At 37.0% G+C, this 144,179-nt stretch overlaps 2 protein-coding genes across 8 annotated transcripts; one reads left to right on the forward strand and one right to left on the reverse strand.

The window, feature by feature from the left end:
- Positions 1 to 16,480: 16,480 nt before the first annotated feature.
- On the forward strand, positions 16,481 to 120,292 carry STARD13 (StAR related lipid transfer domain containing 13). Of its 7 annotated transcripts, none has more exons than XM_039323605.1 (14): positions 16,481 to 17,143; positions 81,119 to 81,190; positions 82,127 to 82,208; positions 84,043 to 84,106; positions 88,452 to 89,818; positions 92,336 to 92,509; positions 97,949 to 98,108; positions 111,120 to 111,318; positions 112,763 to 112,970; positions 113,838 to 113,952; positions 116,108 to 116,329; positions 117,450 to 117,667; positions 118,929 to 119,105; positions 119,837 to 120,292. In XM_039323605.1, exons 1-14 carry the CDS (start codon positions 17,020 to 17,022, stop codon positions 119,952 to 119,954), a joined length of 3,300 nt encoding a protein of 1,099 aa, XP_039179539.1. In that variant the 5' UTR covers positions 16,481 to 17,019; the 3' UTR covers positions 119,955 to 120,292. The 7 variants fall into 7 exon arrangements, with proteins under 7 accessions (XP_039179539.1, XP_039179543.1, XP_039179545.1 ...); XM_039323609.1 differs by lacking the exon at positions 16,481 to 17,143 and adding an exon at positions 17,628 to 17,685; XM_039323611.1 differs by lacking the exon at positions 16,481 to 17,143 and adding an exon at positions 19,527 to 19,595.
- A 6,034-nt stretch (positions 120,293 to 126,326) lies between these two features.
- KL (klotho) lies at positions 126,327 to 142,686 on the reverse strand. Its single transcript, XM_039323626.1, has 5 exons — positions 141,878 to 142,686; positions 135,087 to 135,597; positions 133,615 to 133,880; positions 132,001 to 133,117; positions 126,327 to 130,376 (listed from the first exon to the last, which is right to left on the reverse strand). Exons 1-5 carry the CDS (start codon positions 142,628 to 142,630, stop codon positions 129,979 to 129,981), a joined length of 3,045 nt encoding a protein of 1,014 aa, XP_039179560.1. The 5' UTR covers positions 142,631 to 142,686; the 3' UTR covers positions 126,327 to 129,978.
- Positions 142,687 to 144,179: the final 1,493 nt, after the last annotated feature.

Consider the following 144,179-nt stretch of genomic DNA (forward strand, 5'->3'; position numbering starts at 1 on the left):
TTTATTAAACATTTAATTGTTTTACCTCCTGGTGCTCGTTTTTATCTTTTGAATATGTATACACCCAGGAGACTACGTTCCTCAATTTTTATGTTAATTTATATATATATATATATATATATATATATATATATATATATATATATACACATACATACAGAATAAATGATGCGTGATCACCGGGAGAGTTAAAAGTAAAAATACTTTATTAAAAGTATTTCATTATATTAAAAAGGTGCCAAGCTTTTGTTGGGAAAACTGCCCAACATCTTCAGGGCTGAGAGATCGTTTTGATAAGGTGGTTCAAATGGGTTCGGTAGCTGTCCGCGCGCGGCTCCTAGATCGCGTTGCCGTTGATCAGCTGATAAGCGGGGAGAGTAAACAGCGCAATGCTCCCTCTCGTCGCTCTCTCGAGCTTTTCTGTTTACTTCTTCATTGTTGACTTCCAGGGTTATTTGCAAGCTCATGTTCCTCTCTCTCCTGGTGGCAATGATTCTCGTTGCAGCGGAGGGACCCAGCCCAATGTCATCGTGTATTCCAAAGTGGGGGCGGGGCTCTACCGGCTGTAATCTAACACCCTTTCTCTGCCGTGGGCTCCCATCTCCACTCTCGTTTGCATGTATAATTACCATATGGGTATGGTATGCTCCAACGTCTATATCATCTCCCTCTGTCACGGAGTCTTTCCTGTTCATCCTCCCTCGTCGATCAATAATCAAGTCAAATCCCTCCCGTCTCTGCGAGTGAAAGTCTGATGGTGTTAGAGCATACTCTCCGCTCACGTTACTTTCCCTTTTATCAAGCAAGCAGGTCATCATTTCATGTTTTCTCTCCCCTCCCCGCATGGGATATTCCCCTTTATTATCATGAGTAGTGCTAAACCTAGGGTTTTTTTTATCAAATCCCCTAAATGCTCCAAGGTCATTATTGTTATTTCCTTCAGTCAAAGTGGGTGCAGGCTTCCCTTGATGTTGTTGGGAGGTGCCTGGGTCATCTATGCAGAGAGTTCTCTCCCTCCTCCCTTCCTCCATCGGTGGAAGGCTCATTTTCACGTGTGATCGTTCCTGACCGGGAGGAGGTGCAGCTCTTGGTCTATAACATTTGTGGTATAAAGGGTAATGGTTTGAGTCCCATTTTCGTAGCACTTGTTGCACTGGGTGTAGATCAATGTGACGATTAATTGAGTTGTTATTCGAGAACCAGGCTTCCTTCAGTAAGCGGCCTCTCTTCGTGGCATCACTGACTACGACAAGGGTGTTATTAAAGTCAAACTGATGGCCTTGCTGTGCTGTGCATCCAAAGTTGTGAATGTGGTTCGCCTCATTTTATGGCCAGTTTGTGTTCGTGGAGGCGAGTTTTCAAGCGTTTGGCCGTTTCCCCCACATAGTTGCCCTGGCAGTTTTTGCAGTTGATCTTATAAACAATGGCAGACTTCTCCATGATAGCTAGGGGGTCTTTTGGACGCATGCATTTAGATCATAGGGTTTGGTTAGGTTTGTGAGCTACTTCTATTCCATGGGGTGCTAGTAGTCAGGATGTGGCCTCTGAGATGTTACTTATGTATGGGAGGGAGATGCGTGTCTTCTGCAGGGGGGAGGATGAATCTCTTCTTCATTGGGTGGTCTGTGATTGGGAAGTTGTACAATGTTGTTTGATAAATCTTAATGGATAACCATTATATCGACATACGCAGAAAAGGTGTTTTCTCTCTTCTTTCTTTTATTTATCCGTACTGCAGTGGGAGTCAACGCGCTTAAATAACGTTTTAATGCAGCTGACTTTATGGGAAACCGGATGATTACTCAGATAATGGAGGATTCTATCCGTGTGAGTTGGTTTACGGAATACCTTCGTATGTAGGTATCCATCTGGTTGATGGAGGATGGATACATTTAAGAAGGCAAGGGAATTTTGTTTTTCTTCCTCCAGGGTAAACTTTATGTCAGAGTAGATGGAATTCAATATTCCCATAAATGCAGTCAAATGTTGTTTCTTGACAACAGCAAATGTATCGTCCACGTACCGAACCCAAAATTTGGGTCGGTATAAAGTCATAGCCATATGTTCAAGCTGTTGAAGGACTACCTCAGCTATAATACTAGAGATGGGGGAACCCATCAGAGTTCCTTTTATCTGTTCATAGATGGTACCTTGGAATGTGAAATAAGTCTGGAGACATATTTCTATCAATTTCACGAGGTCCTCTGTCTGCAGGGAATCTTGGTGATGTCCTTCTCCCATAGATGTTAATCGTTCTCTCAGGACTGAGATGGCTAAGTCCTGGGGAATGGAGATGAAGAGAGAGGTGACATCGAATGAAACCATCATCTCATCATCCTCTACTCTAAGGGTCTTAATTCTAGTTAAAAATTCTTCTGCAGATCTGACCATCATGCTACTGCCATCTATGAGGTGGTTAATGCGGGTACTAAGCTATTTGGCTAGTCCTGAGATGGGGGTGCCCCTAAATGATACAATGGGGCAGAGAGGAATACCTCCCTTGTGAATCTTTGGTAGACCGTAAAAACGGGCAAGGGCCGTATCACAGGGTCGAATCCTCTTCAGGGTATCATCTCTGATCTTCTTATTACGTTTAAAGTTGTCTAACAGTTTGTTGAATTTATTCTTGAGTGTTATTGAGGGATATTTTTTAACTACTCTATAGGATAACTTATCAGTCAGGAGTTCGAGTGCTTTAGCTGTATACAGTGCTCTATCCATAATGACAGTCACCCTACCTTTGTCTGCAGGAAGTATGACAATTGTATCATCTCTTCTAAGTTGTGTAAGAGCTTCAGTTTCTTCCCTAGACAAGGTGTGATGATACCTGTGGCTAGTAAGTAAGCCTGTGATCTGTTGTCTTATGGAATTCCTGGTATCTTCATCTGTCCCCATATGGTGCATAACAGGCTCTAGTGCAGCTATAAAATCTAAAGGGTAGGCATCCATAAGGTTATGATTAGTATCACGCTGCAGTAGGGAGAGTTGTGAGTTGGTCAAAAGTTTGGAAGAGAGGTTACAAACCACTCCATTTGTAAAACTATTACATTGGGACTTGCGTATGGCATCCATCTTGCGTTGGAGTGTATTGTAGTTTCTAGGCTCATTTTCTTCGCTATCATTTTGATGTGATGACTCAGTGCCTGAAAGTGATGCTCCAATAAAGTTGAGCTACAATGTCTTTGATGTTCATGGGCTCAACCTCTACATGGAACACTTTGAAACCCAAGCTCTAGAAAAATCGGATCACAAACCCAAACTCTGGCTTAGATACGTAGACGACACCTTCATAATCTGGCCACATGGGAAAGAAAAACTGGACAACTTCCTCACACACCTCAACAGCCTACACCCCAAAATACAGTTCACAATGGAAACAGAAGCTAACAACCAACTTCCCTTCCTGGATGTCTTAGTCTACAAGAAATCCAATGGCTCCCTAGGACACACCATCTACCAGAAGAAAACACACACAAACCGCTATCTGCACGCTCTCTCACACCACCACCCAGCACAGATCAACTCCGTAGCCAAGACACTCATCTCCAGAACAAAATGCTTAGCTGACGAACAACACCTAAAAACCGAACTACACACTCTCAGCAATGTACTAACATCAAATGGATTCCAAAGAAATAAGATTACAAACCTAATCCAAAAAGAAACCCCCACTAAAATCCAAGACAGAGAACAAGAAAACAGCAAAGCCCTCCTCCCTTACATAAAAGGCACCACAAACACAACATTAAGACAGCATTCTGCACCAACAGAAAAATATCCACCATCCTAACAAACCCCAAAGATAAAATTGAATTAGAAAATCAAGGAGTATACGAAATCCCATGCACCACTTGTCCCACCACATACATCGGACAAACCAACAGAAGAATAAGTGCACGCATTGAAGAACATAAGAACTCATTCAAAAAAGAGGAACCAACATCTTCCCTGGTGCAACACCTTAAAGCCACAGGACATGAAATTGACTTTAAAAATACCAGAACTATCGCCCAAACTGAACATTTTAATAACAGAATAATCAGAGAAGCCATCGAGATAGAAAAACAGCCACACAGCATGAACAAACGAGATGATACCTCCCGCCTACCAGCCATTTGGAAACCCGCCTTATTGACAAACGACTCCCTAACACAAAAAATGACACCAGACCCACACTCACAAAAACCACACAGGATGTCACCACCACACATCCATGCAAAAAGCAAACCCAAAGCCACACCGATGAGGAGGCACGAGCACAAACCAGAAGCCAGACCACAGCTGCATCATTAGCCACTTTAAACCCCTCCAATCCATACATGAAGCAAACTGACACCCACCATGAAGAGGAGGCACGACCACAAACGCGAAGCCAAAAAATAGCAAGGCAGCCCAAAATCTTAAACCCCCCTGCAACTCAGACTAACCTGAGCACAACAAAGCTCCCACCCAAACAGAACACTCCCCCAGCCAATCAGAGCACAGCCAACTCCCCAGCCAATCAGAGCACAGCCAACCCCCCAGCCAATCAGAGCACAGCCAAGCCCCTAACCAATCAGAACACACCTCCACCCAATCAGAACACAGCCAAGCTCCCACCCAATCAGTTCATACCCCGACTGGCAGTTAAAAGGAAGAAACAGCTAAGACCACACATTGCTCCTCGAAGCACGAAGCTGAAAGCACCAGCCTGAAGATGACGAATGGGACTTCGTCGATGCGGGAGAAAACCCAAATAATCAAAGACCTACATTTATATATATATATATATATATATATATATATATATAATAAAATTGGAAGTGTCTTGGCGACGTTTCGACGAAGTATATAGATATGTTTGTTTTTCGTTTTCGTATTTGTATCTTAATGTAGGGTTGTTCGGGTTTTCTCCCACGTAAAATTGGAAGTGTCTTGGCGACGTTTCGACGAAGTCCCATTCGTCATCTTCAGGCTGGTGCTTTCAGCTTCGTGCTTTGAGCAGCAATGTGTGGTCTTAGCTGTTTATTCCTTTTAACTGCCAGTGGGGGTATGAACTGATTGGGTGGGAGCTTGGCTGTGTTCTGATTGGGTGGAGGTGTGTTCTGAATGGTTAGGGGCTTGGCTGTGCTCTGATTGGCTGGGGGAGTGTTCTGTTTGGTTGTGCTCAGGTTAGTCTGAGTTGCAGAGGGGTTTGAGATTTTGGGCTGCCTTGCTATTTTTTGGCTTCGCGTTCGTGGTCGTGCTTCCTCTTCATGGAGGGTGTCAGTTTGCTTCATGTATGGATTGGAGGGGTTTAAAGTGGCTAATGATGCAGCTGTGGTCTGGCTTCTGGTTTGTGGTCGTGCCTCATCATCGGTGTGGCTTTGGGTTTGTTTTTTGCGTGGATGTGTGGTGGTGACATCCTGTGTGGTTTTTGTGAGTGTGGGTCTGGTATCATTTTTTGTGTTAGGGAGTCGTTTGTCAATAAGGGCGGGTTTCCAAATGGCTGGTAGGCGGGAGGTATCATCTCGCTTGTTCATGCTGTGTGGGCGTTTTTCTATCTCGATGGCTTCTCTGATTATTCTGTTATTAAAATGTTCACTTTTGGCAATGGTTCTGGTATTTTTAAAGTCAATTTCATGTCCTGTGGCTTTAAGGTGTTGGACCAGGGAAGATGTTGGTTCCTCTTTTTTGACTGAGTTCTTATGTTCTTCAATGCGTGCACTTATTCTTCTGTTGGTTTGTCCAATGTATGTGGTGGGACAAGTGGTGCATGGGATTTCGTATACTCCTTGATTTTCTAATTCAATTTTATCTTTGGGGTTTCTAAGGATGGTGGATATTTTTCTGTTTGTGCAGAATGCTGTTTTGATGTTGTGTTTATGGAGGATCTTACTGATTCTGTCTGTGGTGCCTTTTATGTATGGGAGGAGGGCTTTGCCGTTTTCTTGTTCTTTGTCTTGGATTTTAGTGGGGGTTTCTTTTTGGATTAGGTTTGTAATCTTATTTCTATGGAATCCATTGGATGTTAGTACATTGGTGAGAGTACTAACATCCAATGGATTCCATAGAAATAAGATACATACATACATACATACATACATACATATATACATATACATACATACATACATACATACATACACACACACATATATATATACACACATATATACACACATACATATATACACACATACACACACACACATCTATATATATACACATACACACATTTATTTACAAATATATATATCATAAAGGTAAAAAAGGATATATGCAGTGTTATCTTCATTTTAGATATCAAAAGGGTCTTCTCTCTGTGTCTCTCTCTCCCTCCCTCTCTCTCCCTCTCTCTCCCTCTCTTTCTTTCTGCCCTTTATCTGCCAGTCCTCTTCCCCCATTCTCTTTTTCTCTCTCTCTCTCTTTCCTCTCTCTCTCCTTCTCTTTCTCTCTCTTTCTCTCCCCCCCTCCTCTCCATCTTCTGCTCACCTGGCAAGCTGGCTTCAAGCTGTTCTCCAACAAGCTCAGAGGTAGGCAACCTCGGCTCTTTTATGACTCATGGAATTCAACTTCCAGAATTCCTGAGCCAGCATAGCTAGGCTAGCTAGCTCCTCTGCTTCCTGCTTCCTGCTTCCTGCAGAGACGCAACAAAGGGAGGAGCCATGCCCCAAAAGATTTTCAGCTTGTCGGAGAACACAGTGAGTCCACTCTCTTTTACACACACATACACACACACACACAAACACACAGACAGAGACAGAGAGAGACAGAGAAGCGGGGAAGCGCAAGTGCCTCTCTCTGTCTCTGTCTCTGTCTCTCTCTGCAAATGGCAGAGGAGGCTGGGAGCCACAGGGGAAGGCTCAAAGAGCCGTATGCGGCTCTGGAGCCGCAGGTTTCCGACCTGTTCACTAGAGTAAGAAGTCTGAGGATTGAGACTACAATCCTTTCTGTGCTTTCTATGTAAAACCAGTCCAATGTAGTTAAAACAAAATAACAAATTGTTGTTGTTAATTGCGAAGTCGTGTCCGACCCATCGCGACCCCATGGACAACGTTCCTCCAGGTCTTCCTGTCCTCTACCATCTTCTGGAGTCCATTTAAATTCACACCTACTGCTTCAGTGACTCCATCCAGCCATCTCATTCTCTGTCGTCCCCTTCTTCTATTGCCCTCAATCTTTCCCAGCATTAGGCTCTTCTCCAGTGAGTCCTTCCTTCTCATTAGGTGGCCAAAGTACTTGAGTTTCAACTTCAGGATCTGGCCTTCTAAAGAGCAGTCGGGGTTGATCTCTTCTAGGACTGACCGGTTTGAACGCCTTGCAGTCCAAGGGACTCGCAGGAGTCTTCTCCAGCACCATAGTTCAAAGGCCTCAATTCTTTGGCGCTCAGCCTTTCTTATGGTCCAACTTTCACAGCCATTCATTGCAACTGGGAAAACCATGGCCTGGACTTTACGCACTTTTGTTGGCAAAGTGATGTCTCTGCTTTTAGTATGCTGTCTAGATTTGCCATAGCTTTCCTCCCCAGGAGCAAGCATCTTTTAATTTCTTGGCTGCAGTCCCCATCTGAGATGATCTTTGAGCCCAGAAAAATAAAATCTGTCACTACCTCCATTTCCCACAAATTAGTTAGAACAAATTAGTTCAGTATCTTATTTTCATTGTCTAAAGGAAAATGTGCCTCTCTTTGTAGAGCATCCTGCCTGATTTGTATTTCATTAAGCTTTTAAAAATAAACTAGCATGCTCAGCATACCATTTCTTGAAGAGCCCAAAAGATCTTCCAATATATTTATCAGCATCCTTCAAATGTTTTCTAAGAAAAGCTGCAGCTGCACATGCTATATAACGATTCCCATTCCTCAGGGAAATCTTTTATAGGATACTTAAAATTAATGGAAATGTGGCTTCGCACTTGAAATTGATTTTCTTTCAAAACAGAATTCCATTAATGCAATACTGATACATCAAATCAATTCGTTAAAAGTGTCTATGTGTACTAAGTAATGCCTTGTGTATCTTAACAGTTACATAAATTATATCTATATTCTGAATTTCCTCCAAGAGCGCTAGGCAGCTTACAAACAGACCTCTCATAATGTTGTTCTCATAACACTTCGTAAGGTAGGTTGGGCTGAGAGAAAGTGGCTATCATTGACTTTCCAGGGTTAAAACTACACTTCAAACTGGGTTTCCCTGTTCTAGTCCAATATTTTACTTAAACCTAACTCATTAACAACTGTATCATAGTGCTTCTCATAGTTTGAAAAATTTATGACTATAATAGATTATATCAGATTTTTGTTTTCAATCAATAACAGGTGATACAATGTAGCTTGGATTCTAAGAACATTGGAGCACAATATATGACTTACTAGATTTGAACATCCTGTTGACTCATTATATTATGTGCAACAGAATATCCTCATTTACTTAAAATAATCCTGTTGATTTCTTAAGATTTATTTACTCATTGCATTTATATCCAACATATTCTCTGAGAACTCAGCATACAGTACATAATGGTCTGTTTAATCTTAACCCAATAACATCTTTGGTAATTTGTTATTATTTTATTAAAGTAATAACCTGTCCAGTTATACACTGGAGATTAGCATAGTGTGTTAATTTTGTCCTTTTTTATTTAAACTAACAGGTTTTTAGAAAGACACAACCACAGAATTAAAAAAAAACCACAACTATAGAATGAAAAAAAAATATCAAAGATTTTTAGTGATACTTTCTCCCCTTACTTTCCATTTATTTCCCAACTGCTCACCTAAATACAGTATTTCTATTTTACACAGAACATTGAGGGTTATTACTAAAAAACTGTTGTACTCATTTCATAATTAGTGATCACATAACTCTTTTCCCAGAAACCATATTTCAAATGTCTAAATGCCTTGTTGTGTGATGTGTAGTATATAAAGCAGCCATTCCTGCTTACATTTGATAAGGCCCCTATTACAGAGATATATATTCTGGGAGTTGAAGTCCACACATCTTAAATTTGCTAAGCTTGAGAAACACTGACATAGATTGTTCTGTTCCCAAGGAGAGACAAATAGTGAAGAGATCCAGCATACATACATCTTAGAATACATACAATGTGCCTCAGGAATGTTATTAAAAATAAAGCACAAAAGGCCATTCAGTAAAATGTATTACTGTTTTAGTTTCTAGTACAACATTCAAGCATTTTCTGTAGATTGGTTTCCTCTCTAAGGTATTCCTTCAGCAGCAAAGGAAATATGCTCAACCCTAAGGCATTTACTTGAAAGGGTTTGGGTTTTATTTATATATTTCACACATTTTGATCTTGAAATTGCAGGGAGAATAATGTTTTCTTTTACATCTATCTGAGGGTTTATTTTCCTTGCTCTCAGTAGAACTAACACTAAAATTCCCACTGATTTGCAAGAGGTACAATCTGTCTATTCTACTACCCAGATTTATACTGCATGGGTGTTCCAAGAACTCAAAACCCATTGAAATTACTTGGTTTGTATAAAATGAATAATTTATCTGATGATGCCAAAAAAACAGCTCCTGTCTTTTTGCAGAAAATAAGCATCTACTTGTAGATACTTCTCTCGCACTTTTCCTGAAAAATAATACCCCCACTAAAAACAATACTTGAGAAGATACATGTTTGGACCAGGAACTGAAGCTAAGTACCATACTATCTATTTTCATTGCTGTTTTGGAAAAGCAGGAGGAGAGGAAGGAATGAGGGGAACAGCTACTTTTAAGATTTCCAGATCCGTTTTTCCATTATGGGCTACTTGAATGCTAGTGTGAGTTTTGCTTCTCTGTTTTTCCCACAGTCAGTGAGACTTATCTGACAATGGAGTTAGTGTCAGCTGTCCAAAATGAACTAGGAGATACATTCCTTTCACCACTGCCATTGCTTATCATCAACACCCTTATTTTTTAAACTCCAGTTAATTTACAGGCATACAAGGTCTGGCTGTTCCTGTTGCTGGTTTCTGCCTTCTCTATAACTCCACAAAGTTTTATGGAATTGCAGAGCAATCGGATTAGGTTCAAAGAGCCTACTGTAGGAGGTGAACAGTAATGTACTACAAATTAGTAATACACATTTAGGATCTGAAATATACTACATAAACAATACAGGTAATCTTCGACTTACAATCACAATTGAGCCCAAAACTTCCATTGCTAAACAAGGCTGCTGTGAAGTGAGTTGTGCCTCATTTTACAACCTTTTTTGTCATAATTGTTAAGCAAATCACTGCAGTTGTTAAATGAATCGTGTGGTTGTTAAGTGAATCTGGTTCGCCCATTGACTTTGCTTGTTGGAAGCCAGCTTGGAAAGCTGCAGATGGTGAACACATGACCCAGGATTCTGTAACCATCGTAAATATATCCCAGTTGCCAAGTGCCCAAATTTTGATCACATGATCATGAGGATGCTGTGATGGTCGTAAAGGTGAAAATTGATCACCAGTCACTTTTTCAGTGCAGTTGTAACTTCAAACGTCACTTAGCGAATAGTTGTAAGTCGAGGACTACCTGTATTACATTTAATAAACAAATGTTTATGAATCTATACAGATGTTTAAATGACAACAGAACTTTAAGAAGTTTTGCTGGATTTCTGTGTCAGACATTTGGATGAAGCTACAATATATTGTGAAAAGAAAGATACAACTTTTTTTTCATTTAGGACCCTTAGCGTAACCCAAGTTGTTGTGGTACCGATACACCATCTTCCCAGAATAGCATTACAGTGTTCTGACTCTCAATGCTGTTTTTACAGATAGAAGTCTTTATTGGTGGATGAGGGTGGATAATATTTTGAAACTAAATTGCGTGGCTTGTTATTCCTAAGGTACAGGCAATTTCCTCATGAGTGTACAAGTAACTGATCAGACTTGGGGTGGTCTTATGAACACATATTTTGGAAGGTTGAGAGAAAGGTTGAGAGCTGAAGAAGCTTCTTGGGTGAGAAGTGAAATATCTTCAAAGAAACATCTTTGAAGTCCTGAAAAAGCATTTTTGGGACAACCATGATCTGAATGACTGAGAATCTCCATAGACTTTTAGCTATGCATTTTGGGATGAATACCCTTCGAATGGTGAGAAAGTATAAACGGATTTCCAGAAAATATTGCAGAGTACAGGAACCATTTGTGCTTCAGTTTGAGATTTAGACAACACAGACTCATCCCCAACAGTCTGTGCCTGTCTTCCACAGTGAAGGGTCACACAGCAGAAAACATCCTGCAGCCAAGTAGGCTCCACACACATTTGCACTACTCAGGTGACCCTGGGTACACAGATAAACCTCTAAATGGCCTCAGCAACTCTCTAAAATAATGCAAAGGACCAGCTGTCGGCAAGGAATATAAATCCTTCCATTCCCTATCCTTCAGTCAGAGCTGAAGAAGCTTCTTGGATGAGAAGCGAAACATCTTCAAAGAAAAACAAAAAAACCCCAGTTGCCTCCTGAAAAAGCATCTTTGGGGCAACCATGACCTGGATGACTGAGAATCTTCATAGACATTGAGAGGAATGCTGGAAATTCTGGTAGGAAATCACTGCAACACATCTGGAGGGCAGCCCATTGGAAAAAAATGGAATAGAGTTTCTCTTCTTTGCACTCTATTTTGTTTCTAATAAATTATTAAATGATTAGTCCCATTCCAGAAGTATATACCAAGAAGGAACAGTACATTCAGTGGTAAAAGGAAAAATAGTCTCAGTTGGCCAGGAATAGAAACATGTTGTCAACCTGCAAGAAGAGTTACCCAGTGGTAAGATGGGTGGTCAATAAATTTGATAAGCAAACAAATACCGCCAGGAGGAACTTCCTTCACTGGACTTTTAAGAAGTATCACACACATTTTATTTGCAGAGCTGGAATTTCTGTTCAAGAAATAGCTTTCCTTCTATCTTTCCAGAATTCTCTTTCTGCCATTTGAAGCAAGCCAACTAACGTGCTCAGGTCTTAATTGGAGTAGGCCATTAAGCATGCAACTGAATCACAATAGAGTTCTCAGCTAAGCCTTAAAACACTGAGATTACATTTCTTATTGCCAACTTGTTAATATAACAGAGGCATTGATATTTCCTGCTGACTATAAACAATGAAATGCTTTTAAAGCTAATGGAATACATATGTTGTTGGAGTCTACTAAAAATGTTAGAGGAAAAGACTTTTAGAGATAGAAAAAAACGTTTTGATCCTTCCATGGTGCATTTAGAGTAAATTGACTTGGTTTTCTTTTTAGGAAGATCTGTTCTAACCTTGAGTTCTCATGTATTTCTATTCATTGTTGTATATGTATAAAAACAGAGCTCAAAACTACATGAATCATTTTTCTTCAGTCCTAACTCCTAATTAAATAATACAAGGGCTGGGATTTATAGGTGGGGTGTGTTTTTCCCCAATATATTTTGATTGCGCCAAATTGGAATAAAACACTAGGCTTAAAATATTCACAGGAGGTCTACCCATGGATATTTGCCGGTGTGGTGACATCTGTTTCCCTTCAGATTCACCTGGCACATTCTCCAGCTTGTTGCCCTAGAACCTTTTCATCCAATATCAGTTGCAGGGTGCATTGTGACATCACTGTGTGCTCCAGGCAACAATGGAGCTTGCCAGGCAATAGTGCTTTTGTCATTCTGATAAAAGGATCAAGATCTTGAGGAGACTCCTGAACCCAGCATCTCTTTTTATACTAGGTTTGGAGGGCAAGTGAGTTTGTGTGTGCTTCCAGCAATGTGAGTTTCAAAAATTCTGTTTAACGTCATCGTGGGATTAATTAGAAGACTCCATCAGAATTTTTTAAGGAAGAAAAGACAGACAGGTAGGAAAATGATTTGTCAGCTTGCACGAATTTCAGAAAGGAGAAAAGTTTGAGGTCACAGAAAGCTGGGATATCCTATATGGACAACAAAGTTTCAGTTCCTATGCAGTTTTCTCAAAGATGTAGCTCACCTAGAATTTGGGATATTTGTACTTCCTTGTCCTTTCTTGGAAGTTGGATTGCATAGAACTCTTAGGTCGCCCTGCTGAAATACAGGTAGTAGATACAATAACAGTGTTGGAGGGAACCTTGGAGGTCTTCTAGTCCAACCCCCTGCTCAGGTAGAAAACCCTACACCATTTCAGAGAAATGGTTGTCCAATCTCTTCTTTAAAACATCCAGTGTTGGAGCATTCACAACTTCTAGAGACAGGTTGTTCCACTGATTAATTGTTCTAACTGTCAGGAAATTTCTTCTTAGTTCTAGGTTGCTTCTCCTTGATTAGTTTCCATCCGTAGCTTCTTGTCCTGCCATAATCTTTGACTTATGACCACAATTAGGACCAGAATTTCCCTTGCTAAACAAAGCAGTTATTAAGTGAATCACACCCAATTTTATGACCTTTTCTACCACAGTGGTTAAGTGAATCACTGCAGTTAGCTGAATCATGCCATCGTTAAGTAAATCCACTTCCCCCACTGACATTGCTTCTTGGAACTTGGCTGGGAAGGTTGACCCTGGGACACGCAACTATGGTAAATATATGTCAGTTGTCAAATGCCAATATTTTGATCACATGATTGTGGGGATGCTGCAACGGTCATAAGTTGTAAGTCACTTTTTGGGGGGCCATTATATTTTTGAAGAGTCACTAAACAAATATCTATATTTCTGTGGACATATATATGGGTATGTATGTATACTTTTCAAAAACTACATTTCAAAAAGGGCAGGGTCTGCTCATAAAACCAACATAAGTTTAAGTTATTAACTAAATATAAAATGGACTATCTGCATCAGAGGATGAAGTATCAGCAGCAATGTTTGTCCCACTGTTTCACCGGGCAGGAGATGTTTTTTCTTGACTCCAGCACTAGATTGTTCTTTGGGGACTGGAATGGGGTGAAGTGGGGATTAACAGCCCTGCTAAAATGCCTTGCTTCCAGCCAGTTTCCTGCAAGGACTGATTGGCAAGAAAGCGTGAGTCTTTTTTGTTTTGTTTTTGTAACCTGACAAATGTGTATCAAATATTCAGGAAAGATGAATAAATTTTCCCCGTATTTGCAGACAGAAAATTGGGCTATAAAGTAAGTAACATTTAAAGCAATCATGTTGTCTATCATGTTGTCACCAAAATATATGAGCATCTATCACCTCCTACTTGCCCTTTTATAAAGTGTGAGTTTCAGGTTCATGAAGTGCTATTGTGTTGTACTCAGTGCTTTTTTTGTAAAAATAAAAGGTGCCGGAACTCACATGTCATACAACCCGCCTTGCCTACCCTACAAGGTTCTATCCAAAAAAGGTGCCGGAACTCCGTTCTTGGTGTTCTATGACAAAAAAAGCCCTGGTTGTACTATTTGTCATATATCTGGGATGCTGTTTGTTTTGCCAAATTATAGTTTTGTACCTTACACACTAAGGAGATCCCAGTGTAGAACCTGACTTGCAATGTGCTCCTGACTTTATTACCCAGGGCCAGTAATATAGCTAATGATCCATAGTAATTTTGATAGTATTTATGATGCCATAACTATTATTTCTTAATCTTGAACTTGTCATTATCTAATGACTTAATCTACCTTCCAAGGTTGTTGTGATAAAAAAGTGGAATAAAAAGCATAATTTTTCGTATCTTATACAGATGTTGATCTTCCCTGTAGCAAACAAATTAATCTTTTAAGAACTTAATGCCTCCTTACGAAACTGTTTTCCAGGAAAATACCAGACTTACTCAAGACATAACTTGATGGAATATATACTAAATTGTGGTCTCTAAAACTTGTGTGGTCCTGATGCCACAAATCTACTGGTTAAAAAGTAGTTTTCCAATCTATGCCTGGACAAAGGCCTAACAAATTCCATAATAAAACATGACATTCTTCCTACCATCCAGTTAGCAACTGTAGGAGTAGCCTCTTGTAGAACAAATTATAGTGGTCATGCCTCTGGATTGTGAAGATTAGAAACAGATCAGTAACATTTAGTCTGCTACATCAGTTGGCCAATTACAAAGTTTCTCCTTTTACATCTCCTTTTACATCATCATCATGATCATCATCACTGAAACTTACAAGAAAACTATAGCTGTGAAAAGAAAATTTATTTATTTGTATCTCTCAAATAAGGCACACAAAAATATTTCATGACAAAAATGTATTTATAATAAGCCCCATCACTTATACATAGATGCAAGTAGTCCTAATTTAATGACAGTAATTGGGATTGGGATTTCTAATTTCTTAGAGAGATTGCTGCTAAGCAACGTAGTCATAAAGCACAACATCACATGATTGTGATGCTTAGCAATCCCAGCGGTCCCTGTTAAGTGAAAATCGTTAAGTGAAGACTTCACATGATTCTGACTTGCAATTTCCTGCCAGCTTCCCACAAGCAAAGTCCAAGTCAGGACAGAGGGCAGATGAGTACTAGTTTTTTTCTATTTTTGGGCACCCTAGAAAGCTGGCTGAAAAGGTTTTGAGAACTGCATGATTTTACTATTTCAGAATTCTGGCCTCCTCTATCTAGGTTTGTGCAGAGCACTAAATTGGGCTCAAAACAAGGCTGCTGAACAGATGCTTGGAAGTTGGCAAAGAGACCCTTTCCCTCTTTTTCCATGCTTAATAAACCAGGACATCCCCCTATAAAAGCTTTAAAATATCATTCCTGTAACACTATTCTGATTAGTAGATGTTTTCCTGCATGTTAAAAACATTCAAAAGCAGGGAGGAAGGCAAATTCTGAAGGTTTATCCAATTATTTTCTTTAACATGTCTTTTGCACCCCAAATCAGGATGTTTGGTTTAGAGCCAAGTATTTAGTGGTTAAAGCATCAGTCTAGAAAGCAGGAAAAGCATGAGTTCTAGCCCAGTTTTAGCCACAGAAACCAGCTTGGTGACCTTGAGTCTGTCACTCTCCCAACCCAACTCATCTCACATGGTAGCTGTTTGGAAGAAAATAGGAGGAAGGTGTGTTGGATATGTTTGCTGCCTTGAATTATTTGAAACAAATAATAATGGCTGGATACAATAAAAGAATCACCATTTAATGGTAAGCCAAAAGAGATACCACAGATGTAGGAAAAGGAACACTGATGCAGACAAGTAATTATATGCTGATATGGTTTTCTATTAACTCAAGGATGGTAGCAATGGGGTAAGGCCCATAGTCTAATGTTTAGACTATGGGCCTTACTTTAACGTGGCAATGGGGTAAGGCCCATAGTCTAATGTTTCGACTGGTATCTACCTAAGGTCGAATTTTAAAAATTAACTTTTAAGAACAAAATGGATCAGAAATTAATTTCACAAGATCTTTCTGCTTTCACATGGCATTTCCTGAGTTTCTAGCTATTTTAGGTTGGTTGTTGCTTCCAGAATATTTGTAATTGGGTCATGGCACAAAGGGCTATTGACCCCTCACTAAATATAGGACCAGGCCTGTCCTCTCTGATCTCTGTGGGGTTTGTGTCTTGAATCTTGAGTTTGGGGAACTGAAGAAGCTTCTTGGATGAGAAGCTAAACGTCTTTAAAGAAAAAACAAAATCCAGTTCCCTTTTGAAAAAGCACCTTTGGGAGTTTGGGGACATTTCTAACCGAGAAGGAAAACTAAAAGTCTTCGTTGGTTGCGAAGGCGGGTCCCACGCTCGAGTGGAGCTTTCAGCCCGGCAGGAGGGGAGACTTTCGGACGGGAACTGGGGCGAGGCTCTTGGTAAAGGGAAGGACCCCGGCCCCTTTGGCGGTGACCCCTTCAGGGGCGGTTTCAACAGACGCGCTGGAAGGAGGCCACCGGAGAGCGCAGGCGAGAGAGGAGAAGCGGAGAGGTGCTGAGGAGCCCAACCCCGCCGCGCAGCCACCCGGTTCCCTGGCAGGACTCCAGAGCTCGGGCCAGCCGCCAAACAGGCAGCCGTGAAGAAAGCTTGCCGCGAATCCCTGGGCAGCCGCCGTTGCCTTGCGTCTAGGCGTCGGGGGTTGCTTGCGCGGAGCTGAGCGTCTCCGGGACTGGGTAGTGGAACCCGGGCGACGGCGCGCCGGGCATGCGAGGCGGAGGCTGCTAGGATGAGCTGGAGGAGGCGAGCTGCTCAAGCCCAGCTCCGGAGGACTTTCAGCGAGCAACTGCGGGACTCCACGGCCAAAGCCTGGGATTTACTTTGGAAAAGTCTCCGCGAGAGGCGGCTGGCAGGTCAGTCCGGGTCAGTCCGCTGCTCCTTCCCGCGGGACGGGCAGCCCAGGTCCCCGCTAGCCTCAGGCGGAGATGCGGTGCGCCGCGAGGTCGCGTTGCCTTTTTCTTCCCAGCCTCCGCTATGTTGGGCGCCCAGGAGAGTTTGGGCAACTTTTGCGGTTCACGAATGGCCCCGTTAAGGTTGGGGTTTTGCGTTACTTGACTTGCCTTCTTGAAAATGTTCAGAGACCGGGGGAGTGATCCAACCGGGGCTGCCGTTTCGATCGAATCGCAATAGCACTTCGACTTATATACCGCTTCGTAGGGCTTTTACAGCCCTCTCTAAGCGGTTTACAAGAGTCAGCATATCGCAGCCGCTTCACCTAGGTGCGGGGAGGGAGGGGGAGTCAGGTCGAATGCGTTATGAGCTGGCAGCTACGCTGTCGCTGCGTGTTTACAGCGGAGATGACTGCGCTGCTCTGGCATGGACGAGTAGAAATCAAGCTGCGAGTTTTAGGACACCCTGGATTTTGGGGCAGTAATAGCAAGGAAAACTTTGGCTGGTCGGTTTATTATTACAATATTTTCTCAACTCAAAGGCTATATTTACTACCTGTGGACACCACAGTGTCTGTTATTTATGTGTGTAGGGAATCTGCTATTTTTCTCTGGTCTTGTTTTTCTACTTCTCTACTTCTATGCTAGAAGCTGAACATTCAGAGTCTGGCAGTACTTTTTCCAATTAGAAATTTTCATTAAAAGGCATAAATCTGCAGTTCACAAAAAAGGTGCAACCAGACTCCTGATTTTTTGTTTGTTTGTTTGTTACTATAGATTACCATAGCTTTTCTCCAATAATCTAGGCTGGGCGCTGTATGGCTACCCTTCTCCTTTTGGGGGGAATTCAGACAACACCACAGAGCTCTTTTTAAACCACCTGTCCCAGAATTTGAGTAATAATAGTAGAGGAGGTGTAGGCACTACCTAAGGATGTCACATTCTGGAATTATTTCTTGAGGGGTAATTTCTGTGTGGCCATGGCAGTTAAGAATAAAGTTGGGTAAGTATATATCCATGAAACATGAAGCTGGACTCTTGATATGTTTGGCTATGTTATTTTTAAATTATTTGCTTCAGCTGACAATCTTGAATTCCTATCCATTTGTCACCCCACACGTGGGCTATGCACTTGTGTAATACTCTGTTCTAAATCTTCTACAGTTTAGGATTGTTTGGTGGGAACCCCACCCTTGAATCTCAATGACTAGTAAGCACTGCTGAACGACCTTTAGCTTGTTTTTGAAGCCATGCACTTATCCTTGAGCTTCCAGTTCTCTAAAATTCTTATTCTTTTCTACCTTAACTATACTGTAGTTATATCTCCTGCTTATTTGCCTTTCTTTTTCTTATTCAGGTTCCAAATCAAAGTTTGTCTTTCCTTTCAGCCTGTTGGTGTCCTTTAGACAGACGTATATGACAAAATAATCTCAGTTTCTTGTTTTGCAAGTTTGCATAAACTAGAAGCAGGCAAAATATCATGACATAAATATATAATGCGTTGATTAAATCAAAATATATTAAATCTATATGTTCCTATTAAAGGAAATTTTCCACTCAGACGAGGAAAAGAAAGTGTGCAGTATCTTTTCAACATTTTAAAAATAGTCTCCACTTTGAATCATGATGGAATGAGTGGGAACAAAGAAGAAAGGGGCCTAGAATGGAGTACTTTACATCATTCAGAGCCACTGCCCATTGTATATTTTTTTCCTCATTTGGGTAATTTTCAAAGTTGATCTTTCTTTTGCTGACTTTGGCTCCATTTTATTCAGTTTCAGCACAAAGAGATTTTTTTGTCAGAAAGGCAGAGCAGCACAATCCTTGACCCTCTTTATATAATTTTCAAGTTTCTATTGGATTAAAACACATAACATTAGTCTGATAAGACTTGATCTGAGTAGATCTACACTGACCAATGGCAATTACCAAATTGTTGTTTACTATAAGTATTTTTGTCCTGCTCCAGCTCAAACAACTCTTGGTAGTTTACAATAGAATAAAAGCATAATGAACAGTTCCTAATATTCCCTTAAAGATAAACATGAATGTGATGTTTAACCCAACAAATTCCACCTCCAAATGACCATTCAAATAAAATAGCCTTTACTGCAGGGGTGTCAAACTGCTGGCCTGTGGGCCAGATGCATCATAGCGAAACCGTGCCCACCCCGTTGACGGCAATGGCAAAAAAAGTCATGATATGTCATGACATGTTGCATGATGTTATGAGTTTGACACTCCTGCTTTACTTCTTTATAGAAAACTAATGGAGGCAAATTATTCCCCAGCATACAAGGACTCTTCCCTTAGATCCATTTTCTCTTGACTTCTCATAGGGACTGGACCTTCAGCATTCCTTCATTGCAAGTGTGTACATGCCGGACAGATTCTGCTGGAGAAGATAGTCCCCAAGGTATCCTGGAGCCAAGCCTTGTAGTTTCAAATCTATGTTAATTTTTGTATTTTTCCAATTTTCCAATTTTAATACATGTACTACTTAGGTTTACATTCCCAATACTTTTTCTTGAGATGAACTGGTTTCTTTTGATATCTTGTAGGGTTTTTTTTTCCCTTCACTGGAACTATAGCTATAATTCTCTTTTTTAGAAATTCCTGCCCAATTTCCTTTCAAATTTGCTTCTCCCTGAGTGGAATGCATGCTACTTTCAAGCTAAATTTATTCTTTAAAGAAGACATACTTTTCCTTGGTTTCACACATTACACTTTTATTGTAGCACTGAATTTTAATTTCATAGTTCAAGTCATTCCAGTCATGTTATATTTAAACATGAGTCAACTATTGTTAAATGTAATTTCAATCCTTAACCTAATTGTCAGAAACTCTACATATACACAGATATTTACTATACATTGAAATAATTTCTGTGAAAATATCCTTAGGACGTGCATTTCATGGTAACTTAACAAAATACTCTTTTATTTAACTTTTCTGGCAATAGAAATAAAAATTTAACTTTTATGTAGAAAATTATCTAGTAAATGCAGGTAGTCGTTGACTTACTACCACAATTGAGCCCATGTTAAGTGTTATGTTAAGTGAGACATTTGTTAAATGAATTTTGCCCCATTTTACAATGCTTTCACAGTTGTTAAGTGAATCCCTGCAGTTGTAATATTAGTAACATGGTTGTTAAGTGAATCTGACTTCCCCATTGACTTTGCTTGTTAGAAGGTTGCAAAAAGTGATCACATGACTCTAGGATACTGAAACTGTCATAAATGTGAGTCAGATGCCAAGCATCTGAATTTTGATCATGTGAACACGGAGGTGCCACAACGGTAGTAAGTGTGAAAAACAGTCATAAATCACATGCTTTATATATGATTAAGGTGAAAACATAAGCATGAACTAGCAATTTTTTAATGGCTGGCCAAATATCTAGTGGATTGCATCAGAAAAGATATAATGTTGTCACACTGCTATAAAAATAATCCTCAAATTATGGCCAGATTTGGGACCAGAATTTGCATCATAATTATTTGCTGCCGTAACTTGAATCATCACATGACTATTTTACAACCATTTTTACCATTGTCGTAAGTTGAGTTACACAGTCATAAGTGCATATGCAGTTTAACCAACTGTGTTTTTTGCCAGAAACAGGCAAAATAGTCACTAATTGTGATTATGTGGTTGCAGGATGCTGTAACCCAGGAGTGTCAAACTGCCGGCCCGCGGGCCAGATGCATCATCTGGAAGCCGCGCCCACCCCTTTGCTGGCAAAAGCAAAACCGACCCAATACGTTGTGCGACGTCACGTGATGTTGCGAGTTTGACATATCTGCAATGTAACCAGTCATAACTGTGAGCCAGTAGCCAATCATCTGAATTGTGATCACATGACTGCAGAGTTGTAACTTACTTTTTCCCAGGCCACAGTTAATCTGAACTGTCATTAAGCAAATGGTGTTCAGTGAAGGATTAGCTATACTGGGTAACTGCATCATTACTAGAGTATTGTGTCCAGTTGTGATTGCTACAATACAAGATGGATATTGAAGAATTAAAAAGAGTCAGAGGAGAATGATAAAAATGGCAAGAGGCTTGGAAACTAAATCATATGAAGAATAGTTTTTAAAAAACTAAGCATATTTAGCCTGAACAAGTTAAGGCTATAGGGAGAAATGCTAGCAGTCTTCAAATATTTGATGGGTTAGGGTGAGGGATGTGGATTGATTTTCTGTAAGTTCCAAGGATAGAACATGAACCAAAGGATAGAAGTTTTACATAGGGATATCCACACTCAAAAAAGGAAAATTTTCCTAATCATGAAAGCACTAGAACAGTGCGACAGCTTATCTTCTGGATTTGCAGATACTCCAACGCTGGAGGTTTTTAAGCAAAAGTTGGATGGGTATTCAACTTGGAACTTCTTTTCTTAAACTAAGCCATAGAAGCTATTTTGATTGCACTGATTTCAAGCTGGCCAGACTGGGGCTAAATAACAGAGGATGATTTGTTCATTATTTCTCCTCCCTTTGAAGCAGTTTGTGATTGATAGTTTGGCATCAACCCTGCTTTCCAAGTTCTATTTTTGTTTTCTTTTCATTAAAAAGATTTTAATTACAAAAATGGGGAAATCTTCCAGATAAGATAATACATGGGCAACAAGGAGATAAAAAAGCATGTTAGATGCCGTAGATAGTTTTTGAAAAGATTATTGTTTGTTGATGTAATTCAGTACATATGCTTTCTGAAGATGTAGATCAAGGTGAAAGGTGACAGTTTCACTTAAGAACGAAAGCTTTTAGTGTTGTAATGTTATCAAATGTTTTTTATCAATTCTATTAAATACACAAAGGTGGAAGTATTATAATTATTACAGATTTAGTTCTCATTTCTTTCAAAAACAGAAGCTGATGGCACCAAACGTATCTTCTTGTCAATTTGTGTGCATGCTAAGAACATGTTTGCGAATTCTCCAGAAGTTTACAGAGGAAGATAATTAAACACATTTTTTCCATGATGAGATTTGGTGAGAATGTGTTTCAGAAAACTGACCTGATGCTTAGTTACTCATTCTTTGCAGATAAATTAATGGATGCTATTAATAGATTATCAAAATTGTTTTACATGGGCATTTTATCTTGTGTGTTTTTAATCAGAAAGTATCTTATAATTGGCAACTTTACATTAGAATTACTGACATTCTGCTTCTGATCTTATCTGCTTCTGACATTCTGATCTCTACTAAATAATAATAAGTGATAATCTAAACATATGATTTCAGTTATGAAAGAAACTGAATGGCAGTATATTCTGTTCATATTGATTTTGGAATTAATGTTAATTTTTGAAGCTTCTGAATGTATTCATATAATGCAGAGGAAGATATGATATTATGTACATTGAAATGATATCAGAATCACAAAGTGGTGGAAGGCCATCAAAAGAATCCTTCCCATGAGAAATAATGCCATTCATGTTTCAGATATTCTGCACATTGTGAGTGTGTGTGTGCACGCATGTTTTGTGTCTACTCATGGTCTCATATTTTTTAGCCTGATATCTTAAATTCTACACTAAACTTGCTTTCTACGTGCTTTTCACTTAAATCAATGACAATGAATTTTATGATGTGTACAGTATAATAGAGGAAGGCACATAATGCACCAGTACTACTTTGGAAGGAGTTACAAGTTCCAATAGATTTTCATCAGCATTTCCAGCCATATCACTATGCATGAATGACCCATAATTTTTAAAAAGACTTAATAAGGGCACAGAATATATGTAAATTACAAAGGAATTTATCTTTAATTTTATTTATTTACTAATCAAATTTGCTCATCGCATAAAAAGCTATTCTGGGCAGCATACTACAATCCAGTAAAACAACCGATATATAAAACAACGATATGAAATATAAAAACCCACATTAAATGGTAAATATTATCAGAACAAATATATACTTTTAATACCTAATTGATCAACTGCCTGCATCATATTAACATTGATTTGTTTTCTTTCTGTTGATATTTTATATGTTCTTTGACTTTTTAATAAATGCAAACAGAACAGGTAAAAACCATTCTTTTCATCCACTTAGCTGCTCACATATAAAATGAAAAAGTATTTCATAGCAGACACCATTTCCAACAGTGAACGTGGGAGCTGTGTATTTAAAACATACTATTCATCATCGTGAACTCTGTGTACATATCCTCCTACATACCATACTCAATTATATCCATATGTTTTCAGGAAGACAACCAAGGATATTTTGTTCTGTTTTCTGCTTGGTACACTGGGGACTTGGAAAGCTACTAACTCTGGTTAACTTCAATAGGAATTTAGTGTGTGAATTCCTTGTCACACCAGTGGGAATAAGAGACGCCCTTTGTCCAAGAGAGATCTTCTGAAAGAGTCTCATTATATAATCTTGGGTGCTTCTGGGAAGAAAAAGATTACTTATGATTAGTGCTTTCATGCAAACAGCTAGAGAATGTATGTGGGAGGTTCAATCCTATCAGAATTGTCCTGATCACTAAAAGGTCAGTGATTAATAACATGCCACAGATATTCACAGATATGACATAATGATAACTTTTTAAATAATTCAATAAAAGAAAAAGCTGCACTTTCTATAAGCATATTTCAAGAAAGTTACTGAGTAATGAAGAAGTGTTTAGGAGATAGCAAAGAAGAGTTAAAGGACTGAAAGGAGGAACGGTGGTGGTAGAACTGGAAAATGAAGAGGGCAGGTAAGACATGCAAACAAGACTATTCTAATGCCTTGCCTATGTTCATCTTTCCTGGCTCAAATATAGCCTTCAAGCCTGGGCCACTGCTGTCTCACTAATTTAGCTTATTTATTTAAGGCTGCGAACAATGGAATGCAGGGACCCCAAATATTCAAGAGGCAACAAAGCATCATTAGCAATTCATACTAAATGAAAGCCAAATTAAGCTCTCCCTTATGTGGGGAGAGCAGTGAAGCCACTGTTTATACATGTGATAGATTATATAATGAATTGTTCGTGTTTACCACCCAAAAGGTTAGTATAACAGAAACAAAAGACTGAATTTTTATCTCCATCTTTCTGAACAACAAAATTAAATCTATCGTATTTTCAATATTTCATGGCTTTGTTTTGGACGTAGAATAGAATGGATAGAATTCTGACGAGACACATGGTGTTCTAATCCCCTTTTACTACCTTCTAAAAGCATTAATGGGGTATGTGGAATGGCTTAGGAAGTGATGCAAAAGACTGGATTGGAGGGGGAAATCAGGAAATGTGTGTGAGCAACAATTTAGCCTTAGCCAATTATCTTTTTGCCCTCTTTTCTTAAAAATGGAAAGGTTATGATTTAGCAGGGTAATGACTCTCTGAGCCTTTCCAAATGTTGCCACTAAATTGTCATCTGTAATGTGATGAAGGGGAAATTATTAGATTGCATTAATTAAATTTAATTTTAGTCCTGGCCCTGCCCAGTTCTGTCTTGGCTGTACTTGTATCGAGGAGAAGTGCAATCCCTGGCATGCCTCCCAAGCTGATGCCTTTAAGCTAAAAATGTTGTGTGCCCCTGCTAGAATACTTAACACTTCTTGTAGCATGTATCAGCTTGGAGATAATGTATTACATTCAGGTTAGTTAAAATATGTAAATATATCTGACCTCCTGACAGGTAGCCTAGAAGAACAGAGGGAAGAATGACTGAGCCCCAGCCTTGATCACATATCAATAAAATACATATGTGTGGTTAATTGAGAGCCAGTTTGGTCTAAAGCACGGGTATCAAATTTGCCGTGTCACATGGCGTGTCGTGACGTATTACAACTTTTTTTTTTCATCACCGGAGCTGGGGTGGGCACAGCCTCTGTATTATGCAACCGGCCTGCAGGCCAGCAGTTTGACACCCCTGGTCTATAGATTAAGGCACCAAGCTAAAAACCAGTAGGCTGTGAATTCCGTTCCTGCCTTAGGCATGTAAGCCAGCTGGATGACTTTGAGACTGTCTCTTAGCACATGATATAAGGTTCAGGTGACAAGCCAGTCAGTCAATTCCTGACACATCAATAGATCAACACACAATTGATCTGGAAAAAAAAGAGACTCTGTGCTGGTGGGAAAATGCCAGGAAGGAAAAAAAATGTAGGTTTTTGTATGCAGTTAATGTATGAAAACGTACTTGCCAAGGAATCTAAATGGAAGGAGTGGGGGAATTGCATTTTCAATGTATGATAAAATTATGATATTGAAGGACTACAAGCATAATTTCCTTCATCTGAAATAAAATACAGTAAATTATCAATAATACGACATTTTCGTTGGCGTGTATTCTGCCTGCAGAAAATATAATATTTTGAATATATCAGCACTTGTAGTACTTGGAAGATGTTGGCTAGAAGAAAGGGTCATATGTCATCATCATCATCATTAGACATCTGAAGGCTGAAGAGAAAATAGGAGCTGATGTCACTAATGACTGATATTACCAAAGAAAGTAAAAGTTGAATTTTTCATGCTGTTTTTGCTTTCTTTAAAAAAAAAAGTACTGGAAAGTGAGATTGAACATAATGTAGGTGAATCAGGACTATCTGAACTACAATTTATTGCTCTTGTTTTTCTTCAACTTTTTTTTTCTTTCACTTACGTTTCCATTTCCCTTCATTTTTAAAATCTCTGTGCCATCAATTGGTAGCTAAAGGATAGTAAGGTGCCTTAGAGGAATTTTCTGATGGCTAACATGAGTGAGTGATTTGACATCCAACTTCACACAACAACTTGATTCCTGCACAAAGTTGCAATAAAATCTATGGCATCAGCCATAAAGACATGCTTATTTTGGGGAGTCAGACAATCCAGGCACCAAAAGGGATGGAGAATATCATCTTCCACTCATTCCCCTCATCACCTTTACTGATAGAATAGTAGTAAGTGAATATCTACATTTGTTTTGCCAGATAATGTACCATCCTGAAGGCCAATGACTTTCCTTTCTTGTGAGATTCCTAGGAAAGACCATGGGGCACCTAATCAGACATCAGCTCTGATGGAGCAGGCCCACTCATGTAAATACATATCCCAGGAGAATTAGGAAGGATGAAAGGCACTGGGTTGCCTACCAGGTGCAAGCTACACAGTTGTACACTGCATCCTGATGGTAAAAGTATAGGGATATTTAATGAAAAAATTCTCCCTTTGGGTGGATAGGAATTTTTGAATTGAGAGCATGGTATCAGGTAATAGTTCTATCTATCTAGGTTGAGAATTCAAAGTAAGGAAAGTGTATACCACTTACAGATAATCTATATCCAGATTGCTTCTACTACAAGCCTTTTGATAAGTTTATAGAGTTGGGTGCATTGTACAAAGTGCAAATGCCCAAAGTTTAATTCTTGGTAGAGGGCAGGTTGAATCACATAAGATCAGATACTGAGTTCCAATAAGGATGTATCTGTTATATTTCCTGGTAATCAATAATGTGTTGACTCCATGTGTTGTCTGGGGCTAGCAAAGGAGAAGGGAGTAAGTGTTTGGACATCAAATTTCAATCTGTAATTTTGCAAGGTTTATGATTACTAAAATAAGGGGGTGGGGGGGGTCTGCTTCTATTTTAAACCAGATAGATAGACAGACAGACAGGCAGGCAGAGACCCTATACTAAACATAGCTTTAAATAAAAGGGGATAGAGCTTCTTCCATTTCCTCTTTCAATATTTTCAGTTGCCTTGCCTATATTTTATTTATATAAATTTTCTAAATAAATAGATTTTCCATTGAGGCACTTAAGCATTGCACAGTGAATTTGTGGTTTATACATGCTTCAGTTATCCTGGAAAAGGTCTGTCTGTGTGCTTATCCAGAGTCAAAGCTGACTGATGGCACATAATCAGTCCTTCAGTATATTGCATTATATAGCTAAACCATTTTACTTGAAAGTTTGATTGATCCTAATAGTTATTATTTCCAAGGAGTTATTCTTGAGTTAAATTCTCATGGACAATGAATAGAATTAAAAATAGGCTTTGTAATGATTTGGAATGATGGAAAAAGTATTTAATTTAGAGATTTGCAAAGGAATGGTGGTGATATGTCAGAGTGGTATTAAAACAAACGTTAGTTAATTAATTAATTAATTGGATTTATTACCCACTGCAATGTTCAGCAGATGATTGAAAAATGTTTATATTGTGTTAATATAAAGAAAGTATATAATAGAATAGGCTGAATTATGGGAAGTTTTACACAAATATAGTATTGATGATTGGCTGCTGAATGTGACAAGATAATGTGGATTGGTGACTGACATAACTAGGGAAATTGAACAAATGGCTGAAAATGTACATTAATAGCAAAAAAAAGTAAAGCCAGTAAATGAATATGGCTTCCAAAAACTGGATTCCTATTAGCATCTCAAGGTAATTAATTATGCCTCGTTTTTATTTAGCCTCATTTTGAGAGCCACTCTAAAATCACATTTCTTTCTTTCCCTATAAGAAAACCAATTACAGATTGGTAACAAGATGCAAATAGCTACTATTTTCAACACAAAGGGAGGGGTAACCTCTGAAGTTAGTTTAGTATATTCAGTCAAATGGATTTTAGCAGAGCTCCAAATTTACCACAGCCTATAACTCTACCAGAGCTCACCTCCAAGCTGACCATCCTTCCTCAAGGTGGACATTTGGCATAGCCCACATCCAAAGGCAAGGTGAGAGAATGTAAATTTAAGCAAGCATGTCTTGAAATGATAGAGGTGTTCATTCAGGCACAAGAAAAATGCCCCAAATGCCTGGCAATTAGTTTAACTTTGTACAACCAACATTCTTTAATCAGAACAAAACAGCAGCAGAGAAAATTGGATGGAGTGAAATGAGTTTTTTCAGCAGCTGTTTTCTCTCCTTTCTCCCTTTGGCGTCTAAAATAACCTCCATGTAGAAAACATTATCCAAGTGACAAAGAGACAACATGCCCTCAAAATAACTTCCTTTGTCTATGCATAGCTGTTGGAATAAAATAAAAAGAAGGTGTTAAGAGAGTTGCTGGGAATGGCATTAACAAGCAGTGACAAGAAGATGCCTTTCTCATGGCCAAATGTGTTCAATCATCTTATTTTTTTTTCTGTTCTTACAGGGAAAAAAAACAGCATAAAAAACTCTAATTTCATTCTCCTGCAGTATATTTATATTTTTCCAGTATTAACATTTAGCAATTTATTTTTATTCTTTGTTCTTCTACTTACATTCCCTTATAGCTACATTTTATAACACAACATTTACTTGCCTTTTTTTCCATGAGGTGTTATATATTTTATAAAGAAGTTGAGATACAGAAGACTAAGCCATAGGCAGTTGTAGTTGTCTTAGTCAATGCAATGTATAAATCCATACTATGAAGCAGAATACATGTAGATTGCATTAGACTATGTACAGTAGTTGCATTTGTTTAGCCAGCAAGGCCCAGCTATATAAATGGCTTAGAAAAACTACAGAAATGAAATGCATTTCCTACTCCAAGCCGAAATATAGGCTTGACAAAATTTTCACAGTAAATTTTTCCTTTTTCTTCCTTCTGAAATCTTCCTCCCCTTATTATTAAGAGTCCTCCCTACTTTGAAGATATATAGCTTAGAGGATTTTGACTACAGCAATTGAATGGAATAGAGAGATATTAATATATTCAAGGAGAAAATGGACAGTCATCTGTTGGGTCTGGATGAAATTTAAGTTTATAATATAGTACTTGAACTAAATGTGCTAGATTTCCAGTTCTTGCTCAGAAAATCTTAATGAGAATGGAAATGGAAAAGTTTGACTCTCCCATAAAATCTATCTGCTGAGTACTCAAAAAATGTATACCAAGTATAATGCTCCTCTTGATTCCCATTTCTAATTTTTATACTCCCAATCCATCTTGGATTCTGGCTTTTATCTTTCTTAAATGGAAAGAAAACCCCCATTCTTCATCTAGTCTCAGAGAAGGAATGCACTGTAACTCTCCAAAGAAGGAGAATGTGACTGCCCCTTTCTGTTATAATGGGCCATTCTGTGTCAAGTGACACAGAGTTATGGGATATTTCATTCAATTCTTTACGCATAGAAAAATACAGTGTGTTTTTCCACAGCAAGAAGTTATCGCTATACATGGGGCTACCTTTGAAAAATATCCAGAAGCTTCCATTGGTGCACAATGTGGCTGCATGAGCAATTCTGGATGCCCAAAGAAGGGCTCATGTGACACCTTTGCTCTGCAACCTGACATTGGGTGCCAGTTTGCTTCCAGGTTCAATTCAAGGTATTGGTTATGACTTATAACCCCATCTGGCATGGGAGCCAAGCTACCCATAGAATGGTTTTCATGTTATTACATTGGCCCATCCCAACCAGTAAGGAAGGGAAGGTATTTTGCAGACCCTGTTAAACAATTTCAACTGGCAGGGTCTAGGAAGAGAGCCTTCTATGACCTGTGGAATAGTCTCCTCTGGGCCTGAGGCAGGCCCCTACTCTCCAGGCCTTTGGAAAAGGAATTAAAACATGGCTCCATGGTTTTGCGTGATGAGTCCAGAGGAACGTGCAATATGGAGCCAGTTAGTGCCCTGAGAGCCCCCCCCCCTTTGCCTTTTTAACTTTTAACAGGGTTTAATCATCCTTGCCTCCTTCTAAATTCTAATTTTTTTATATTTTAACATTTTATTGTACACCATCCAGAGTTGCTCTCTGAGGAAGAGGGACAGTTCAAAAATGTGAAAAAAATATTCAGTGGCCAGATCTTTGACTCTAGTCTAGGAGATGATTTGGGGGAGAAAAGTGGCTGTTCCCTGTGGGATATGTGCACGTTTCTAACCTGGCCCTTGGGTTGATGAGTCTTCTCCATCCTATTTTTAAATATGTTAGTGGATAGCATTATATGTCCATCCATATAATCCCAATTGTCATAAGAAAAGCAGTTTTTACTTGTATCAATTTCTGTTAACTGTGTGCAATATTGTCTGTTACATATGAATACTTATTATATACTCTAATTATATAACTATATTAGAGCTAGTTAGCCTATTTAAATAGACTAATTTTTTTCTTTCATTTTCATTTGCACTGAGCTTATTACCTTCACATTTTATAGCTCTATTGCATTACCATTAGTATCGTAGCAATTCTGAATGTTCATAGCTTCTTTTTGAGCTATGATTTATTTAATAGAAAAAGAAATAATGTAATTGAAAAATAATATTCTTTTTACCTTAAAGTTCCCAAAATACTATGTGATTGTACTTTCAAACTGATCTTTCATACTTGCTATTTATTATATGGACTTATTATCAGTAGATTGGCAGAGCAGTAACTCAAACATGCTTTAAAATGATAAGATATTATTGTTTATCCTCAAAATAAAGCCCTAAAGTTTAAATGTCTCTGTTGGTACCTCTTGTGTTTCCTAACCTTTTAACCTTACTGTTTTGCATTTCTCCTTTCTCTTATGCAAATTTGTGTAAATAGTCAATAAAGAACACATTTCATGGTGACAGGGGCTATGTGCACAAAATCCGATACCAACGTTTTGATATTTGCCCTTGCAGTGAGAAATTTCCTTCCCCCTAGAGAAGCACAGTTGACAGTTGATTTCCTCCCAAGTTTAAAAATGTAGTTATGGATACAGATAGTTGTATTATCTGTATTATGATTATAATTCTATGCTCACTTTCAAGGAAAGTTGACAGTGGTTTGCGCTCACTCGCGCTCTCTCTCCCTCCCTCCCTCTCTCCCTCCCTCTCTCTCTTTTTTTAAGCAAGCAGTGTTTATATATAGTACTTTCTCCTAATTAAAGAAAACCCTGCTAGTTTGCATCAAAAGCCTGTTTAACCTAGTATCCTTTTCTTAACAATTGCCAGCCAAATGTTGCAGCTGACATTGCAGAACATACATATATGCATACACGCACACACACACACACACACAATGTCTATTGACTGTACTCTGTGAATTGCTCAACTTTTAAATAAATATGTCCAATTCAGTGACCATGATTACACAGAATGGTCATCTCATAGACTTGTGACCAGCATCAGCATTTTTTCTCAACTCCATATAGAATTCAGTGAGTTTTGTACACATTGATTGTGCTAGAAAATATATATCACAACTCTAAAATTGCTTTTCGAATCTGTCAGTGCTCCATGGTGTATATCTGAAGGTAGATTTTTTTTTAATTTTACTGGTTATCACTTTGCACTTCAGCAGTCACCATGCTTTAAAATCTTATTGCTTGGGGCCACTATTTATGAAATGCTGGATGTTAACTGATTAAATTTCCCATTTTATTGGGCCTTTGGGACTAAAATTGGAAGGCATCCTGTTGGATGACCAATGTGGATTTGAATTCTTTTGTTTAAATATTCAAGTATTTTCTTGCTTTAAAAAAATCCCCTCTTTTTAAAAAAAACCCTTGAATTAGGAAAATACACTTGGGGACTAATGTAAATAGAAAGCAAATTAAATACAGAATCTGTATTTAATTTGTCATTGTGTTATACAGATACATAAAACCAACTCAGCAAAGCTCTAGAATATTATAGTAGCTGATAAAATAAATAATATAAAGTTGGAAAAATATATAATATTCTTCACAATGGGCCATTTCATAATAGTCAAAACATATAGAAGGATTCTTAAATTTTATGTGATGGATTTTAAATCTACATTTAGATTTCAAGCTCTCAGTCTAATGCAATTCATGTTTCTGTCTACTTAACAGATGCCTTTAAAGATACAGAGTGTCCTTCCAACTCCCATAATTCTGAGCCAACATGGCCAATATATCTGGAGAGAAACAGTGCACAGAAAGCTGTCAAAGTACTGCTTTCTTTTGGCAAAAAAAATAATAATAATTAAGAGAGCATTTACTTAAGTGCTCTAATAGCATTGATCTAAGTTGATATGTCAGCATGTTTTTTTATTTAAACTTTTAAAAAATAGCTCCTATGTATGCCTATCAGATGTTCACATATTTTCCATATCAATGATATAGCATACTTATTGAATCATACAGTTTAGTACTTTGATCTATTTTTATTACAAAATTTTTATGTAAGGATGAAAACTGTATAGGAATAGATCACTGGTACTATGAAATATCTGGGACTAAGGGGCACTCTGACTCTTATACGATGTGTATTTACAAAATGATCGTGACAATAGCCATTGATAGCCTTGTCCTAGAATAGAATAGAATAGAATAGGATAGGATAGGATAGGATAGGATAGGATAGAATAGAATAGAATAGAATAGAATAGAATAGAATAGAATAGAATAGAATAGAATAGAATAGAATAGAATAACAGAATTGGAAGGGACCTTGTAGGTCATTTAGTCCAATCCCCTGCCCTAGAAAGAGTCCCTACACCATTTCTGACAGATGGCAGTCCAGTCTTTTCTTGAAAGCCTCTAGTGATGAAGCACCAACAACATCTGAAAACAGTCTGTTCCATTCATTGAATGTATTCACTGTCAGGAAATTTCTCCTTATTTCCAGGTTGAATCTCTCCTTGATCAGTTTCCATTCGTTACTCCTTATCTGGCCTTCAGGTGCTTTGGAAATTAGGTTGACCCCCTCCTCTCTGTAACAGCTCCTCAAATATTGGAACACTGCTATTATGTCTTCCCTGGTCCTTCTCTTCAGTAGACTAGCCATGCCCAGTTCCTGTAACTGTTCTTCATATGTTTTAGCCTCCAGTCCTCTAATAATCCTTGTTGCTCTTCTCTGCACTCTCTCCAGAGTCTCAACATATTTTTATAGAATAGAATATCTTTATTGTCATTGTATAACTCACAACAAAATTAAGTGCTGTCCACAGTGCATACTACACACAAGTAAAAACCACAGATAACACACATTATATACACACATCCTTCACATTCACATTAGGGGCACCATTGTGCTGCCCCTAATATTGCACTTCAATGTTGCACTATACTGTGGTATTTAATATAGTTACAACTCTGGGATAAAAACTATTTTTCAGCATATTTGTCTTTGTTTTTATTATCCTGTACTATCTGTCAGATGGTAATAGTTAAAAAAAAAAGAATGTTAGGGTTAGGATGAGATGAGTTTTTAAGAAGCTTTGAGCTTTCCTGAGACAATGGGAACTATACAATTCATTGGGGGGGGAGAGGGCAGCCCATAATCCTCTGGGCAATGGTAATGAGCCTCTGGAGCGCTTTCTTATCTGCTATACTGTGCAGCAAGCAATCCACACACAAATGCAATAGGTTAGAATGCTCTCTATAGTGTGGAGACTAAAATTGATTGCAGTATTCTAGGTGTGGTCTTATTAAGGCTTTATAGACTGGTATTAGTACCTCACATGATCTTGATTGAATCCCTCTGTTAATGCAACTTAGAATTGCATTGGCTTTTTTAGCTGCCACTGGACACTGTTGGCTCATATTTAATTGATTGTCCACTAAGACTCCAAGTTCCCTCTCACAGTTGCTGCTATTAAGTCTGGTTTCACCCAATCTATATGTGTACTTTTGGTTTTTCTTGCCTAAGTATAAGACTTTATTTTTCTCTAAGTTGAATTTCGTTTTGTTAGATAGGGTCCAGTGTTCAAGTCTGTCAAGATCCCTCTGGATCTTGAACCTATCATCTAGGTTGTTGGCTGTTCCTGCCAGATCAGTGTCATCTGCAAATTTGATAAGTTCCTCTTCTGTTCCCTCATCTAGGTTGTTTATGAAGATGTTAAAGAGTACTAGGCCTAGGACAGAACCTTGTGGTACCCCACTGCTTACTTCCATCCATGTAGATGTAGTACCATTAAGAACTACTCTTTGAGTGCTGTTTGTCAGCCAGTTAAAAATCTATCTGATGGTGGTGCTGTCTATCCCATTTTTTTAAGCTTTCCAAGAAGTAAGCTGTGGTCTACTTTGTCAAATGCCTTGATGAAATCCAAGTATATCACGTCCACAGCATTCTGCTGGTCCACCAATTTAATCACCTGATCAAAGAATAAAATAAGGTTGGTTTAGCATGATCTGTTTTTAACAAACCCATGCTGGCTTCTAGTTAAGCTTTGTTTGTTTCTAGATGTTGACATATCTGTTTTTTGATTATCTTTTCCAGTATCTTCCCAGGTATTGATGTTAGGCTGATTGGTGTGTAGTTTTTTGGGTCTGTTTTTTTTTCTTTTTTGAAGATGGGAACCATATCAGCTCTTTTCCAATCCTCTGATAGTTCCCCAGTGCTCCAGGATTTTTGAAAGATATGGTACAGTGGTTCTGAGATGACATCTGCCAGCTCCTTCAGAAATCTGCGGTGTAGTCCATCGGGTCCCGGTAATCTATGTTCATCAAGATCAGACAGGTATTCTCTTACCATTTTTTTTGTTTCTTTCACCTTTTATTTCTTGTTGTTGTTGTTGTTGTTGTGCCATATCCGTTATCAGACGTTGGCAATCCTGTTTTTATCAGCAGCCGCACGAAAAAGTGCTGCTGAGTTTTGTCCAAACCAGTCCCTTAGATTTTGAAATCATGATGTTCTTCTTCTGCCTGGACCTCGTTTGCCTTCAATCTTTCCCTGGAGGATTAAATGGAGTATGCCATATTTTTCTGGGTGTCGCATCACATGTCCGAAATATTCTAATTTTCGTTTTTTAATTGTTTTGATGTTTTATTTATTTAATTATTTCTAGTCTGTCTTTTTCAGTTATATTTTAGTGGGTTCGGTTATAATTTCTTTTTTTATGAAGATTGATGCAAAAAATGAGTTAAGTAGCTCTGATTTCTCTCTGCTGCCTGTTACTGTTACTTCCTTGACGTCTACTCTCTTTAGTGGACCAACTGTTTCCTTATTTTTTTCTTGTTATATGTTGAAAGAAACATTGTTATCTTTGATTTTTGTTGCAAGTCTTCGTTCATTTTGAGCCTTTGCTTTCCTGACTTCTTTGCAGATTCTGGCTATCTGCTGATATTCTGCCATTTTTTGTACTTGTCCTTTTTGTCTTTGTGTTTATCAGAGAGATCTTTGTGCAGCCATACTGGTTTCTTGTGAGATTTCTTGTTTTTCTTTTTCAGTGGTATTGTGCTGGATTGGGCTTTTATGATAATATTTTTCAGAGTTTCCCAAGCTTCTTGTTTTCCCCTTTAGGATTTTCATCCAAGGAATCTTTCCCAAATTCTCTCCTCCATGAATAAAAATTACATCTACTGTAATTTCTTTGGAAGCTGCCCAAATGGATAGCATTATTATATCTTGTGCAAACAAATGTAATATTTTCCTAAAACCTTGTTGGAAAAAAGACTTTCTTTGGTTATTTTGAATGAACTATTTAACGTCACAGCAGGTTTTCTGGTTTGCAGAGAAGGAGAAAAATATTTTGTATATAGGTAAAGTTGTATACATTTCTATCATGCCCTACTTATTTTTGATAAATATTCTATATAAATTCTGACAATAATCCTAAATCTTGAAATTGAAACCCATCTCCATATTTAGCTTACTTTTGTAATAGTAACTCTTTCCTCCCAAAAGTAGAACATAATTCTGAGTAAAAATGCTTATTATCTTGTAATTTAATCTTGCTCTCAGTTTAAAATCACTGATTTCTCACTGTTTTAAAAATTACATATAGCAATATATAGCCTTGTGTAGTACTGGAGTGTTTGTTCTGATGTGTTATTGAATCTTTGGTTCTGCAAAAGGAAGCCATTGCTGTTCTTCTGGAACCCCAAAAGACAACTGCACTACATTTTATTTTACAGGTAGTCCTCAACTTATGACCACAATTGAACCCAAGATTTCTGTTGTTAAGTGAGACATTTATTATGTGAGTTTTGCCCCATTTTATGATCTTTCTTGCTACAGTTGTTAAGTGAATCACTGCAGTTGATAAATTAGTAACCTGGTTGTTAAGTGAATCTGGCTTCCCCATCGACTTTGTTTTTCAGAAGGTCACAAAAGGTGATCACATGACCTTGGGACACGGCAATGATCATAAATATGAACCAATTGCCAAACATCTGAATTTTGATCACATGATTATGGGGATGATGCAAAGATCATAAGTATGAAAAACGATCATAAATCACATTTTTCAATGTTGTTGTAATCTTGAATGTTCACTCAATGACCTATTGTAAGCTGAGGACTACCTGAATTATTATTTATTTAAATTCTGATCAGATTATCATGCTTTAAATATGAAGAGAAAAATGTTACCTGCTCAGATAATGTAAGGATGTTTGAAGTAGAAAGGAGTCTGAGCATCTCATTTGAAGGCTGCTGTACCAAGCTGAGGATCTGGGATTGGTGATTTCAGAATTTATAAATAAAAATTTCCTTGAATAGATGCATTATTTGTATAACAACTTTGTCAAGACAGTTTACATAGAGCAGCTGCATTTCATCTGCAGCTCCCTGGCTTTCAAAGCTCTGTTGTATTTAAGAATTTTATTCTGCCATTTATTTCCATGTCACCATTGTTTTAAAGTCCATTGCAATGCTTCTTATTAACTAAAAATAGCAAAAAAAAGGAAAGTCTTGCAGAATATTTTTGTGGGTAATTTAAAAAAAAAAACATTCAGATGTAGGTTGCTTTTTCTATAAGTCATTCTGCTACTGTTTTACTGTAAGCCAGACAATGCATACTATGGTAGTACCGTATCTGTCACCCATGTAGAACTGAGTACCAACAATAATAGCTTTTTAGTTTTTACTGGAACCAGTATCTGGTGGTTAAGACACCAGGCTAAAAAACAGGAGGCTATGAATTTAAGTCCTGCCTTAGCCATGAAAGCAAGCTGGGTGACCTTTGTCTAATCACTCTGTCCCAGCCCAAATCACCTCACAGGGTTCTTGTAGTGGGGAAAATAGGAAGAAGAAAGTGTGTTGGATGTGTTCACCCCTTTGAGTTATTTGTAAAAATAACTAAGACAGGATACAAATAAAGTAAATTTGCTAAAAATTTTATTACCGTAGATCTAGATCCCTAAGTAAAGGGTAATTGGTTAGTATAGCTGCTTTTCCAAGTAGCTCTTGGTTCTTCAGAGTGAAGAAGCTACTTGGATAAGCAGGAAAAGAACCAACTGGAAAAGAAATCTAGTTGCCATGACTCAACTTCCAGACCTGATTTGCAGTGCATTTACCCACTAATTTATGATAAAACCAGGAAATGTAGATGGTTCTCCTGGCTAAAGCAACAATTTTGTTTTGCTTTTTTTTCCATTTTATAATTGACCTTGGGTTAGAAAAATTATTCTCATGAAGAATAAATGAGGAAAGGTAAAATGATCGTTAATGAGGCTTCAGTTACAAATGTTTTTAATTTAATTTGTTAAACTAGGATTTCTATGAGTTATGTTGCTCTCACATAGTATTCATTTGTACACATAGTCAAATATATAGCTATATACTAAAAGGACATAAGAATAAAAAAATACAGATCCCAATATGTCATCCAGTTTATTGTTATTGTTCTTGACCTCTTCAGTATTAACTGCTTTGCAATATAACGCCATTCCCTTAAAGGGTATTGTTAACCAAGAACAGACTATTAATGCTGCTATTTTCCTCTGCATAATTACTTCACTCCATTTAATATAAATTAGGAAAGAGCAGGAGATTGGAAGATTTCAAGGAAAAAATCATCAGATTTAACTGATTTTTACATTTATTTGATGACTTACACTGTGTACTTTATGTTGGAGTAAGCTGTATAGAACAGAGGTCAAATTTATCTTCAAGCAGATTTGTATGAAATTGAACCTTGAGACATTTTTCTGTGCCTGTTGCAATCTTGTCTAATGGATGAGCAGCATATGCCTCTAGAAATGTGAAGGTCTGAAGGTTGTGGAGTATGGGGTGGGGAGAGCAGCTCTCCTTTCTTTTTCTGGGCCTTCCAGTTGTAACTATCCCCTCACCACAGGCGTAAGGTAATCTGTAATGCAAGGGCTTGCTGCTGATGTCCATAACTATCACTGTTCTCAAAAATGGCAGTAAAGGTTAACTCACTGATGCATGTTTCTATAGTGCTTCTATTCACCCAGCAACATTTTGTAATGTTTGTCAGGAGGTGATATTAGAAAATCAAAATGATGACTTCTTGTAGCCGAAAAAGATAAAGAACAGAAGGTGGCAGAAAATAATTCCACGGGTTTTCCTTCTGTTTAATTGATGCTTTGTAACTGGCTATGCCCTCTGTGGCAATAGTAGCCTTTAAGGACACTCATGAAATATTCCCAAAATTCCAAATGTGCCCACTAGAAATCACTGATCGAATACATAAGTATTACAGGATAATTCATTCTGTCATATGTCTGATTAGAGAACTCAGCATTTGCAACCATGTCATCTTCTGGAACAAAAATAGAGAATAACAGAGAAAATCTGGTGACATACTTGAACTCAAGGACATAAAATGGCTAGATATAATCTTCACTCAGGTTTGGTTTTGAGTAAATCCATATCATATCAGTGACGCTTCAAACCAACCAATGTGTCAACTAGCAGGCTTGTCTCCCAGTCCTAAATATGTCATGTATCTATTAAAACAACTAGTGAGGAATCAACAGTTGTAACAATCACAACTACTGTAAGATGCAAGCTGGAAAAAGCTTTGTGTATATGTTGGGAGGGGGCATGTTAGTGACTATTCCTGAAGATCTGAATAAAAAAGTTTTAAAAGGAACTCCTGAGTAATATGGAGGGAATTTTTACTGCCATCTGACAAAAGAATGCTACAAGTAAACTTTTGAATGAAGTTCTCTTAAGATTGTGCCAGAATGAATACCTCTCCTGCTTCGTTCCCTCAAATTCTCCTATCATAGCTCCCCTGTGCCAAGGCATGCCGTTTGTATTTGCTTTTCAGTATAATATGAGGCTACAAGTGCCTGCACAGCCTTCACTTTCCTCTGCAAGGCACGCTGTGTACTTTCACATTCTTGACTTTGACTGATTGGCCCTTTCCGATCATGTGAGGGAGTTGGAATCCTGAATTGTAGCTTTTTGGCACTCCTCTTTTTCTCTCTTTTAAACTGCTTGCTCTTTTCAGCTCCTTGGGCTTCCTTCTTCTTTCCTCTCGGTACTTCACTTAGATTGGGGAATTCTCACCCAGCAGCATTTTGCTTTTGTTTTTAAACGGGGCACAGATGTTTAGGCAGATGGCTAGTACGTCAGACTCAGGCTGCCTCTGTGTGAATACTATGTCAACAGAAGGCCAAGAGATGTACTTGCTCTTTGATCAAACTGCAAGACGCTCTCCATACAGGAAAAGTAGGATCCTAGCACGCCAACAGCTTCTGACTAAAATTCAACAGGGTGAGTCACTTGCCTTGAGTTTTTAACTGAAAAAGTGAAATGTTTGGGTTAGCCTTCTTTTTTTAACTCATCTGGTCAGTATTTCAGATTGTGCTATTTATCTAGTTTAGTTATTTTGGTTCTTGGAAAGAGTCAGAATGAAACATTTCAATTTCTGCTAAAGTATACATGTGCATGTGCTATGTGTGAATAAGTGGATTGCATTTCTGCAGTATTATCCTTCTGCCTTTATCTGTACAGTCTCCCCCAATCAATTGCCTCTTTTTAATAGAATATTCATGACCTTTGGGCAGTAAATATTTGGAGTAGCAGAACTATACATGACAGATTGTCTCCCATGTGGATATGAAGGAACTACATTTTTTTAAAAAAAAATCCATTTATAGATCACAATTCCTCTGTGTACTTATTTCAATAATTTAGAAAAAGTAAGAAGAATAGATGGACCCATGTCTCCAGAGGACTCGCAAGGTATATTCTAAAGCATGTAACATTTTGTGGAAATTTCTAGTCACTCAAGAACTGTCATTGGGCATGTCAATTTCTTTTTCCAATCTATGTAATTGTGATGGTAATGGGATGGGCCATTTGCCAGATTGAATACAATCAAAGTGAACTTTGGAACCTTGGCGCAAAAAGCTGATGCTGTACATACAAAAAAAAAGAAGAAGAAATCTGAACAAATGTTTCAGAAGTTAAATGAAATATCTAAAGAGAGAGTATCAAGTGCCCCATATTTCTCGCTTGTATGTAAGAAACTGGAAGCCAAGACACCTATAATACTGCCTGGAATAAATCAACTAAATACCAGTAGCATATATTAAATCATGAAAAGCAACAAGAGTAACAAAGTTCTGTATGATTTCTTATTTTCCTAGTTGGGTGCATGATGTATGTTTACTCAGCAGTAAATCTCATTGAATTTAATAGGGAGTTGCAACGACAGCTGTGACCTTTGGAATGCAGATCTAAATTGTTATTACTGTTCTGTTGTATATAAGGTGAAGGGAAATCCTATTATATTTAATAAGGAACCATGCATATTTCAGCAATAATCTCCTGATGAAGGAGATTATGTCCTTGGCAATGGAGCAAACCGTTGTTTTCAGTACAGTGTCAGGAACTGGAGATATTTGGAGGATGCTGGTCCTTGCTGTGGCTCTGCTTTCAGGAAGGATATTATGTCATGCATAATTGTGACCGAAAACAATTTTTCCTTTTGGGTTTATGTGAGCAATCCAAGCTGTATAAATTTAGTCTGAATTTACAAGTGATGTTTCCAGAAAAGAAGAAGAAAGACTTCAAAACTTTCAAGATCATATCTGTAATATAATGCAACCATATGATGATAGGTATTATTATTATTATTATCCTCCAATTGTATTTTTCACATTAAAACTTTAAAAAAGTTTAATTCCTCAAGAATATATAAACTTTTTAAGTAAGGATATAAGTCCTATAGTTTTAGAAATGTTCATTGTGATTTTGACTTGCTAAGATTTGCTCAGTTTCTTGGGGATCTTCTGAATAATATATGGCTGATGAAAACAAGAAAAAGGGCTTTTCAGTTACTTCTCAAATGAGCCTTTTCTTTGTCTATTCTGAAATAATCAGGAAAATGTGCTTCATTTCTAATTATTTTTAGTTAGAAACATTGCTGTTGTTATATTCTAAAGTAATACACTGGGGCATCAAATTGAGATGGCTATCATACTGCATACTATATCATACATTAATATTATTTCTTACATATGCAAAATATGTTTTTTCTAGTATTTTTGTGTACAAAATGATTTTCACTGGTATTTTTGTTTAGCTTGAGTTTAGTATAATTTTTATCCAGAACACTACGGTATATATATTTCTAACCAAAAATGTATGGCATTTTGGGTTAGAAATATAGAATATTAAGATTGAATGCATTCTTAACTAAATTACCCAAATATCTGAATCAATAATATACTGTGCAAAACAATAACATATTTACAAATTATTTTCTTATAATTGTATTGAATTTCTCTATCTGGAAAGCATTATGATGAATTTATGAATCTTGAAGTTTTGTAGGTTTTCCCTTGAAACAAATACTGGGAAATATTTTTCCAAACAAGCGTAATAGGGCTTGGACTCTAAGGATACAAGCTATACATTTTGATCCTGCTGCATATACACTAATAACTTGGATAATGTTGAAGAAACAATCAGCCAATATACATAATTTTGAATTCATCCATCTGGATGTTACCAGTTTGGCAGATCTTGTATATATAATGGCTTATTGTCCAGGCCAGGAAATTTTCTTTCTGGCAGAGGAAATGTTGTGTATGTTAGGATATGATAGTATGGAGGAAAATCCATTCTTCCACTTGAGCCAAAGAACTTATTATATAGAGTCAGCTGTTAAAAAGCTGAAATGAGTTTTTAAGGTTGTCATTACTTGTCTTCAATTTCCAAGAATCAGTAGTATATTTGAGGCTGTAATGTTATAACTAGCTGACAGATAATATGATGTTAGATTAGAAAGTGGCAGAATGACTTTGATTTGTAGGAAAATCAACAAAATAATATGGTGTTTTGTCAGTCTATATGTGTAAACAAAAGTTTCAATAGAAGAGACTATTGTATATGTAGCTCAGGGTTGAATGGGAAGTCCTTGTTAGTCTCTGAGCCTGGTTGTTTCCTTGGAGAATGTTTCCTTATTTAACTAGAGAACATCATCAGTGTTGATGAGTTTGCATGATTTATATAGAGTAGCTTACTCTCCCAGTATTGGTGGAAATGTGTTTTTCTCCTTAGTAGGTCCTTGATTAGAATAATGCTTTCTGTTGAGTGTTTATCTGGTGTTTGTCCATGCTTAGATGAATGTTGGCTGCTGACAAGGACATGTTCTGTTTTTTTTATTTCTTTCTTACCTTTTTATTGTCTCTTTTGAATGGCATATAAATGAGGTTTATTTCTTTGTGTCTATTGATGGCTGGTTTATCTGACTGCCAAGCTTCCAAGAATCCCCTATTTTGGTCTAAGATGCTCAGTTTCCCTGTTGAAACTATTGTTGAGTCTGTCCATGTGCAACGAGATTAAGAAGTTTTCATCATATCTTCTGACTTCTACTTGTTCTTCATGGATGTGCTCTACTAATATTCTGCCTATTTGTCCTATATACAGTCATTACACTGTATGTTATTGATGATTCCTAATTTTTCTTTTTGGGCTACTCATCTTTTGGGATACTTAAGAGGTTTTGGGGTGATTTAATAAGTTTACATGCAGCAGTGATGCTATGTGATTATAATGGTCTGTTGGTTGTTCCTGAGATGTTTTGATGTATGATAGTGTTCTTTTTCATAGCTTGTGCTGGTTGTATTGTAGTAGATTAAGTGATCAGGAACTTTTTGATAAAGTTGTGTAACTATCGATTTTGTTGGAAGATGTTGGAGTGCTTCCTTTTTCACGTTCTGGCTTGCTGCAGTGTGTTTGTATTCATTTAAATTATGCTTTTACCCAACTCCTCTTGTGAGAGGTTGGGTTGTTACCTTGATAATGAAGTAATTGCTTAGTGTGAATTGTTTTTCTGTAGATTTGTCTTTCTAATTTGTGGTTGTTTCATCTGTTGATGAGGATATCCAGGAAAGGGAGACTGCTGTTGTTTTCTTCTTTCCTTGTGAATGTAATTCCTCTGAAGATGTTGTAGTTTCATGTGTCTTCTCTAGTTATTATGATAAATGTGTCATCTTATTACTGGATCCGTAATTTTAGTTGTATGTGTGGAAGAGATTTTTTAATGTTGTATTCATGTAAGTAATTCAGCTGTTTTGCCTAGTTTCATCTATCAGATATTCTGCTTGTCCATCTGCTATCAGGGACTCTGCAGCCAAGCTAGCTAGACATGTGGTGGTGTAGAATTGTTTTAGAATTGTAAGAATTAGAAATAGGAGAGTGGACATTATGAAACATTTTTAAAAAAATATATGTACCAAGGAGTTATTTCCAAATGGAGGCCTCGTATTTTTCAGATCCCTAGAAAATACGCTCTTTGTGGAAATCCACCTAAGTAGGAAGAGAAAAGTGAACGGAAGTGGCTGTGTTGTGCCTGTTCCTTAATAAAAACAGACCAATGGCAGAATCAGAAAGTAGAATGAAGAGAAAGGTCACAGAGCCCCAGAAATCAACAGAGGATATTCAACAATGCTGTGTGTTGGTCTTTGCCAAACTTTCTTTTAAAACATATAAAAATTGTATCATTTTTTTGTAATTAATACAGAATGTTTCATTCTAAAATTTTGGGGCTGAAGATTTAGCAAGTGAATCTTTTGTGGCCCAGCATACCAGAAGAACCATCTGACTACAAAGTCACATATCCAAGGTTGATACTTCTCCACTCTATTCACAGGTCCATCTTCATGCCATTGTTTAAACGGTTTTGAAGGATGAAACTATTCCTGCCATATGAATTGCCTTTTTTTTTTTTCATTTCTGATGTCAGGAACATAGAAGCTGTTGCAAATTGTGCATATATGACGAAAAAATTGAAGAAGAAAAAGAAACAAAGACGCTAGTTATATATAACTCTGAAATAATATATATATTAGGTATGTTATGCACGTCAGCTTATGAACTAGTCATGAGTTGACTGCAAAGGCTTGTTTTATTTATTTAATTTCAAAAGATAATAACCATTTCTACAACAAATTTGTGCCCATTCCCAAATACTTTTCCAAGAACTCTCCCAAATATCAGTAAAAAACCCCTTCAATTTTATTCTCATTGTGATAATCTTTATTTAAATGGATTTTAAGGATAAAATGGCATATGAACTGCCATTTGTTAATTTTTGGTGGTGGGATAATAGAAGCTGTTGTAAGGAATGGAGTATGTGTATATGTGAGAAACTGAAAAAGAAGAAAAAATACAAAGATGCTAGTTATGTGATTTCTCTGAAATAATATACATAGCCTTCTAAAGACACATATCTCCAAGAGGTTCAGTCCAAGGTCAAAAAGTAGTGTAGTTGAATAAAGGATGTAATATAAGAGTCCATTGGAGAAGAAAGAAACTTTCTTTGTATGAACTTTATTTTAAGTTGCAGCCCTGGTTTTGTGCAATTCTCTGTCTTCTGCCCATCCTTCAAATCCCATTCCACAGTATTCAGGAATGTTTTGAATCCTTAGAGAGAAATCTGAAAAGGGCACAGCATGCTGCAGTAAAAGAGAACGGCTGTAAAAGTTCTCTCTGTGAACTTCCTAAAATTTCTCTTAGGAATCAGGCTAGCATTAAGAGTTTTCTGAGTTAACAGTTTCAGTAATATATATTGTCAAAACGTAAACACTAAAAGCCATTATTCTTGCTTCGAACTGCAAGATGGATGGCATATTAATTAATTAAACAAACAAACAAACAAACTAATAAATAAATAAATATTGGCTCTTTCAATTTTCTATTTTAATATTAGCATTGTTTTATAGCATGGTTTTATAAAGACCTCAGGAGTTTTCATTAAATTGCAAGAAAGCAACTGTCCATTTACAAAACTCAAAAGCCTTTCAAGAAATGTCAAATGTCAAAGATTAAGGAGACAGTTCAGTTTTGTAGCTCTTCCAGAATGCTACCAGAAAGAAACACCACATTTTGGAGACCAGCATTTGAAGCCTCAGTTCAGTTGTATTTCATACAAGATTTGTAAAAGTGCATATTTTGTCATGAAGCTCTTGCTATAAGAAGAACATGAAAAGTTTGATGTGGCATTAGCTCAACAAAGCACTGATGCATGTTCTTTAATTCAAGGGTTCTCGCATTATATAATTACACCCCTCTTAAGTTAAGCCAGTGGTTTTGCAAGACTTCCTGACATTGTACAGGTATAAAAAAGATGGACAGCAGCTAGGTTAATTTTAGTTTTGCTTTTAATTGATCAAAGAGAAACATATTGCAAGCTATACAAACTTCTGATTCATTTATTCGTGTTATTTATTGTAGCTTGCCATTATACAGATCTTATATTGCATTTTACAATCCATTAAAAAAAGATTAAATATTAACCATTTGAAACACACAAAAATAAAAATTGACACTGACAACATCAAGGTCACACTGCAGGTAATCAGTTCTGAATATGAGAAGTTAAAATCAGCTCTTTATCTGGCTTTCCAAAACTGATGATTCTTGACTTACTGAGGAAGCATAGAAGGACATCTCTCGTGTTTCTCCTGTTTATGTGACACTGAGGATTTCAGGCAGGTGCGTACTAGGAGAGGAACTTCTGCAAACATCAGGGTTCTACTTCATTAGAAGTTTTACATGTCATTACTAAAAACATGAATGGATTTACACAGAATGCTATCTCATAGATAAGTTGATAACACTGTTTGGACCAAAATCAAATTGTCTTATTGTTTAGCATGATATGTGCACTTAACTATTGTTAACATGACTGTAAACAAAAAATGGTATTCCTATGTCAGATTCACATTTTCTTGTCCACGTTAAGTTTTTCAGGATCTTAATATTTAAAGTTTGGATTTCCTCCTTGCAATTTGGTAAAGCACAGAACACATAGAACACTGTGATGATGATATTGTATCATTAGGGTTAACTTGGTGAGAAGAAGTAGAGAATTTAATGCAGGAGTTATTCTAGCAACAGTACTATGTCATTGTGGTATATTTATTAATTGTAACATGTACATGTGTGAGTATAAGTATATATGAGACTGGTGCATGCTTTCTTGTTGTCTTTTTCTAAATCAGATAGAACCATGCTAGGAGTAATTGCAAAGAATAGAATAGAATAGAATAGAATAGAATAGAATAGAATAGAATAGAATAGAATAGAATAGAATAGAATAGAATAGAATAGTATGTTTAGACAGATAAGGAATTTTTCTCTAGTGCAGAAATAGACTTCTTTCTAGATGCTTCCGGTGGATTTACTTGATAATCATCATTATGACCTAAAAAGCAAATACAATGTGATAAAAGAAGTCCAGAAGAAGTTAGAAACTGATCATTCATAATACATACATATTTTTTAAAAAATAAAACAGTGACAAAAAAACATTAAAACTCAATAATTCCCTATTCTGATTTAAAAGAAAAAAGAAAGAAAAATATGTTTTTCTGTTCTATACATTTACAACCAAATACAACCAACCATAATTTTCTGACTAATTCTGAAAAGGTATCAACAGTGACTGAATTGAAGCTGTTGAAGGAATCCTATAGATATCTAATTATGAACAATACATTTTACCGAATACCCTGCTGCATTTCAACATGAACGGCAACTAGAGTCTTATTATCTAATCTGTCAGTACAAAAAAAATGTCAAAATATCATCTCATCCAGATGATGGTGAGAATATTCCTCCATGGCCATAGTTATAGCAACTTTTGTATGCAAAGATGTGATAGTCTTCTTCAACTTGACTTTCATAAGTTATGTTGGAACCACAACTTCTAGAACGTTTAGTCAACAAGACCAAAGACTACCTAAACAGTTGTTAAAATAAGAATAATTTCCATTATTGCAGTATGGCTACTTTAGGATTTTCAATTTTGAGCATGCAGAGCATTCACATAGCATTTACCTGAAACTCCTTTAACCAAACATATATATTCCAAAGACCACACATGTGATCCAAGGAAAGGATAACTTGGGTTTAAAAAGCTCAGTCTTACTATGAATTAATAATAGGATGTGATTCTTGGTTGTTTTTGTTTCATTATATATTTACAATATTCTATTAGTATATCTCAGGACAATCATAAATGCTTGCCCAACACTAAATTTTAGTAGCGTTAATTTGTTAAATATAACATTAAGTGGTTAATTTAATTTTTATCACATAACACATCTTGATGTTTAACAAAATAAAATCCTAAATGAAAATTTATACTTTAGATACATTTATATGCATTATACTGTATATTTATACTGTACGATTTATACTTTAACATTACTTAAACAAGTAACAGGCTGGATACAGCTTTCCTTACTTTAAGTGAACCTACTGAAATCAGTGAAAGTACATTAAGCCCTTATTAAAAAGTTCCATTAACTTTTTATATCTGGACGCAACTTCCCTTTTTTGTAGAAGTTGAAAAATATTTATCTAGTACAAAATGCAAGTTTTATTTTTAAAATTTCCCCTGACTGGAGTATTGCCATTTCTCCATGTGGTTCTCTTGCCTTCATTCTTGTTGGTAGTTTTCACATCCTGAACAAGATGTAAATATGCATGATGTGGAGTATTTATTGACATTGCTTGTTGAAGAACTATGGGGACTCAGTAATGATTACTCATGTGTTCTTGAAAGTAAATAAGGTGGAGGCTTTCAAAAATTCATATTAGATGAGTCAGAAAATTATTATGCCTTTTGGAGTTATGGAAATAGACTTGGCTGTGTCATTCAGTAGTTTGCCTCTAAATCATGAATAGCTCCATTGACACTCTGCACCCACGCTGCTGAACAATTCTGCTTATTATGAACCAGAATTAGCATTCTTTTTTACTTTTTCAGATTTTATAGAATTAGCACAAAATAGTTCAAGATGCTTTGTTCCAGGGAGAAAATCTATCACAGCAGGTCCTTCAGTGTGATCCCAGAAGATGTGCATCCCTCCTTTTCATTTAGCACACAGGATATGACACCATCCATCTTGCGAAATAAACTCTAGTACATAAAAATTACGTGTAAGATAACTTGATCGTATTTAGACATTTTATAGTAACCTGCAGTGAGTCAAGAACACAGTAAATGTTTTAACACAGATTCTATTGTAGCTTCTTCCTACTAATGAAACGGACTCTAGGAATAAGTATTATCATAATTTGGAAAGAAAGTCCATGAGTCAACTGAAATGTGTGTTCTAGGTTTTTGGCTAGTTACACAAATTATTAAACTTAGAAATCTGAACAAAAAAATAGAATGACATCTATAATGCATTGGCAGTTTAAACCAAAGACTGGCTACTAACTTGTTTCTCTTAACCAATTAAACTATAGTAACATACAGTTCTATTGATCGATGAAAAAAAATATTTGAAGATATTGGATATATGTATACATGTAGCAGGACCAAAGAGCACAAAAATAAAGTCAAAGTGATAAGTTCTGTAGAACATTTCATGATACAGAATATTACAGAAATGTTAGATTTTTAGAGATAAGGAGCAATTTTTTTCTTTGTCTAGGAATGTTTGGTACAATATGGCATTAATTATATCTCTTACTAGCAGCAGCAGTTCGGCAGTTCGAATCTCACTAGCTTAAAGTTGACTCAGCTTTCCATCCTTCCAAGGTCAATAAAAGGAGGACCCAGATTGTTGGAGGCAATATGTTGACTCTGTAAACCGCTTAGAGAGGGCTGTAAAGCACTGTGAAGCAGTATATAAGTCTAAGTGCTATTACTATTGCTATTGCTACTAACTACTCTATTTAGTGAGTATCCTGTGTCACAGGACTAACTTTGACTGAATCATCTACTGAACTTGTGACTTCTTTGCTTCTATCTATCCCCTGTTGGGAAACATAAAACTTAACACTTTTTTTTCTACTGCTGGCAGTGATCATCTTAGCCTTCAGGGGAAAAAAATCTTTTAAAGCTCTATACAGATATACCAGGAAATAAACACAGAACTTTTTCCATTAAAAAAGATCTGCCACTGAGCCAAAGTTTTTCCCTGAAACAATCTTGGATCTTCCTGGCCTGGCTTCATTAGTAGCAAATTCCAAAGCATCAATCAGATGGAGAAAGAACTAAGCCCCCTTTGCTCTTGTACATTCAGTTCATGGTATATACAGTGTTGCATCTGTTTAAAAAAGAAAGAAGTATTCATAAGCTTTCTCAAAGAAATTTCCTGTGACATTTTAAGACACTTTGTTTGTAACCGTTTTTAGATATTTCTGCTTTCAATCATCTTGCCTGCTATGCAGGTTGGGAGTTTTAGCTGAATTGAGTATTATGAAGTCAGCTCACAGACGAGTATTGGCAAAGTTATTTCCTGAAAGTCTTTGGTTTTGGTTTTTTTTAAAATTCAGATTATTAAAAATTTCATGTTCAGGTCATCAGTGTTATTGCCTGGGGTAAGAGCGAAACTATTATTGACACTGATATTTAAAGTTGGAGTGGTTATAAAATGGAAACTATAGCCTGCAGTATTTTTGGGTGAGATTATACTTCTGTTCTAATCATAATAAAGCAAATTCTTTTTTAAAATTCTAGTAGAAGAATGAATTCTTTAGTATTACCATATTATTAGTGGGGGGGGGAACTCAGTGGGTTGTTCAGTTTGACACTCTTTATGCATTCGTTGGGATGCATAAGAAACACTTCAATCCATTCCAAAGGTGCTTTTTTCAAAAAGCAACTGGACTTTGTTTTTCCTTGGAGACATTTTGCTTCTCATCCAAGAAGCTTCTTCAGTTTTGACTGAATGGTGAAAGATGGAAGGATTTATATTCCTTGGAGTCATCTGGTCAGCAGCAGTCTTTCTGAGAGTCATTGAAGCCACTCAGAGGTTTATCTGTCCCCTCAGGGTCACCTGAATAGTGCAAATGAGCGTGGAACCTTCTTGGAACTGCTTCAGGAAACAGTGATTATGAGAGGGTGAATTTCTAAACACTCATTTTGGATCCATTTTCTCTCAGACAAAGAGTTAATGCTAGGTGATTAGACAGCAGCTTAAGATAGAAAGGGATAGAGTAGCTTAGCTAATTTAAACAAATTCAGGACTCCAGGATTGTATCATATAGTACTGAAAGTAATAGCAGAGATCATCTCAGAACTATTCTAGGTAAGCTTTAAGAATTCCTAGAAGACTTGTAAAGTACTAGATGATTGGAAAAAATGTCATTTCTATATTCAATAAGGAAAGAATTCCTTAATCTATAGACTTGTCAACTTGGCAAAGTTCTCAAACAGATCAAGCACCTCGGAAAGGCAAGCTACATCTGTCATATTTCCCATAATAAGAATAGAGTATGGGCTAAATGATGACGGGCTGATAATTGTTTGAATGATTGTGCCCAAAGAATGTGCCCAAACTCTGTAATAGCTTTATTTCACCTTGAAGAGAAGTCTCAGGAAGAATGCTATAAAGCTCCACCTTGTGTTTTTCAACATTTTATCAATGGCATCAATGAGGGAGTTGATCAAGTTGCAGGTGACAGAAAGATGGGAGGGTTGACTAATGTGAATAGCAATAGCAGGAGAATTACATACCATGCCATAGTGCCTTACAGCACTCTCTGAGTGGTTTACAAATGTCAGCATATTTTCCCCAACAATTTGGCTCCTCATTTTATCTACCTTGGAAGGATGGAAGGCTGAGTGAACCCTGAGCACCATCAGAATCGAACTCTAGGCTATGAGCAGAGTTTGCTTGCAATAGTGCATTCTAACCACTGCACCATCATAGTTCTCTAATATTTTACAGGTGAGAAAGATTATTCAAAAAGATCTTGAATGTCTTAAGCCAGGGACTGAAATGACTATACGAGATGCAAGTGGTAAAAGATGGCACAGGAACATGAGGGCAAAGCATATAAACTGCACAGAGAGACAAAACTACGTTGTTACAAGTCATGAGGTTCTGCTGAAATCTACCTGACAATTTTTAAAGTAGTTATATTTGAAATTATTGATATCCTAGTAAAATATATGTAAATTGTTGATGTTATAATCCATATTAATTAAAGACTAACTTTATTGGAATATGTCTATCGTTTTAAAATAATCTGCCATGCTATAATTTCTCTATATTTCCTGTGATGCCAATCCTCGATTATCCATGTTTTTGCAAATATTTGCAGATGAGCCATATGAAAACAGGAAACTAGAGGTCTTAAATAGATCAGAGATTTGGTTACAAATAAGAATTCTAGCTCTGATGAGCTATCGTGTAGAAGAATTGGTCACAGGTTCTAATCTAGTTTCAAAGGAGACTATAATCCTATATCAAATGATCTAATCAATTATTTAACCAATTCTGACAAATTAGAACGCTTTATAAATATACATACACGCTAACTGATGTTTCTGTTTGTGGAGTCGGCATTTCCTAGTGGTTTTATCCTAAATAAAATAGAGGAGGCTAGCTTTTTACACTTCCACAGGCAGATAGGAGGTCATCACTATCTTCTTCAGCTATAATAGATTTCTTTCTGATTTTCTAAGCAGCTAGAGAGCTTAAGGTAACTTTGAATCCAAACCAATTATGAAAAAATAATAACTGAAAAAAACACACTAGCATATTAGTGCCTTACCTAACAATCTGAACCATAAGTTGAGGCTATAATAGAACTCATTAAAATCTATTGCAAGAACACTGTGGACACAGCGTGCATCTAGTCAGTGCAGCAGAAAGGGCAAATTTCAAGCTATCAAAATAATTACAGGGTTCAATACTTTTCCAGCAAATTGGGATGGTTCTGATAGAGTTTTTTATGCTAATCATCATCATCATCATCACTATCATCTCTTTATGCTTAACCTGTATCATTTTCAGTACTGACATGTACTTGAAACTGAAGCTGTTCTTCTCTCAGATCTATTTCGTACTTTCCTTCAGATCAGAGCAGACTTGCAAACCAATGATATAATATTGATTGATGCTGCCATCAGGTCGGTAATAACTTCTAGCTATTACACACATAAGTAGATTTTATCCATGAACATTATAATATGCAAACCCATTTCTATATTCTCTCTATCAAATCAGATATATCTGATCTCTTTAACTTAGGTCTAAAATAGGCACTAAACGTAGCATCATACAGTTTTGTCCATGAATTTCTTTAAAGGTGAAAAGCGCCCTAAGAGATTGTGAGATTATTGGACTAATCTACATATTATGTTAGAGCTGTGTGTATAGACAGAAACTGATTGTTCTCTTTCTCCTGAAAAAAGCAGGATCATCCTGATCCGGATAAAGGCTATGATGCATGAGACAAGGAGTGTAACCATTTTGGTCCACCAGAAGTAGTCCCTCAAAGTTTCCATGCAGGTCAAACTAAGAATTTTAGTGACATGGGGGGAACATTTAAACATCTCCTGCACTGTAGGGTTGTATAGCAATCCAGGTCTGAAGGCAAAATGTAACTTGGAACATGTACAGGCATGCTCTGTCAGGAGCTCCTTAAACCAAATACATCTTTTCCCTACTCCTTGTAGATGACAGCTGTGTCCCTTGTGAAAAAGCTGTTAAGGTGCAATATACATGCCCCTGCACAAACCAAATCTTGAGGTCTGAATGCCATACTTCTTAATGGGTTTACACAATACCTAGCTGCTATATGTTTTGTTTGGTTTTAATTTGCAATGTGGCATAACTTGTGGCATAGTATTGCAGTTTGTTGTATTGACTGTCCGGTAAAATGGATTCCTGAGAGTGAAGAGCAGGTGGAAGGCTACTGCAATCTACCCTCCCTATTATATTTTCAAAGAACCATGGAAGCTCTTCACAAATACATTTGGGATCTTATGAAAATCATACTATCTCTAATGGTGGCCCAATGATAACTGAATTTTGTTATGTTTAGTTTTCTGTGTTATTACTTGTAAGCTGTAACAAGCAACATACAAGCCAAGGTAATAAATGAATAAATTTCCAGAAGCTTCTTTGGCTTATCTACCCTTCTCATCCCTCTCTTAATACTAGTGAAATTGCCTGGTTGTATATTAGGACAAGTGAAAGAAAATACTGGTTCACATGTTGTTAAACTATAGCAGGGGTCTTCAAACCTGGCCCTTTTATAACTTGTGGACTTCAATTCCCAGAATTCCTTAGCCAGCATCTGAGGAATTCTGGGAGTTGAAGTCCACAAGTCATAAAAGGGCCAAGTTTCAAGGGCCCCTGAACTATAGTATTTGCTTCCACAATTATGTACCGGTAATGGCTGCCAATTAGAATTAAGTCACCAATAGCTACTACTAATGATGGGAATGGAAACTGTTTGTTTTTCAGTAGCTTTATTTAGAGAACACACAGAGGGCTGCTAGGATCATGTTCTACTTGTGAGCCTTAAGCCAGAATTTCCAAGAATTCTGAGGGTCACCAAGCTGAGATAAAGTGCTCAAGGCATGTACACTAATATTTGTAATTAGGATATATTGACAACTAATTGTGGAATTTGTTGGTTTAGTGAATAAATTCTAAATGAAATAATGCAGCAATTAAACCCTGATGCAGTAAGCAATTGTTGCATCCTTTTTCTGGTAAAATCTAAATTTTACTTTCTTGGTTGGATTTTTGGATCAATCATTTATGCCGCAATACTGCCCTCTCTCATAAGCAAAAAGCACACTGTATATTTGTAATCAAATTAGCTTTTTTAAAAAATCTGTAGCTTGAGGATATTGGTTTATTACTGATTTCCAGCTCTATTTTCATTTACCAAATGACATTTGGAGAGCTTCTGTTTTGAACATAATCACCTAAGGGCATATGCTGCATGATTCAATTATTGTAGAATGTCACTCCCTTCCCAGAACACATGGCTGAAAATATTAGCAAGTTTAATCACTCCCAGTGGTTTTCTTTTCACGCATCAGGTTTTTTTTTTCAGACAGGTTTAAACAATAAAAATTCAGTTCTGTGGATGAAACGTTCTGCCTATTGTCTCTGTTCCTAGAAGCTCTCTTCCCCATGTCTGTATCTAAAACTGTTTCACCCATTTTTTTATAATGGCTATTAGTGTATTTAGATCCATCAATAAAAAACTCAGAATCTACATTTGAAAAAAACCTGGTATATGAGATTTGAAAGATCATTTCAAGTTTATCTGAGAGGAAATGGAGATGTTTGATGTCAAGATTCAAGCCCCTGTTCTTTTCTCTGTCTGTCATACATGCAACACACATAGAAAAGAACAGAGCTTTAAATCATGCCTATATTTCTATTGTTGCTCTCAAACCTAAAATCATGAGTTCCTCCATGCTGCCTTTGGCTTTCTTTGTTTTGTCACCAGCCTTCAAAAGGCATTATTGGTAGTTTTTAGCACTGCAACAGCACCATCTTTTGTCTGCTGCTTTTATTGGCAAAGAGATGGCTTCAAAACACTCTTATCATATATAGAAGAAGAATTTCACACCTTAAGATCACAAGATCTTGGGGGCAAAAGTCCTAATTACATAAATCTTCTAAGCCCATCTGGAGTTCCATCTGACGAGACCTAGATGGTAAGGCTTTTCTGCCATGGCACCTGTCATTTGAAACAACATCCCCACTTTTATGATCCTCTGGAAAGTCCTCAAAATGTCCTTTTTTCAAAAGCTTGGAAAGTCTTTGTGCTGGTTGTGTTATATGTCGTATCTTCCCTCTCGCAGTCTAGTGAATATTCTTATTGGCTTAACAGATGTGTAAAATGTTTTAATTCCTTGGTTTATTGTATGCTGCCCAGAATCACTTCTTGTCAGATGGGTGGCCATGTTAATGAACAAATAAATCAAATGTGTAAATAATTAGCACCAAAGCTTTGGCAGGAGTCCATATCAAGGTTTAAGATAGATTGTTGTAGATGCTTCTTTATTTCGATTCTCCTTTTTTCCGTTTTATCTCCATTTTATTTCTCCACTGATGTGCCTGTCAGCCCTGTAAGATAGACCAGATGAAGAAACCAATAACTACTTTTATTGAAATAGCTATACTAATAGAGTCTTGCATGTCTGAGTGTGCTTCACTTTATTTTTGTACTAGGGAAGGCACTGTTTCTCAAATTAAGGGTTTGGGGTTTTTTTGAAAAAAAAATTGTTTATTGCCTTGTTAATGGATATTTTTCCTGTTCTACATGGCTATTTCTTGTGTCCTGTACATCATCTGCCCCACTGGCCACTTCTTCGCTTCAGAGACTACAAAAATCACCCAATTCACCTGATTCAGAAAAGAAGATGAACCTGAGTTTAAGAATTTGCCATTGCCTCCTTCCTACGGCTGAGAGAAAGTGACTGCCCCCCCTCCTATCACCCAGCTGACTTGGTACCTAAAGCGGGACTAGAACTCACAGACTTCTAGTTCCTAGCCTTAACCACTACACTAGACTGCCTGTCAATCACGGTAGTTAAAAATAAATAAATATGGCAGAAAAAATGAACAGTTCAGATATCCAGGCTGAAGTGCAATGTACCAGAGTCTTTTAAATTGACCTAAATTAGTTTCATCAGCCTTTTCTGGTTCAGTACATGTATCGGTATGTAGAATGTACATGAAAGTGTGAGGTATACAGTTAGTTCTTTCTTATCAATAGTAATTGGAACTGGCAACTAAGTGACAAAGTCATAAGCCACAACATCATGTGGCTCTGTCAACTTAGGATGTCAATTGCAGCAGCTCTAGTTGCCGTTATTAGGCAATTCCCACACAGTTGCAGTTTTGGGGGAAAATATAGCCTCAAATAACCTTTGCATTTTAGTTTCCTTCCTAGTTGTTGTTATTATGGCAAAACCCTAGCTTCAGTTTTGGCAACTGCAATTAGACATGGCATAAGTCTCAACAAGAAACATTATGATATGCAGTTTGCTTAATTTTAGAGAAATATATTTATTGGAGAAAATATATCTTCATAGCATTTAAATTCCATAGTTTAGTTTGTATCTCAAATGTCAAGTCAGGGAAATCAGGATATTCAGGCAGTTCAAATGAGTATAAAAAGTTATTGCAAGCTTAAGCTTTCTACAAGAATCTGAAGTACTAACGGTCAAGGAAAATTAGCAGGAATTAAGAAGGAATTCAAGGTGGGCTAGACTTAGATCTCTTTTGAGCATGCAGGGAGTCATGACTGATGACACGTTTGACCCCCTCTCTTGGGCTCACCCTGGTCAACTCCTTCATCAATATATGTTACACAATAGGACTAAAAGAACTGTTTCTTGGTAGATTTCATATTTCAAATATCTTATACTCTCATCAGTTATTATTGGTTTACTAAACTTAATTATAGACATTGGTGAAATGTTACTGGGGCTAACCATACTGAGAAGAATGTTCAAATTCATCTTGCTTTGCCACTGTTTGTTTCTTGTCCACCCTCCACCTCTATCCTATTATAATTTTTGATTGCCATAATGTTCCTCCTATCCTTCCAAATATTTGGCAGCCATTAAGCAAGTAAAACAATGGAACTGTGTAGAAATAGCAAAATAAATCAAAAGAAATTATAATCTCTTTTTGTAGCTCTTCTTACAGTTCTGTGAATACAAATTCATTACTTAAACACCATGACCTCAGGTATATAAGTGAATAATTGTGCCTGAGCTGAGGCATCTGTTAGGGGTCAAATGGGAGACTAGTGATAAAAGCATGGTTGCAATGAAAGTGCCATCGTATGTTGTAACATCACAGGCATGAATGAAAAGGATGGAGTTTACGGCATGACACCATTTTTGTTATTTTTTTAAAAGTAATGAAGCCTGCTGGTGCCTCTACACTTGAGTTGAATAAGGAAATTACAGAGCCCAGAGTCTATTGCACTGTGAGCTTTTTTTTCTGTTTTCGTTTCTGCAGCTGGTGCTGCACATTTATAGCCCAGTATGATATTCTCAAAGCCTGTAATGATCTATTAAAATCAGGACCCAGAAGATGAATTAGGTCCTCCCTCTCTTTTTCCCTATCTGCTAATTGGTAAGACTCTGGCTATCAAAACAGTGTTGAATGTGTATGGATTTTGATCATGCCTATAGAACAGACATGTCAAACACAAGGCCTGGGGGCCAGATGTGGCCTGCGAAGTGGTTTCATGTGGCCCGCAAAGCCATCCTGGAAACAGTGAGGGAACAGCCGGGAGCCAATGTACAATTTTGTGGTAGCCATTTATGCTGAAACGCATTCAGTCTTAGCTCCACAAGGCCATCCGGAAACAGCGAGGAACCCAGCCCCTGCCACGTCGGCCCCGCCCCTGGGTGCATGCTGGAGAGGTGTCACCCTTTGTGAAGAATGAAGAAATGGACCATGCCTTGGTGCTTGCCCCAGTCCTACCCACTTCTGCCAGAGACCCCCAGATCTGTCCCACTCATGCCAAGGCCCCGACAGGTACCCTTGACGCGAACAATGTAGAACTGGCCATGCCCACCCAGTAGGCCACACCCACTCCATCCACACCCACCCAGTAGGCTGCACCCACCCAGTCCACACCCATCTGGCCCCCCAAGACAACTGCAATGCTGATGCGGCCCTCAATGAAATTGAGTTTGATACCCCTGCTATAGAATGTCAATGGGCCTTTCCTCATTTTATATTTTCCATAGTCTTCAATTATTTTAATTTAAGGCTCATACAGCATGTGAAAATTAACCATCTGTTTCTAATAACCCAAAATGTATATCCAATACTAATTAACACTTTCGTATACTTACATGCCTCCAAAACACTGGAGGCAAGTTTTTCCTCTCAAATGGAAAAGTCGTAACAGCTGCATGAGACACAAGGACCGCAGTGCTTCCCTCTGGTTAGATTTCTGGCAGCAAATTTCTAACTGCAAAGCAACTTTCCAAGCTGCTTAATTACTATAAGCCTGTTAAGTGTAACTTCTTTGGTAGCTGAAAAATAAGCTTCCTTTTAAAGATTTTTAATTGAATTGCACAGTTTCTGAACACCTGTGCTCATTCTCAGCCCTCCTAATTCAATACATTTAGATATGTTCTAAAATTAGGGAGGAAATTTTGAACAATGAAGTGACATTCTTTCTAACCACCACCACCCAGAATAACCCAGAGGCATTCATTTATACTGACTCCCATGTAACGATTTGTAGGATTGTAGCTTTAGACCAGTCACCTGAGAAAAAATTCCAATAGTTGAAATGCTAGTTTGCATATAATAATAAATTTATTATTTTCAATTGGGAATTTTTAGATTGTTACCAGTAAATGTAAAATTGTCTTTATTACTTATATTTCAAGGTTAAATATTCATTGTATTCTTTCAAACACAGGGCATTTTTCAAGAACTCTGAATGCATTTTTTAATTCTGCCTTACATAGCATTAGTGACAAGTATATTGCCCACCTTTTGTGATGTCTTCCAAGAATCAAATGTTTGTCTTGCGTTATTCCATTTTCTTGGCACAATAGGAACTGAGATAACTGTCACCACAGCATTGATGTACTCCATCTGGCATGATCAAAAATTTCCAAAATTTACAATCTCACACACTAAGACTTTTCAGCAACAGAAGGCACATTTAGAAAATTATGAATATTGCAAGTTTACTTAAGCATAAATATCTAATTTAGATATGTTTTATTTGTGACATTTTTTTTGTAATCATGAAAATGTTTATTTTAAATGTTTGCACACTTATATTCCATCCTTGCTTCTAAGATGAATATCTGGGGGGGGGAACCATGCTGGAATGCTTATTGAGAAAATGAATTTGTCTTTTAATAATTCAAATGTGCAGGGGATTTTGTAATGTGCTGGAGATAGACAGGATAGTTTTATGAATGATCACATGCAAAACTGGCACGGATTAAAGGTAAATCCTAGGTGTGTTGGGATTACAGTTGTTCAAATTTCTTAAACTGTAGTCTAAATAAGACTGGAGTGCTCTAATTTGGTAAAGATCATATTTGAACTTCATATCATTCTCCTAGAAATGAAGGAGTGCCAGCTCCAGGTCTTGAGGAGGAGGCTTGGGGAAAATGTTCTCAATTGGATTTTTGAATGAGTAGGTTTACCTTATTTGCCTGCTCTTGCTACTTGACCTCTCCTCCTCCTCCCCTGCAATACAGGCACTGTGCTTGAGAGGGCAGGATACACTATTGAGGGAATGCTATTCCTCCTCCTCCTCCTCCTCCTCCTCCTCCTCCTCCTCCTCCTCCTCCTCCTCCTCCTCTTTGCTTGTCTTGTACCAAAGAACTTCAGCTGGGGGGGGAACAGAGCCAGCCTTCAGCCCCTCTCTGCAGTATATTGATGGTGCAGTACATAGATAATAACTATCCTACTTACACCTAACTTTCAAAAATTTTCACTTCTCAGTTCCAGCTTTATTTATTACTGGCATTTGTTGACAGTGTAAACCTATTTAATAATGTTTCTCCTCCATTAATAATGTTTCAATATACTAAATAAAACATCTGTGAATAATTACGTCATTATCTGTCAAAGACCTAGCCCAAATGATAATTGGTGTTCTCTTCATGTTCTTCTTCTTGTTGTGCCATATCCGTTATCAGATGTAGGTGATCATGTTGGCGATCCTGTTTTTATCAGCAGCCGCACAAAAAAGTGCTGCTGAGTTTTGTCCAAACCAGTCCCTTAGATTTTGAAGCCATGATGTTCTTCTTCTGCCTGGACCTCGTTTGCCTTCAATCTTTCCCTGAAGGATTAAATGGAGTATGCCGTATTTTTCTGGGTGTCGCATCACATGTCCAAAATATTCTAACTTTTGTTTTTTAATTGTTTTGATGATTTCCCTTGGCTTTCCCAGGCAGCTTATCACTTCCTCATTTCTGATCTTGTCTCTTCATGTTAATACAACACAACTTATGCAAGTAATTTATTTGCCAAGATTTCAACTCTAATTCATTTTGGAGTTCTTGCACATCCATATTTCTTCTTCACCAGTAGTCATTTCCTTTCAATAACCTATGAGATTTCAGTTCATTTTTTTATAAAGAAGATGCTTTACTGGTATGTTGTGGATTCAAAGGCTAAATCAGGAAGTTTGTGGTTTGAGGATTAATTCTTGAAACTAATGAGAAGGCCACCCAAATAATCAGTAATACAATGAGAACTATCTGAAAACAAGGGTGTTTGTTCCTGCATTTGCCAGTCAATGCAAAGCAGATATATTGCCCAGTTAAAATTACCTAGCATGTGTGTTATACTTGAACAGTAGGGTAGAAAATTCTGATGAATTTCAAGCTTCACTTTTTTAAAATTCTCAATCTTTATTTTCACCCACCTAACAAGAAATGATCTAATGACATAGAAAGAAGAAAAACATAATCAAGTTAAACCACAATCCGCATAGGATATAGAACTTTAAAAGTAAATAAACACAATCATTCATTTTCTTTACAATTTGAGATCCAAAATTCCTTGAAAAGAAGAGGCGCCTCCACTTGCACATATAAGCAACTGTATGGGTGCCAGGGAAACTTCCTTGAGGAGTCATTCCAAGTATAACACAAATAAGAACGCTTCTGGGTAGGAGATGATTCTGGACCCAAATTGTTTAAGTTTATAAAGGCTAATACCCACAGATCTAGTTGTTGCCAACTGGATTTGGATCCAATATATCTGACAAAACATTGATGTTATGTGATTTTATTGAAAAAAATCCCAGTTAGCAACTTGGAAGTTTATGGAGTCACATCATTTTGTAATTGATATCAAGATGACTGTATATGAATGACGTTCCACAGAAATTAGTGTTTCTTTTTAAATAATTTAGTTGCCATATAGCACATTAAAGCAGGGGTAATTTCTTTAAATGAAATTAGCAAATAAAAATTACTGTGAAATAATAAAATAATGCTTTAGTTTTTAAACGGAACTTGTGTAATACATCTGAAAATCATGGTTGAACTCTAGATGGCCTCTAGTGGGCAAGATATAGAACTGCACAGATCTTTGACCTGCTGTCGTTTTTCAGACTGCGCCCATTCAGATGGGGTTGCACATACTTAACCTTGACTTTAACTAAACTATTTTTCTTAAATCTCTTCCATTGCTTTTTAGTTCTGCTGATTAAATAAAATTATGTATTCTTAATGTTAAGTCTTGCTCTGCAGAGAAAAAGAACTGATAATAATCTTATTTAGGCCAATATTTTTTAATACATTTTCAATTGTAGAAAAATAAAGATGACATCTGGAAAAGATGTTCTTTTGTCTATGTATGGAACATTTAAAATTATGTTCTCATTTTCTAATAGCTGAATCAAACAGCATCAGTTAAGTTGTTTCTCGTGAACTAGCTAGGCCTGGTTTGGGGTACAGCCGTGGGTCTGCAGGATAAAAATCTAATCATCCACAGTATTATCAGGGCAGAAGATTGGGACTCTCCAGAATGAGTACCTCTAAATACAAAAGGACATAAGATCATGGGGACAGTGATTAACAAACCCATCATCATTACATAGGTCATCTTGGACTTGAAAGCGATAGTGATGTTGCTGCCTGCTTCCTGTTTCTTTATATAAACTGGGTACAGTTACAAGTGCTTGGTAATATGAAATTATAGTTTCCTTTTCTATAAGAACAATGTTTTCCCCAGATCACAAGCAAATTGCATTTTTCCTACATTCATGATTTAAATGATTTAAAATGCAGAGTGACTATATGATTCTGTAACTTAAATAAGCTGAGAAATGATTGTGTAATCATCAACAGTATTCATAATATCATTAGCATATAAAACAACATTTATAGGATCAGAGAATTTTGGACTAAGTTACTTATAAGAATATAAAATATTTTAAAGATTAATATATTCTTGAAACCAGAGATGTTTCTTTTGGAGCTGATGGATAAACATCTACGAAAAAAACTTATGGAACTTTGTTTTTATATATGACATCTGCAGCAAGATTGTTATATGCACAAAGGTAGAAAGTTTCAACTTTACCCATCATAGAGGAATGGATGATGAAGATGATAGAACTTGATGAGATGGTCAAATTGACAGTTTTAACTAGACATAAGTTTAGTGCTAAGTAAATAGAGATAAGTTCAGTGCTAACTGGAAACCTGATTTATTTTTTTTAAAAAAGTTATTCCATATTTATTATTTTATTTTATTTATTAAATGTATATACCATTCCTCTGACCATTGAAAGTGATTCTGGGTGGCTTCATAAGTAACTCAAGGCAGCTAACATACCTAATACTGTTTCCTCCTATTTTCCCCACAGCAACCCTGTGAAGTGTGTTGGGCTGAGAGAGAGTCACTGGCTCGAAGTCACCCAGACAGCTCTTATGCCTAAGGCAGGACTAGAATTCACAGGCTCTGCTTTCTAGGCCAGCATCCTAACCATTACATCAAACTGATTTTGTGTGTGTCTGTGTACGTGTATAAGTGTGTGAAGCAGAAAAAGAGGAAATTATGATATGATTTGGTTGATTAAAAATAGATTATAGAAAAATATAAATAAGGTTGTAACCAGAGATTACTTTACATTTATAATCAAAAGTGATTTCTCTCTGTCTCCCTGTCTCTCTATCTGACCGTGTGTCTGTCTGTCTGTCTCCCTCCCTCCCTTTCTCCCTCCCTCCCTCCCTCTTTATTTTGGCTTTGTTCTTTCTTATTACCTTATTTTTTTTCTTCTCTTTTTACTCTAAATATTAGTTGTTGATAGTTTTTATTTTTCTTCTTAAACTTTTAACAAAGTTGTGCAAGATTCACAAAACATTTCATTATTTAACACCACCTTTTCAGGATCCAATTTGAGTTGGTCACTCGGACCAGAGGTTTAATCTTCTGAGCTTTGTATGTACACCAAGAGCTTGTGCACTGGAGACAAATTCCTTGTGTGTCCAATCACACTTGGCCAATAAAAAATAAAGAATTAAACAAGGCAAATGAGAACTACACCATTCTGATTTCCATGAAATCTTAAATATATTCCTGCATGTTTTAATTGTATATTTTATACAATTAAGCAAAGCAACTAAAAGAAACAAAATAATATACAGTTAAAACATGCATGAATATATTTAAAATTTCATGGCAAGCAGAATGGTGTAGCTCTCATTTGCCTTGTTTAAGTCTTTATTCTTTATTGGCCAAGTGTGAGTGGACACACAAGGAATTTGTCTCTAGTGTATAAGCTCTTGGTGTACATACAAACAACAAAGTGAGATAATCATAAGATACCAATAGGAGAAGGTAATAGGAAAGATGAGAAGGATAATAATAATACAGCCCTACTACATAGGTAAATATCCTTAGGCATAGCACATAAGACATAGCTTAAACAAGCCAAAAATCCATTTTTAATAAGAAATGTGGGCAATTTGGGGAAGGCAATAACACTTTATATACTAAAAGCAATTGAGAAATCAGTATAATCTAGGGATACTTAATGAAATATCTAAGATTGTCTGGAAGCTTTGTTTTTTCACTTCGGTCTTGACTTATTGAGGTTTGATTCATCACACGCACATAGCTCTAAAAAACAGGTGCATCTGTCAATACAGATAAATGCTAATCTCTTTCAGACTTCTTTTAGTCCTTGTTTTATTGCTTCATATGTTCAAGATCATTTTCAAATAGCTACTATACTCTTGTTCCTGTTATGCTTTGGGCTATTTTCCATGTTATATTTCTGTACACAATTCTATATATGTATTCTTACAAGGTTTATAAAGCATCCAGAAAATGGTTAAAAGCATGAAAGAGAGAGAGAATAATCAAGCTCACTCCTAATAGGGTATGGGGAGAAACTAATTTGGTTTGCATTTTTAGAATGACCTAATTTGCACAGAAATTAAAATACAGCAATTGTTTGATTACTGTAATGTGTTTATGCATATTCTTTTTCTATGGAGCCCTCCTTTGTTTTCTCAGCCATATTTCTGAAATCCCATACCTAAATATTCCAGGGATGGATTTTGAATTGAATTAAAAGATACAAAGAATATGCACTGTTCTGTTTGGTATTCTTATTCGTCCTCTGCATTTTCTGCCATTGATCTACAAACCTTTTTAAAAACAATTAGAATAAAAAGAACAACAATGCCAGAGAGCAAGCTAAAACTATTAAATAGTTTTACAGCATCAGAAGTTTTAATATTGGTATGCCAAAAAATAAAGGTAGGAAATAGGGCTGTACAAGGCATTTGAAAACAGCACTTTGACAAGCATTTTTGCATTGAGTGGAATATTCCCCCCCCCCAACTGTTAAAGCACTGCATCCTCTGGAAGACTCCCATATCTGCTTTAAAGGGTCTCTAAATTTATACAGATAGACCTCGACTTATTACAACTGAGCCCAAAATTTCTACTGCTAAGCAAGACAGTCGTTAAGCGAATCACTGCAATTGTCAAATGTACCATGTGATTGTTAAGCGAATCTAGCTTCCCACGTTGACTTTGCTTGTTGGAAGCTGAAAATGTTACAAATGGTGATCATATGACCCTGGGACAGTGCAACTATCATAAATACATGCCAGTTGCCAAGTAACCGAAAGTTGATTGTATGATCATAGGGATGCTACAACAGTCTTAAGTGTGAAAATGGTCATAAGTCATGTTTTTTTGGTGTCATTGTAGCTTTGAACAATCACTAAATCAATAGTTGTAGACTAAGGACTACCTGTATGTGCACACACAGATACTTTGTTTCACTGGCAGTTCTGATGGAAAAGGGTCTATATATGCACATCCAGGCTCAAACAATGTGAGACAGTCTTAGAAGCAGCTATGCAATTATCTCTACTTTATGGCTTCTGAGGATATGCCTCTGTATGGCAATGTGCCTATGAGATGCCCCTTTAAAATGCTTTACATGTACCTCTTGCTGAACCCAAGCTCATAGTCTCCAGTCAGGATTGCCAATAGTGAGGAAGCCTGAGAATTGTAGTTCAGAAACATTTGACAAACACAAGTTCCTATTCCTTGCATAAAAGCCGGCTAGAATAACAGAGTCTTTGATGCCCATCTTAAAAGAAAAGTAGTGGAGATGAGCACGCATATTTAAGAGCAATTTCCAATGTTTTCATTATGATCTGTCTCTAGTACCTATTCTCTATATTTCTGATAGTGGGAAAAAGCACAGCAGAGTGAAAAATCAAATCAGACACAAAGTCGTTGAGCAGAACAACATGCAGAAGAAGTGCCTCTTGAAATATTCTGGTCTGTGATAGTTTTAAACATTCATGGTTAAAGTCAGTACCTTGAATTGAATCCAGAAACAAATTGGCAACGAAAAAGTCTGATATGTTAAAATACTTATCTTTTCATGGGTTTAATCATAATATTGATAAACATATTTCAGCCAATTTAATTTTTTCAAAGTCAGGTCTGCCGTACATAGAACAACTCATTTAATCATGACTAACTAATCCATGAATGACTGAGATGTCTGATTTCTTCCCAGATGAGATCCACTAACATATAAAAAGTGAAGTTTTGATTAAAAATCACTTCTACCAACTATTGCCATTTGAACATTCAAATATCAGATTGATACTGAACTCATCCAATAGGAATACTTCTTACTCTGGACAAGTTCTATACTTATTGCGGGCTCATAATATAATCCAATTTCCAGCTTGACTGAATCAAACTTCAGTTGGTTCATCCTTATCTAATACAGCAATAATTCCAGAAACAGATTCATGACTTCTACAGGAGTGGAAAATGGAAACAAGGGATTGCTTTTATTATATCTGCACATGTACATTTATTTTAAGCCAGCTTAATATAAAAATACATCATTTGGTTTGCCAGATAGTTGTATTAGGTTAAGTAGGGCTTGGATAATCTTGATAGGCTCTTCAGGCTTTGTTGGAAAACTACCAGCCACAAGAGTTGAGCTGGCATCAAGCCTTGAACTGTTGCACAGCCACAGGAGATCTAGGACTGACACACATCAATCCCATGAAACTTTATCTGTTTGTTCCCAAGAGAATGCAAGCAGTTTGGGGAGATTCTTGTATTATATGTACAATATAATAAAGTTGTCAACTTAAACCCATCACTGTGTGGATCTGGTTGCTTGTGCCTGAAGGTCATAGCTCTCTAGTCATTAGATATCAATATTCATGATTTGACTATTGATTGGCTTTTATATGTACCTCATTAAGAGGAGTGATTGTTTTTCCAGCGGGTTGCTACATGGCCTGATTGCACAATTTACCCAGTGGAGCTCGTGGTAAGAGAAATGGTTTACAGACAATCCAGCTGTGAGTTTTCATTTTATACAAGAACAGGAGGCGGGACTAGAAACCAACCAAAGCCAAGAGAGGCATTGATTAGTTCAGAAAAGATGTAGAGCACAGTCCTGCAAACAGCCTTGTGGAAATAATAGCTGGCAGAGATAAGCAAGAGAAAATGCTCAGTGGCAAAGTGAAACCATCTGTCAGATTATGAACACGTCTCAGTAAGCAGTAGAAGAAATAATGTTTCTAGCCGAGCCTTAAGATATTTTTACACAAAGTAAGTCTGCTTCCTCCAATATGTATGTGGTTATTACTGTTAACTACCTCCATTTGCTCTTCTGATTAGAGAGTTTTAACAGTTTTAGTTGAATGTGAGGTATGCAACCAAGCTTATCATGCAATTGCTTATTTGAAAAAATTGCAAACGAGCTTTCAAATGGCTTATTTTTTCAAATTTTACAGTAGTTTTCTTGTTTAAGTGCTATTTTCTCTGCTGGATTTTAGAATTCATCAAACTGCCATTAAAATTATATATGTAAATGGTTTATTGACAACTGCTACGTATGTAAACGGGGAAGGAACTAAGTTTCTATTGCTGAGAGAAAATGTATTCTAACTAGCTAGAATAAGTTAAAAGCGGGAAATTTATATATTTATATCAGAATAATGGAAAGAAATTACTGATTCCAAAATACATTCAATTGTTTTCTTTTCATTTCTGTATATTCATTGAGAATTATAACTTTGGTACATATAAGAAAAGTTAAATGTGTTTTTACTTCAATCCTAGAATAATGTTTGTCATCTAATCCAACTTTAGGAAGAGTCACTATCTTTCAACTTGGGAGTTTGGGGGTGGTGAGGGAAAAGATCTTTGTCTTCAACCAAGTTTTAAGTTGCCTGATGTTTATATTTTAATAGAAGTTGTGAGATGGGAATGACATGAACTGAGTTCTAATTTATTCAATAACTTTGGAAGTGATCCAGTTTCTAATGAGTTAGAGATATTAATAGGAAGCAGGAGGTGAACTGTTTTGCTGTTGTTACTCTGTACAAGATCCTAGAAACTGAGTTGCTTGGCATCAATCTGTTCTACCACTTGTTGAACAGCAATTGAACTTTTACCATTCTACTTTTAAAACATTGTTTGCTCTTAGCCAGAAGTGCAAGCTTTAGCTGTTACCTCCTTGAATTATATATAATCAATCTCTCTCCCTCCTTCTCTCTCTCTCTCTCTCTCTCTCTCTCTCTCTCTCTCTCTCTCTCTCTCTCACACACACACACACACACACACACACACACACACACACACACACACCAGACATTATAACCCAATATGGATAACAAAATATTGTAGCATGTGTGGGAAAATGGCTTCAGTCCAACATCTGGAATCATTTATCTTCTGGTAGAGTTTGGAAAATGACTGGTTTATGCATTTTACAAAACTCCCTGCTGATTGATGTCATTAATTCAGAGGGATGGGAGTCTGTTCTTATCAATGGGGGAGGATGTAAATTAGGAAAGAGGCAACATCATGCCTTTGGTACTATTTAGTTATCAATAGCAGAGGCAGAGTAGGTTGGATTCTGCCCAGGATTCTTGATGCCCTCTCCTTTTAAAGTTTTGGCAGATATATGTATTATTCTTGACAGTTATAGTTCTGTTCAATGGCTTCTTAACTAATACTAGCTTTTCAGCTGACATAATTGTTGATTCAAAGGACCTATTCTTGTTACCATCATTTTTACTTAATAGGTTTCCTTACAGTTAGGGAAGATATTGCTCCCAAGAATGGTGGAAAAAGGGAATTATTGGATTGATGGAGTGTTTATGTAATATGTGTCCTTGCCATCCAAATGCAGTCTCTCATTTTCAGAGTATTTATTTAGTTGTATCCTACATCTCCTCCATGAGCTCAAGGCAGTTTGTGTAGGAATCTTCATTTGATCTTTATAACTGCAATAGTAAGGTAACATCTGCTGAGGAAGACATTTACTGGCAGCAAAGAGGTCTCTAGTGATGTTGTTGTTGTTGTTAATTGCGAAGTCGTGTCCGACCCATTGCGACCCCATGGACAACGTTCCTCCAGGTCTTCCTGTCCTCCACCATCTTCTGGAGTCCATTTAAGTTCACACCTACTGCTTCAGTGACTCCATCCAGCCATCTCATTCTCTGTCGTCCCCTTCTTCTATTGCCCTCAATCTTTCCCAGCATTAGGCCCTTCTCCAGTGAGTCCTTCCTTCTCATTAGGTGGCCAAAGTATTTGAGTTTCAACTTCAGGATCTGGCCTTCTAAAGAGCAGTCGGGGTTGATCTCTTCTAGGACTGACCGGTTTGAACGCCTTGCAGTCCAAGGGACACGCAGGAGTCTTCTCCAGCACCATAGTTCAAAGGCCTCAATTCTTTGGCACTCAGCCTTTCTTATGGTGATATTTTCTTTAAATTGTAACCCTCTTGTGTTTCTCTCTCTCTTCTTCTATGCCTTCTCCCCCCCCCCCAGGGAATCTATTCAGGAGGAAAAGATATAATGGTTCTACATTGTTTTGTTGTTTTACTAATAATAGTAGTGCTGGTAGTCTACCATTTGGAACTTCCCCAAATTTTTATGTTCCTTATGCCAGAATGTGATGGCATAATATGACCACCACACTAATAATTCCATGGGGAGGGGGGCTAGGTGATATATCACACATGGGATTTATTACTGGTAGGATCTGTATGGTATATTTAGTAAAAATCATACGTTGGTATAATAGCAAAATCTTGGCAATCAAGGCACACTGGTTATACTTCATTGGGAGAACCATTTTATTGACTTTTCCTCTGTTGTGCTGTCAATCTGCCCTTGTGATCATAGTTGCTTTGAGGTCTTTTGTTCCTTTCTCATGGCCTCATTGTTTGATTATTTGTCATCTGATGATGTTTGCTGTGCACTGGCTTTTTCCACCTGCCTGACTTTGATGTTACCGGAATCAGTTTGAAGTATTTTTCAGCGATAAATCAACAGGCACTGTTTGATATATGTATGTGTGTATGTATGTATACTTGCTAATTAAATAAGATGCTTGTGTATTCAAAGGCAGAGAGATTAGGGATTTTTATTTTAATTTTTAAATTAACACTCGGTTTCATAGCAACTACATAAACCTGAATGAGACTCTGCATACATTTGTAAGGGAATAAGGAAATAATGGAACAACTGCAAAGATAAGAAAATAGCCTCTTCCCCCCCCCAACCCTGGTTATTCTTACAAAAATACATTTAAATATAATGAATGTTTAATCCTCCTAGCTATATTAGAATGCACCCAAGTAACCAAGTGTCAAGCACGTAATAAGTGGCTGTTGTTAGAAGGGTTGAAAGTGGCATAAAGCTGCCAAGGCTTTGAAACCACAGCCTATCCACAGCCTTAAACCTACGATCAAGCAGAAGCCATGAATCCAGGGGAAGCCCAGGATGGAGGGTGATCCCATCCGGGTGGGATCTAGGGGCACTAGTCAAACCTTGCAGCTTCTGGACAAACAGTAGCTTCATCTTAATTTCTTTAATGCATATTTAGTTTATATAAAGGTTGAACCCAAATACATTCATGGTTAAGCTAACCCTAGACCTCTGCCTTTAAATATTAACTGTTGTATGTTTTTTGCCACCATCCATAAAGTTGCTTTTCTGGTCAGAGCCAAGGTGGTGCAGCAGTTAGAGTGCAGTACTGCAGGCCACTTTAGCTGACTGTGTTCAGCAGATCAGTGGTTCAAATCTCACCGGCTCAAGGTTGACTCAGCCTTCCATCCTTCTGAGGTAGGTAAAATGAGGACCCAGATTGTTGGGGGCAATGTAAATATATATATATACATTGCTTACTGGTGTACACCGCTTAGAGAGTGCTTGCACTTAAAGCGGTATATAAGTCTCATAAATAAATAAATATATTCTACCATAAATGTATTTTGTTGCTGTTTTGATTTTTCTATTTTTTCCCTTGCTATGGTATGATGAATGTCATTCTGTGAAACCTGTGAATCCTAATAACTCATAGGAACATCCTTTCTATCACTTTTCCATTTAAGGATGCACTGAATGAAGAGGTGTGGGCTATTCAGCATTGTGAATCACAGCTAGATTTTGCACAATAGCTAAATTTCCCCTTTTTCTGTTCTAATACCCCCTTTCTTTCTCTTCCCTAGTTTCTAATCTTCCTATGAATAGATTACAGATTAGCCAACTTTTTGTTTCAAGTGAGAAATACTCCAGATTTTGGACGGATAATCCTCTAACTTGCTTTTAATCCTGACATCCAGTAGCTTTTGTTCTTTTCAGTTCCACCTTCAGCTAGTTTTGTGAACAATGCTGTTACCAATTAAGATGATCCCAAACTGGTCACTGTAATGTAGCAAATTTATTTGCTTGAACTACAAAGAGAAACCCTGTATTCAAAACATCAAAGCAAACTATTTTGCTACACTCTCCAAGTCCTGTGCAGCAAAGAAGGATATCATAATTTACCTAAGCATATTAAAATTCAGGATACTTTAACATGGGAAGACTGTCTCAGTTAATATATGAGGCTCATACACTAATTCTGTTTCACTTCTCTTTTAAAAAGAAACCCTAAGCATGGAATATGTAGAGTCCATTTCACATGTTTCAGAGGCTTTCAAAATAATTTTCCATATATGAAACTCTTTCTAATATTTAAAAATTACCTAGTTACAGTGACTTACAGCAGTTACCTTGAAGGCAAGTTTTCAACAGTAACCTTGAGTGTTTCCAGTCCTTCCTTTGTCTTTTCAGTTTTCTGGAACTGGGCTGTAAAATAGGGAAGAAGGAACAGATACCATTTTTAATGATCTGAATTATATTCCAGGGCAGGTAAAGATATACTTTTCAATAGCTACACAAAACCACTGAGAAAAATAACCCATAGATTGACAGTAGGTTTTAAAGTATATGTACATACCTGTTCAGTACATTCTTTCCATAAGTTTTAGGCAAGACTGCTGGTGTTGATCAAAGTTTAGAATCTGTGTTAATTGGATTGTGGTGAAGAAGGACTACCACATAATGATGTCTGAGCAATCGGATCTTCTCTTTTTCCTTCCTGCTAAACCATCTCGCAGATCTTATGTGCTTGGAGGCAGGACTGGAGATAAGGATTTTGTTCAACTGGCCTTTGATATCATCGGATAGCATTCAGACAGATAAAATCTAGACAAAATAGGAGTACTTTTGTTTAAGATTCAGGGGTAGAGTTTGTGATGGAATGCTACTTCCTTTAAAAAATCAAATTCTTCTTCTGATTTTTTTAAAATAAGAATTGTTTCTCTGCTTTGTCTGTAAACTCTATTTTTGGTCTAGTATTTCAGTTACTATGGCAACAACTGCCCTTAAAACCTGACTAGAAACTTAAATTAATGCAGAATGTTGCTATTCAAATTTTGATTGAGACAAATGATGCATTTGTTATAGATTTTGGACTGACAGTTTGTTTCTATTGCAAGAGTCATGTAGTTGGTTATTACCTTTGAAGCTTGAAACCAAGATTCTTAAGGGAGCATCTCTTTATATGTCATATGCCTTTTCTTTAAGGAATATACAAACTTTCTCTAGCAAAATGCTGCACTTTACTTTTTGAGTGATGACTTCAGTCTGGATGTGGGTATGGCCAGAACTAATAAATGGATAGACCCAATATACAAGCTATTTTTGATTAATGATTAAATTTGTTCAAGATAAATTACTTAAATATGGGTAACATGGTCATTCTCTATATAATTTTTTGTGTTCCCTCTATGGTCCTTTGCTTTCAACAAATCAAATCAAATGTTACATCCCTTTTGTGAGAGCCAGCTACATATGATTAGTGATAACATAGAAAGGAGGCCTTAAAGTTTGGATAATCCTGAGAACATAAAAAAGCTTTCTCCTTTATTTTTGTTACGCTGATACTTGAAAATATAACTCTGGTTTCGTTGCTGCTTGATTTAATAAATTGCTTTTGCACATACGTTCTTTCTGATGTGGCCTTCAATTTGATACTTGCACTTCAAGTTATTATTTTTATATATATTATATTTTATAAACTACTTGAAGAGGGGGAAAATGTTCCTTAGTATAAAAAAAAATGGATATGAAATGAAGAGGATTATCAACCCAAGGAAAATATGTGAGGGAAGCAACAGTTCTATAGATAGCATAATTGTGTGTGCACACACATTTGTATGTATGTTTCTGAATGCACATCTGGAATTAAATGTAACAGTGCTGCATTTTCAACGTTTTGCTAAACTGCAAAAATAGTAGTTAAGGCTCAACATGCACATTCATTTCATTTTATGCCTTGGGTATGGAATTATGTACTCCCTGTGAGAAGTGTTGAGTATTTGGAGATTGTTTTATGGATACCATTAAGGAAAAAAATAGCATGCAGCAACGTAGAGGGAGACAAATATGTCATTATAGAAACTGTGGTTCCATCAAGGACTATAATTGAAATTGCTTGGATGAAAAGAGATTAACAACTGGTTCTCCTAGTGAGAAAACTATACAAAAACTATTCTTTCACATTTAGACAAGTTTTTATGGACATTACTGAGTAAGTGTGATGAAATGGCCTCTTCTTAGTCTTTAAAAGGATCTTCTTTTGTATAGGCTGTCCTCAAGATGGGCAGTCATAGTCTTGATAACCATCTGCTGTGCTATTTTTATTTTTATTATGTTTCAACTTATGGGGTCTGCAAAACCCTTTTCCTTTTCAAGTCCCCAGGTTTTTTATCTATACTTTGGCCAATGCAGGGAACTACAGTTATTAATATGTGCTTTTTAATCTGACCTATTTTGCTTCTCCTTTTTTTCCAACACATGCATAGTTAATGAAATCCATAAGTGGTGTATTTTGGCTTAATACATCTTAAAATCCTACCCTTCCTCAACTTAGTATTTTTAATTTGCCACATGGCATGGTTGGATTTAGTTCAATGAATAGTTTATTTATATAATTTAGGAATAAAAACTTACATGTAAGAGAAGGGGAAAAAATCTCAACTTTTGTACAGGAAAGTTGTACTGTACTTTTTTTAAGGTCCCAGAATATTTTTTATATCTTAGTGACCAGAACTAAATGTGGCCTCACTGGTTCAGTATAGAGCCGTACTACCACTTCTGTGATCTTGATGACACAGCCTAGGACTGTGTTGGCTTTTTTGGCAGTAACAACACATTGTTGAGTGAAGCGCTGGTTCACCAGGACATCTAGATCCCTCTCACAGGTACTACTGTTGAGCCAAATACTGTCTATCCTGTACCTGAGGATATATTTTCTCCTGACTAAGAGCAGAACCTTATTTTTCTCACCACTGAACTGCATCTTGTTGGCTAAGACCAAATGCTCAAGTCTGTCAAGATTCTTCTGAATCCTGAGTCTATCTTCCAAAGTGTTAGCAATTCCTTCCAGCTTGGTATCATTTGCAAATTTGATGAGTGCCCCTTCAATCCCCTCATCTAAGTTATTTATGAAGATATTGAAAAGCACTAGACTCAAGATAGAACTTTGAGATACTCTCTACATGTTTCCCTCCATGTAGATGTAGTTACATTAGAACTATATGCTGAGTGTGGTTGGTCAGCTAACTGTAAATCTATCTGGTGGTGGTACTGTCTATCCCACATTGTTTTATCTTACCAAGAAGTAGATTCTGCTTTATCAAATGCTTGGGAGAAGGGTCCTTTGGCCAGAGACTACACCTGCAAATCCAACATAGCCATGAGCCCAGAAAGTATGCAAGCCATAGATCTACCCCTTTCAGTGGAGTGGCACCCATCCACAGAGAAAACCCAAGTAAGAGGGAGCTCGATAGTTTCTAGACAAGTTTAACTTCAAGTACACATAACCTGTAGAGATAGGATCAAGACTTTGACAGCATTTCCAATCAAAACTAAGGTAGAAATGTAGAGCTAAGATTACCAATGATATCTCATTCTGAAGCAAGAGATAATTTCTTCCAATACAGGTAGTCCTCCATTTACAACAGTTCATTTAGTGACTGTTTAAAGTTACAACAACACTGAAAAAAGTGACATGACCATTTTTCACACATGACCATTGCAGCATCCCCATAGTCACTCGGATTCATGACAGTTGCAGTTTCCTGGGGTCATGTGATCCCTTTTCACGACCTTCTGCCAAGCAAAGTCAATGGAAAGCCAGATTAACTTAACCATGTTGCTAACTTTAAATACTGTAGTGATTCACTTAACAATTGTGGCAAGAGGGTTTGTAACATGGGGCATAACTCACTTAATAACTGTCTCACTTAGCAACAGAAATTTTGAGTTCAATTGTGATTATAAGTTGAGGACTACCTGTACTTCTATGTAAATATATAACTGTAATAATGGAAAGAGTGAACCTCATGGTCCTCCAGATAAGAGCATCCATCCCATAAGGGAGGATCAATGATCATCCCTCCCTCACCAACTCCAACACCAACACCAACTACTTATTAGTAAAAATATTAAATATTATTCAAATAAAATACCGTTCTTCAACTGGCTAGCATTTTCTCTGACACCAACTGTTTATTAGTAAATATATAAAATATTATTCAAATATAATATTGTTCCTAAACTGACCAGCATTTTCTCTGACCTTATGGGGTTAAGGTACCTAAATTTAAAATCCCTGATAAGCATGGCTAGAATTTTTGAGACAGTGTTCCCCACCTGGTGTTTAATAGAGGCGTTGGGGGCCACATATCCCTTAATTAATGTTAGCAATTTTCGGAGTTGCAGTCTCAACATATTTGGAAGGTATCATGTGGGCTTGAACAGGCAGCATCATCTCAACAATTTTAATTCACTTTAATTTATTTTATAAAGCTGAGTGCTATAATAACACACTCAAAAAGAATAATTTAGTGTACTTGGTCTTCATCCCAAATCCCTAATTTATCTACTGTTTATAAGAAATTTAAACATCTTGCTTCAGTAGTCATTTCAGGAATCCAACTGAAAAGTCTGGAGAGCATTTTTCTAAAAAGGAAATGTTGTTGTCTCATAAATGAAGATGTCCTGTCTATAGTCTGTACAGTTTTCCATTACTTTAATAATTGCTTTAATAACCTTGCTACATATTACTTTCCGGAATTAACAGCCATTTGAAGGTTATTGGTTGTCATCTCCTCCAAGTTGCTCATTAATCCTTAGATACACAAAGGGCTGCAGACAGAATTTCTTAGTAAATCAGCTTGTTCCAATATCTTTTCCCTTTCATAGCATCTGGACAAAGTTACTGGGGTCATCTTGCTCCTTTCCCACTAGTGCTGTTTAAAAAGTCCACCTGTTTGTAAATGTTCATTTTTCTTTCTTCCTACTGGGAATGAATTTTGAACAGAAAAGTTATTGCTTGTTTAAATCAAGGATATACAGCATAATTTGCATGACTCATCAGACTTAATGCAGACTACTAGCTGGCAGCCAGGACATCCATATTCTGGTAGGTAAACTAAAAATCAAGAGTTTGGGAATCTGTGAACACAAAACCCATTTACGCTAATCTCAATTTTTATAGCTGAACCAGCTTAATACCCATGTCTTCATTCTTAGCATTATACTTCATGATAATATGCATTTAATTCTAGTTTACTGCCAGTTTACCTGTGCTTTGTTATGAGTAGAATTTTGTGTGTGTTTGTGTGTATGTGAGTGTGTGTATTTCTGTGTGTCTATGTGTGCACGCACATGTTAAAGAATGCTATTAAGGCAAATAATTGTTTGGACTTTCATAGATTTTGTACATAGTATTTCAAAATTAAGTTTCTGTAGAGGCAGAGAAGCATATGTGGTTTTACTATAACCTTATTGCATCCAAGAAAAATTAGTGGAAGTTTTGGTCCATTTAGACACCAGGAATCTAGCTGTCTGAACAAATTCTTTGTTCTTCTGTGTTTAAAGGGGATCAAAACATTAGTTGAACAAAAAAATAAAAAATTGTTCAACCACTTTCTCCATATATGTGAATGTTATATCTAAAACAAGAATTTATATAAGTTGCATATGCTTATGTACCATGATGAGGTGATACATATTTTATGTGAATATTCTTTGTAGTTCATGTTACCCAATCTTTCTCTGTATCATCATGTATTACTGCAATGACTTGTCCAGTTGAAATCCTTTTTAATAGTATATCACATCTGGGATACCCAAGCTCTTCTTTCAATACATAGCTGTCTTCTTTAATTCAGAACATTTTCTACTTGCATTAAAGGTATTTATCATATTTTGTCCATCTTGTTGTAGAGATATTTTTAAATGTCTGAATACAAACATCATTTTGGCAATATTTCATTTTTATTTCTAAAATCCTTCTCAGCCAAAAATGGTTACATTTATTCATACTTGATTTTTTTTTAATTTTTAAAGGTTGGAGTTAACTTTCAGTAATTTGTTACACTTTGAATGAATTAGAACTTTTAATTATTCTGCCTTTTATGGGATGTAAAAAAATATCTCTGTTCATGTAACTTCTTTTGAGATCTTTAATTCAATTTGAAGTTCTGATTTCTTAACTAATTTACAACCTAAATAAATTACAGTTTAATCTTATACTTTATTTCAAAAAACTATCCATATTAAACTATCCATATTTACTTCTGCTTTCCAGGATTTTCTAGGAATTATTTAAGAGATTCTGATATATATGTTATAAGCTGTATAGATCTCTCTCACACATGTACACACACACAAACATACACGTCAGATGTTTTAGGATTTGCAATACTCATCTGTAATTTGGTTTCTTCAAAAAAGGGTTACTGGAAATTGAGTGGTGTTTCGGCAATAAAAAGCTTATCTACAGAGTAAATTTCATAGAACTGTTACTACAGCAGATTACTATTCCCATGTGATTTCTAGGGAGTGCAGCATTCTTTGGGATTTATTATAAGAATCTCTGCCTCCTTTTCAGACTAATTGACTAATTTCCCACTATGCTCTAAAATCTTCTCTACTGAAAAATAAATTCATAAAAATTGAACCATCCTTGTATGTCTTCTATTTTTTCCAGATTGGTCCCTTCAAATGTATTGACTGTGGTTCCCAGAATTCCTAGCTATTAAGTCAAAGCTTGGTTGGAAATTTTGGAGTTTCATCCAAAGAAGGAGGAAGGCTACCACATTGGGCCTCTTCAGGCCTTCTCAGGCAATGCTAGTGGCTGTCAGGTTTTAAGAATAAAGATATAGCTTGAACTGTAAAATCATTCAAGAATCTTCTTAGCCAACCTCCTTAAAGATATAATAATATTATTCTTCTGCAGAGTCATTGCAAATATAGATCAAAATCATACATGTTATTTTGTATCATTTGGGTTGGTATTAATAAAAGTATTGCCCAACAGTAGATTAGATTTAGTCCAATTAAAATTATTTAAGCTTAAGGAATTTTTTAAAAGGAATACTTAAAATGAAGTTCACTTCAGTTTAGAGGCCTTCATTTGATTTACTGTTACCTAAAATGCTACAGTCCATTTTTTCTAAAGGGAATACAGGGGAATTATTATGCTATATTTCTCCCCCACCCCATACATATACAGATGGCTATCCTCTGGAATAGGCCCTCCTCTGAGCTTCAGACAACTCCCACTCTAATCCTGTTCCAGAAGGCCTTAGATCTGGCTGTTCTCCCTTGGGGTAGGGTGGATAAAAATTCCTCTATACTTAATCAGAGGTGTCTGATATTGATTGTATATGTATTGATGTTAGTGTTCAAATTGTCATTCAATTATTTCCTTCATTATATTTCCTATTTATTTTAACCATGTGGCTGCTATGAGCCAATAACAACAATGGCATGTAATCAATTAATCAATCAATTGATTTTTGTTGTTATTGTTATGAGCCACCCAAAGACATTCTGAAGTTGGGAGGCACTAAAATCTAAATTCAGGTAGTCCTTGAGTTACAACCATAATGGAGCCTGCCCATCGCACTTGTGAGTTGTGACAATTGTAAATCTAATCACCCACACTGACCTGATTTTAGAATCTTTTTTGAGGCAGTTGTTAAGCAAATGCTGCAGTTATTTTGTCAAAAATAACCTGGTTTTGTCAAAAACTGGAAGTAAAACCGTCTTTCAGCAAAACCGTCATAAAACATGGTCATGTGACCATGGGACACTGCAAATGTGGCCTGGTTACTGAGTGCCCTAAGTGTGATCGTGTGACTGCGGAGAGGGGCTGACCATCATAGCTTTGGATCTGGCTGCTAAATTCCCCAATGAGATCTAGGATTACCTAGATAGTAGTAGTAAATAACTATTGAGACTTTTTGCGCTTCAGGAAACATAACTAAAGAAGGAACAAATTATAAAAATACTTACCAGAACTCTTTATCAATATTTGATGATATCTTTGATTCAGAGTGGATTGCCTTATGAAGAAAGGTTTCCTTTCCTCTTATTTGCCTCTAAAAACATATAGAGAATGGCTTTGGAAGTTTCATATTATCTGATCATCACGTTAGAATCAGTACTAAGCTATCATTATATCAAAAGAAATGAATTGTTTTAATACATTATGTGAAATGTATTTTCCATTTTGTGTAAAAATCTTATTAACATGATTCAATATAGCCTTTATAATAGAGTGTGCTAATCTTGTGTAACATTTCACTCAGGTATTCGTACAGTATCTAACTAATTAATTATCTACCATTATGTACTGATTATCATCTTATAGCATTTTTGAAATATTCTTGGAGAGAAATCTAATGAACTGAGCCTGAGTTGTCTATGAAATCTAAACTATTGTATTCTTCCACATTGAATCTGTCTTAGAAAAAAACAAAGGTTCCTTCACATAACTTTAGAGCTACTCAATGGACAGAGACTTTCTTTTTAGGCACATTAGCTGCTTGAAAAGCTTCGCCCGCTTTTGAAAGAGTAACATTGCATCGGCTCTAAAAAGATGGTATTGACTTCATAGCCTTTAAGATTCAGTGCACAGAATTGTGATAAAACTACCCTTTCTTCTTTCTTTGTTAGAAAAAGCTATTTAAACATTAGATAGATGGCACTATGGGTCATTCTTTACTACACTGCCTTTTCTTCAGCAGTGCAGGGATGGGATGTAATCACAATTTCTGATTTTTATTTGTGCACATGTACATAACCTCACATTCATGCGTATGCCATACTATCACTCTTTTATTGCTCTGTTTGAAATTGGGCAGGACAGTATATTTTTGCAATAAAAAATTAATGTAGAGAAATTTATACACATTTTCACCAGCTCTAGATAATAAATCTTATAATCAAGCAGTTGCTCATGTGGGGAAGATTTATATAACTAAGTCTACTTGTGAGACATGCATGAGTAGGTTGAAGAACATGTATATATATACCTGAGCTTCTCTCATCAAAAGCAGAGGAAATAAAACAAATATCCATATTTCAAGTATATTTTCATGTCAAAGATCATAAAAGGAAGTATTCTATGAACATACTTGCTGAGAGTGTTTTAAAGTATTAAGTACTCATTCCCTAAATATGCACATAACATGCATAAAGCACTTAACTTTTTGACAAATAGTGACATATTTCAAGACAGGTGACAATATCTGAGCACAGATATTGACAAACATGATTTTGGCAAAGGAATAATGAATGATATGTTATTACCCAAAGCTAATTAAATTTATGACTGATAACTAATACAGATGAATATATTTTTCCATTTTAATTTTACCAATTTCCCATTTTTCTTGTCCTTAGTTATTACAGTTTCAGTTTTTTGCCTCTTTTAAAAGACAACACAATAATTGCCATGCATAGTTTTTATTTCCCATAATGTTTGTACTGTATGCATATTTTAGTAAAATAAAATTCTTTAGAATATGCCCTTCAGCAATATTTTGTGCATATTTCCAGTAATATATGTACTTTTTCTAATGTATAACTACCATTCCCAACATGCTTTGTATTTAATCTTCCAAATCCTCTCTCCTCACCCCCAAGACTACTAAATATCTTAGCAAACCTTTGGTAATAGGTCTATTTGGACTTGGCAAGCACCTCCTCCATCTCCCTTACCCCATGTGTGTATAAAATTGCCACTTTAATAAACAATCTGTTCCTGTTTGAGCATCATTTATATGTCATAGTTTGCCTGGATTCTTTTAGAACAAGAGATGTTTTTTTGGTTGACCAGGATGACAAACCACATATTCCTCCCTAGCTTCTTCCTTCTATTCTAACTCTCTCTGATCCAATCTACCTTCCTTGTTTTTCAACTGTTGTATAAGCTCTTGAAAGTTTTCTCCTGGCTTTTAAATTTTCCTCCCCATTTCCTTTGCTTCTGCTCAAACTCCTCAAGAGAATCGCTTATGACTTTCTCCCATTGTTGTTTCTCCTCCCTTTGAGATGTTACAATTTCAAAATCAACCATCTATATACTGCATTGATGCCACAAAGATTAGAAATTACTATTTATAATCACATAATATTAAATAATATAGGAGTGATACCCTCCATGAAAACGCTGATTACAATCAAATTACTGTCACAATTATTTGGGATACACTCCAGGGAAATTGTATGATTTTATATAACATTTTCTACTGCTCCCTTTGGGTTGCTGAAATTGTGCATGACACCTGGTCTGATATAAATCAGGTATGAATTTTAAATGAAAATATTCAAACCTGAAGATTCTAAGCACACACACACATAATGTTCCACAGACGTTGGTTGCTTTGTTGGGAATAGTTTTCTGAACAATTGGCTAAGAGACCAATTGTGTATTAATAAATTGTTTGATGTATGTTTTTTCCTTATTCTTCAGAGCGTGAAGCAAAAGAGTCCTGTGCTTGGTTACGGGCTGCTGGATTCCCCCAATATGCTCAACTTTATGAAGGTATGTTTTATAAATCCATGGTTAATCCATAATCTTAGTTACAGCAAAAACTATTGCGTTTGTTTTGACGTTATATTGTTGAAGGGAGAACACCTGCATTTTCCAAAATGTGAGAACTAAATCTGGTAGATTTCATCTATAGGAACACTATTGATGATCTTGGGTTAACTATAAAATCACATTGAATTAAAGAATTAAATCTGCATGTTGAAATATTCTTGGGCTCAGTATTGTATAGATGTACCTAAACTAATGTGCAACATCAAGATTAAACTTGAAAAAAGGAGAATCCAAAAAGAACCTAACAGTTTGGTTGGCACGATCAAAAAAATGTAGGTTTTGCCTGGGCTCCACCCACAATTTTTTGAGAATGACCACCAGATGCCTTTCAAAAGCCAAATGGAATGCTTAGTGTTATATGCTCAAATTATTTTATTGGCAAGTAGTTTGTATGATGTCACTATACAATTTATATGTGCTTTTCATTAAAGATGGTGCTAATAAAGGTGAAGTGGTAAATGCAGAAGAGTAAAAGAGCTTTCTACTAATGTAGCCTACCCTAACTCCTTGTCCTTCAAATACATACTTTTACTCTTTTACAAGAGTAAAAGAGCTTTCTACTAATGTAGCCTACCCTAACTCCTTGTCCTTTACTTTCTACTCTCCAAAGGGTGGAGAGTAGAAAAATCAGGCAGGGAAGGAACAATAATTGTTTTTCTATAATAGTGATCAGAACTGAATGTTACTTATTTACAAAAAAAAAGTTGAAAAATGAATATTCTAATGTTGTATTGCATTCAGAACACAATATATTAATATAATTTTAATGAATAAATTTTAACATTTGTTTTTTTTATATGCTGTCTGAAAATGTATCCAATATCTTTCAAAGTCAAGTGTTTGTTGCTGTGGAAATAAGTACCTCTTCTCTTGTAGATTACCAGTTCTCTATTGATATTGCTGCTGTGAAGAAAGACCATGATTTTCTTGACAAAGACCTTGTAGAAACTCTTTGTAGGTAATGTGCTTCTGTTTCACACTATTATTTTAGTATACTTTGTAAAAGTTATAGCATTTTACACAATGCAGAGGATTCTGCAAATTTTAGACAAATATTGATAGTTACCAGCCTCTGTTGGAAATCATGACTTTCATTCATCCTCAGTTTACAGCAGCTCAGCTGGTTCCCAAACCTGGGCCTCAAGTAAACTTGAGCTTTCTGAGTGGATCATAATTGGAAAATGCAACATGTTGGCCTTAAAAAAACCTGCTGTGTTTTCAAAGAGTATTAGTTATGAATGAGTTCACCAGGCATATATATGAATTGTTGCTTCTGTTGGCAAACTGCAAGGAAACAATTTCACAATACCTTTTCTGTAGAAGATTGTTGGTGTTCTAGCATTTTAATTTTATTTAGCTTCTCACACTCAACAAGATAAAAGCAGTTTGTCCTGAAATGGATCAAAATATTATTAACTAGTTTTTCTTAAAGTGGTCTTGCTTAGGATCTGACAAATATCACAGATGGAGAATCATGTCTTCTGCCATTGTCACTTCAAGCGGGTGTAAGGATTCCAAGTGGACTGGATTTAATTGAAGAACTAAAGACTTAAATTCTTCCATATCTTTGGCAATCTGTTTCAAAGTTTTGAAAAGGCCCCAGAAGATGGGACATTATTTTTGCTTAAAACCAGTAAGCTTAAATTGGCTTATTGCCTTCATTAAAATACAGGTGTTCACTTTGGAAAAAAAATAGCGTTCTTTTTAAAAAATGGATTCTGTCATTGCTTAAATATTTAATCTTGAGGAGATCAACTCATGGTTAAAAAAGGACACCAAGATAGAGTTTATAGAAAACAGGTGTTATAGAATAATAATTCCAAGCCAACCAAATAGAGGGACCTAATAAATAAAAAGTTTACTCAGCAATGATTGTTGGATCTGCTCTCAGGAACAGATACCAACATTAGAATGGTTATACTACTCATAACAGGCATGTCTCTATTTCTCACTGATTTAATGTATGCTTTTGTTTTATATGGCTTATATTTCCTGCACATACAAAGGTACTTTGCTTCCTACATGTCATTTAAAATATTCTAAATAGTAAATATTCTGACATGAGTACTACTGTACTACTTTGGTTCCCTTGTACCTGTCCGTTTGGTATTCTTTTAATTACTTTCAGTTTTTAGATTTTATTGCAATTAAAATAGTAAAACACAAATATTCAGTCTTGTTATTTTTGTGGGAACTGTTCAGACATTTTTGTGATGTATTTTGATACATCATTCAAGTTGCCATACCAGTATGTCCTAGTGTCCAAGGATTGGGGTCCAGCAACAGGTCTCCTCAACAGTAGCCCTCCTCATCTGGAACAGACTGCCTTCAAAGACAGCCACTTTCCTTTGGTCATCCAGAAAGACTATTAGCACAGTGCTTTTACAAAAACTCTGAAGCAAGAAATGTCAGTTAACTGGAGACAAATGCTTGGAGGGTAGGTGATTCCTGGCTCAGATGATGATATTGTTTTTTGTTTTGCTTAAACAGTATATAAGCTGCCTAAAATCACTGGTGAAATGGAATATACATTTAGGCAAATAAATAATTATATAACATTTGTGCTTAAATGTTATATAAAAGTCCATTTCTAGTTATGATAACAAATACAAATAACATTTTTTTTCAAACCATCAGACTAATTGCTAGATTATATGTGCTTCTAATTTCCTATTACAATCTCATTAATAGGAATTTACCATGCATCTTGCATTCAAATCAAAGGAGGAACTAAATTTGATATTATGAAGAGCCATTCAATAAATTCAGTATGATTCTTGTTTTATTTTTAGACGACTAAACACACTGAATAAATGTGCCTCAATGAAACTTGATCTGAACTTCCAAAGAAAAAAAGCAAGTATATACGTATTCATATATTTTTATGTAAATGAAAATACTTAAAATCTCCTGAAATCAAAGCCACAGAGGATGTTGTATCTAATTGTTGTATCTTAAATTGTTATCTCCCTGTAATTTTTGCATCATCCAACTGTATAATACATAGACTCTATTGATAAGAAAATGGAAAGGATGTTTTTATTATCAATCATCACTGTGTTTTTGAAGATTGACTATGATGATGATGATGATGATGATGATGATGATAATAATAATAATAATAATAATAAGAAGAAGAAGTTGGAAGGGATCTTGGAGGTCATCTAGTCCAACCCCCTGCTCAGGCAGGAAACCCTATACCATTGCAGACAAATGGCTGTTCAGTCTCTTCTTACAAACTTCCAGTATTGGAGAATTCACCATTTCTGGAGGCAGGTTGTTCCACTGGTTAATTGTTCTAACTGTCAGGAAGTTTCTCCTTAGTCCTAGGTTGTTTCTTTCTTTGGTTAGTTTCCATCCATTGCTTCTTGTTTTACCTTCAGGTGCTTTGGAAAATAGTTTGACTCCCTCTTCTTTGTGGCAGTCCCTGGAACACTGCTATCATGTCCCCCCTCGTCTTTCTCTTCATTAAACTAGACATACGCAATTCCAGCAACACTGGAATATATGATGAAGCAAAGTTCATAATTTATCAATATGCTTTTCCTAATGCATCCTAGAAAATTAGTTTCAGAAAAAGATCAGATCAGAATAGAACTGGATGGGATTTTGGAGATCTTCTAGTCCAGCCCCCTGCTAAAGCAGGAGTCCCTATATCATTTCAGACAAGTGACTGTCCAGTCTCTTCTTAAAAACCTTGAGTGATGAAGTGCCCACCATGTCTGAAGGCAAGCTCTTCCATTGGTTAATTGTCCTCATTGTTAGGAAGTTTCTCCTTAATTCCAGGTTGCTTCTCTCCTTGATCATTGTTCCATCTATTGTTTCTTGTCCTGCCCTCTGGTGCTTTGGAAAATAAATTGACCCCCTCCTCCTTGTGGCAGTCTCTCAAATACTGGAATACTGCTATCATGTCCCACTAGTCCTTCTTTTCTCTAGACTGGACATTCCCAAATACACACATAGAAAATGGTTTTCTCCAATTCCTTTTTAACTGCTCACTAAGAATCTGGGGATTTGAGCATATCTGCAAAATAGCAAATGAAAGGGTTTATATTGTAACAATTCCCAAGGGTCTTTTCAAAATACAAGGAAAGTCTGTTTGGTTAACTAGGTAATCTGAGTGTGACCCTACAATATGATCCCCTGCCAGATAAAAAGCAACAAACTTTTTTTTATTTTTGCTTTTAATTTTCTTTCATTTGTGCTGACTTATTAAAATAAAATTTGCCATGTTTACAGCTCATTGTATAACACAGGCGTTATCTAAGGCTTAAGGGGTTTTAAGAAGGAATGTAGAAAATGCTATTCAATATGAAAACTTCTGTAAGGGAGCCAATAACATTTTATTTACAGGGCACTCCTCTCCCTGGGGCACTTTTTAATCAGGAACTTGCATAGTACAGATCATTGCTCCAAGGAACCTTTTACAGATTGGATTCTCTCTCAAAATGCTTGACAAATTCTTTTTATTGGTGCTGGAGAAGTCATTGCCAGCAGTGCTTGAAGCAAAATAAGAAGGATTTGGATGGGATAGGATGCCGATGCTGTTTCATTTCATTCCTTTTCAAGTAGATTTAAAGCAGACAGTCATACCATTTGTCAGGCTGAGGGCTGCACTCAAAAAGTGTGATCTGTATTCTGAAAAAGCTCAAGCACAAAATGCCTATTGATAGCATTCTCTCAAATCGTGGAACCTCAGGAAGGGTTCTCTACTAAACCTCACCAGAAGGGCAGGTTCTATTTGGAGAAGACAGAAAAATCTAGGCCCTAGGCCGTGTTGGGCTTTAAAAATGGATATCTAGTGGCTTGAATCTCACTGGCAAGCTGACTGACAGCATGCAATTCCAGCAATAGTAGTGTTACATGGGGGAGTCTGGATAATACTTCAACCAGTGCATGACGAATTGCCTGAATGGTCTTTGAAGGCAGCCCCATGTACCTGTAAAAGCAAATTACAATAGTCTGATCATATGATGACAAGGGATCAAATAACCAAGAGCAAATCTTCTTGTTATTATATATTTGTCTGTGAACTTAGGTCTCCCAATGACTCACATCTCAGAAAATACACCTCAGTGTTCTTCCCTTTTCCTCTGTTGTCTCTGTATCAACATTTAGTGTGAAAATTCCTTAGAAGAATTAGAAGAAGTAATTTTCCACTTTGGGCATAATTATTTGGGTGATCTTGCTAATCAGGAATCAGGTATAATTAAGATGATGTCATGATATGTTTTTCAGTCCAACAGACCTTTAATCTGAAGTCCCATTCTGTTCAGTAATAATTGTTCATAGAAAAATATACATAATATTTCAGCTTTGACAACCTTTGAAGACAAATACAGACAACTCAAGATGAGAACTAAAAATAATTAAGAAATGAAATATTTTTTTCAATACAAAAGGATTTTTTTCAGAAAATCTAAGTACTTACAATTGTATTTTAAGTAAAATTGTATTTTTATTTCCTGTGTATATGAAATTATTCAGATAATAATTTTATTTCTTTGCTTCATATGATCTCTAATTTTTATGTGCATCATAACAGAAAGACCTTCAGTGACTTTGCTTCTTGTGAATAATGTAATTGTACTCTATTTTCAGATGCCTCTGGGGAAGTAGACAGATGTTCAAAGCACATTAAGACATTTTAATATTCTGTCATTCAGTAAATCATTATTTTACTGCATTTGCCTTTACCCCTCTCCATATGCAGCCAGGTTCCATACTACTATTTTAGCATCTACATTGCAACTCAGTATCAATAGAATCTTATCTATTTTGCATTTTTACCAAAACATAAAAGAAATATTGAAAACATACTACTATAACACATCCTTTCCCAGTGTAGTACTTTTAAAAATACTGAACTCTATTTAGCTAGGACAATACTTTGCCATCCAAGCTTTGGCACTTCAAGACCCTATACTGTTGGATGAGAAGTGAAACATTTTCAAAGAAAAAACCAAGAAAGTCCAGTTGCCTTTTGGAAAAATCACTTTTGGGAGACCTTATAGACCAGAGGTCCCCAACCTTTTGGGCACCAGGGACTGGTTCCGTGGAGAGAGTTTTTTCCACGGACCAGAAGGAGCATGGTTTGTGTGCTGCCTGCATCTCACAGATGAGGCTTTGTTTTTTTGTGCAGACTGGTTGCTGGCATGTGGTCCGCAGACTGGGGGTTGGGGACCCCTGCTATAGACCCCAACTCCTATGTTTAGGAGTAGGCACCTGAAAAAGTCAGCACCCTATCAAATTAGTAATACAGAAAGCCAATAATTCACATCAGAACCAGAGTCAATCATGTAAAAAGTGGAAACTGGAAATAAGGCTTGTCACAAAATCAGGACAACTAAACTAGAGTCCAGAAACAGTCTTGAGTGTCAAGAGCCAAGATTTCAGCAAAAATAGAAACTTAGGGACACAATTCAGACATTCTGAATAGCATGAGATCTTAGGAAACCAAAGTACTAGGGTACTATCTGGGCTTCCATTGCCATTCTTAAGAAACTTATAATTCTAATCAAACTAACTGCTAATCAAAAAGTCTTTATTCTTTTAGATACTAATACATCTTTGAGTTTGAACCAGTAAAACCTACAGATTCCTTACGATTTAATGAAATTTCATTGTGATTCATGGCTGAATCTGCATCCTCTATTTCTAAGACAAGAAGAGCCTCTGGAATGTCCATTGATGGATATTTATTTCTTATCTATCTCTCTGTAAATGGCAAGACAAATGGATTTTGCTGGTACAAGATGAGAAAGTATCTTGACCATCCAATGTCCTGATGACAATCGGAAACTGGTAGTTACAAATGTTTCTCCATCCCTGTGTGTGTGTTAGCTGGCACTCCTTAGTATTAGGTTTGCTGATGGCTTCATCAACAGCAAACATAACATTAGTTTCCCATTGCTAATAGCAACAAAACATCCTTGATCTGCAGATTACTGATGGAGAGGGGGATAAAGAATGGGAGGAAAGCATGTATGTATGTATAGTATGATATGTGTTTGGATAAGTGTAGATAAAAGGGTGTGCAAATGCATATGAAAAGTTGTATGTCATTAGTAGCCCAAAATCTGCAAATCAAAAGTGATGAAAGATGAAAAAAGATCTGTCAGATTTGTTATCGATGGATGGATGGATGGATGGACAGATGGATGGATGAATGGACATTCAAATGTTATATATTGTTTTTCAGAGTGAAGACTCAGATGAAGAAGACCTTTGTGCCATCAGTAATAAATGGACTTTTCAAAGAGCAAGCCAGCGATGGTCTCGAGTGGAAGACTCTGATGCCTTGATTCATCAGTCAGGCAAACATGACTTTCAAGGGGACAGTAAAATGAAAATCACAACCAGCAATGAAAGTGTGCTTACTGATTTGAGTGAGCCTGAGGTGTCATCTATTCATAGTGAAAGCAGTGGAGGAAGTGACCATAGGAGTCAATCTGGAATCACAAGCCTCTTCAGGGAAACTAACTGTTCAGGACAATACTGTGTCAAAAACACTTCTGCACAGGGTGGTCCTTCTTCCCAGCTTTCAGAAGTCTCTCCCAACTTCAGGAATGAGAAAACAACACGAACTAGAGCAAAAACCTTTCTGAAGCGTATGGAGACATTAAAACCCAAAGGACAACATGGAAAACTAAAAGGCTCTGGATCGACTAGTGTCTCAGTCATTGGTACACCTGTTCTGCAGCATGAGCCCAGAACCTTAAAGGAAATGCATTGCATGCAAGTAGAGAATGGAGACTTCCAAAATAAAACAGTTGCACTCCAAGATCCAGTCCGACAAGGGTCTCCATTTTCTGCCAATTATAGCAGTGAAAGCAGCCAACTGGAGATTAGCAACAGTGCCGTAAGCACTCCTTCCTTAAAAGAACATAAATACCATGAAGCAAATAAACGGGGTGGCATGTACCTAGAAGACCTAGATGTTCTTGCAGGAGCAACACTGAAGCAAGTGATAGATCAAAACTGCAAAAATGAATTTCACTCCCAAGAAAACTTAATATTTCATATTCCCAAAGACCACAAACCAGGAACATTTCCTAAGGCACTTTCTATTGAAAGTCTCTCGCCTACAGACAATGCCCTGAACTGGAAGAGAGACAGCGTTTCATTAACCAACAAGACATCTAAAGAACACAAAGCCCTTGTTTCCTGTTCAAAGGAAAGTAGAGTTAGCATTTATGACAATGTTCCAGGTTCTCATTTATGTGCCAGCACGGGGGATCTTCTGGATCTGGAAAGGGAAAATCTTTTTCCTCATTTGGACGATATTTTGCAACATGTCAATGGACTTCAGGAATATATTGATGACTGGTCAAAAAATGTATTACCAGAACAAAAAAATAATGCTTTATCCATTGGTGAATGTGAGTCGTTATCATGTCAGTCACCAAGTAAAATTTCTTTAGAGTTTGAACAGAACTCAGTGTCTGATGGCCACACAACACCAAGTGATACCGACCGAGATGGAACATCTCTCAATGAATCAGAAGCTACTGGTGTCAGAGAAAGAAGAGACTCTGGTGTTGGAGCATCCCTTACCAGACCAAACAGGTTTGTACCAAATCACACTTCCCTCAAGGAATGGGTAACTAGGAAATTAAAATATGCTGTTTTTCAATTATGCAGTTGTTCCTATATCGAAATCATAGCAATAAATTGCAATTCACAATGCAATATATAATTTACAGTTTAAATTTTAAATCAGAGTAATCCCATAAAATCTTCCACTAAATTCTCTTGCCAACTTAAATGGTCAGAAATCACAACAATTATACCATCCTATAAAAATAGAGTCTCTGAATAACAGCTGTTTGAAATTTTCCAGCTACTTGAAACATTCTTTTAAGAGGATTAGATCAAGGATGGAGAATTTTGTTTACTTCAAAGATTGAGAGTAAGGTTTAACTCTATGATGAGCTACAGTGGAGCAAACAGTGGATAATGCCCAAAGCAAAAGTGATTGGGAGGATTTGATTGATCTGAGCAAAGACAGAAAAGGCAATGCTGAAATTATATTGTTTGATATGGAAAAAGACTTTGATATTAGTATTAGTAAATTACCATAGCCAAATGTGAAATACCAAATAAATCCAGATTCTATGTGGTTATTCTATAAAGATTTTTTTTCTTCCATTTAATCATGTTCAATTCTCAGAGACTGCCTGGACAGGTACTTGCAGTTTTCAGAAGTCGTTTCTCATTGCCTCCTTCCTAGGGCTGAGAGAAAATGATTAGACCAATGTAACCCAGCTGACTTTTGCCTAAGGCAGGATTAGAACTCATGGTTTTCCAGTTTCTAGCATGATGTTTTAATCACTATATCAAGCTGGTTCTACTATCTATAAAAATACTGTACTAGACAAATATATCTAATTTCCACTTTGATATTTGTTTAGATCCTTTAGTTTCTACTACTATACTAGATCACTGGCTGTCAAAGTGTCCTCCTTTCAAGGCCTTCAAAGTCAAATAAATATATTACAGTTTCTGTTTTTATTTCTAATACAATACATATTGATAGATATAACCCGCATAAACCAAACATCTTTCAGTTCTCAATCATTTTTAAGAATATAAAGGGGTCCTGAGACTAAAATGTTTGAGAACCACTATACTAGATCATAATATCCATGGTATTTTGCACTATTCAGCAGAATAAAACTGGTGTTATTTGCTGATGGCATGTTATTGTTTATTTCATACTTTGATTGTGACTCTGATGCGCTTGATTAATATGATTGGATAAATTGTGGGATATTCTTTAGCTCGTATAATTTAGAATTCATGCTAATAGCAATTGTAATTATCATTTCATATACATGCTGAATGTATTAATCAGTATTATTCCACCTCACATTTCTCAAATTATTATAATTCTTTGGATATTGATAGCCTTACCCTGGGTATGTGTGTAAATATTCTTAAAAAAATAATATATATATTTTAGGATACCTTATATGTTGCATAGAATTCTCATACACTTACCTAGGAGAAATTTTCAAACACTCAGTGCATTGTTCTGTACATTTCTATGAGAGTTTCCAATTCCCAATATCTAGAGTAAGTTGCAGTTAAAAATAGAGACTTTAGTTTCTTGAATCTTGAATCAGATACTCATATGCATAGCTTTTTAACAGGTATTGGATTTTGCATAACTAGTTAGATGAACTGTTTTGGGTTCAAAATATAATGAATTAGCAATATTTTCTGTCACTGATACATCAGTTCAAAACTATTTCTTATTTTTGGAAACATACTATTTCTGGGAAATTGCATTTTGATTCTTTTTCTCACACCAAATTGATACCCTGTGGTAATTAGATTTTTAAAAACATAAATGGAAGATCTTGATAGATGCTGGGTTTTTTATTTTAGCTCAATTGTTGGATGATAATGATGTTATCATTTTTTATGTTAAAAGATAAATACAATTTGGCTGTTGCCACCCACTGGTAATATTAATAACTACAACATTTATTGATAATTCAGTTTGGATCAGTAGATTTTTTTAGCTTGGGAGATACTTAATTTATGAGAGGTGATCGCTAAATCATATGAGAAAAGAATCCCCATACTTATTTATAAATAAATATAAATCAAAGTGATATGCAGACTGAACGGAATAAGGACCCCCTTTTTGTTTAAGCAACATAAAACTGTCTTTTAGCAGTGTGAAAGTTTTCACTTCATCTTAGATTATGTTTTATTCATCAGAATAATATTTTTAAACTCATTGGGTCCATTGTACCTGCATAAAAACTTGATGCACAAGTACATCAAGTTATTGAAGATTCCATATCAGTTTATTCATTTCCCAGAAGTGAATGGCATCAAGTGGAGCAAGTGGAATTTACTAGAGATGACAGTTTTAAAATTTTTATCATCGCTATAACATTTCTAGAGAAAATAGATTTCTTAAACAGAATCTTGTAAGAGGAAAGCAATTTTTAGACTCATACTGGAATTACATTCTTCTGACTGTAGGAACTTCTAAACCTTTACAGATAAGAAACAAAGTTATCATGACAATCAGACATTTTATTCAATTTTTTTTGTATGTATATAAAGGCGATTACGATGGCACAGTTTCCAGATCTCTCACCAACTTAGCCATACCCTAGGATCTCTCCAGATCAGCAATCAGTCAGCTGCTCAGTTAAATCTGCTACAAAAATTTTCCCTGCTCCGACTTACAGCAATTATGGAAAAATACTCCATGTCAAACAAGCATGGCTGGACATGGTAAGTATGTTTTATAATTTAAATGTTCTTTAGTTATAAAGCCTGAAAATGCTCATCGTATTTTCATTAGTATAACATTTGGTATAGAAAATCAGCTTTAGCAAAAACAGGTTTGTAATGATTGGGTCAAAGTTCAGGAAGAAAATATTAAAGAATGGTTATTTTACAACTGAATTCTTTTGAATTGACTTGAGGGTCATATACACATACATGAATTATCTAGGAATGTTCTAGATTCCAAAAGAAAAAGTAACTTTCAAGCATGGTTGCTCAAATCATAGCCGTCAATACTTCCTTAAATCAGTTAGTCTTTTCCTGCATCACACAGCTGATAGATCAAGACCAAAAATGTATTAATACTAGCAGATAATAATTTAACCCATTATTGTCTGCTCTGTCACCTCTTTTGTTTCCATTGGATTGTACTTTTTGTCTCAAATGCCAGCCAGATGATATGATTGATTATTAGCTTCTTATCATATCAAATCTATTTATCTTTAGAATAAACATACATACAGGTGTCCTTGAATTACAATTGTTCATTTAATGATAGTTTGAAGTTATGACAGCCTTGAAAAAAATGATTTATGACTATCCTTGACATTACAACCATCGTACCATCATGATTATGTAATTGCAGTTTAGCGACTGGTTCACATTTATTAGAATTGCAGCATTTTGGGGTCACAGGATTGTGATTTTTGATCACATGAGTCTTCCCAGCCAGCTTCCAGTATGCAAACTCAATTTGGGAACCTGGATTTGCTAATGACTGAGAGATTCACTTAGTGACCATATGATTCATTTAATAACTATGATGAGCCACCTAATGACTGCAATAAAAATAGTTGTAAAATCAGGTTGGTCACATGATGATGTGCTTAACAACTGCATCACTTAGTGACCAAAATTCCAGTCCCAGTTGTGATCATAAATTCAGATATTTATATTTATTTGGTAAACTGAAGGCAACAAACCTACTTAATACTCCTGCCTCCTATTTTTCCCATAACAACCCTTTGAGATGGATTGGACTGAAAGAGAATGATCAGCCCAAAGTCACCCAGCTAGCATTCATGCCTAAGGCAGGACTAGAATTCACAACTCTCCCGATTTCTAGACCAGTACCTTAACCACACCAAGAAATTGGCTCTTTACTTTACCCCAAACTGCTACAACATTCAGAACTTGAAATGGCCAGCATCTAAAGATTTTTTCCCTCTTATCAGTCTTCAATAAAATAATTACTAAATAAAAAAAGCTTCCATTAATTGATCCATTGTCTTATAAAGGAGAGGGCATTTTTTTGTCTCCAAGCATTGCCTATGCATGAATTTTAAACTGGTGCTACTCAGAGAAATTCTCCTCGATTATTTTAGTGTCAATACTTATTCAGTCTGATAAAAAAAAATCTGTTGTATATTTCTATCATCACAACATTTTAATTATGCATTTCATTCAGTGTGTACTGCAAGAATAATTAGCAAGTATAAGGCAGACCTATCAGTTCCATTTCCATCTTCCCTTCCTCTCCTTATGTGATTGCTCTATAGAGAAACAAAAGGTAGCATTTTTTTTTCAGCTAAGGTGTCTATCTTTCTATAGCACTCATAAACTTCCAATCAAACATGAAGATCTTTGACCTGATTCAGTGTCCTAATTCAGTTTGAGTTCCTTAGTATGGATTCTGCTTGTGCTCCAGGAAGCAAGAGAATTGGTTCAAAGCAACCAAATCCAGCTCCTGCCCTAAATGAAATCTCATGTCTGATACCAATCTCTTATCTCATGTCTTCAAGAGGCAAAGGTATTTGATCCCAGAAAATTAATTAGGTGTACAGCCGACTACACAATTTGGCAATGTGGATTACACAGTGTAGGCTCCCTTTGTAATAGAGCTTCAGATTTGACATACAAAATTCAGCATTTGCTCTACTGTAGCATATTTCAGCTAAATAACTTCACTGCATTAACTGACATTTAAATAGGCCATGTGAAATGCTAAGGATTATTACCCTCATTTTACAGCCAAATGCAGGCAAAATCAATAAAAGATATAATCTCACAGCATGAAAAGTAATTCTAGAAGTCTAGCTGGGTTCCTTTGTGTACCGCTCTATAAGCAGGAAAAAAACCCATCAATAAACTTATGCAACACTTAATCAACACTAGCTGAACTAACATTATGGGATTTTAATTAATGACTTGTATTTCTATAGCTCCATTGCAGAAGAATATCACAAGATTATGCGAGCTGATAGCTGTCAGATATAGAGCAGAGGAAGGAAATGGAAAACACTGAATTAATTGTGTTCAATATGATGCATATATATATAGAACTGGTGGTATGCCATTTTGTAGATTTTTTGGTAGAAATGAGTGGTTCAAATGGAAAAAGTGTTTATATGATCCCGGGACACTTCAACCATTATAAATACATGCCAGTTGCCAAGCATCTAAATTTTGATCACATGACCCTAAGGATGCTGCAACGGTTTTAAGTGTGAAAAACAATCATAAGTCACTTTTTTCCAGTGCTTTATAACTTTGAACAGTCGCTAGTTGTAAATCAAGGACTACTTGGTAGTTGCTATTTTTTTTAATAACATACCAACTTCCAGTTAAAAGAAATGAAAGATTTTAAAAGTAAAATTAAAATCACATGATTTAAGTGGACACATTCTCTGGCTAATAGTAGGAATTGCATTAGAGCAAACGATTTTTTGTACTATTTTCTTAAACGTATTTACTAGTTGGATCTAGGTGGTAATTTTGACCAGTAACAAGATCTTTGTCATCATCTGTTTCTTTTTAAACTGGAGATGCTAGTACTAAATTTGAGATGTTCTAGATGCAAAGCATGGCATCTCTTGTCAAATATAGTTGTTTCATAAAATGAAGAAGAATTTCTCTGGATAGCACCAGTTTAAAATTCATGTATAGGCAACGCTTGGAAACAAATGAGAAATTGCTCTCTTAAATTCTTTTTCTAGCATGCAAGGAATAGATACTGGTAGCACATCTTCTCCATTTGAACCCTCCTACACATCTTTTATTATCTGTAGGTACTCTTAGTCTGTTAATCATCTCCACAACTTCTGTGGCCAACTGTCCTTTTTCTCATAAAGTTTAGATTATATTTCTCATGAGTGTATGGGTGTATTTATTTGCCCACCTTTGTTATTAGAATAAGTGAACCAGAGCACAAAATAACTCTGAAACTTTATTCAACATCCATCCTTTTAAGCTTCATTCAGGATTTATGATAATTTGACAAATGATAGCTAAATCATGATAAATCACACAATTTGAGGTTATGGACACAGTGAGAAACTTTGAGATAATTAATTATACAACCTTTCAAGTTTAATCTTCTGCCATTACTTACAGAATTTTAAGTTGTCGCATATGTGCCAAAGAAGCAAATTGAACTAAACGGTGAATATGTTTCATTGCCACAAGCAATTATTGGTGAAAAAATAAAATGTGTAAAATGTAAAACCTGCATATATTTTAAGGATAAAAAACTACTTACCTGGGGCTGCATAAAATAAGACATAATAATAAATATCTAAAGATTTGTAACTAGTGGTTTATAATAAATACAAGCATCACTTGTTCCCATAGCATTAATGTGCTTCAAATCTGTTCTAAACGTCCAATAATATCCAATCAGCAAGAGGCCTAGAGAAGAATTAAATTTATGAGTAAGAGCTATCTAATATTTCATACATGTAAAGCACTTATAATTATGTGCTTAATAAAAGCTAAATTAGATGATAAATAGGTCATTGCATTTCACATACTTCTTTTACAGAAAAAAAAGTCTTTACAAGGGTGATCAAAAGAGGGAATTAAACCATTTCTTCCAAGTCCACTGTGCTTTCCATGAATATAGTTGTGGTTTCAAAGTGAGAGAATTTTAAGAAGTTTTTCGATTGGCACTCCAGAAGATCATGGGCTAGGGAGCTCTTTATCCTTATCTCTCTGCCATAACTACAATTCTGTGAAAAAGTATTTACTCCCTTGTCTATGGAGATTCTCAATCATCCATATAATGGTTGTCCCAAAGATGCTTTTTCAAAAGGCAACTGGAACTTGTTTTTCCTTGAAAATGTTTCACTTCTCATCCAAAAAGCTTCTTCAGTTCTGAACTGAAGAAGCTTCTTCAATGAGAAGCAAAACATCTTCAAGAAAAAACAAGGTCCAGTTGCCTTTTGAAAAAGCACCTTTGGAATATTTTAGCATATTTCTCCCATTGAATGTTATTAGAGCTTCATGTAAGTCCTACTGATCTAAAGGAAAAAACGCAAGTGAACAAAATCCCCAAGTTTAGTGCTTGTTTCATTTACTTCATAAACATCCAGTAGGCAGCATGCCAGTGTGAAAGAGTAATCATCCATGTAGTTTCTGTCAGATCAATTAAAGGAATAACTAGGGCCAGGTGTGTCTGAGTACTACATTAATCAAACACAACTCATTTTGGGCAAGCCCTGCAATATATAAATATCATGAACTTTGGATATCCTCATCACAGAAAAGTCCTAACCATATGGACTCCAGAGGTAAGTCATGTCCCCTTCAGAATAATTGAGAGGGATGTGTGTGTATGTGTGTGTAAAAAAGGTCACTGAAACCTATTAGCCAAGAAGAGATTATAATTTTTTCTAAAGTTTTGAGTCTCTATTAACCCATAATCTTGAAATGGCAACTGAGAATCTTCCAAGAATGGCTGCGCTGACAAAAATCATTCTAAAATTCCAGGATAAAATTGTCTAAGGATTGACGGACTAGTGCTAGTGGGTCATGCAAGAAAATGATCCCAAATTTACAAGCAAGTCTATAAGAGAATTGATAAAGAACAATTTCAACATTCTGGGGTTTTCTATATTTAATTCTGCATTGGGATGCATTTCTTCAGTAAGTGTTGGGGGGGATGAGTGTTCTCCTGGACTCATAGCTTGTGCTCAAAGAGCAGGTGATAGTCATGAGTAGGGAGCCTTTACACAAGTACATTTTGTGAACCAGTTGTACTCATTCCATACCCCAGACTGAATCCAGAAAAAAGGTCCAGATAAGCCACTTCATCTGGGCCTCTTTGAAGCAGTGAGCCAACTACTCTCTCATCAACTCCCTCTCAAAAAGAGGGTTGGAGACTGGACAAATTGTTGTCTAACACAGTTGGGTCCAAGGATGGCTTTTTGAGAAAAGAACACAACTTTGCCTCCTTCAGGGCAGGCGGTACTACTCTTTCCCTCAAAGAGACATTATCCACCATTTGGATCCGGATACATGCCACTTCCCTGAAGGCCTTAGCCAACTAGGAGGGAAATGACTCCAGGTAGCCGGGCTTCCTCAGGATCAACCAGCTCAAACTCACCTAAGATATCAGGATTCAGACAATAATCTTATAAATAATTTGCATAAATCATTATTTTTAAGGTCTGTCCCGAAGTTCATGAAGTGGATGAAGGTTCCAGATTACAAGGATAAGAACATATTTGGTGTGCCTTTAATAGTCCATGTGCAAAGAACAGGGCAACCCCTTCCACAGAGCATACAACAAGCCTTGCGATATTTACGTAATAATTGCCTGGATCAGGTAGGTTCTTCATTTTGATAGATACATATGTGAGTACACAAAAATCATCTGACAGCCTTATCTACAACTAATCTTCTAAAAAACGCTGAAGGTTTTTAAAATAACTTGGACTTTTTTATTTGTTCTTGCTTCTGTTGGGATATTTAGCATACCTGCAGTACAAAATATAATAAATGTGATCAAAAGCATCCTATTTTGCCAACCCACATTGCTGTATATAAATATTATAATGAAATGATATTGTAGAAAGACAGGAATGTGATCACTATCAGAATGACCAATTTTAAGATGGTTAAATATATTATTTATTGATTCTGTTGCTACCATACTCAAAATGGAGCTTCTTTATTTCTAGAGAAAAGAAAGGATTTTATAGACTAAAAAGAGCACTTCCAGTAGGACATGCAAACAGACTCAGGATCAGTCTTGGGGAGAAAATCACTATGTTCCCCCCCCCCCTCAGCAAAATAACAGTTTCCAACCTCCACTTCTATCAGTTTCCCTTTCCTTTTTGTTTCCATTATATGGGAAGGAATTCATAATTAACATATCCAACATTTCTGTCTGATTATTTTGTTTCGGTCTGTTATACAGAAAATATAGAGCAGAAATGAGTTTTAAACCTTTGGAGAGCTAGAACACCTGGAACATTAATTTTAAGAACTCAAAAATACTAACCATTTTGACAAGATTTAATTATGTTCAGATGACCGAAGAGTACCCAGTAAGATTTTTTCCCCTCTCATTTCATTTACCTAATCCTTCCCTTCTTTTCCTTTTACATCTACTAATTGTGGTTATCTAACTTTCACTGTGGGCTTCTTTTCCAAAAGAAAAGGTAACAGTTGTCTTGAATCTGTAGAGTGGGTCCATGCTTTTTCTTCAGTTATAATTAATGTAACTGAAGATCACAAACAAATGCTACAGTAGATTTTGCAGCTCTTTGATACAGTTACAAGTTCTCTACTCTAAAATGTAATGGCAAATTAGTACTCTATATCCATTTTCACATATGCAGCATATAGAAACAGGCTGCTCTGTCAATCACCCCATATTTTCTTTATTACATTTGTGCATTGAAATTCCCTGTGGGTCAGTATGTCTAAGAAAGAGCAGAGAAGTCATGCGTTCTCTCTGTTTTTTAAAAATTCTAAAAAGGAGTGAAATCCACCTCAATTGTTCATAATTGGAGACTTGTATAACCTTAAATAGAAAAAGATTTAACATGAATAAGGTATCACCAAATGTTGTAAATATGACCTGTTTAAAACACTTAATGTAATCACTGCAACTAGGGAATTGTGTGATTAAATAAAACCATCTAAGTGTAATAACTGCTTGGTGTTGGTGGCATTTCTGGACTATAGTTTTCAAAGAAGAAAAAGATTTTTAAAAAGAAATGATACTAATTAAAAATGTAATACAGCAAGAAATGTGGTTATATTTTTCTAAAATTTGACTGATTGCTTCTGATTATTAAAGGCTGTATATAGTATGGCTGTATAAAGCATCAACTGCCATGTTACATTCTGAGCCTCTTTTTTTTAAGTTCTTGAAAAATGTTGAATAAAAATTCTGGTCCTATGCATGGTAGGTTTCTTTCTCCCACTATCAGGGTTTCATACCAAATTTAAACCTAAATATAATGTCTGCCAAGCTGATTTTTGTGACCAAAAGCTGTGACAGTTTTATTGCTAGAGGTTTTTTTACCCCTTGAAATGGATGTAGTTCTGCAATAATTTAATAATAATTGACTCCTCAATTTATCTTTTGTTGTGAAAACCTGCAGTGCTAGGTCCTCTTTTGAATATATCAACCAGAAGCTATTTTATTCAACAGTCTCCTTATATTCTTGACCTCCATTTTTATGCACTTTAGATTCATAATCTAAATCAGGGGTCCCCAACCCCCAGTCAGTGGACCAGTACCAGACCATGGCATACCGGCAACCGGTCTGCACAAACAAGCAAAGCCCCATCCGCGGGATGCAGGCAGCACACAAAATTGTACACTCTCCCATCTGTGGAAAAACCTCTCTCCACGGAACCGGTCCCTGGTGCCCAAAAGGTTGGGGACCTCTGATCTAAATTACTACTTCCCCAATATTCATATTTCATATATCTCTCTGCTATATTTATTAGAAATAGTGTGCTTGATCACATGTTAGAAACACATATTTCATACTGCTGTAATGCCTATGCATGTGCATATATTTAAAATAAAATTACTTTTATAAAAGTTTTGAGCTTTGCTTTCTGCATCCTAGACCATTAACAGAGCATGGAGATAATATTCCTCCTCTAATGATAAGGAAAGAGCCAGTTTAAATTTCAATACTGGCTGCAGTCCAGAAGAGCACTGCTTCCTGTCAGTGCCTAACTGCAGCATCACCACTCTCCTGCCACATTATTAGCAGTTCTATAATAGTCCCAAGTGCAATGAATCAACTAAAAGCCCTGTTGTGCAAGAGAGAATATATATGTAGAGATTCTGAAGCCAGGGCATTACTTCTAATTTTTGTTATCTGTTAGCTTTTTGCTAGCTTAGACATCTATTTGCTAAAGATGGCTTCGGTGATTCATCCAATAAAGAAGAAAAATACAATTGTGATTGATCTTGTGCCACCTACTGGTTCTTCACCCTGGTGCAATATATTCATTCTTCTCCTTAATCTTTGTTACACTCTCATATAAATTCTGTGCCTGCCCAATAACCTATTTTGAAATGTTGTGTCATTGATTCCGTCTTTGAGGGGGAGGTTTGAAGTATCTTCCTGAGGTTTAGTTGAGTCTTAGTCCTATATGTAATACAGTATCTGTTAAACCTACATAGGTTTTTCAATAATACTTTCATCATTTCTTCTTTCTCAAGTGCCACATTACAGATAATACCACCTTTCACAGTTTTGGTACACTCAATCACCTCACTATTATCGTTACCACTGTGATTGGCTCTGTTCTCCATTGCAGTTTACTCATCTAAAACATGGCTTTTCCACTCATAACAGCTGCAAAATGTTCAGTGCTCTTGTTCTATGAAGTTTTCACATTTCATGCTAGTAAGCCATTATACTTCCATATCATGAAGGAATACAGTAGTTCATCATTGTTATCAGCCCTTTGGAGACCACATCACATCCAGTCATATTAGCATATGTTCTTGTGTTTCCGCATCTTTTTTTAATTTTATTGTTTTGCTGAATCAGTTATGTTTGTTATGCTGTGTTTTAAACTATGTTTTAATTACACATTTGATGTTTTGTAAGCCATCTAGAATCTTTTTCGAGTCAGATGGCTTTAACAAATCTAAACAACAACAATAATAATAAAGCAGATAACAAGACCTGGAAATTGTTAAAAACGGGAACACTGAAGAAAGAGACAGAGGGATAATTCTGGCTGCACAAGGCCAACAACAAATGCATACAAAGTCAGAATTGAGAAGATAACAATAAACAGCAAATGCTGTCTCTGCAAATAAACTGAAAAGCCAATGGACCACCTAATTACTGTAGCTGCTGCAAGAAGATTGCACAGATTGACTGCAAACAATGACATGATAAAGTACAACAATGATACATTGAAATTGCAAAAAATACTGTTTGCCTGCAAGCAAGAACTGGTGGGATCACAAAATAGACAAAGTAATAAAAAGAAGAAGAAGCTAAAGTGCTCTGGGACATTAGGATTCAAACAGATAAGGACCTGTCACATAAGACCCCAGACTTAAAATTGTTGATAAGAATGAATTAAAAACAATATCGATAGTGGACATGGCAGTACCTGGAAACAGGAACTGAGAAAGAGCTGGATAAAATCACAAAATACAAAGATCTGCAAATAGAACTTAAACAACTGTGGCAAAAGAAGGCAACGATAGTACCAATAGTAATAGATGCCTTGGATGCAATCCCAAAACTAAAGCTTCACTTGAACATCGTTGGCATTGACAAAATCACCTTCAGTTAATTTCAAAAGGCAGCTTTTCTTGGAACAGCTTACATTGTACAACAATACCTTTAACACCATCAAATAGGTGGATAAAAATGCCAGATCTAATCTAAATATCTGACTGTGCAACCAATATAATGATAGTATTTCTTTGGAAAGGTATGATTCCCTGGTGCTTTAGGTGACACTTCTCCATAGTGTCACTGCAGTAATTAAAAAAACAGAACTGTCAATATTCATGAAACTTTACAATAATGAATATTAGTATGCATTTTTGCATAGTTGAAGTAATTACAATAACATAGATATTTGTAAACTGAAGTTGTAAAGTTTTTAATGTATTTATCATGATTAACATTCAGCTATTGGATTTATGATAATTAAATGCTATATGCTACATGCTTATGTACATCTATTTCTACATTAATTTCCTGTATTAAAATACCTTAATTACTATAATTTGAAAACATTCAGTATAGCATATATCTATGCATGTACACACACACAAAGGCACTTACAATCTGGATGCAGATATAGCTGTATCCTGAATTATCAGGGGAGTCATTATTCCAGGGAATGGACCCTTCATAGAGAAAGGCCACTTTCAAATTTATAGGAGGAGGCAGTATTAGATATGCCACCTTGAGTTATTTATAAAAATAATTATTTTATTTTTATCTCATCTTTTATTATAATAAAAGAGGAAATAAAAATAAATAAAATATAATAATTGATAACTTGGTTATTAGCCATTATAACTGAGGAGAAAAATATTCAGGCACAGCCCATTTTGACAAACCTTTAAATTGTCAGCCTGAAATCTTGGATTTGTTTACTCCCCACACCCATCTACATTCCTGCTTGAAACCACAAACTGATTAGTGAACTGAGACTTCATAGAAATTCAAACAATATATTAGAGTAATTGTAATTTCATTCCAACAGACAATTTTCTTCTGTTTCTTCCCCTCATTATTCACTTAAGATTTTGTATCCACAGAAGATGCTCAGTCATCATTAGGCTGTAGGAATGTTTTTGTTTTTGCCCCCCTAAAGGCAGTTTGTACTTCTGCAAACTCACATACTGCAAATGTGTGATATATTTAATGAGATAGCACACAGGGGAGGCAAAGAAAGACTAAGTACTGTAATTTGGAAAAGGAAATGTGCCTACTTTTTTCATAGATTTTTTTTCTCTCGCTGTTTGCCATCCCTTCCACTATGAAATGAAGAGAAACAACCTTAATACATCCCATGTGTTATAACTCTGTTTCACTTTAGAATAAAATTGTGATTTGTGCAAAGGAATTAGCTTTGGGGAAAATTCCTTTAAGGGAAGTGTTATAAAAGGGCAAAATGCTGTAAACCTATGAGCCCACACATTTGAAGAAACATTTGTTGTAGAAGAAAAAACATATTAAATCGATATTCTATACTCTTAACCTCTGCACCATATTCTGCTCCCAGGAAAAGACCAAGAAGCCATCATTAAGAGAGGAGAAACTTTTTATATCTGATAGGCCTATTCCCATATCCTACAATTAAATTTTTTAATACTCTGTTATTAAAGGACACAGAAGAGGGGATAAAATAATGTATGATCAAACAACATCTTGAATCCTCTTTCAAGGAACTGGGGCAAATAGTAAAATTTAAACTAATAGGTATGGCTGGGAACCACATGCAGCATTTAATGGGGTAACAGACAACAGTGAGCAAGGCCAAAACAAAGTGAGCAAGGTCTATATTATGTCCACCTATAGGATTGGGACTGAATAGGTTTTGGAACTGTTAAACCAGTTTTAGGGCTTAATGGTAGCATTTTCTTCCTCTTTTTTTGTTTTCATGTATAAAAAAATGAAAGCAGATCTCTGGTTTCCAACAACAATAGTCAAGGTGAGCTCTAAGGATCACAATATGTCAGAGTTTGCAGATTACCCATTCTGGCTTAAGCTAAAAAATAAAATAAATTGGAAAACTCAGGCTTCATGCTCATGTTCTCTCTAGTGTAAAAAGGGGCGTTGTCTTACCTGAACGCCTTTTCTCAGCATGATGATGGAGAATCCACAGATGGGTTGTCTTAATCTATCTGCTCCAATTAGACTAAGTCTGAAATTTAGTACCGCCCCCTCTGTGCCAACTGCACCCCAGTTTTAGGCTAAGGCGATACTCAGACTTTAGTCCGACGCGTCTGAACAATATGGGAACCAGGCCAACTGACCTAATGGGAGGGAGTGGATTCTCCATCATCATGCTGAGAAAAGGCGTTCAGGTAAGACAACGCCCCTTTCTCCAGCATGATTGGATGGAGAACCCACGGATGGGACATACCAAAGCCCTGTGTCCCTAGGGTGGGGAATTAGATTGGGCCTGGGTCCCATCCAACGTTAATGTGTGTTCTAGAATCTTGCGGCCAAATGAAGCCGTAGAAGATGCATATACATCCCTCTTGTAGTGACAGACAAAGGAAGAGGGCGATGCCCATGTTGCTGCTCTACAAATTCCCTCTACGGAGGCCTGGGTAGACCAGGCAGCTGTAGTAGCTGCGCCCCGGTTGAATGGGCCGTGATATGTCTGGGATCTCACAGTGACTGAGACTGGTATGCCAGAGAAATACAAACTCTAATCCACCTGCGTATTGTGGTTGAAGAAACCTTCTGACATAGTGATGAAGGGTGATAGGACACAAACAGAACCTCTGTTCTGTGGAAAGATGAGGTTCTCTGTATATAACAATATAAGCCCTGCGCACATCCAATTTGTTCCACTGAACCTCTATGTCATTAGATGGGTTAGGACAGAAGTCCGGCAAAACTATTTCCTGAGATCTAGGATACAAGGACTTGACCTTAGGCACGAAGGAGGGGCCTAGCCTAAGGGTTACCCTGTCCTTATGGAACGTACACAGGTCCTTCCTCACTGAAGAGTAGCCAGTTCAGATATCCTTCTCGCTGAAGTTACAGCAACAAGAAATTCCACCTTCATCGATAACTGTTTAAACAAACCAGTGTCAATAGTTCAAAGGGTGCGAAACAAGAGCCTATAAACCTGATGAAGATCCCACGAGGGGTATCTATGTACAGTTGATGGTCTGACGTTGTTAGCTCCTTTTAGGAAGGAGCGTATCATAGGGTAATGTGTTAAGGATTCATTGCCACAGGAAATAACTGTGGCAAGTGCTGCTACCTGCCTGCGGATGGTGCTTGTGGAAAGCCCTTTGTCTAGACCATCCCTCAGGAACTCCAAGATAACTGGCATTGAAACCGCCAAAAGGTCAATTTTTCGAACTGAACACCAATTACAGGAGTCTCTCCATGTGGCATCGTATATTCTATTCGTCGAGGGTCGCCTGGATTGCTGAATCATAGCTATGACCCTTGACGAATATGAGTCTCAGCCTAAGGCCTGCCTCTCAAGTGCCAGACGGTTAACTGGAGTCATTGAGGGTCTGGATGGCGTAGTTCCCCCTGAATGTGGGAGATGCGATTTGCTGGGATCCTCCATGGAGATGATGCGGAGAGCTCCATCAGGTCGGCGACCAAGAGCGTCTCGGCCAATGCGGCGCAACCAGGAGGACCTCTGCTCATTCGCGAAGGATCTTCCTGATCGTGGCAGGAAGAAACGGCAGAGGAGGGAAGGCATAGAGCAGTTCCCTGGGCCAGGGACTGCGGAGCGCATCTGTTCCCTCCGCTGATGGAGGTGGGAACCCGGAAAGGAATCTGGGAAGTTGTGAGTTGGTGGGGGAGGCAAAAGGTCTAAGGTTGGGGAACCAAACCTGTCCACGATCTCTCTGAACACCTTCGGATCCAGCTGCCATTCGGAATGGTCCATGGTTGCTCAGCTCAGTGAGTCCGCCTGCTGGTTGGTCACTCCGGATATGTGCTCCGCCCTGATGGAGGCAAGATTCAGTTCCGCCCAGGACCCCAGCAATTTGGCCTCCTGCATGAGAGGCCTGGACCTTGTCCCCCCTTGTCTGTTGACGTGGGCCTTGGCTGTAATGTTGTCGGTTAAAATCAGGACATGTTGGCCCTGTACTATATCGGTGAATCCCTTTAGGGCCATATGTATGGCTCTGAGTTCCAGCCAGTTTATATTGTTCTTTAGGTCCTGTTTGGACCACCGACCTTGAGCCCAGTGCGTGTGGAGGTGTGCCCCCCACCCAAACAGGCTTGCATCTGTGGTAATGGTAATCCTGTCTGGTTCTAATACTGCTCCCCGTGACAGCGCCGGGGAGTCCCACCATTGAAGGGAGTTCAAGTCTCTGAAATGGAAGGAGAAGCCATGTAATTCTCTGGCGTGGAGGCGTGCCCATGGCACAATTTGCACGCAGGACACCGTCTTCCCCAGTAGCTGTGATAGGTAGGCCAATGTGACTACTCTGGCCCTTTGGATCCGACGTACAAGAGTTTGAATAGAGTTCCTTCGGTCCTGAAATAGGTAGACCGTACAATTGTCCATGTCTATAACAGCGCCCAAATGGAGGAGCCGGGTTGTTGTATGACTTTTCTGGAAATTAACAGAAAACCCGTGCTCCTGAAAGACCTTGATGGCTAGGGCGAGGTCTGACTGAGCGTTTCGGAATGATGATGACTGAATTAGTATGTCATCTAAATAGCATTGAATTCTGATTGGAATTTGTCTAAGGTGGGTTGCGAGCACTGCCAGTACCTTGTAAATACCCTCGGTGTCAATGAGAGGCCAAATGGTAGGGCTCTGTACTGGTAGTGGGCATAGCTGAATCTGAGGAATTTGCGGTGGTTAGGAAACATGTCTCAGTTAGGTCTATTGAGGTAAGAAAGGCACCTTGCCTGATGCTGGCCAGGATTGATTGAAGTGGTTGCATCTTAAACTTCTTATGCCTCAAGTAAGGTTTAGATCTTTCAAGTCTAAGATTGCCCTCCAGCCCCCCAAGTCTTAGGGATGACGAAGAGGTTTGAGTAAAACCTTCGTCCTTCTTGGTCTTGTGTACTGGTTCAATTGCTCGTATTTGTAATAAATGAGCTATGGCCTCTGACATAAAGTCAGCCCTGGACCTGCTCGTTGGGATAGGGCAAGAGCGAAATTTGTCAGGTGGTTGAGAACAAAATTCTAGTCTCAAACCTTGCGTGACAGTGTCTAACACCCATGCAACTGTAGTGATGGCTGTCCAAGTGCTAGAATAAGGGGCCAGCCGGCATCTGTAGTGGTGACTGCCCAAGTGCTGGAATAAGGGGCCAGCTGGCTTCCTATGGGAAGTGAGACTGTGAGATCACTTGCCTCGTTTAGAGGAACGGCCCCTCGGCCTTGAAGGGGCCGCTTGGCCTGGATCTGTGGTCTGCTTCTGCATGCTGAACGATCCTGCTGTCGTTCTTGTCTCTGAAAGGAATAGAGGGATGCCTGGGCCCAGTCCCAGGATGGAGCTGGTCGAAAGGCAGCCTCCTGTAACTGCTCTGTGATATGAGTTAACCAGAGTTTTACTTTTGTCCTTACCTTCAGTTAAGTATGGTTCTAGTGCCTTACCAAAGAGATGTCCACCTGTGTAAGGTTTAGAGGCCAGACGCCACTTAGTCTTGGTGTCTGCTCGCCAATTCCTGGGCCAAAGGAGCCTTCGTGCTGAGATGTCTGCAGCGATGGTCTGGCAGTGTATCTAGCCATATGCAGAGAAGCGTCGGCTAGGTACTGGGATGTAGCCACTAACTTACCCAGATTTTGGTGAGCTCTGAGCTGGTCCGGAGGGATCCTGTCCTGGAGCTCACGTAACCCAAGGGCTGAAGCCCTGGCGAAGAAGGCCATGGACGTTGCCGCCTTTGTTGCCCAGGCTGATGTCAGATGGGAACTACACAATGCGGAGTCAATCTTTTTATCCTCCGCCCTAAGTGCCTCATTTATGTCCCCAGGGATGTTAGCATTGGGAAACAATGAGTTCAAGGCTCATCAATCTCAGGAATCTTCAATAGGGAGGCCAGAGAACGGGCAACATTGAATAATGTTCCCTCTACTGCACCGGGACTTAAGAAGGATCCTAAGTTCTCCCATTGTTCTTGAACTATATTCAGAAAAGGGGGAGGGCAGGGAATATTGTTCTGCGAGACTGAGGGCTCGGTGTATATGGCGTGGGGACCCTTGGACGTTGTAGGTGGGGTCTCCTGTTCTTGGGGGAGGTTTGCAGTAGTGCAGGCCCTGAGTAGCAGGGAATTAAAGAATGAATGGTCAAAGAGACCGACAGGAGGGGTGGGGTCAGAGGGAGTGATGCCCTCGTCCTCAAACAAAATCAGGCCAGATTGTTCAGCCCCTGTAGATTCCAAATCCGATGAGGGATCCTCCATCAAATCTGGAGATTGTGGATGATACGTGGCCTGGGGGGGTGGCTGTGGGGTGTTGGAGGCCATAAACTGAGCCACAGCCTGGGCTATCGTGGACTGAAGGAGATCCGGGTTCAAGGCCTGGTTCTCAGGAGGGCGAAGCCCTGCTGCAGTGGGGGTGAACGTGGCCTGGGGTCCTGGGGTGTCCTGGTTGGTTGTGCCCCTCCCTGGGTCCACTCTTGTGGTTAAATCTAATTGGGGAATTCCCCCGGGGAAAGTCCAGGCCCCTGGGGCTGAGGCACAATGTGAGGAAAGGGGTTCAAAAATGGACCTTCCCATCGTGCCTGTCAGATCTGGGGAGGCCGCTCTCAGTCTTTGGGACTCCTCCTCCCTCTGTGGCTCCCTGCTTGGCCGGGCTCGCTTGGTGGTGTTCTTTCCACTTGCCTCTGTTTGGCGTTTCCTCTTGGCCGGCTCGCTGATTTTCTCTGCCATGATGAGTTGCTCTGGGCTCAACCTTGGCAAAACGCCCCCCCCTCGGCACTGTAACTCACCAAGGGAGCCTGCAGAGATGATTCAGCTCTTGAGGGGGGTGGGCGGGGAATTAATGGGCACCGCGTCCCTTGGGAGCGAACAGGCCCTCCCCGGTTCAACGCTGTAGTCTCGAAGCCTCTGTCACCGGTGATGAACACTGCCTTCAGGAGAAACTCCAGGCAGTCTGGGCCTCAGTCACACACAAAATGGCCGCCGTGAGTCAATTCAAAATGGTGGCCGCAGAGTTCGCGCCAAAAAAAATGGCAGTTAGAAGAAGGCCTTGAGGCCTGAGGCCTAAGCTGCGATGAGCCCTCATTCCGAGGAATCGCTTGGGCTCCTAACGCAGCGAATGGATTCCAAAAAAAAAAGGCCATTAGAAGAAGAAGGCCTTGAGGCCTGTGGCCTAAGCTGCGATGAGCCCTCATTCCGAGGAATCGCTTGGGCTCCCAACGCAGTGAATGGATTCCAAAAAAAAAAGGCCATTAGAAGAAGAAGGCCTTGAGGCTTGTGGCCTAAGCTGCAATGAGCCCTCGTTCCGAGGAATCGCTTGGGCTCCTAACGCAGCAAATGGATTACAATTAGGTGAGCTGAGAGAGGCTGAGGCCTCCAGGCTCTGAAAATTGGATCGGTGCCAAAAACTTTCTCCTGCTGCTGGGGCGGTCTGCTGAGGCTGAGGGACCTAGAAAAGGCTCCCTCCAGGCCTGATGAGCCTCGTCGTCCCTTGCGGAGCCCCCCAGTCAATTGGCAAGCTTACCCCTGCCTCTAAGGCCTCCAGGCTCTGGTTAGAAGAATGGAGCCTCTGATGCAGAGGAACGGCCCCTGGTAGGAGATTTCTCTTGCTTCTGGGAATCCAATTTTCAAGCTGATTGTGAAGCTGAAAGGCTCTCAAAGGGAGAAAGGGAAAGTTTCCCCCCCCCCCAAAGGGAGGTTTTCAGCCTGTCAGCCTGCTAGGCTACAGGTTGGGATGAAATAAAATAGGAATACACAGTCTTCTGCTCCAGGAGCAAAGAAAAAACGCGTCTTAGAGCAAAGAGACTAAGTCTAAAACTGGGGTGCAGGTGGCACAGAGGGGGCGGTACTAAATTTCAGACTTAGTCTAATTGGAGCAGATAGATTAAGACAACCCATCCGTGGGTTCTCCATCCAATCATGCTGGAGAATACCAGTTCTCTTATGTGAATAAGTTGTCACAGACAAATCAGACTAGGCAGAGTCCTATAACCTATCAAAAGAGTCAGTTGGTGTAGTTATTATACCTCCGCAACCACAAAGCTTACTGGGTGACTTTGGGTTTGGAACTTTCTGCAAAACCACACAGGGTTATAATACTATAAGATAATACTTGGGTACAATGTCCATTGGTTATATTATGGTTCAAAGAGATGGAAAAACTCTTACAATAGCAAAGACATGACTGTGGTCTGATTGTGGAACATTCGTTAACTGCTCATGTTAAATTCCAGGCTAATTTAAAGCAGGAGAACAAGTTTCAATGGTCTTGAACATATACCCATTTTCGAAGGCATCATAAGGAAGTTGTGAATGCCACTGATACAGAATCAGAAAAATTGTGAAATGGGATTGGAGAATTGCTGAAGATAAATGTGATAACAGGCAATCAAAAATGAAGAAACAGACAGACAAACTGGATAAGCCAAAACCAGGAAAAACAAAGATCTCTGAAAGGTATTTTAAAAAGAACCATGACAGAAGAGACATGAAGCAGTATTATGACATCTGTAAGGATGCTGACTATACTGTAGATTCATACACAGCAAAACAAGTTTTCCAAAAAAATCTTTGAACTGAGAAGGTTCCAACCACAAATTGTTAACGTTAAAAGATGCCAATGGACAAGAACATCAAACACAAATGGAAGGAGAATATTGAAATAGAGATGTCAACATTCAAGATACCCAAGAAGGTATTTCCTACTTACAAGCACCTCTAATATTAGAAGATGGACTTCGCATGAGTGCCAAGGCCAGCGGATGTTTTGCTGGTTTCTGCTGGCTAGCAAGACATCCTTTGTGACGGGAATTGTGGCTGGATCTTGTCTGAACAATTATCTTCTGAATTGAAATAACCTATTGGCCATTCCAAGCCTGTTGCTAATTCTATCCCTGAAAAAAACTAAATTTAATTATCAAAAGATAAGATGTTTTTTAAAAGCTTGAATTAAATATGTATTTTGGCTCAGTGTGATGATGATGATAGTACATAATCTATTATCTATATATCTATTATAGGTGGGTCTTTTCCGTAAGTCAGGCGTGAAATCACGAATACAAGCACTGCGTCAGATGAATGAAAGCTCTCCTGAAAATGTCAGCTATGAAGACCAGTCTGCATATGATGTGGCAGATATGGTGAAGCAATTTTTCAGAGATCTGCCTGAACCTCTTCTCACGAGCAAGCTAGGAGAAACTTTTCTCCACATCTATCAGTGTATGTATTGAATTTGTTTCATCTGGCTAGGGAATAGTTATGGAATATTAAGCCTTTCAATCTTTTAAAGAGAGCAGCATTTTCTTTTGCAGTCCCCAGAGCTCCCCAAGTTTCTAGTGGAATCTGACAGCAAACCACTGAATAATGGTGATACAGTTTACCATCAGTTCTCAGAGACTCTGGCATCTGCATTTAAATCTATAAAAACATTAATAAGTACATGAATATTGTATTAAAGAATATACCTTTGGCCATGCTAGAGATTAGAGGATTTATCATCCAACGTATCTAGAGAACACTGTTTGGAAATGCTGTTCAGTAGAACAGTAGATGTCAAAACATTGAGAATGCATGTTTGCTACTCTCTGGATAATGCAGTTTAATTGCATTATTGCATATGGAGTATCTTCATACAAGGCAATTATCAGTTTCTATATATAAGAGCTTTAACATAGGATTAAATTCAATATGATTCTGAAATAACACATAATAGATATTTTCCCCAGGGCAAATGTATCTTTAGGCAGATGCTAGGATTATCATTTTACACTTTAATAAAGATATTTCAGATGAGATCATAATGTGCAGGGAACAACAAGCTTATGTGATGAGGTATAAACAGATTCCCTAGCAAGGAAACTGAAAAGAAATAGGAAGGAATCTCCTGTTTCAAGGGATCTTATGTTAGCAGGATGGGAATTCATCTTGATCTCTCTATCTCACTCCACGCATGCCCCAGTTCTGCTTCAAGGATTGTGTCTCCATACATGGGAATCTGTTCCACAAGCAGTGTTAATTCCACTAGCAAATAGGTAATGCTAGAGAAAGTTCAGACTGTCTGAATATGTTACAGAAGATCCTTTACTGGATACCATCTCATTATATCCTAACTAAAATATAATATCTTTCATTATAAGCTAAACTAAAGGTTGTCTCTATGATTAAATCCCTTTCAGTTTTGAATCAGGATAATCCTCTAATCCTGAACCAACCAGATAAAAGCGGTATCTTTGCTTTAGATCTTAGCACATAATGCAGCCAACTAACTTGGCTAAGGGAACTTCTAATTCATACAAAAGCAAGCAAATAGATATTTTATAAACTACATGGTCTGGTTCAAACATCACACTATTCCATAACATGGTTTAATTTTGTCTTAGGTTTTGGTTTTTATTGTAAATCAGGAACAATATTTAGCATTATAGGTTAAGCAGGCCATTGGGTCTTGCTCAAATAATGACTTAAAACAATGTGTGAAGCAAGAAACCAAATAATAGTAACATGCAGAGATTTTTCTGTGTGAGCAAGAAGTTTCCCTGTCTGTATCTAAGATTACTTTCAGAAATGAACCTTGAATTGGGAGATTAAATTCCACATGATGTTCTAGTGATCCTGTTTGTACTTAGAATCGAATTTCATTAAATGGCATCTTTTTTTTCTACAGATGTTCCAAAAGAACAACAGCTTCGGGCAGTTCAGGCTGCCATAATGTTGATGTCAGATGAAAATCGGGAGGTTTTGCAGACCTTGCTCTGCTTCTTGAATGATGTCACCTCTGTGGAAGAGAATCAAATGACTTCCATGAATATAGCAGTGTGTCTGGCCCCTTCTCTTTTTCATCTCAACATCATCAAGAAAGAAAGCTCGCCACGGTGGGGATTGTTTACTAGTTATCTCTAATTCTTTCATTCTGGGCTTAAAAGTAATGCCATTATTGTCTAATATTCAGTCATGTTTGAAGTGGTGTTTACATTTGCTAGAGTATCCCCTTGGCAAATTGACTGTTATTACTGCTCAAGAATATAAGCATATATATTGTGAATTAGGAGTAAGGGATTGTGGTTTCAATAGAAGTCCTTATCCTGAGTTGCCATGGAGCAAATCCCTAGCGACAGTTCTGACAAATACAGGGCACTTTTATCTGCCACAATAATAGCAATAACGATAGGCTTATTAAGATACTGTTGAATTACTTATTGCATTTCAGAAGTCTCTGTGTGTGTGTGTTAGATTATCTGTTCAAGGCTAAATGTACTTATCTGGAAAAAAACCCAGTTTTTTCAAAACAGGGTGTGCTTTTCTATTATTGTTGCTTAATTAATATAGTAATAGCAATCATTCAGATAACACAAAATCGTTCTTTGATTTGCCCCAGTAAATGTTCGCAAACATTTTTTTCCAGCAGAATGAATATGAAGGCCAGAATCATACTTCATACTATGCCTTAATGCCCTTTGTTTTCCCCATGGGTGCCATAATGCTGACCTTCCTTCTGTAATACACAAAGAAGTCTATTTTAAGTGCTTTTTTATTACTTTGTACTTTGAGAATAGTTAAGGTATATCTTTTTTCCAACAATAAACAGGGTGTTCCCTCGCTTGTATAATGTGATAAAAGGATATTGTCTTGAACTGTGTGTAGCTGGATATGAAAAAAAGGTATATGCATTTCAGCTTTTACTGTCAACTCAAGAACAGCCTTTGCTTTTATCTTATTTAAAACATTGAATTGATTTGCAGAGTAATACAAAAAAAGTACACAACCGGGAAGCCAGATGAGAAAGATCTCAGTGAAAATCTAGCAGCTACTCAGGGACTGGCCCACATGATCACTGAATGTGATAGACTTTTTGAGGTAAGTGAAAGACTTAGGTAGCATTATTCCTAAGGAAAAATGTCATGAAGCACAAAGCTTATATACTAGAATAATATTTTGGGGTATTTCTTTGATTATTTTTATGGCACATGTGTATAAATTGATTTCAGATGCATTACAGTATTGGTTGAGATTAAGTTTGTGACCAACTACTATTCCAAAATGATTTTGACAAATATTTGTATCAAGCCAGGTATTCCCATTGTATATTTGTGTATTCAGTTTCTATTAGGTAAAAATGTATTGCACATGACTTGATTTAGAAAAACATACAATAAAATAATCAGCTTGAATTAAGGAAGCTTTTGTGAAAATATGGAGTTGATGTTTGGTTGCTGAATGCAGTAAGTATGGGTAAATGGTTAAAGAACAGCAAGCATGAAAATATATTATTTTTTTTGTAAATTGTTCAACATTGAGCACAGAATTAGACATGGATGCCCAATCTGTTGACAGAGATTATGTACTGCTGCAAATGTGAAATAGATTATATGGTGCAGTACGGAGTCTGTATCCAAAAATTAATGTATTATAGGGCAAGATTTAACAGAGAAATCAAGCGAATACTTGGAAATTAGAGCAAATAGAATTTGTGTACTTAATAAAATGTTAACTAATCATGGAAGAATAGATGGATCTTTTAATACATGCATTGTTAGTACAAAGATAATGATAGTATACAGTCAGTTATAATCAATTATTATTCATTGAAAAAACAAAAAATGGCTAAGAATAAGAATCATTGCTGTATGGAAGTGAGAGTTGGATATGTCAGGAGAAATATAAAGTTAAGTTGATTGAAGGGGGTGGCTTACTTAAGTGGTATGGTAGAACAAGAGATTGGGTCAAGAAGTAGTGGGTGCTAAATGAATGTAGGCAAAAGCAAGTACAGTAGTTCTTGATCTCCAACAATTCAGTCAGTGACTGTTCCAAGTTATGACCGCGCTGAACGAATGGTGGTTATTTCTAATTCTCAGAGTTCCAGTTATCCCAGCACTCTCACATTCACATGATTGCAATCTGGATGCTTAGCAACCAATTCACACTTATGATCGGTTGCCCCAAAATCACTTGATCATCATTTGCAACCTTCCCTACTGGCTTCCCCGAAAAGTCAGTGGGGAAGCTTGCAGAGAAAGTCACAAGTTATTGAAGTAAATCTCCCCCAACTGTGCACCTTCTCCATGTTGGCCACTTCCACACACCAACACACCCTCAACACACCTCCCTCGCACCCCCATGCTCCCTCCTGATCCACACTGCACTTTCCTTGAGCCAGGCTATGCACCTCTATAATCTTGTGTACTCTTTATAACTTGCAACTTGTCTTATCACATCTCCCTTGCTCCCTCATGCACTCTTCCTGCATCATACTATGATTCTTGCACACCCTTCTCCACTATCCATAGTTGGCATGGAAGAAATATATCAAGGTAGTTTGAACATATAAAGAGAATAAGAAAAAGCACAAGACAAATATATGAAAAAAGTGAGTCAGGATGAAGGGGAAGACTGTGAAAGATATAGTTGGTTGGAGTTCATGTGATCTTGAAAGGAAGTACGGAAAATTTAAGAATGTAAATTAAATATATATAGATAGTTCCTGAAAACTTGCTGAGAAAGCTTAAGGGTCCCACATTTGATACCATTTACATGGGCCCTCTGTTTAAGCATTTTTTAGTAATGTCCCCTGCCTCTGAACTACCTCAAATTTCGATGCACCCATGCCCATGTCTGAAGGATTGTTACATATTGGGTTTACATCTATGGAGATTCTCAGTCATCCAGGTCATAGTTATCCCAAAGATGCTTTTTCACAAGGCAACTGGACTGTCATATTTTTTTTCTTTGAAGATGTTTCGCTTCTCATCCAAGAAGTTTCTTCAGCATCATTCAGTCAGAGCTGAAGAAGCTTCTTGGATGAGAAGCAAAACGTCTTCAAAGAAAAAAAAAGTCCAGTTGCCTCATGAAAAAGCATCTTTGGGACATTGGGGTTACCTTGTAGATATATTTAATTTTTTTCATGTTATTACATGAGGCACTAAGAGAGTTTGGAAATGGTGCAACATAAAAATCAAAGTAAGTAAATCAATAATACAATTATTTTTTTCTCTCCTCTTTTTCTTTGGAGCAGATTCCACATGAGATGTTTTGCCAGTCTCGGAACTCTTACATTGAAGCTAAAGTACATTCTCCAACTTTGAAGGATCTGGGCAAGCAAATGGATGAAGAAAATGGGAATTACCAGACCTACATAGAAAGTCTTATACAGAATCTTTGTAAAGATGCTAAGGACAAATTCAAAGGATGGGTGACTTGTTCCAGCATAGAAAATACAGATCTCTGTTACAAAAAAGTAATTTTGAAACTAAAATAATCTGTTTACTTCTGCACATTAGTTTTGATAATCAATAGTTTCCATCTTTACTGAAAAATGTTATCCAACATCCCAACATACTGTACACTGAAATGGGTTTTTTAAAATAAAACCATATTTTATCCCAAAGAAAAAACAAGATTTTAGGTGCTTCCAGATATAGGACTTCTATATTATTAATCCAAACTTTTCATGCAGCTTTTTGATGCTTTTTTAATGGAAAATGCACGTGCCTTGTTAGTGTGGGATGCTGTCTTTCCGCTCCCATGTACAATTACATAAACAAGGCTGGAAAATGGCAAAATATTAAATTTTATGTGGAAATGCCCCTTGATGCTGCCAGTATGCATTGAAAAATGTAGCATTAAGGCACAATAAAAAGAGTTATCCTGACTTAGCTGGTATATTTGGAATGTCTCTATATTCATTATAGATAATTTCAACTTAAAACCACAGTTGGGACTAAAAGTTCAGCCATAAGTCATTGCAGTTATAAATCGAGGGACTTTCTGTCTGTTTTTATAGCAGTCATTAAGTGAATCACATAGTCAAAAATCTGAATCCATTCTTCCAAAGGGATGTTTCTTCCTGGCAATCAACAATGTCACAAATCACAGTTATGTGACTGCAGGACACTGCAACCGGTTGTAAATGTGAGTTGGTTGCCAGTACCCAAAATATGATCAAGTGACCAGCTAAGGCAATGTGATGTTTTATGACAGCCAGAAGTGCTTTATGGGCCATAAACCTCCCTTCCTAAGGACATCATAACTTTGGTCATTAAATGACCATACCTGTACTGCTTATCCTGTATTTCCAGTTGCAGAACCATTTCATATCTTGGCCTGACAGAAGCTGTCATGAAATTGACTACTTCCTGGAATTAAATGGAATTAAATTCTCACATTTCAGTTAGATCCTTAATTCAGGGATTCCGAACTTAACTGGTACTGGAAAATGTCTGCTCATAATCCAACATAGCTTTAGGTGGAGAGAGAAATTAGTGGATCTTCTGGGTCACAACTATGTTTCAGTGCATTCTAACCTGTATCTCAGCTTTATATTTAATGTGCAATCTCTTCTCTTCCATTTCATTGAGGTTGGAGATGGAAATCCATTAAGACTATGGAAGGCATCTGTAGAAGTTGAGGCTCCTCCATCGGTTGTCTTGAACCGTGTGCTAAGAGAAAGGCATCTTTGGGATGAGGATTTCTTACAATGGAAAATTATAGAAACCTTGGATAAGCAGACCGAGATCTGTCAGTATGTTTTGAATAGTATGGCTCCCCATCCGACTAGAGATTTTTTAGTTCTCAGGTAATTTAGAGAAAGAAGCAACTAATTATAATATAATAGCTAACTCACAATCCAGTGTGGCTTTTCTGAAGCTATAATCCTCCAGCTGGACCTAAATTCCCACAATTCTCGGCCATACTTAAGTAGGAATCTCAGGAATGCATCCAGTTAGGGAAGAACTGATATCATTATGTGAAATGTCTATATCTGTGCTGTCTCTGTTATATATGGTCATCTCTCTTGGGGCTTCATTGATTAATTTTTCTTCCAATTCATTTTAAAATCAAGTCATTGTGTAATCTGCATTATTGTGAAGTGTTTCCATAAAATCCTAACTATTAGCTATTCAAACCAGGTGTCTGACAAGATATATTGTTTAATCTATATTGTCATAAATAACACCAATGCAGCTGTCTCAAGTTTTTGAATTTGCTCCACTCCCATGAGAATAGCTGTTGTTTTCCTGGAAAATAATTTATTTTCACAGGAAACAAATAGTTGTGTAAAAAAAATTCACATAACACATCACTAAAGAAATAAGAAGCACATCTATTCTAATTCTTAGTATGGTGTAGGTAGATGTATGAGACAAATAGAGGAAATAACCTTGAAAAGGTCATTATGCAATAAAATACGTATTTTCCTTAATAATTATGAAGTAGATTTATATTCTATTAAAATATGGTAACTATATTTTCTTGGAAAAAATCAAGGACATACTTGAAAAAGGGACAAATCTGAAAGCAATTCATAAGGTAGCAATTTTTTCAATTATGTTTGTAACTTTGCTTTACAAAGGAATATTTGGAAAGGAAAATTTTACAAAAACATATATTCCAGTAAAAATATCTAAAATCAAATGGTGTATATATAAAGTAATTTTTTAAAAAAAGTTCAGAGTCCTTATTTTTCACATGAATGGTACCATTTGACAGTAAAAGTGAGTGGCCAAAACAAAGGACAAATGTGAGTTTTTGAAAAATAAATCTAAAGGACAGCTTTTTGAAATAAAGAACTGTCCTTTATAATATTGTATATTTAAGGACACTTGAAAGAATTGAGCAACTTTCCATAATTTGGTGCCCTCCCATTCTTCAGACCTGATGAGACTGTAAGATGTCAGCTTTGAGGCTGGCTGATTAGAAGTCCTGAGGAATGAGTCCCACCACATCTGAACAGCCCTAGTTAGGGAAAGGCTGGAAAACAAACATGCATGCCATTATTTTTATTACAGTGCTGCCCCTCCAATTATCATTTTCTTCTTAAATACCTGTCTGAACAGGGCCTGGAGAACAGATTTGCCTAAGGGGATGTGCGTGCTAGTGGCTATCTCTGTAGAACACGATGAAACTCCTTTGATGGGAGATGTGCAAGCAGTTGTCCTGGATTCCCAATATTTGATAGAACCTTGTGGCTCTGGAAAATCTCGACTGACACACATCTGCAGGATTGACCTCAAGTAAGTTCTACAAAGATCAATGCCAACATCTTTGTCAGCAATGTTTTTGCACAATTAGCATTCCTGAGCATTGTTTGGCAATATAAGTAGGACAATTACTAAAAGAACTTTATCCTTAGCTGGAAATAAAAAGATACACGTTGATCTCATAACTCTTTACTAAGGAATATATTCATTAAATTTACTCTACAGTAATACTATATACAATAAAAGAACTGTTGTATGTATCTGACTAGCTTTGGGCTCATACAAGCTTTCCAGCGCTATTATGTCATTTCATGATTGATTCTAGTAGTTGGGTGTTCCTCCCAAATTATTTTATGAATTCACTTTTAAACACAGTTATGATTGAAGAGATCAGTACTTAGACTTAAGCAATTGCTATGTCAGATTTATAATTGAAATAGTGTATTTGAAAAATGTATAACCTCAAGCAAGTTAGAAGTTACAAGTATTCCCCCCTCTCCAATATATACACACATGCACTGATTTGGGTAATCTATACATGGACACTTATACAGAAAAGACCTGTCTTATTGCAAATCTGCAGGCACAAAACAAACATTGATGGGGAATCTTTGGCCCATTTCCAATGTCTGGAAATTTTGTGACTTCTGCACAGGATCTATAAGTGTTTTTACTGTCAGAAATATGCAAAGAATTTCTTTTTATGTTTGATGAGTCTGAGAAACTGGTAATTTGATGTAATACTTTCTCTTTGTTTCCTTCAGAGGTCATTCATTAGACTGGTACAATAAAAGCTTTGGACATCGGTGTTTAGCCAAAGTGGCTAATATCAGAAATTCATTTCAGCCTCTGATTGCTGAGGGACCAGAAACAAAAATCTGAATGATGGAGAACCTGCATGTATAAAATGTCATGCATACAATACAACCACTGGATTTACATCTTTGTTTGCATGGCAGCTAAAGAAGAGCTGCTTGGAAAATTCTGCTGTTATCTGGATTTGTTATATACCAAAGTGGTCCACATTTATTGATTTCCTTCGCTGAAGAAGCCTTTTCACTGCTATGTCTTTCTGACTTTAAATTTATGTCCTGTATAGTTTTGATATTTAAAAGCTTCTGGAAAGCTTATTTTAAAGTGTTAATATGTAATTATTATTATACAATATAAATATTGTATATCTTTTGTTATGTATAATATGTGTATATATTTACATCTATCTATTTATAGATAGATACTGCTATATAAAAAGAAGTTCCATATATAAACTAATGTGTTCTAGAAAAAAATTCACCTGTTTGGAATTTATTTTCACTCTGTTAGATCTCAGTATACCCTAGCTTTTATTAACTGCACTTACTATCTTTATAAGATAGCAATTTCTAACTTCATACGTGTCTCGTGTCAGTGGTTGCACTATTTCTAAACAGACATGTGAAAAAGAATAGAGGATACTTCCCTTAGCTAACTTGGTACCTTCAGATGTGTGGGATTTCCTGTAGGAAAAAAAAATCCAGTTTAAATCCAATATGACCAGAGGGCAACAACCTGGAGAAATCTGGTTTATAGTATTTATAGGACTATTAAAGGGTACATAGTCACAAGAGAATAGCAGTCAGGCAACAAGAATATTAACTCAAGTCATTACCATCTGGCAATCATTTACAGGGGCCTGCAGAGAGTCAGCCAAAACAATAGTTTCCAGTGAAGATTGTAGCTCCTTTATTAATGGGAAAAAAATACAAGATTATTATTTTGATGAGATGTACCAAAAAGTACCTATAGTTTAGGAATGTAATGTTAGTTTAGACTTTCAAAGTTTTCACTTTAGAATAATCCCTTCGAAATCCATAGGACAATACTTGAGATCCAGCACTAAAATCTCTGGTACAGGCAAACTTTCAACCAAGTTCAGAGGAGACTGATCATGGGTTAAAATTTATTCAGATAACTTTTGGATAGTTTGAATGTCTATGGAGATTCTCAATCATCCAGTCATGGTTGTCTCAAAGGTGCTTTTTTTCAAAAAGCAACTGAACTGTTTTTCCTTTGAAAACTTTTCACCTCTCATCCAAGAAGCTTCTTCAGTTCTATTCTATTCTGTTTCAGTTTTGGATAGGCTATTATAAGCTGATTTTGAATGAGGCTATAATTTCCTGGCTCAAAATACAAAACTCAGAATTTGCAATGTTTACTTCTTATCCAAGAAAAGTGTAACACCTTAATTTTCTAACGTCGTCATATAAATGAGAATTCTTACCTTTTGCATTCTCCTTCGAAACAACAGCAAAGAGCAAAAGGAAGGTTGCTAATTTCTTTTCTAAAGTATTTGGAAAATGGCTAGGACTGATTTTATAAACCGTGAAGACTTCTTTTCCTAACATCTCAAATGTTACAGGCTGAAATGTGATGGCACCTAAAGAGATTTTGAAATAACCGAATTTTGAAATAACAGCTTTATATGGTTGGCCAAGCTCAGAATAGTTGGTTAGTACATTGATTGTCATATCTACCTTGTGCCATTGCTTTTTATTTATTTAACCACAAATTTAACCATATTTATGGCTTCACCTTAAGAATTTAACTGCCTGAATTAGATGAACTGGAGGGCATGAATTGGGCAACTAGTCTAATAAAAACGTTATAAAGCTGTTGTCAACCATTGCTCCCAGCAATATTATATACATTTCAGCAGCTGTATAATTCTAGGTAGTACCAAGAATTCTGGACTATTTCATTTAGAATTCCAGCCTATAGAAACAGGCTGTAATTCTAACAGCCCATTCTGAAACAATAACTATATGATACATTGTGTTCCAACCACATAATCCGATTTTGATTTTTGCTAAGGGTTTGAAACAACTTCAGTTGAGAAGAAGTTAATAAATGTCTTTTGAAAGAGACAGCCACATATGTAGAATGTTCATATTGCCTTAGTAGAGGCCTTCTCTCTTGATCCTGAATGCCAGACTTGGAAGACATCCCTTTTTTATCGGAGGGGCTGAATTTCCAAGAATAGGCAGAACCCTTGATCAGGACAGCATTGCATTTCTTAGAACATAACAAAAAAGAAAAGAAAACTGGTAGCATTTTTGGCAGCCATGTGAAACTCCACTGGATAATATAAGTTTGGGGATGATTGACTGTTTTCCGAAGAGGAACATGTGCCAAAAGCACTAGTGATATTTGCAATAATATGTGGGGATCAGGGCTTTTTGAAAGTAAAACTAGCACAAAACAAAACAATGTGTGTTATTCCTAATATATATAATCATTTTCAAACTGTTTAAATCCCAATTCAACCTGACAATTCAACTTGTTTGTTTGAATTTATTTTGTTAGTTCTTTTGTTGATTTGAGAGTACCAATATGATTTTTATCTCCTTTCTTTCCTCCTGTACAGCCTCCAACATCCTTTACAAATCTGATTTTATGAGTGTAGAAGGGGTTCTGTTGGCAGGAGGAGATATCCAATTATCATTTTAAACAATCGTTTAAGTCAAACTAGATATGCAATTTTTTATTCAACAGAATACATGACTATAAAACAGGGTTGTCTATAATTTCTTTTTCTTGACAGATCTCATATCTTTAGTGCCAGAATGGCAAGGAGAAACTCAGCAGATAAAGCTGGTTCCAGCATGCTGATAGAGAAATGGTTCTCACATATTTGCTAAGGACTCTGAGCGCTACATGCAAATACACAAATCATTTCTCCATCAGTTGCACATTGGTTAAATAAAAACAATTACACAAAAATGACAGGTGGATAAAGCATAATAGGTTACACAGATTCCTTGCAGTTTTTATACAATGTTTTATCCCTATACATTCCACAACTAAGACCCTTGTCAGTGATCAAACACTTGAATGTGTTGTTTTTGTTTATATCACATGCTCAAAATTACTTCTCTCTTAATTTATGTTATATATTCTGGAATTGTATCCTGACCTCAAAATAGAGCCCTAGTTCTTGGTAGATTCTTTGTAGCTCTCTGTGTTACATACGTGCATAAGGAAGTAAGCATTTGCTCGATTCATCATATATACATACATCTCTTAGTAAACTGGACTAAGTCAATCCATGCTCACAATGTCAGTCCCATAACACACATTTTCAGACAAATTTGTGAATTTGATTCTCCATTTTATTACCAAAAAACCTCCCAAGTTGCATCATCTAAATGTTTGGGTTCTTTCTACAGCCATTATTTAAACACATACACTGAGCTGCAGATATACCATATATGATGATTTTTTTTCAAAATGTATATACACACCACAGCACCACAGAATATTTACCAAATTACTTTGAAAAGATTTGTTCAAAGTCAGAAATTAAAAACCAAACAAATCCTGTCTTCAGCCATTACTATGAGGTGCCACAGATTTTGCTGCTTTGTCCTTACCATGGAGTGAAGTATCATTATGTAATGTATCCTTTTATATATCTCCACTCCTAGCACAATGTCCATTATCTGGAGAATGAATATTTGGATGGGGAACAACAGGCTTCAGCTGAACCCTAGCAAGACTGAGTCGCTTTGGATGTGAGAGTCTATTGGTTCCACGACTATGCCATCTTTGGTACTAGAGCAGTGTTGGCGAACCTATGGCATGGGTGCCAGAGGCAGCACTCAGAGCCCTCTCTGTGGGCATGCGCGCCGTCGCCCTAGTCCTAGGTCTTCAGCTGGGTTTTATAAAGCTTTTTGGCTTTAGGCCTCCGCCGCCATGTGCAAAAAAAAAAAAAAAAGGTTCAATCAGTCAATTTCAACTTCTTGCAGGGAAAAAAAAGAACTTGAAAAGTTGGAATTGATTGATTGAACTTTTTAGTCCCACCCAGTCTGCCATTACCACTGTAGCCACACTCACCCAATGGGCCATACCCAGCCAATGGGCCACACCCACCCGGCACTCAACGATGCATAAGTGGGTTTTGGGTTGCAGTTTGGGCACTCACGTCTCTAAAAGGTTCGCCATCACTATACTAGAGGGTTTGCATTATCCTAAACAGATACAGTCCACAATAGGTGTCCTTGTAGCCTCATGACTCCTGCTTAATGAGTAGATAGTAGCTGTAGTTAGGAGGGCCTTAGCACAGCTTCTTCTTGTGCACCAGTTGTGCCCATTTCTGTATTGGCAGGCCCTGCTCAGTCATTCATGTCCTAGTCACCTTTATATTGGACTATTGCAATGCACTCTATATGGGGCTAACCCTGAAGAGTATCCAGAAGGTCCATCTGGTACAGAATGCAGTGGCACAGGGAGTTTTGTGTGCTACTAGAACAGCTGTTAACTGCGTATGCTCCCTGCATGCTTTACAGAAGTAACAAAATTTTGGTATAAATGATTATCTCTTTGTTCTACTTCCTGGATTGACTTGCTTAATCCATAATGATTGTCTGCTTATGCAATCATTGCAGAAAGCACCACTGACATGAATCAGATTTTGTCCAATGTACAAGCCATGCTTTTAAAGTTAAATGAAATTGAAAAACTCTTAATCACTGTAGACATTTCAAAAAGTAAGTGCAGCCTCCTAGTCTAAATCTAGATCAGGCCCGGCCAATTTGTAGAGATCACATTAATATATTAAAATTTATTGTGGGTCACAATGGAATTACCTGGCACACTAGTCAGCTGTTAGACAGCTGCAGCCGGTAGCGTCAGTATTATTATTACTATTATAATTATTATTGATCATCGCACAGTCAGCCAGATGTTCAGACTGGATTTGGCATTTTTGTCTACCTATCGAATCCTTACCAAGGACCTGGGATAGGCAGATGTGGATGTTTGATGATATTACAGATATCGTCACAGGATGGAAGCAGTTCCTAGTAAGGCTGCCTTTTGCAATTGACTAATGGTGAATTTGTTAATGCCAACAGTGTTCAACTGGTGCTCCAGTTGTTTTGGGATTGCACCCAAGGCGCGATGATGATGATGATGATGATGATGATTATTATTATTATTATTATTATTATTATTATTATTATTTCTGGATAGTGGATGTGGCAGTGCCTGGAGACAGCAGAATAGACAAGAAAGAACTGGAGAAGATAACAAAATTAAAAAGACCTACAAATAGAAATAGAATGACTGTGGCAAAGGCAAAGGCAAACAAGGGTAGTATCAATAGTAATAGGTGTCTTGGGTGCAATCCAAATGAACTGTGTACATTTGAAATTCTGCAAAAGCTTCTGAAAAAACAATCCCTCACTTTTTCCTCCATCCTTTTTAATCATTGGCTTATACTGTCTTCTCAAAAGCAAAGGTATATTTATATTTCTTTTTCACATCACCATTTCCCAACAATAAGAGGCTCACTTGTAAATTGTTCTGATTTGTTCAAGCAAATTATAAACTTCTGCAGTTTAGGATGCAGCCATAAACTGTACATACCATAAACAGCACATGCATTGCAATACTGTACATGCAAAAAGGGCATTGCTTTGATCACACACTTGTGGCTATTTTGATTTTTGTGACTCCTATAGCAACGTTATGGAGGGGTTTTTTTGCTGGAAAACAACACAAGGCAGTCAAAAGTATGATAGAATGTCCTGAGTCCTGACTAACCAACTAATGTATGCCCATTTTCTTCCTAGAAACAACTTGATTTCACCCAGCCACAATTTTGGTATATTGGCAGGGCAGAATAAGTAGAGGCATTTTATCTCTTTGTCATCAACTCTAGCTTTACTTTGAAAACTAAAATCTATATTTATTATTTGCTCACAGAAAAACACTCTCATTTATTCTCTTTTTTTTTGCCAATATAAAGCAGAAAATCCCCCCATTCAGATCAGAGGTAAACTGGGCCACAGTATTAAATCCTCTGAGATCCAGTTCAGGGAGGCCTTTTTAGGGAACTTCAGGATTATAAACTGAGCTATAGATTTATGTATTGCTCAAATCCAAACAGCTGTCTAAAATTTATCTTAATTTTCCTGGCCAACTGAAATATTTCAAAATATATATATTTGAAGAGAATCTTCAACCAATATGAAATTTCCCATAATTTCCCATCTTTTAAGAGGCTCTGCTATATGTCTAGAAATTGAAGAAGATGCAGGATCAAAACTGATTGGGACTTTCAAACATTAAAATTTGAGATCAGGAAACACTTCACCTAGCCTTTAAAATTCTTCATATAAGACAATCAATTCCTAAATATTTTAAATTAAACAAGCTGAATCAAAAATAATAAATAAGCAAATTGTTTTTAAAAGATATGGTACTGCAGTAAAATACTGTAATTCAATTTATTAGATAATAAATAAGACAAATATCTGGTTCACTTTGCAAATATATTCTCTGCTACCATTCATTTCATAAAATACAGTAAGACAAACATAATTGGAATTTGCTAAGCTGCACAGTCATATCACATTTATAAGTTTTCAGAAAGTAGAAATAATGTACAGACTATTTGTAGAAGATAACCAAGCTGAGCCAGAGGTAGGGGGTCAAACACATCATCAGCATGAGTCCCTGTGTGCCCACAAGAGATCTAAGTCCAGCCCACCTTGAATTTCTTTGTCTCCTTAACTCCCGCAAATTTCCCTTGACCGTTAGTAGTTCAGAGACTTCTGCTTGTAATAAATATTTATACTCATTTGAACTGCCTGAATCTCCTGATTTCCCTGGCGCTTGACATTATTAGCACAATTAAAAAGGACATGAATGAAGTAGAATTTTCAAAGCAGAGTCAGCAATAATGGATGCTGATAATAAAACTATTCAGATTATGACTTTACACTTATTTTTTATAATAAAAGCCATTAAGCTTTAAAATGAGTATCTTTTGCATTCCCTATCCATTGACACTATTTATACAAGATACATTCACAGTTGCTAAATAAATAATGGTGGGGGGAATAGTGTGCAATTTACAATTGGGGAAAAATGGACTTATGAACCTGGGCAATAAGCTTCACAGCTCAGATGTCCTTGTTTTTCCAGTAATTAACCTTTTTCTACCTACCAAAGTATAATTTAAAATTGAAGCTTTCAAACTTTTTTATCACAGCAAGGACTGATGAACATAGGCTAAAATCCATCTGGGGCAATTTTAGCACTGGAAAAAGAATTCTAAATACAAATAATCAATTCTCCACACTTCAATTCAAACTACATAAAGATTTTAGCAGCATAACCAAAGCAAGTTCTAATCAAGCAAAACAAAACCAATGGGCCATTCCCTCCTCCTCAATTGTTGGAGTAATTTACATATACACAAATTAACATTTACACTGTAATCATAATACATTTTATATAATATGTTGGTCTCCACTTGCTATTATTATTGGGTGCAGTTTTTCAATAGACTGGATCACTACTCCCTGATTTAAGAGAAAAAACATACTGTTATATCCAAACTCTTCTGTCTTGCACACCCAATATTGAAAGGAGTTATTTTAAGATTCTATTTTATTCTATTTTAGCACTGGATTTGTGCTTTTTTGATTGTCTGTGTACAATTATTAATTTTGGAAGTTATAGTGAGGTTTTAGATTATATGTGTAATATTTCTATTTATTATTGTTTTGTATTTGTATTGTGAACTACTGCATACTGCTTTGGTCAGGAATGAAAAGAATAGAATATGTTATATAAGTAAAAGAGTTTCTCCATATTTATCCCGGTTATGCAATATAGATTAAATACTGGATGATGGGGCCCAAGTATTATTTATCTTCTTTAAAAATAGCTAAATATATTGTATTAAGAAAACATACTGTATGCAATCTGCTCACAAACTACAATAGCCACATTTTAGATTCCCCAAGTGCAATGAAATGTGGAAAATGCATTATGCCATCCAAGAGGCAAAAAATGGTCTTATTGCTGTTCTTTGTTAAATCCTTCATCACATAGATTATTCCTACTTTCTGAATTTTTGTCACATATAAAAAGAAAGTGCATTTAACAGGATTGTTTGAAGTATCTCATACTGAGAATGTTCAAAACAGGCAAAACCTATTTTTTAATATAATTGTTAAGGCATCGGGTTAGAAAATGAGACACAATGAGTTCTAGTCCTGTTTTAGGCACAAACCAGGTAAGTGATCCTAGGCCTATCATTCTCTCTACCCTAAGACTGAGCCCTAGGAAAGAGGCAATGGCAAAAAAAAAAACTTCTGAAAAACCTTGTCAGGAAAACTGCCCAGCAGTCTTTGAGAATTGGACAGATTAAACAGAAGGGAAAAAGAAGTCAATAGCAGCAAAAACTGGATGGGGTGGAGGCAGAAAAAAAATTAAAGTGCTCTTTTAGAAAACAGAATACAGAAAAGTATTATGAGCACTTGTAATAATCATATGCATGTATAATTGGGCAAATTATTGTAAAATTGTTTATTATTGCAGTCTGCAATTAGGATACAGCAATTTCGCCAACCAAGTTGAGAATCTTGGAAGTCACAATAAATTAGCAGGTGCCAATTTGAGAAAGATTGGATGAGCACATGCTGTCTATCATCTCTATCTATACATATCTATCATCTATTTACCTATATTTGTTTGTCTGTCGACATATATACTACCTATCTCCACAGAGTGAGTGCAAATGAGAGTAAAGATAGCACCAAATCCTAACAGGAAAAAAATAAACTTTAAAAAGATAAAAGCTAGGAGTGATTTAAATCTGTTGGTTGCTAGTTCCATTTTCTTCCTTTCTAATATGCTCATTTCAAGAGAATGATCAAGACATGTCTTCCATTTTTTTACCTAAAACTATCCAATCTTGCAGTTACTGTCTGACTAATATTGCTTTTACAGCTTACCAGTTGTCTTATTTACTCTGACCCTATTTACAGCTTTCCTATATAAGATCCAATAAAACAGATTCGTCCACTAGTGTGAGACACATCAGCAACTGAAAAGAGGACAAGCTGTAGAATTACCTTGGCTGCCTCTTTTTACACAAATAAACTTAGCTGGCTTAACAATTCATAGATGATGAAAATGTAGTTTTAAGATGATGATTTTCTTGCCTTTAGAATTCTTACTTGTATGCTGGATTTTTTTTTAGGTTGATTTTCAATTTTAAGATTCAGCAAGAATATAGCTATTGATTTAACATTTACTGATAATTGAGCCTTTTAGACCAAACACTGTATGAACAGTGCATGGACTGAATATGCGGCCTTCTGCCTAAAAATCAGAGGCACTATCCCTGAGCTCTTAAAATCTAAGACTTTAGAAGGTGTTAATTTTGTCCTGAGAATTCAATAACCAAGTGTTTATTATTAAAAATATGACATATCTAAATTAATAGCTTCATCAATCTAATTTTAAACCTCCAACTAAAAAAGGGAGGGAGGCACTCATGGTGACTAAATAGATACATAATCAGGAAACAATAGGAGAGCTAGGAAATAAAATGCTAGTTCCTAGAACAGGAGCTAAAATTAACTCATTAAAAAAACTAGCCATATTCATGCGCAAAGAAGGTGAATCAGGTTTTGGAGTATGAAACAGGAAATGAAAAAGAGGGGGAGTAGAAAGGAATGTACTGAAAGAAGGCATCACTGACAGCATACTGAACAAGCAGTCCTCTCAGCATTTGTACAAATTATTCATTTCAAATCCCATCCTCACCAAGAGACCGATTCAATCTGCTCAGAGATCTCTATCAGCATTGTACAGATGAACAATGACATGAGGATCTCTAATTATGCAAGAAAAGGCAATGTTCTGCTCCTCCATCTCCCTTGATGAATCAAAGTAACTATTGGAGAAGAGAGATGAAATTAATATTAAGGAACTAAAAGTAAAAATGCTAAAACCAAATCCCAAGAGGAATCATACAAACTCCATGGACATGATTCATCTATGGGCTTAGAAACCACAGCATTAGATGGCCTACACAGTGCAACAGTAATCACAGCCTACTGCATAATTATTTCCAGACTTCTCCCAGTAACACAGGTGAAAGGCGGCAAAGAACTGGATAAGAGTATTTGGGTCGTCTCTCAATCTTCTTGGAGTAGTAAGCCATCAGAAATATAATAACAATGAAAGTAAAGAGTATGAATAATATAAACACCAATAAAAATTTTCTGGGTTGCAAAGATTCACATTCTGGGCAATGAAGAATCTCTTTGGAGCAGAGCTGATCTAGGCTTTCTGAGCCAGGCAAGATGTTATTGTCAATTATCTGCCTATAATACATCAGCGAAGGTTTTGCCTCATACTTGTTTATCATATAACGATAGAGGCCATATGATCTGGAATCCCCTCTGTCACTGAAAGAATAGACAAAATAGCCATGGAGGTTAACATCATCCAAGGTGTAGGCTAAAAAAAACACAGAGAAAGGAATAGAACAAAAAATTAGTGGTGTATTTATTTTAGCAGCAATCTTATCTGTAGATTATTATACATTTCTTGACTACTGAGTTTGTAACCCACCAAATATCATGACCAATACAGAAGAAATGATAGAAACAATATACAGTAAATGTAGTCTTTGTTAAATTTTTTTTCTAATGTGAAGTTTCCTATGCCTACTTTTAGATCAAAATAAAAATATGAAAATACAATCCCATTCAAACAACTCACCTTATTTGGAACAAACACTGAAAACCATCAGTCTTTCCTATCTATTCTTATTTTATTCTTACTTTATCTTTGCATAGAAAAAATAATTTTAAAAACTTTCCTGGCCATTAAAAGCAACAGATTAAAAGAGATACTAAATCACAGCAACAAAACAATATACTTTTAAATGACATTGTGGCATGAACTCTGGAAGAAGAAAGGATGATAGGACAACAGACAGGTAAAAATGTACACAAGAGATTGCAAAGGTAGCAAAAAAAACCCCTTAAAGGCTAATAGCATGGATAAAACATACACTTTTAGAGTCAATGGGTTCATACAATGTTTCCCTGAAAGTAAGACCTACCCTGAAAATAAGACCTAGCTCAGGGGTAGGCAACCTTGGCTCTTTTATGACTTGTGAGCCAACCATGCTGAGGGGAAAGGGAGAATTTCCAAGCTGAGCCATGCCGGCTCAGGAATGCTGGGAGTTGAAGTCTACAAGTCATAAAAGAGCCAAGGTAGCCTAGCTTGATTTTTGGGGGTGGGGGGGCCTAATATAAGCCCTACCCTAAAAATAAGCCCTAGTTTTGGGGTGAGATACATGCCTAAAAATCAAGATAGGGCAGGGGAATGGAGCTTACCAGGCCTCCCATGAATAAACACCTGCCTCTCCTTGCCGGTCCACTTCTGTGGCATCTCCCAGCCTGCGCTTCATAGTCAGAGGACTTTCTGGATGGCCTCTGCAGCCAAGAACTGAGCTATGGATTTAATCTGTAGCTTGGTTCTCGGCTGCAGAGGCCTTCCAGAAAGGTCTCTGACTGAAATGCAGGCTGGAGCTCCATTCTCAGCTGCAGAATGAAGCTGCTCCTTCAGCTGCAGAAGAAGTGGGCCTGCTGGGCCGGACTGTTGATGCCGCTGCCACGAGGTGAGTGGAAAACACACCCACCCAAAATAAGACCTGGTACCTCTTTTGAAGGCAAAAAAGAAAAAAAGAAAAAAGAGTGCAGGGAAAGAGTACAGCAAAAAAAATTCTATTTTTTTTTTCAGACACAAACATTTTCACCCTGCTTTGTATTTGTTAAAACTAAATTTTCAGTAGGCCTTGCTACTCTGGTTCTGAAGACCCAAATGTTATTCCAAGCATACAATCCTAGAAAACATGTTTGGTATAAGGATTTGCAGATAGGTTTTGTTTGCACCCATGTTCCCTGGAATTCCTTGCCTTCGAGCCACTGTACATCCTTAGTTTCTATTAACTTTATAATCTGAAACCCCAGTGCTAGTATATTTTTCTGTCTTTCACACACACATTGTTCCAATGCAGCAAAACACATGGTTATTAAAGTACTGTATGAATGTTTTTCCATAAGATCCTTACCTTTTAAGGCTTCGTTAATATACTTCTCCAGGTAATATATCCTTAACTTGTCATGAGACTCATTCTGCTCATCATTGATTCCATTGGCTAAAATATAAATTGGGATATTGCCATATTTATGTTTAATCCAATTGAGAAGTTTCCTTAGTCCCCAGGGCACCACTGGAATTTGGCTGGGTGATTCCAGCCAAGTTATATCTTTTACTATTTGGGTATCAAGAAGGTCATCATACTTTTTGGGAATGTCTTTTTCGGAACCGACAAGAGTTGTGGTATAGTGACTCAGAGCAAAGAAGTCAAAGGAGCCATATATTAGATTCCTTTCCTCTGCTGAGAAATAAGGTAATTGAAAATTATAAAAACCTAGATGATTTTTTTGGTGAAGCCACTGTCTCATCACTTCTGGATAGTCACCAGACCCGAAGATTGGCTCTGCCAGCCAGCCAATGTCAAATTCCAAAACTCGCCTGGCTGCTTCCTCATCCTTTTTTGAAAGGGGGCAGGCAGGCTCAACCCAGTCAGCATGTAAGGCAATTGATATTTTACCATTTTGAATCTTTCTGAATTTTTTATCATACAAGTGCCATGCTTTGGCATGAGCTTTCAAGAGATTATGTGCAGCTTTATATGTCAGGTTCTTCACATTGGGTTCATTCATGGTAATCCAAAATTTGACATGATGTCCAAAGTTTTTAAAACAGAACTGAGCATACTCAACAAAAGCTTCCACAGTATGTTGGCTCTCCCATCCTCCATTGTTGGCCAGTGAAAAAGGGAGCCCTTGATTCTTAGCCTCAGGTTGCCACAAAGCAACTACAGGAGTGATATTAACTCTGATGAGTTCGTTGACAAAACACTGATAGTAAAATAGAAGTGTTTGGTTTATATTTGCCTGATTGCCTAGAGGAAGGATCAAAGACCACACTAGTGAAAAATGAAAGTGTGTGATATGCATTTTTTGAAGTAAAGAAATTTGGAGTCTGATATGAGAAAAATCAACACAGTGAGGCTTGCGTTTCAGAACACCACTTCCATTAATTTTAATGAGATCCTTGGTTTGGTGAGCTCCCCATATATAAATATTAGGGTTTAGAAATTGAGATCGTGTTGGATCTATCTAGAAAGAGAGAGAGAGAAAGGAATTAAATCTGTCACAAATAGAAAAAGCAACCAACCAATATTATCACAAAGATAACTGAAAATGGTGATTTTTTTTTTTTTTTGCTAACTTAGGACCAATTCTGAGTATTCCTATTTCTACTAATAGATCTACTACCTATTATAGGAAAATCTTATTGTCCATTTATTTATTTAGTTATTATTTATCAAATTTCTATACCAGCCATCACACTTATATGACAAGGGCAGTTTACAAATACAAATATGTAGAGTAGTGAAGTAACAAAAGCTGAAAGATAATACATTTTGTAGTTGATCTCTAGATGTGTATATTTCCCACGTGAAACAGACATTTGTTCCTTCCAAAGAGCTTTATCAGAGAATTCCATCAAATTGGTATGATCATAAAATGCTTGTATTGAATCAGACAAAACTATCATCTAATAACACTAAAGAAAGACTAGAAAATCTCATTTGGTTTCTCAATTGTCTTACCTGAAGAAAGTTTTCTGTGACCCCCCAAACAAAATTACAGGGGAACGTTCCTTTAAAAGGTTGGCTTTCTGGTGTTGAGAGGAAACCATTGTCTTGAATCAGCTTTTTGTAAAACAAACCTGAAGATTTCATTATCATTTTTTTATCCTGGCTTTGAAAATCAACGTAAAATAAGCCCCGTCGAATGTAGCTTCTGACCCATTCAAAGCCATCCATAAGGGACCAAGCTGTATATCCCATCACCGTAACTCCATCATATCTGATAGCTGAAGAATAAACAATAAATACAGAACTAATTTCCTTGTGTATTAAACCCTGTACACTTCTGAACAGTTACATCTGTTTTGCAGAAAAGACTTTGGCTTAATAGAGCCTTCCAGAAGATTTTGGAATTGCAGTTCAAAAACAGCTGGAGGATTAAATACACTAGAATTAAAAAAAAAAAAAACAGAATGGAAGCGAACTTAATGGGCTGGCAGAAAACAACAAAAGAAATATTGAATTCAAAATATGGGTAGGCTTTACCACAATAATATCATTTCAACAATGGCTGGGTGACACTAGGAAGATGCTGTAAGTCATTACTATGGAAATGATTCAAGACAGCAGAAACAGCGATGCAATATATGCAGACGTGGTTTCCCTATCTTTTTAAAGATAAACTCTTTTCTTGCAATTCCCCTACTATAATATCTAAAGTACACACAAAGTAGTGTGCACATGTATGTCTTGTCTGTTTTATTGTAAGTTTGCAAGATATAAACTGTAATAGTAAACAAGTGTTAATTGGATTTAGAATTATAAACATACCACAATTTAGCAATTATTTACAAAAATAAGAACATTTTATGTAAAATTAATACAACCTGACACCAGGAAAACTCAATTTTCCCCAGGGAAATGATATAGTTTAGCTGTTATATGAAAATAAAAAAATAATTTTTCCTCCTGATGCTTTTACCAACACTTTAGTTCATTTTCAAAGAAGTATAAATAGGGATATAAGCAGTGCTTTTTTTGTAAAAAAAAAAAAAAAAAAAAGATGCCAGAACTCACATCTGTCATACAACCCACCTTGCCTACCCTACAAGGTTCCATCCTAAAAAGGTGCCAGAACTCTGTTCTGGGTGTTCTATGACAAAAAAAGCCCTGGATATACATAAGTGAAGCACAACTGCATACTGAGTCTTATTGAGTCTTCATTGACATATTGCAATACAATTTGGAGAGAAACCCCTGAATTTGGTATGGTAAGAGTTGGTACACCAATGTCTACCAGTGTGTACCTTCCAACAACATTTTGCCTATTTTTTTTTTACTGATGAAGTTGCTTGGATGTGCAATATTTGGATGGAAATACTAATTCATTAATGTTCAAATAGAACTTATTTAATTGACATAAGAAAAATGCTTCTCTTAAACATTATAAATGGTTTAATATTTCTTGACCAGAATGCCAAAAGTAACCTTACCTTTTAATGTGTCCATTATGAAATCTTTAAGGTAATACATATAATTGGAGTCATCTGTCTTTATACTTCCAGAAACAAACCAACTGTTTTCTACAATGAAGATCTGTGACGGATTATATTCCCTGTTTATCCAGTAAAGTAGCTGCCTCAGGTTCAGTGATTTCTGCTGCTGGAACAGCATTTCTGGATCCACAAAACGAAAACTTAATGTGGCTCCAAAAGAAAGAGCAAAGAAATCAGCTGTCCCTCTGATTAAGTTCTTTTCTGCATCAGTGAATTCTGGTAATGTCAAGGAAAGGTGATGTTTCATGCTCTGAGGATAGTCTCCATCAATAAATATAGGCTTAGCAAACCAGCCCAGCACAAAGTCAAGAGATTTCTGGCATCTTTTTATATTCTTTTCAGCCATGTTTTGAGGTTTTATCCAGTGAGAACTTAAAGCAATTGATACTTGACCTTTTTGAGCAGGACGAAAATTGTCATTATAAAGATGCCACACCTTGGCATGGGCCTGTAGAAAAGAAAGAAATACACTAGTGAACCAATGTTTCTGTAGCTGTTAATATTCTTATATTTTATTTATATGGTCCAACAGAATTATGTTAGCGACTAATCAACAATTGAGGCCATGGCAATGTCTAAGTGACCACAGCAAAATGAATTGGGTTCTATGACTTTAAAAGCTGGGTGGGAATTGGAGGAAAATACCAGCCCTATTCTGCTAACATGAACAGAAAAGTTCACCATGACTCTGAACATTGGCCTGAAATATTTCATCCCTCTCTACTGAACTGTAAGGGTCAAAGCAAAGCCTCACACCATAGCACCCATTTGAAATGATGTAAGGGCCATCAACAAAATTAAAAATAATAAATCACTTGGCAGCAGACTGTCTATACACAGAATTAAACAAAAAACAGTTATGCAGACAAAAGCTGTAAATGACAACTGAAAACAAACATCATCATAATTAAACAATGGCACCTGCAATTAAAGTGTTCCAAACTCAATATCAGAATCAATTACTATGCCCAAACGGCTTTAACTCCAATTCATATTCTTATTTATATTTATATTTATATTCATACTCTTTTTCTTCTAACATTTTCTGCACTTTGCATGATGTTATTTATCCCTTGAGGGTAAACTGAAAGATAATGTAGAAACTTGAACTACATTGAGGTCCAAGGAAGAAAGATTTTTTTATCTCTTTTCCACCCTTCCCCCAATTAATCCAGATTGCTAGCATGTACATATAACCCTAACCTTAAATTATTTATTGAAATATATCACATTTGGCAAGGTAAACAGCAGGCACATGGACATCTAATCAAGGCCAAAGTAGGAGGCAAAGGAGAAAATAGTTTCCATACTACTTTTAAACCTATACAGTTGTCCACATCACTCAAAAATAATAACAGAAAAAATGCATACATTACATATTTCTTTAATGTACAGAGGGTTCAAAGTAATGTTAAACCATGACATAATTTGTTTATAATATGTGCAGTTTGTAAAGCTTTTACAAACCAGCTACTGGTTTATAAACTATGAACATAATATCTGTACCCAAACAGCTGTGACTCCAGCAAACTATTGTTAACAAAAATCATGACTTAGCATGTGAACTAAATATCTCTCTAATCTCTCTTAGTATCTATTTACAGCAGTGGTTCTCAACCTGTGGGTCGGGACCCCATTTGGGCTCGAACAACCATTTCACGGGGGTCACCAAACAAGGCTGTCCGCCATTTTTCCCCCTTTTCTTTGGCCATGCCCCTGGCACCCGGTGATGTATAAGTGGTTGGGGGTCACCACAACATGGGGAACTGTATTATGGGGTCGCGGCATTAGAAAGGTTGAGAACCACTGATTTACAGTCTTCTTCAAGAAATTAAGAAGTGTAATCAGTTTCACTACAAACTCAGTAATGAGTTTGCATGTGATATTAACCAGTAAGAAAAAAACTAAGGACACTGTTCAAAGAATGAAATCTAAATAGCTGCCTTTACTTTCCATGAAGTTTTTGAAAAATTAAATGTAAATTGATGTTCTCACAAACTGGATCATGCAGCATGTATGTCTCTCAACTGCAAAGGAAGAATTTATCCATGAGAAAACACAAAAGGATAACTGATGTCTATTGAGATGACCTGATGAAGGAAGTTCAGAATTAAATAATAATGACAATTTATACCTCATTCCATCAATAACAGAACATACTAAATTTTGACAAACCACAGCACTATTATTTATAGGTTGTATATATAGGTTCATTATATTTGTATTGTATGAAAAGTTGTGTATTTTGGATTCATCATCACGAAACTTTAATATAATTGAAAGGTCAGTAGTCAAATAAGATTAAAAGCTTCTTAGCCTTTAACAAAATGGCTCTCATATTTAAATAGGGTTTGGATAAATGTTCTTCTCCTATTCCAAAGAGCCATATAGGTGTCAGGAAATAGCCATTTAAATATTCCTACTATACCCTGGGATCAGTATCAGCAATTTTCCTTTTTTATTATTATTATTTTGGTATAATTTTTATTGAAGAAATTTTTAACAAGATAAAAACAATATAAATATTAGAAAAGAAACAAAGAAAAGAAAGAAAGTGAATAAGAAATAGAAAAAAAAACAGGAAGGCAGGCAGGCAAGAAGGAAGGAAGGATTATAAAGAAGTAGCTTCTAATCTTTTTGACAGCAGATGTAAATGCATTAAATTTTACTCTCTCCAAGGTTACATCATAATTTCACTCTTTTCATAAGCTACCCTTTCCAATCCTTAAACCCATAAATCACAAGTTTATTTTTCTCTTTTTTCAGCAAAAAGAGAAAATAAGTAGTTTCCAGTCACCGATAAATGTAATTATTGTATTGACCTATCTCTAATAAAAAGTATCAGCAAAATTTTCTTATCATGTGGGAAATTTATAACAGCTAATATAGTAGGTTAAGAAAAAATGGCACAATATACTGAAAACAAAGTAGAAAATATTATGAATATGCAAAATAACTGGGTGAGGGGGGAAGGAAAAAAGTTACCAGAGAGGCAAGTTGAAAAATTGACATTCAGGATGTATATGTAGGAGAAGACGAGGCTGAGCTGGAAGGTGGGGTTAAATATGTCATCAGTTTGGAGTTGCCACAAGAGACAATTTAGAGCCAATTTAGCTTTGACCCTTAATTCACTAGATTCTTGTATATAGGTAGCAATAATAAACTCTTCTGTGCTTTGAACTCAACAAATTCTCCTGGTTATTTACATCTGACAGGCATGTGATAGAAACAAATAAGAGACATGAGAAAAAAAACAAGAAAAAAAAACCAATTCCCTTATTCTTAACAACTCTTGCCTTAAAGGCAGTGGGAATCAAAGATATGTTCAATAGGAACATACTGTATGTTATGTTCCTATTGAACATAAAAAGGGACATAAACAGAAAAACAGAATGATCAAGGCTAGACTGGGAAATCAAAAATGCACCCTGGATGAAGGCAATGTTAAAACAGTCCTGTACTGTTGCCTCATAAATATATCCATGAGATCAACGGGAGGTGAATCTACTCAAAGAGACTTTATTGTTGAACTTCTCTTTCTCTTCCCGAAGCATTCTATTGTATGACTCTTAGGAGATTCCTCATAATCCTGCCAGATTTAAGGAATACGCAAAAGGAGGTGGAATCTGTTGCACTGATTTCTGTTCTGTTGGCATGAGAACCCAACTAAATATACAGGTAGTCACCAGACAGACCTGCCAAAAGTTATGTATGACCGGTTCCATAGTTTCAATAGTTATGACAGACCTGCCAAAAGTTATATATGACCGGTTCCATAGTTTCAATAGCTGTACATACAACCTGTAGTCACCTAACTGTATTTCGGGCACTTGACAACTGACTGACCTTTATGGGTAGTTGCAATGTTCCCCAGTCACATTGTCTCAATTTACAACTTTTTTTGTTGATTTCTGGTAAAATACACCCATAGGAATACATGGATTTGTGTAACGACTGAAGCATTCATTTACTGAGTATGGCATTCACTTAACAATTGCCACAAAAAAGTCATAAAATTGGGTCAGTCATGTGGGGGCCTTGTCTTACAATCACCGTGACTTATGATGGAAGTTCCCAGATCCATTATAGTCATAAGTCGAGGAGTACACTAAGTATGGAATACTACATAACTAGTATGTTAGGAATTGTTCCCTGTATGAACCTATTTTTATATCTTCTTGAACAGAGTACATCTTATTGGTGCTTGCCTCATTTTTGCTATTTTTCTTTTTGCTTGATGATTTTCAGCAACTGCCCAAGAATATGCTAGATAGCATACATTAATCTTCCTTTATACCCACATTCATTTTGAGATAAGCCTGCCTGCAAGGCTATGAGTTTAGTGTAACCAGTTCTTACTGACAGGCATTTATATCAGAATTGTAAGCAAAAGTTTTTTACCTGTTATCCATTTTTTTTAAACTAAAGCTGTTACTGTTGATTGGAACATTTTTTGTGCAAAATCTATACTCGAACTCTTCCTTATGTTCACTCCTTAAATCTGAACAACTTTGCACAGGATTGTGCCTCATTTTTTTCCAAGGGTTCATCTTTTCTTGACATTGATCTTTGATAATTAAAGCTTCCAACCTCAAAAGTTTGTCAGCTGACAAATATTGCTATAATATATTTATGTGAAGAACTTGTCACTATTCAGTGCACAAGACAAGATGTGGCATTGTTTAACTCAGTTTCATTTCACTGCTTTCATTGGGCACATTAATCAAGCCTTATGGTTGAAAAGCTACATGAAACAGAGTAATTAATCTAATCTCTGATGCAATAAACAAATTCTAACCCACCAGTATATATAGGAGAATTCACAAGAATTATGTGGCCCCAAATTATACAGAATACCAAGGCCTTGCAAATAAAATTGATGAAGTGATAACAAAAAGTGAAGATGTTGGATTTACTGAAATAATTCTTTTTTTAGAAAATGTATCTAAATAAAATAAGTTATCTCTGTTCCTGATCAATTTACTATTGCATTAATATTGTGAACATTGCATGCAACCATCTTTGCCATAGCATCCTCATTCTTAAACTCTCTAAACCAGGGGTGTCAAACTGCCGGCCCGCGGGCTGGTTTCATCATACCAGAGCAGTGCCCACCCCATTGCCAGCAATGGCGAAAAAGCTCCAATACCTCGCGAGTTTGACATGCCTGCTCTAAACCAAAGATAGGACCATTTTAGCTAGTTGTAGGCAAGTCATTAAATTAATTACTGTGATGACTTTTAATGTTAAATATATTAGCTCCACTTTCTTTTTTAAAAAAAATATAGTACTGCCGTTACAAAAAAAAGTGGGTATGTTCAAGCCATGTTTTATGTAAAGCATTCCCTCAAACCTTTCTAGCAGAAATGACAAAAAATTGATTGTTGTTGCATCATATTCTTTTTTTAAAAAAATATACCTTTTAAAATGAAAACTGTCTCTACTGTAAATTTATATAAACATATAGATTGGAAAGTTGCAAACAGTAATGTTCAACAATACTAACAAGCTAAATTAAGATGTACTAAGATAAAAATGTCAAAGCAAAATCAGATATAATTACTGAATGGTTGGAGATTGAGAACATTAGTTGCTAATGGGATAAATTTCATTCAACACAGTGGAATCTATTTGGGCTATATTTACAATGAAACATATCTCTTAAGCAAGCCAGCTAGGCTGTCACTAAACTCAAGCATTTTCCCCCAGTAAGTTACAGTATGCGCTGAAAACACTTTTTGTCTGATGCTTTCTTTTTTAAAATTCAACTCTCTGATCTTTGTTTCAGGGATCCAGGAATGTCAAATGAGTTCATGGGAACCCAAAGGTATAGATAACTGTTTCCTGACCTCTGCAAGTTTAAGGAGCTAGGAGTTGAAGATCTTTCATCTTAAACCTGCCAAGATTAAGAAATACTGGTGTAGAGAATATGACCAATAACGCTTTTTGTAGTTGTTACATAACTTCGTGCTGATAAGTGAGTGAAGAGTACCGATAAAATCCTATTAGATTACTGAAGAATAACTTGCAACTTATTTTCACTACCAAGTGAAAATCCAGGAAAGTGTCTCATTTCTATTCATATTAACCAGGCATTTATTCTACGTAAAGCAAGGTTTTCAATATCTGTGTCTATTCCTATTATGTTATTATATATCTGTTCATTCCCATTTGAGGTTTTCTGTCAAATGGCAATTTATTCAAATGTTCATTTATTGCAAATCTTAGCATTTGAGTTTAAATCTACAGCTGGGGCAACTTGTGAAATGTTGCCATAGTCTAGTAACATTAAACTATAATAACTTAATGTTTAATCTGCCTCAAGACTGTTTATTTGCTGCCAAGGTCTAACTGTTTAACTCTATATTAACTAGGAGTAAAACCCCACCAAAGCACTGGAAATTGCTTCTGAGTACAATGGCACAGGAATGGAATATTAACTGGAACAGCCCTACTCTAAGATAAAGCTCAATCTCCCCCAACTTGGTGCTCTCATAACTGTTGGATTTCAACTCCTCACAATTCTCAGCCAACCTGAGTAACAAGGGGTACTGGATGAAAATATAGGAGTCCGAATACTTTTCAAGGCGACCATTAATTATCCTGGATACAAGTCAGCATCTGGCCAGCTACAGTACTTTGGACAAGCGCTCAGTGAAACAACGTTTAGCAAAGACCAGCAATTAGGCCCATAGAAGCTGAGGATCCTGTCTGTACTCCATCCTTACCTTCAGGAGGTTGTGCGCCACTTTGTAGCCCACCTCCAGCCCACCTCGCACACCCGGGGCCAGCCTACCCGTGGAGTAGCCATGCCACGCCACGAGATAAGGATTGTCTATGGTGAGCCAGTAGCGCACCTGGCGGCCAAAGTGCTGGAAACAGAACTGGGCGTAGTCCAAGAAAAATTCGATGAGAACCGGGTTCTCCCAGCCGCCGTAAAGATCCTGCAAGGCCTGGGGCAGGTCCCAGTGGTAGAGGGTGACCACGGGCTCGATGCCACGCTGCCGCAGGCCGGAGAGCAAGCGCGCATAGTAGCGCAAGCCGGCAAAATTGGCGGGCGCCGTGCCGTTAGGTAGGAGGCGCGCCCAAGCTAGCGAGAAGCGGTAGTGGGAGACCGCCAAGGCGCTCAGACCGTCCAGGTCGCGCTCGACGTGGTCGTAGCTGCTGCTGGCCGTGTCCCCGAAGGGTCGCTCGGCGGGGTTTCGAAAAGACGCCGCGTGACTGTGCGCAAAGGTGTCCAGCACCGAAGGCCCTTTACCATCCCGGTTCCAGGCGCCTTCCACCTGATACGCCGAGCTCCCGGCCCCCCAAAGGAAGCCCCGAGGGAATGTGTCGTAGAGAAAGAGCGCGTCCTCCGGGAAAGGCAGCTGGGCGAAGCGAGACCAAGTGGTCGCTCCCTGGCCTGGCTTTCCAGCTAGCGGGCGGCAAAGGAACATTCCCAGGACTAGGAACGGCAGCCCCGACGTCGTGGCGGGAATCATTCCGCTGACGGGGAGATGTTGAGGAGCAGATGTGGGTGAGAAGAGACGGTGCCTTCTCTCCCGGCCGCCCCCCTCCCCTCCCCTCCCCCGGCAAACCCACTTTATACCTTGCTTTGCCCTGTCCGCGGAGCTATTAATAATTACCTGGGACCGCGCCGGGAAGGGGGGGGGCTTCCTCCTCCTCCATGGAAAAAAAAGGAGCGGGGAGGTTAACCAAGTTGTTCCAGATCAGCTGAAGGGAGAGGGAACGAAGGAGGAGAGGGAGGAGATAGGGAAGCCACGATTCCTGCCCTCCGCACCAGGGGTGAGGATTGCTCGGACGGCGCCTGGGGAGAAAGGAAGTCCTCAGGCGCCCCGCCGTCCTCATCTTTCTGGCGGTAAATTGACAGCTGGTCGCCATCCACGTTCCAACACAAGCCCACTCCACAAAGCGGAGTCAAGAGCGGGAGGGAGATGAATAGTTTGCTTTTCCTCGGAAACTTCTTTCTTTTTCCCAGCTGAACGGTGGATTCCCTGGTACAGTTTAGCTACTCCTGCTTGCTTTGCTTAATGGAGAAAAAAGAATAACACCTGAAGTACCTTACTGTTCAATTTGCAGGATCCCTTTCAGACATGAGTTCAAACTGGGAGAAACATTACTCTGCCTTTATATTTAATATCAGTTTTCCATTGCCCTTTAAAGTCGCACTTTGTTGATCACTTTGTTCAATTCATAACTTGTTTTAAAGTAGTAGAACAACTGATCTGATTAACATACAAAAAGAGAGAAATCACTCACCCCAACCCAAGCAGAGTCTGGGACATTACTCAAGGTCAAGAAAAAGAAGGTCTTTAGATAGTTAAAGTGATTCTAAGATTCTAACACATCTTAGTTTCATTAAACTAACCTATGGACTTTTGTTAAACTAACCTAAAGGTCAATTGTCTTACAACTGTACAAAAAGAAGCAAAACAGCATTCTATTGTATTTTGGTCCTGTATCAAGCTTCTTTGTCTCTCTCAGAGCAGATCTTAATAACGAGTATTTTATTCATGTACTGTTCAAGTACTCTATTACAATGAAGATACTGTATTTGCATATTTTGTGTGCTTCCTAAAAAGTAAGGCCTGGGGGAAGGCTACAATGTAACCCAAATGCCATTGCATAGTTAAAGGAAGCCATGGAAAAATAATTTCTTTCTAGTGTTACTCCAAATTAGTATTTCGAGAAGCTACACTTCCAAGATATATCATTAGACTGACAAAGAATAGCCTCACTGAATTACGTATTAAAGTGTTCTCTTGAATGCAATCAGTAATTGACATCAATCATAATAGTTGAACTAGAATAGCCTCCTTAGATTCTAGTCCTTGCATATATTTTATTTAATATATATGTTTTTGATCCAAAGCTTACATTTTTAAAAAGAAGGGATAATTCTGGCAAATTAATTTCTTAAAGCTAGGCCAGTCTGTCTTGATAGAATTGCTGTTAAGTTGCTTAGTCATCAATGCTACTAGAAAAGATAGAACTATTCTCTGATGCCATCAGGACTTGTTTATTAAATAA

The sequence above is a fragment of the Crotalus tigris genome, unplaced genomic scaffold (genome assembly GCF_016545835.1).
Source record: "Crotalus tigris isolate CLP2741 ecotype Arizona unplaced genomic scaffold, ASM1654583v1 scf7180000024280.1573445, whole genome shotgun sequence".
NCBI lineage: Eukaryota > Metazoa > Chordata > Lepidosauria > Squamata > Viperidae > Crotalus > Crotalus tigris.

Excerpts from the sequence above, each read along its gene's own strand:
- KL (XM_039323626.1), bottom strand. The coding sequence starts at position 142,630 with ATGATTCCCGCCACGACGTCGGGGCTGCCGTTCCTAGTCCTGGGAATG. Across the intron at positions 135,598-141,877 it reads TGGCGCACAACCTCCTGAAG|GCCCATGCCAAGGTGTGGCA; the intron begins GTAAGGATGGAG and ends TCTTTTCTACAG. Across the intron at positions 133,881-135,086 it reads CATAATGGACACATTAAAAG|CTATCAGATATGATGGAGTT; the intron begins GTAAGGTTACTT and ends TTTATTCTTCAG.
- STARD13 (XM_039323604.1), top strand. The coding sequence starts at position 39,296 with ATGTTTAGGCAGATGGCTAGTACGTCAGACTCAGGCTGCCTCTGTGTG. Across the intron at positions 82,209-84,042 it reads CTTGTAGAAACTCTTTGTAG|ACGACTAAACACACTGAATA; the intron begins GTAATGTGCTTC and ends TTTTATTTTTAG. Across the intron at positions 98,109-111,119 it reads GTAATAATTGCCTGGATCAG|GTGGGTCTTTTCCGTAAGTC; the intron begins GTAGGTTCTTCA and ends TATCTATTATAG.